Genomic DNA, 106,726 nt, shown 5'->3' on the forward strand with positions numbered 1-106,726 from the left:
GCAGTCGTCTTATCACAGTTTTCCTTATGCCTCACTCAGTAACATAGCCAGTCCTTTTCATCAGGTGTGGATATAACATCATATTATTTCATCAACAACACAGAACTGTTGCAAAGTGCAATAACTTATAATTTAGAAGACACCTCATTAACCATAGCATGTAAACTAGAGTTTCTCAGAACACAGAAACATTTGCAATATTCTGATTGTGCTTTGAAATCTGGAGGGAGGTGGGTGTGGAGGTAAGATGTCTCTATTCACCCTGTATTGTAGACCGCTTCCGCTGCCGTCACAAGATTTTTATTGGACAACTGCATGGTCCATGTGTTATTACCCCAGATAATTACCATGAAAATATGCATCACTTCTGAAAAGAAACCCTAATTATAGGAGAAAAAGGGGTTTGTTTAAATGACTTCACAGACTACTTCCTTGTAAAATTTCATCTTCTGGTAAAAAATAATCATTTCATTCAGATTGACCTAAATTGTCATGAGCATGTAGTCTCAACTCAGCTAGAATTCTTGCATCAGTGTCTGTGACTTAGTACATAAAACACTCTCCACTAAACTTCCCTACACTTAGCCCATTTTTCCTCTTTTGGCAGGTAGAAAAATGGAGAGCAGACAACAGGTGAGATAAGCATCATATTTCTCCTAGGGTGGCAAAAAGAGCTGTCTGTTGCTAGACAACACAATTCAGCTTAAGGCAGGAGAACTAAGCTGCCCAACCACAGCATCAGGACTCCAAAGTGTTCGATGAAGCTGACTGCGAAGGCTATAAACCTGTCACTACAAATCACCATGCAGAGGAATTATTTGTTATGAAGGAGAAAATAACCCCAAAGAAACCCAAAACACCTCAAACTTGCCTTACCCAGGATTCTGTTAAGATGTTTTAACAAGGCTTACACACCAGAGATTTGGCCACGATTAGGAGAACAGAGATATAAACATAAATTAACTTGCCTGTGTCCCCCAGACTCATCTCATCCTTCCTTGAGATTGAATACTCAAGCACAAGCACATGTGCAATGACAGTGTACTGATTCACCTACTTTGAAAATCCCTGTTTATGTACCAGGCTGGCAGGCTATTTGATTGTTTACCTTCAGATAAGCTTTTGAAAATGTTGCTCTTAATCTCTGTCAAATAATTCCATATTTCAGACAGAGGAAATTGCTGTCAAAGTGCTTGCTACTATTAATACTGCTTAGAATTTCAACCAAGGTTGATTGCTTGGGGGTTTTTTGAACCACAGGTTGGCAAAGGTTACTGATGCTTAGCATTTTAGCACTTCTGACTAAAAAAATACTTTCCTGAACTGGAAGTATCTAAAGCAAATCTCTGCCTGAAAATGCTGACCGCTGAAAAATGTGGTGGTAATGGAAATTTTAGTATATCACCCTAAGCAGAGATCTGCTACAGGGTATAATACCGTGTTATGTGAAATTATCAAACTAATGCCACAAAAGCTCTCCTCATTTGCACAGTAGTTTTCCTGCTTCATCAGTTCCCAATCCCTCCATTAGCAGAGTACTTTTCTGTTTCAAGCATTAACTGCTCATGTTTTTACTGTTGGTTTTTGTAAATGCCAGGAAGGAGAAACAAAAGCACAGTCCTCCTTTATTTGCAGATTTACCTCAAGAAATCCACTGTGGTTTGTGCTGCAGAGCCTGGGACTGCTGTGATTTTATCCTTGCAGCTTATACATGCAGCTTTGCAGTAGCTGTAGGTGATATAGTATATATTTAAAGGGCAGGGGGGAAGAATTCTGTGGATAAGGAGCCAATTTACACTCCTGAAGGACATAGTTGGATGTCAGACTTTCATTTCTCTAATCTTCTTACACAGCCTATTCCCTGCAACTCTTCTGTTTCTGCTTCCTTTATGTGACATGACAGCCATGATGGGTTTGGAGCAGTAAATACATGCTATCAATGCTTAAAGAATTTTTTCCCTATTATCATCATATTTATCAGTCTAAATGTGATGCTGGATGTATTCCTTTTACTAGGCAGATAACACTAGCACAGCAGCACAAATATCACCCTCGCTGTCTCCAGGGATGATCCTGCAGTACAGATTTGGCATATTAAAAATTTGCTTCATATGGCTCAATGAGTTCAAGTGCATTCTATAATGTGAAGCAGTAGCTTGGGTAACAATGGCAGTATATTGGTTACACACAGCAGCAGCCTTCTCTGATATTTTTCACATTGACATGAAAAGAAAAAACAGCTCTTTCTCTCTATTACTAAGTAGGTTCATTGTAGGAACTAAACTAGGCAGGTTTGTTGAGTGCTGACCATGTGAGAAAGCAGCTTTTCTTGCCCTGAATCAAAAAAGGGCAAATGCAGGAGAAAGGAGAAATTCCATGAATTTAGAAAGCAGTTCCTGTCAAAACTTTTCTGATTTCAAACAAGAAAAACAGCAACTGTTTCTCCCCTTTTTCATAAGAAATAACCCACCTAATATTCTGGATTAGCATAAATGGCTGACCACTGCATTTACACTGTCTTTCATGAAGCTCTGTTTCTGGTATTGGAGATTGAAGGAATACCTGTGGAAGATGTAGGACAAGTCATACTGGAGGAGGAAAATTCCTGTTCTAGATCACACATGAAGTCTTTAGTAGAGCTAGAAATGGAAAGTTAGCCCCATGCCTTTACCACAAAACATTTCCTTCCTTAAACATATTGGCTAACTGCACCACATTACAAAGTGCTGCTTTGGTCACCAAGATAAAAGTATTTCAGGAATTGTGAAAGTTTCGTGTCTACAGAGGTGACAACATCATCAGATTTCACACGTTCTTATTAATTCTGCCTTCCAAAAAGGCACAAATTGACTTGCACCACTGTCTGAGCAAGCGTGGGGCTCTTTGAGGTTGCTAGGGTGTTCTGGTGGAGTGATGTGCCTGCTTGTGAGCCTGGGGCTCTGCCATCTCCTGGAGCACTGGAGTGCAGCTGGTTTTGGAACCGGTGAAGCCTAGTATGGCCTTTCAGCAACAACTGTTCCAAACCACACAGAGCTAGAAAAACACATTCATTCTATAAGTTTCCACCCTTCTCCTTTATTTCCACTTCAGTGTATAACAGTATTTTTATATTTTTTTCGTACTTTGACGTGTTTAAAGGATGGAATTTCAGTTTTGTATTACAGAAATATTGACACCTCATAACCCCTTGTCCTGAGCAGAAAGTGGAGATAAGCCACTGATGAGATCTTAACTTCCATCTAATGACTTCCATTTCAACCTGTAAGCCTTTATTAGTGGAATGTGTACTGGAAAACAGGGTTCTGTGCAGGGCAGCCAGAACTCCACATTTTCTGCACTGACCTGCTAGGGTCTGCCAGAAAAAGCAAACAAAAGAGTTGATTCCAGGGTGGATGAGATACTGAGGGTTGTTTTCAATTATTTGGTTTAAAATACATATTTCATTCAAATAGGAATGTGACTGTGGTGTCTGCTGCACTGCTATTATTTCAGTTTTAATTATTTCTTTGACAGTACTTGGCAGTATACTTAAATTTGCACTGTCCTGCTGATACCTTCATCTGCAACACTCATGTCTTTTCCTCCTTTCTCCTCTGTCTCAACTCTTTAAATTCAATCCTCTGTTTCCTCTGGTACCATGATTGACTTTTTCTACACTGGTGAGAGTGAGCCAGATGATGTTTTGGGCTTGCTCCTAGAACACAGATCTCATTAAGACAGGAGTCAGTGGCTTAACAGATCGCTATCCATGTAACCTCATGATAAAGACAGCAAAGCCGGATCAAACTTTTTAACTCAGTTAGATGCTGCTCTTCAAGGCAGCTTTGCAATTTTGTCTTTTTCCTTTAGATAATAATGTAATGTCTCATACGTGTGTGTCTCTTGGTGTGTACATGCGTGCACATGCCTACTCCCATGCCTTTTCCCTTCTGAATACAATTTTAGCTTTTCATTTATTCTGAGGCACAAACTGCTTTAGACAGCTGTCAAATTACTTGCTCAGATGGAAAATGCAGCTGAGTGAATTCTATAACAGTACATATGATATTTTTGTTTTTCTGAATATTATTGTATAAATTACAGGCTGTAGGTATCAACACCACCCCTTCCAACTTTTGTCCAGTATACACAAAATAACTTTAAGAAGGTATGAAATAAATTAAAAATCTTATTACATTTAGTGTTAACTAAACTGGGTCTAGTTATTTTTACTGCTTTAAAAACCTGAACAATTAGAAAGTAGGTCTTTTTTCTTTAGTGTTTTCTAGGGTTTCTAGTTGTAGGGTTTAATATAATTGCAGATTTCATGTTTAAAATCACAGATTTCAAACACTGTTGAAAATCTGCCAACAGGATTTTTATTAACTCTGCCTCTGTGGGTTATTTCTCTAGTCTGTAAGATCTGGTGACACTCAAAGCTCTACCTCCACTGATGTAGCTTTTGGCTACAGCAAACTCTTGTATATTTGATAATGAGTTGCAAAAATGTAGAGACAATGGATGAAAATGTTCCCCATATTAGTAATAACATCATAAAACACATGATAAATAATTAACATCTCTTCCCCCCCCAAAAAAAGGAAACAAAAAACCCTATAAAAAGGGGTTTACCCTTTTATGTTTACCCTTTATACCATGGCATAACTTGTCTTAAATAAAACATGGCTGTGTGGACAGGAGCTTTTGCAAGATGAGGGAGTATGGTATTGCATTCATACCAGTATATTATTCAGTTTCCATGTATACAACAAACATCATCTGGTGGAGGAAGCTGGATCAACAGGAGTTAAGTTTTCGGATTTGCCTTGCATGTTAGGAATGCCAGTTGCAGAGGAAAGCTTAAAGGGTTGTGAACATACATGCCTATTTCAATCCATCATACTGAAGTGAGTTTGTTATGATGAGATTGCAGAAGAGGATGGAAAGCAATGCAAAGAAAGGAAGAAAATAAGAAATGAAACAGGATACATCAGAGTATATTAATTTACTACCTTCTTAGGAAACTTATTAAGCATCCTGAATAATGTAATTAATACACAATTATGCAACAGTTTTGGTAACCTGAACATTCTTCTCCTATATTCAAAGTGGCAGGACAGAGTTCCAGATCTATGTGAGACCTCCAGCATGAATCTCATGAGCTACCAAATGATACAATTCAAGACAGCCACAGTGGCAAGAGCCAACATGGAAATTGTGAACTCATTCTGCTTGTGACCCACACTGCACATGGGAGAGGGAGTAGACTGTGGAAGGATGAACAGACAGAAAGGGTGTGAGAGAAGCAAGCAAGGCAGAAGGCTAACCAAAAAGAGTAGTCTTCTTAGTTTTGGCCCAGTGTGTTGGTTTATCCATATGCATCTGTGAGGTCCCTCTATACAGAATGGATCTCATCACAGAACACATTCCATCACAGGACTGTGATGGAAATATAAAATAGGTTCCTGTCCTATCATCCATCAAGAGTGATGTTTTGCATTGTTAGCCTTTGTGACTAGAGTAAGTAGATGACCTACTGATCCAATCAAATATATCATCTTTCATCAAGCCAGAGATACAGCCTTTAGATATTTCCCTCCATTGTCTAAAACAAAGAAATTCTGGAGGTGGGTTCCATTAACTATGGTATGTTCATGACTATTACTGAGTTCTTCATATTCTTGTATAATCATGTCATCTTAAATAGAATCTATTAGCTCTCTTTTATGCAGAACAGTTTACAGCTCTTTTATAACTGCTCCTGGTATTGTCACAGCTTCAGAAAAAAAAATGTGCTGTGCAAATTGCAAGTTCTGAAAAATTATTAATTGGAGCATTGCTTTTTCCCCTGCCATTCTGAAACTAAACAGAACAACTTGGAAGTGAATCAAGTACTGGGTAGAAACAGACCAACTCATATTTTCGTAGCACTCCTGAGTCATTTCCTCCTCAATTTCAGCAAAGGCATCACAACAAAGTACTGACAATGCAATTGTAACAATAAAATAAAAATGAGGACATAATAAGAGCGGGTATGAATGCACACATGCAAAATCTGGACATTTAGTGAGAAATATGCTTTCCCCATGACTCATTCACCTGTATCTCTAAATGCCTTTAAAATAGATGGGCTGGTTATCTCTCTGCTTTGAATCATGCCTCCAGTAGGACTGTCAGGCCAACTGCAAACCCGTTGTGATTGCGGGGAGATGAGGCCTAAGGCTGCACCATCCCTCTTCACCCACTCTGATGCAAAGGAGTTCCGCTCTAAGATTCTTACTTCTGCATTCTAATCAATTTTTCAAAATGTGAAAGCTGATTATCCTGCCTGCCAGAGATTTCCTCCCCCTCACTACCAGTATAATGTCATGAGAGAGTCGGGCAGGGAGTAACTTGATGAAATATAACAAGGGAAAGTGTAGAGTCCTGCATCTGGGCAGGAACAACCCCAGGTTCCAGTATAGGTTGGGGAACGACCTGTTAGAGAGCAGTGTAGGGGAGAGGGACCTGGGGGTCCTAGTGGACGACAGGATGACCATGAGCCAACACTGTGCCCTTGTGGCTAAGAAGGCCAATGGCATCCTGGGGTGTATTAGAAGGGGGGTGGTTAGTAGGTCGAGAGAGGTCCTCCTTCCCCTCTACTCTGCCCTGGTGAGACCGCATCTGGAATACTGTGTCCAGTTCTGGGCCCCTCAGTTCAAGAAGGACAGGGAGCTGCTGGAGAGAGTCCAGCGCAGGGCAACTAAGATGATTAAGGGAGTGGAGCATCTCCCTTATGAGGAAAGACTGAGGGAGCTGGGTCTCTATAGTCTGGAGAAGAGGAGACTGAGGGGTGACCTTATAAGTGTCTATAAATATATAAAGGGGGAGTGTCACGAGGATGGAGCCAGGCTCTACTCAGTGGCAAACAATGACAGGACAAGGGGTAATGGGTACAAACTGGAACACAAGAGGTTCCACTTAAACTTGAGAAGAAACTTCTTCTCAGTGAGGGTGACAGAACACTGGAACAGGCTGCCCAGGGAGGTTGTGGAGTCTCCTTCCCTGGAGACATTCAAAACCCGCCTGGACACATTCCTGTGTAGCATTATCTAGGTGTTCCTGCTCCGGCAGGGGGATTGGACTAGATGATCTTTTGAGGTCCCTTCCAATCTCTAGCATACTGTGATACTGTGATACTGTGAATGCTTGATCTTATAGAACGGGTACCAGGATGACGTCTCAAAAAAAAACAGTACCAAGCATATTAGGTAATAGGCTCACACTGATGCCATACAGAGGGTGGACATGTACTTACACAAAATAGGAAATCAGAATAGTCAGATTTGCTTTTAATTGTCTGCTGTCTAACATGCTCATTGATGTTCAAATACTTGGCATCCAGCTCTGGAGTCCATAACACAAAACGGACATGGAGCTGTTGGAGCAAGTCCAGAGGAGGCCATGGAGATGCTGCAAGGGCTGGAGCAGCTCTGCTCTGGAGACAGGCTGAGAGAGCTGGGCTGGTTCAGCCTGGGCAAGAGAAGGATCCTTAAGGGGAGACCTTAGAGCAGCGCCAGTGCCTGAAGGGGCTACAAGAAAGCTGGAGAGGGGCTTTGGACAAGTGCCTGTAGGGACAGGAAAAGGGGGAATGGCTTTAACCTGACAGAGGGGAGACTGAGATGAGCTCTTAGGCAGAAGTTCTTCCCTGTGAGGGCAGCAAGACACTGGCCCTTCTGCCCAGAGAAGCTGTGGCTGCCCCATCCCTGACGTTGCTCAGAGCCAGGTTGGATGGGGCTTGGAGCAACCTGGTCTAGTGGGAGGTGTCCCTGTCTGTGGCAGGGGTGGTGGAACTGGATGAGCTTTAAGGTCTCTTCCAACCCAGACCAGACTGTGGTTCTATGATTTTTTCACATTCAAAGCAGTGTAGTATTTTTTTAAGTTCTCACTGTGATTTTTAACTTCTCTCTGATTTTTGATAATTGTTTGCTTTTCTCACCTCCCTGCTTTTCTTTATATTCCTTAAGGAACTACCCATAACCCCTTTCAAAGTGAAACAAATCAATCTTAATTCTTATTGTTATGTTTGATATCTGTTTCTCCGCTTTCCAATACCCTAAAATAAATCCCAAACCAAGAGAAAAATTCAGGTACTGCTTTATTTATTCCTTTGCTTGTAACCTCTAAGAGTTACAGATTCATAACATTGCAGCGTTCTTTGTCTGCATTAAGTGGACTTAAGCTTTTAAGCAGCAATTTTCTAATCTCTACATGATCTAGTTCATTCACTGACATTACTTGTAAACTGATCTCTGGCTTGAACTGATCTCCTCCTGTGTTTCTCTGTAAAGAGAGCTGCAAAGTGTTTAAAAATGCTGCCACCGTTACAGTATCTCCTGCTTATAAACTGTCTGGTATCAATTTGAAGTGGCCCTGTGGTTTCTTTAATCCTTAGATTAAATCTTTCGAGGATACCATTTCTAAAGGTATCACAGGTTGTGTCACTAGTACATGTGCTCTACACTGTTTTTTCTCTAATCAGACCAACACAAAAAGCAGGAAGCTTCATGTACAAGTGGATACATGCAAAATATTTTGCTCCACAGAAGGAATTGATTGCTCTTCTCCTGCACATTGATTTTACTGCTATGTAAGCTTCAGACCTCCATTTTGAAATATTTTGTGAATATGAGAGCTGCAATAAGCAACACCCAAAAACCTTTATTCTTAAACATTATTGCTCTAGCTGTATGTATCTATCAAGGAATTTTTTGAAAACAAATATGAGATTCAAAGCTAAAATTAAAGAACTCTATGACAACTCATTATGTACTTGTCATACAGGGTTGTCTCACTCTGTATGGGATGAGAAAGGCTGCAAGTAATCTGCTGTGCTTGACACACAATCAGGTACATGTATTGTACCAGGAGGCAGGGCACACAAAACAATAGCATCATTAATACCTTGGATAAATCCAGTCCTGCTTGTTCTTCATGACCTTTTGATTATACATGGGATAGAGAGAAAAGATTCAAACTGATGTTTGCACTTTTAAGAGGAATCTGTATTGCTGTGCTTGACCTGCAGATGTCTTGGTTGTCCTGCAAAGAAAATCACAGTGCTTGTAACCAGAGCTGTGAAAGAATGAAGGAAATATCAGAACTTACAATTTCTTTCTAGATAAGAATTGACACATCTTAAGAGATAATAATAATAATTAAAAAAATAATCTTTTTAATGTTTTTATTAGCTAAATAACAACTTTTTTTTTCTGAGTTTAAATGACACAAAATCTGAAAAAGTTAATATATAGATGGCGTGTACTGGAGGACACATACCGAGAGAACAAAAGGATCAAGCTGCTTTAGACATTGCATTTTCACTGACTTACATGCTTCTGAAAAAGGCTCATTTTCTTCATTCACTACCTTTAAAATGGAATGAACTGGATCAAATGTTTCAATTCTCTGTTTAGGAGCTTCTTGTTTAGGAGCCTCTTTGGGACTAAAATGAGTATGTATGAGTTTTCAATAGAAAACAGTCTGCTGGAAGTACCTAAGTGTTCTCACTGAGCACAGATTCAGCTTCAAAATTTGCTTGTGTTTAATTCCAGTTGGTATTTAATACGCTTTTCTGATTTCATAAGTCTTTTGCTCATGTTCTTAAAAAGGGCATGCTTTCATTTCTCCTTCAGTAGCCATTTTATTCCTACTGGGTGCTTGCTTGGTATCTTACAAGTTTGGGGGATTGCTCTCCCACTGAGAAGGAAAACTGTAATATTCATGCTACAATCATTTTTGTCTAAAGCAGAGTGACACTGTTGGAGATACCCTGTTAAATCCCTTACTGGTCACCAGCTTTGGGGCTTGAAATTATCGCAGAATAGAATCATAGAATAGTTAGGGTTGGAAAGGACCTCAAGATCATCTGGTTCCAACGCCCCTGCCATGGGCAGGGACACCTCGCACTAAACCATCTCACCCAAGGCTCTGTCCAACCTGGCCTTGAACACCGCCAAGGATGGAGCATTCACAACTTCCTTGGGCAACCCATTCCAGTACCTCACCACCCTTACAATAAAGAACTTCCTCCTTATATCTAACCTGAACTTCCCCTGTTTAAGTTTTAACCCATTACCCCTTGTCCTGTCTCTACAGTCTCTAATGAAGAGTCCCTCCCCAGCATCCTTATAGGCCCCCTTCATATACTGGAAGGCTGCTATGAGGTCTCCATGCAGCCTTCTCTTCTCCAGGCTGAACAGCCCCAACTTTCTCAGCCTGTCTTCATACGGGAGGTGCTCCAGTCCCCTGATCATCCTCGTGGCCCTCCTCTGGACTTGTTCCAACAGTTCCATGTCCTTTTTATGTTGAGGACACCAGAACAGCACATAGTGCTGCAAGTGGGTTCTCACAAGAGCAGAGTAGGGGGGCAGCATCACCTCCTTCAATCTGCTGAAGTGTGGAGTGGTTTTATCAATACGTTATCTTCTCGTATCATAAACAACTAATGTAATGTGTAAGTTCTGCATTTCTGCTGTTCTAGTTATGTTTTGGTATGTTGTTTCTAACCTACGCCAGATTTGGTTTCTGTGTATTATAAACCTGAGATCAAATAGTTTCTTCTGTGACGTACAGCATGTTCCCCTGTAAACTATGTGTTAAATAAGGGAAATATGTGATTGCATTACAGCTTATTACAGTGGGCAATATTTAATAAAGTCTTATAACCCACTGTGTCTTATAACCCACTGAAACAGCTCTTACTAGCACCAACAAATAAGATTCCTACATTCCTCAAGTTTGCATGAGGTTTCTACAATGTATCCTGTCTCCTCCAGGTTCTGTGCCGGTTGCAATGTCCTACATAAAATACAGCAACAGTGAGAGTAGTGTGAGAAAACCACCTTTCAAGGATTCAGATTCTCTTCATGAAGTCACCAGACTTCTTCAAATCAAATGTCTATCCTTGTAAAGAAGTTCAAAAGGCATGTGTTTAGGATGGATGTTTAAATATTTGGGAAAAGGAGAAGAAAAACAAAATTCTTTATATCTGCCCACAAATGAAGACCTACATCCAACATAATACTCAGGCTGAGTGAACCCTGAACCTGCATAGAAGTGTCCTGGAAGTGAATTACGAAGAAAATTGTTCAACTTATATGGCAAAGTGTATGAAAGGTTAAGGTGATGTGGTTGCTTTTGATAGCAGTTTTAATATATTTTTAAATGAAGCATTTTGCATCTTTTAATGAACTGTTCAAAGACAACCTGTGGAATGAACTACTAATCTTCTCAGCAGAAAGGGAGACTGATAGAAACTAACTGTGATTATGGGGAAAGAGGCTAGAACAGATGAGCTCAGTTTCTTTCATAGCCTGCAGAAACTCTTATAAACCGCTCAGACAGAGGTTAGAGGTACAATTCTGCTGAATAAAAATAAAAAATAAAAAATGCAGCAGCAGAAATACTGAAAGTACAGTAAGTTTAATAAACAACAGGGTTATGATGGAGGTGCTTGTAGATTCTTGTTTCAAAGTGTTAAAACTACAGCTTTGTCCTCTGGAGTTCTAACACAGAGTAATGAAGTAATGAAAACTGGAGAGAGGTTTGTAGAAAGAATTTCACAAGACTGAAACTCTGCCTCTGACAACTTGGGTAATATCTCCCTCATTTCCACACACAGCAGTGCAATGAGTTGGTTCCAGTAAATTACTGCGCATTTTACACCTGAAGAAAAAGCTGCTCATCTTGATGTGTCGTAACTGTCTGCAATCCCCCTCTTCTTTTTTTAACTGCTCTTCTCCTTTAATCCACACCAATGCAATCAGAGTGTCAGGGCACAAATTAATCCTGACTCCAGGCAGGCTACAGATGTCAAGCTTGATGGCATCTTTGCCATATGGGGTCTCAGCTCACTCTTCAGCCTTGCAATAGGCTGTTTTGATACAGCTAATATATGCTGTACAGGCATTTAAGAAGAAATTATTGTTCCAGTCTCATCTTTATTCTCTCTCCTCTCTCATTCTCTCTTCCTCCTCAATAGCAACAATTCAGACTGCAAATAAGACCAAATAAGGGATGAATGCGGAACACTAGCAGGAAACGGTGCAATGCATTTAATATATCTCCATGAGGAACTAATGCACATGCTTACTGATGATTATTTAAACATCAACACTATTAGCTTTTGCAGTGTGGATTTTTTCTTGGTGATTGATACCTCACTCTGAAGCAAGAAGCAGCTGGTTTTGGGGGGAATGCCATGATGTTTCCTCTCCCTACCCAAAAAAAGGAGCACTTTGCAACACTGGAGATAGGAATGGTAGTAACTAGAAGGAATAGCAAGTTGCTATAGTATATGAAGTCCACAGTACGCAAACAGTTATAGCTCTACTGTATCCTCCAAGTTTGATCATTTCTTATTTCAGGAAAATTGTTCAGAGAGATTACTGTGCAGAATTTATTAAAGAGTTCTACAGTTGCCCCACCAGTCTTGCTCAAATCTGTCTCTCTTTCTTCTGTAGAAGCACGGTTTGGGAAACACTGGGGAGTTTTTTGCTAACTAAAGGAAAAGTCTATACCCTTCCTCTTCAGGGGACTTCTTTAAGGTCTTACAAGCTCTTTTTATCAGAAGTAAATACTCATGCACAAATAGCATTGAGAGAAAAGTTGTGAGTACTGCAGAAACTTTAGAAGCTCTTACTTCTTTCTTAACTCTTCATTAGTTACTTGTGTTGATAAGAACCCATCAGAGACAACACCTTAGTAAAAGTGAGGATGCTACTGCAACCTAACCATGCACCCCTGCTATTCCCTAACAGAGGATGACTAGCCTTTGTACACTGTACAAGAAATAAATATGGCAACTCATGTTGCAGAAAATGCTACCACCACACATACAGCTCCTGACACTTACTGATGAGCATTATAGAATGCAAATTAGTGGGAAGAGGCTACACTATTAGAAACAACCCAATTAACATTAATTTGCATACACACACTTCTATCGTTAGCGCTGTAGCAGTAAATAAATCAGAAAGAATTGACTAGCACCAAAATCCAAATGATAATAGTTTACTATGAAATAATTTTGACCTTTGACAGACTGGTACACAGTGTCATCTTTCTGTGTTCTTTTCAGTAAATGAAACAATCCTAGGAATCAAAATAGAAGAAAAACTCTCTGGCCAGAAAAACCTACCCTGTGCTATAATAAACCCCAATGATCCTTCGGAATGCTTTCGGTATGTTTCAAGTTACTCCCTTCACTAGCTGTGCAAAGATGAGAAAAATACTGAACTCTTATCTGGATCCTAGAAAAATATTGTGGATTTCTGGAAATAGGAGACAGATTTACGGAATAAAGTGGTATTTCCTTAATTAAACAGAAAAAAAAAAAAAAGAAGGTACATTATAAAGCGGAAGTCAGAGAAGATGGAAATATGAGCTTGAAAACAGGTTCAGAAAACTAAACTCACAACAGTTTCTTCAATTTAGTTTGAAATGTTGTTAAACTGCAAGGGGAATAATAGAACTGTGATTCTATGCAGTAATATGTAATTTTTAGGTCACTCAAGCTGTGAATAAAGCAAGAACCCCTGGGGATATCCTTCTTTTGTAGGCCTGGCCTCCCACTAAAATATTTTTGTTCAGCTGTGGTGGCATGGGCTTTCTACAGGCTTCTGTAGTTCCACTTAACCTCTCAGAAAATAATTAATTTTAATTATGGATATGGGAATAGATGCAGTGCTTACAGCATCTCAGGGAAAAAGAAAGAAAGTAGTGGAAGCCTGAGCCCTGTAAGTGGCAAATAAAGAATATCCTGGTTCTGCCATCCTGGTTCTGAAAAATCAGTCTTATCTCTGAGACTGACTTTAATTTTGATGAACTATCATACACACTGCATTTGTAACTAGCGTAATGTCAAGCTATATTCACCTTGAATCTTTTGCTCAGTGGTAGCTGGTGATCTAATTTGTACCTAGCTTTAGAATTTTCTGTTGACTTCCAATTTTGCAAATAAAGCAAGATTTTCCTGCTATTATTATTAAAATGAAAGGTGTGACTGTAAGGTTAATTTATCAGCTTCATGCACAGCAAAAGACTCCATTTTGAGCCAATTAAATGCACTATTGCCACTTCATTGGCCAGCTAACTAATTTTAGAGTTAGGGCTTCATCTACACACACAAATATAAAATCATTCTCTGAATGTATAATTTGGTTGCTGTACCTGGCTGCATACACAGGTTGTTAGGAGAAGCCTTCAACCCTGGAATGGCTGACATAACCAAATAAATGCTTTTAAATTTATATCTTTTGTCGTGGTTTAAAACCAGTCAGACAACTCGTTCACTCACTCCTCCCCTTTTTGCCCTCCCCCTACTCCCAGAGGGACAAAGATGAGAATCGAAAAGAATGCAACTCCCACGGGTTGAGATAAGAACAGTTTAGTAACTAAGGTATAACACAAACCACTACTGCTACCACCAATAATAATGATAAGGGAAATAACAAGGGAAGAGAATACAACACCTCAGCACCCGCTGACCAGTAACTCGCCCCACCCCAGCCCAACCAAGCACCGACCCATACCTTGTCCATCCCCTCAGTCCTAGCCCTTCCAGGTAACTCTCAGTTACCTCCTGGCCATGATGTGCTCTGGTATGGAATACCTCTTTGGTCAGTTTGGGTCAGGTATCCTGTCTCCGCCTCCTCCCGGCTTCCCCTCCTCCCTGGCAGAGCGTGAGGCTCACAAAGTCCTCGGTCAGGGTAAACATTACTTAGCAACAACTAAAAATCTTGGTGTTAGCAGCACTGTTCCCAGGCTGAAAGTCAAAACACAACGCTGCACCAGCTACCAAGAAGGAGAAAAATTGACTGCTACTGCTAAACCCAGGTACAGTTTATCTATGTACACACACACGAGTACACACCATGAAATGCAAAGCATCAGAAGTATTTCCACAGAAAATCTCATCTACCTGATTTTCTATGTCCATCACAGCAAATAACCTTTATCCTGGAGTATCCTCAGTATCTGAACATTATTCCATCCAGGATCTCAAATATGAACAAATCAGCTTGCGTAAATCCCTTGTGCTTTAAAGAATGTCAGTGAGGATGCTTTCTTGTAATAGGATGAGGGAAAGAGGAAAAGAAAAATAAAAATATGAACATAGTCTCCCTAGAGCATTGCTCTCCCCTCCTGGAAGTGGTGCTGCAAGTCAGAATCCCCAGGGTATGGTCCAGGCAGCAGTGCCCTGCTGAGGTCACGGAGGGCCCTTACCCCTGTCCCAAATGACTGGGACGGCTCACCATCCTGGACACATCTCCCAAGGCAGGGGCACCCCTTGGACACCACTGCTACAACCATTTCTTCAGGCTCCTCTTGGGGTGACACAGCTCTGCGCTGCAGGCTAGTCACACATGAGACACTGCATTACAGCTTTACACATTTATGTGCAGGGAGCGGAGAAAAACAAACCAGCACCAGCTCCGCAACCTTGAGAATAAACTCATGACTGCCAGCTGACACTGAATTCTCCATTTCATACCTATCTTGTAAGCACTCGTACCTATTTCTCATTCCTTTTATCAAAACTTCCCTTCTGTGTTACTATTCTTCATGCTTTGTGTCCTTTAGTTCCCCTCCTTTCTTCCCTTTTGAATGATCTGTGCTTTGTTCATAACAGCATGTGGTTAAGCCTGATCCCTGGAAGCAATGTACCAGTATGAGTCTCACTGACAGCTTCCAAAAGGAAGAAAGATGCCTGATTGCTCAGTGGAGAGATATTTGCAATGCTCTTGAGGGCACTCTTTCTCCTTTTGGCCACAGGCTCTGGCTTGGTTGCCATCAGGGGTTCTGCCCCTCCAAGAGAAAATCTATTTGACTGATGAAGCGAGCAATTAATGTGATCTTCAGCATCAGCCTATGCACGGTAGTTTAAATGACAAAGTTGAATTTAGCTCTGAATCATAGAGACTGAGAGGATATCAGAGATTTTTATGATGTGCAGTTGCTTTTCATGAGTAAGCATGCCAGCAATATATAACAGACAAATAATTACTTAAACTTTGTTACACAAGGAACTTTTATAAATTATTAAAGTTATGTTCCAGCTACAAAAGCCTCTTAAACAAACAAGAAATAAAAACAATTACATTTTTATATAACTAGAAGCCTCATGCAGTAAATTATGTAATATAATTACTGAACTACTGCCTTATCTGTTAAATGAACCACGATCCTAAATGAGTAAATCTGTCGGGAATTTCTATATTCCAAGGCAAATAACCTTGTGATTACATCACTAAATTTGAAAACACATTGTGCTTTAAATTTGTGTTAACAGAATGTTTGTTAAGTTGCACTACAAATTTCCAAATTACAAGAATTACACTGCTATGCCAGTATCAGTTTTAAATGTGCCTCATGTTCTTTTCTGCCTTACAACAGCAGGAATCACACAGCATGCACATCTCCAGCAACAGAAATTGTTTTTTCTGACCTGCTATATTCTCCTCAGCTGGTGAACATGTGCTATTGTAACATCCAAGCTCTAAAATACATCACCAGTACAAACAGCTATGTTAAAATTCTGTTGATTTGAGGCAGTATGCTTAACCACTTCCTGAAACAAGCTACAAGCACTCAGAGAGGTACCCACAGCATATAGCTTTCCCATGAGCTTTCACTGGAAAATCTGGCACCTTTGTAAGTCAGGTAACATAGTTCTAAGCTTAACCATGGAAGAAATACCAGGATTCACACAAGCACTATGCTAACACCAGTACGCACACAGGCTATTTTGGAGGATACTAAAATCTCCTGAATTTTCCTAATATGTCTGATTAGCCTCCAAAATTAGTGATGCATTTTAGCATGAAATCTGATGTAGAGTCAGTTATGAAGAAAGATCTTGTCTTAGGTTGCATTTTCTTTTTCTTAGCCTGTAGTCACAGATCAGACCACTACAAAACACTGGTTATGATTGTGTTTATGAAGTTCACAGAGATGTGATATATTTCAAGTACAGTAGGTAGACAGCTGTGTCATCAAGTTATTTTAGAGATTTTCAAACATGCCCCATTGTTCTGCACAGAGTCACAGACTGGTTTGTGTGGGAAGGGGCCTTAAACCTCATCCAGTTCCACCCCCTGCCACAGGCAGGGACACCTCCCACTAGACTAAGCCTAGTCCAACCTGGACTTGAACTCTGCCAGGGACAGAGTTATCCCTGGCAGTGGATGACTCTATGATTCCATCTCTAGAGTTATGAAGAGATTCATCAGGTAGGTTACGAAGGAAGAACACCATTCTGTGTTCTGTCCATGTAAGTAGGTATCTCTGAGTATTACACTTCAGTAGGACTATTATTTTCAATGAAGATTTTTCATTAAGGAAATGTAACTATTAGTGGTTCTACAGTTAAGAAGCTTTCATTTCAGCTATATGCCCTTTGCTGAAAGGAAGGCCACATGTTGTAACTGGCACCCTTGCACTTGGGTTACGACCAGGAATACACTGATTGAGGCCTCAGATATAAACACAGGATCCTTAGTAAAGAATCATTAATAGAGAAATTCAGAATCATTAGTAAAGAAATTCAGATAACCTCCTCTCAGGAACATGGTATGTGGTTTTCAGTATGTCCTAGCTGAGGTCAAAAATGTGCAAAGGGCTGATTTAGTGCCTGATTTGTTACTGCCTATGACTAAAAACAGAAAAGGAAAGTATATGTGTAGTAGTGTATAATGTTCAGGCTCCAACACTGCAGGTCTACACCAGCATAGAATACAGTACGGTACACTTCTAGCCTCTGAGATGTAAAAAAGAAAAAAAAAAAGAAGAAATAAATGGAACATGATTTATACATTACCTCTTGGTATACTGTCAACCAAAAATGTTAATGGAATCACTAATAAATCTGTATTACAGTCATAGCAATTTACCTAAAGGGCTTTTTACCTTTTGAAGGAAGCTGATAATGGTTATTTTCATATTCTGGTAGTTACTATGCGTAGGTTACAGAAGATAAATATACACTTTTCAAAACAAAATGTTCAAGATCCCCAGGAGATATCTACCGTCAAGAACAATTGCAGTGAGTTGAAAATCAGTAAAAACTACAAAGTATTTTCGCACAGATATTCATCCAGTCAGGCACTGCATAGCCGGAGTTACTTCTTGGCTAACAGAACTGTCTGTGCATGAAACTGGCAGAGCCCCAATAGCAGAAATGTTCTCAGTTTTTAAGTCACATAGTTCATATTCCTAAATAGTTTGAATTTTGTACTTGCACACAGAATATATTGCCTTAATCAAGAAACAATCATTTTCTTAGAAGCTGCAGTGAATCTAACCAGCCAAAGAAACTTTCAGGCATGCTCGCTTTTTGGAGTCTTCTTTTCTAGCAAATTCAGCCTCCCAAATACATATATATATATGTATATATATGTGTGTGTGTTTGTGTGTTTATAGACCAGTAGATAATAGATAATAATTTCTAGCCACGCAAACAGAATTGGAAATGGTGGTCTTTGTAGAGTGGTCTTTATCGCTAAAGTTGATTTCATACTATAGCCATCAGGGTTAAAATTCAGGGCCTTCGGAACAAGCACCAGTCAAAGACAGAAGGGAGGTACAGGTTTGCTATAGCTCATTTCTTTCCCCTAAGAAAAGTAACTGTCCATTTCTGTCCCTGTCACCTAGTGCAACACAGCTACTGTTTAAATTTTAACTCTTTCCAGGCAGTCAAGTCTCTGACTTCCTATACTTGCATATTAGATATTGTATGAGTGTTGCAGCCTGTCAATATGACAAGGATGACAAAAACTGTTTCACTCAGTGTTCCCTCTTATAAATTAATTAATTAATTAAATAAATAACTACCTATATGAAAGATAAAATTTTACCTAGCAGAGGAAAGTGCCTGAAATTCTTTTATAATGTCTCTTATACTGTCTCAGAGTGGGAATTCAGTCCAAGGCTGAGCATAAGAGTAGAAAAAAAAAAAAAAAAAAATTAAAATAGCTTGGAAAATAAGAAGCAGTTACAAAATAACTCCAAAGAGTTAATTTTTCTCTGCTGATACAGATTATGGCAGAACTGGTTTTCCTCTTCAAAAATCAGGTGACTTTGAGACTTTATCACTTCTAATGACATTCTGCTAGGGATCTCATCACACAATTAAACTTCTTAAAATAATTCTAACTTTTCATTGCTGTATGTTTCTACAGCAATCCACACATGAAGCAACCTGAATGTGCCCTCTGATTTTTGATCTAAGAGCTCAACTTTGTGCACAACTTCCCAAATGTTATTCTTGGTTTGATGTAAGACCTGCCACTGGGAACCGTGGTACTGCACACAGGTCTCCATTCTCTGGGAGCACGGAGGAACCTTGGGATGAACCACAAGGCTTCCCAGCAGGTAATCTGGATGCTGCTGTTCTGCATCATTTTGGGGGTGAATATTTATTCAAGAAATAGCTAGTTCTTTCATTTTTCTCCTTCAGTGAAGAGAAACCAATATAATGAACTGAAAAGTTTAATTTTTATTTGTCTGGGCCTTTGCCAGCTACTGCTTATAAGCATTCAATTTTCATGTTTGTTTGTCTTTCTTTGTAGGTCAAAGCATCATCTGGTAGATTGTGATGTACATCTGCCAAGATCAGCAGACTTAAGCCAGTTTATATTTGATATTTTAGGATTATCCTAACTCACTCAAGTTTCCTTTTTGAGCTGTAAATTTTTGTGAAATTCGGTGTATTAAAGCATGATGTTTGAACATTGTTTACTTATGAAACTATACTGGTTATAATCTTCAGACATACATAAATGAAAAAAATGTTCATGTTAGGCACAGTGACCCTGCTCTGAGATAATGTAATGAAATTGGTGTTTTTTCTGGGCTCTATTTCACTTGGTAATTCTACACGAATAAAGGTTTCACAACCAAGACATTAAGATTTTACTGAGGAATTACTGTTCCTGATCATAATTTTGTTATCTTTATACTACTTTGTTTTGAATAGGCTGTACTGACAGATATTTCCATAGGATATACATAACATCAGGACTCTCTGCTTAATACTTCAGTTACAAAGAACCATGGTGAGAACATGGTTTAAAAATGCATTTGGAACCTGATGTGTTTTTTTTGTTGTTGACTGTCTTCATCCTATGGCATCAGAGGGATGCTTGAGGGAATCTGCCTAGCTGATTTACAGAGAAAGTAAAAATTACAGTTTAAATTCAATACAGCACAGTAGTATTATCACACAGATTCACACAGAATTTTGTACTAGGATTCTGGAATTAAATTCTCCAGTATAGGTTACAAAAACTGAGTGAGGTTGGGCATACATGTTTTAGATCTGTTAACATTACAAATTTGATCCAAAGCCTGTAATCGTGAATTCTCTTGTTCCAGTGATGCGTTCTTTCAAGGCAGTTTGTTTAAGCTGAGCATAGCTGATATTGTGGATAACTCATTAATGGAAGACTGAGCTGGCCTCAGCCACCCTTCAGTTTCTTCCAGGCTTTAGGAAAACCTGTCTCTTTATCCTGCACATTCAGTAGTCTATTAATGTAATTTAATTAAAAGAGTTTTCAGATTACTTTAATGAAGGGACCTGGCAATGTGACATGAACAAACATAAGACATTCCGCTTCTCACTAACAACGTAATGCCTACTGTTCCAAGGAGCTCTCAAGCAACAGAAATGTCATTGAAATGAGACATATTTTAATGAACTTTTAATTTCATAAAAGCAATATGTTTGGGTTTTTGGTGTTTTGCTTTTTTTTTTCCAAAAATGAGTAGAGGTTAGCACTGACAGTACAGTCTAGGAGACAAAAGACATGGAGGTGACTGGATGTGGTAATCTGCAAAATCATGGCTTTTCATTTGCATTCATAGCATTGAAAGCAGCTATATTTTCATTAATTCTTTCTCTGTTTTAAAAGCCTTTATCACAGAAAACTTGTGGGCAGAAATAAGTCCTGATTCCTAAGATGCCAAGTGTAATACTTGTGTGTTTTCAGGGGGAGAGGCCAGGCTTACTTGAAATCTTTGCCATGTGCGAACAGAACTACTTACTTCACATTAAGAAAAATCCATTATAAAAAAAATAGGAAACACAGACACAATTTGTTCAGGAGTTTTTTCTCCCAGAAATCTACAGAAAATATAAGTGGCCACTCATTAGGGACTGTTTAGAAGTCTTCAAATATATTTTCAGAGTTTTCGACAAAATGTTACAGCATTTCTCAGTCCTTATAGTGCTTCATCTGATTTTGGCTTGTTTGGGTTGGGTTTTTTTGATAAATCAATTAACAATTTTATCAACATGATGATGCTTTGGAAAATCAGTATTTGCTTTCTTATTCAATGAAGCCTGCATATTGTATACCATGCTTGCAACACTTCTCTCTTATTTCTGACACAAAGGCCATACTAATAGCCACACTAATACACAGTTATGAACAGAACAACCTTCTACACTGTTATTTAGCAGTGCCCTCTCCCCTATGGTTAAATGAAGAGTTTAATGGTAGGTTGTCTGAATTATTCAACCCCACCCCTGCTGTTAACAGAGTTCAATGAAAATGTAGCTACTTCATTTTATGATCTACAGTATAAAGTTCACAAAGAGACTGACTGTGTTAGTGTTTTGTCACTGTGCCACCCCAAACAAGAGGTCCACTATTAGAAAATGTTTCATAGAACTAACATATCTTTCCTAAAACTGTGATTATATCTGCTGTATGAAGGAAAGTTCAAGTAAGGGAAGGCTAGCTGAAATTTACTTTTACAAGTGCAATATTTTACAGGTTTAGACCAAGACCTAGCAGCTAAGCCCAGCGTTCCTCTTATAATGGAATTAGAAACTCAGGGTTAGGGTTAGCTTCCTGGGCTCCACAAATAATTTGGGGAGTTAGGTGTCCTAAAAAAAATCTATCCTGAAATAGTATAACAGCAGCTTTCTTCCACGGGCATTCTCCCCCTCCATTGGCTTCCATAAGATCCAAAAGTTCTGCTTAAGTACACACAATTCTCCTACTGATCAACTTGCATGTTTCACTAACTTTTCACTCAGGGCTGTTGGTCTCTTACTCTGTCTCCTCTACTGTTATCCTTTGGGGGATTGAACAAGTATCACTGTACTTTCTACATTCAGAGCAGTCCAGAAACATGGCAGACCCATCCTTCAGCACAGTTTTCAATACCTCAGTACAAACAGTAGGCAGTTGGCAAAAGAGGATTGACTTGGCCGGCTGTGAAGGAGGCATCTAGGTTCCCCCTGAAACAGTTCATGACATGGAAGAGATTTATTAAGACTGTGACGAATATTTCTCACCAATTTTTGGAGAGAAAAAAAAGAAAGAAACCACAAGGTCACAAGAATTGCTATTAGTTGAGTTATCATTGCTCAGGCAACTACAGCCTGTCATCAGCAGTGTACCTAATTTTCTACCTACACCTCTTTTGTATAATAGGGAACTGTGGCTCCTGCTAGAACTACCCATAATACGTAGCTGCCATGATGTAAGTCATTAAATCTCTGCTGCATTAGGTTGACTGAAGATGTGGTTGTGCTTGATACCATTTTGACACAGAGACTGAGGAATACAGTACAAGTATTTACACAAACATCGCTCTGAATGCACAGAATATTTACATGTAATAACACTTCTGAAACATTCCCACATTTGCATTGTTCATTCACTTTTAGGAATTTGTACAAAATGCCAAAGGAATTTAAAGTAATTGAAGCAATTACTGTGGTACTTCAAAAAGCAGTTATCTTTGGGGAGATGACAAATCTTCATTGCCATGTGAATATTCTCATCGAATATAGCAGATCTTTCACCAATCAGTGAACAAATTGGATATCGTTTCTTAATTTATAAACTATAAGGAATGTAGACTGACAGCCAATCTTACAAGAAAAGGAAACATTACTATTTCCAAGAGGATTAGAAAAAAACAGAAGGGGAAAAAATTGCAATCTACAAGGATAGGTATCTCACAAGGGATAGGTACTTTGATTTCATGTTATGTGTAACAAAACAAAAACAAAACCTCATTTTGATTGTGGTTGATTGTACATCTTTGACTAGGAAGGCACTAACAGCATTAACTAAATTTTTATTAGCATTTACTCCAGCATTTCCACATGCAAACAGGTAATTCGTAATCAGGTTTTATGTTTAGAGTTAAAACGGGTTGCGGAATGGAGTTAAACTTTTTTGTTTACCTTTTTATTTATATTTAGAGGACTCCAGATATATAATATGAATGGCTCATCTGTTACAATGTTAGAAATTAAAATGAATTAAAACCAACCTAGCTCTAGTAGTCCAACGTTTAATTATTTCAGAAGAATCATATATAAAGGTAAAAATCTAGTCTCATATATTATTACTTGCTGTTGCACAATCAAGAGAAAGGATTCTGTTTCTGGAATCCTCATCTGCTGGCCACAGAAATAACGGCATCATATTTGAGGCAATCTCAGGTAGGTTCACACATTTTGCATAGCTATCTGCATGTAAGTCAGGAAAAAACTGGTTTCGGTGGCATGCTGCTGGAGTCACATCCCTGACATATTACAAATTCACTCAGTGGCTTGCTATCATTCTCCGTAAGATGATCACTGTTCACTGTGGGACAGTGACCTCTCCAAAGAAATATCTAGCCATTAACCTAAAGGCCATCTGCCAGATCTCAGTATTTTCTCATGCTGTTTTCTTAATCTGGTTGGACATGCTACCAGGAAGAATTTTCAGGGAGGCAAATATCAATCAGATATAAAGAAAGTGAACCAGAAAATTAGTAAATAGGTTATAAGAAAGGGAAAGATGTATTCCAGTTTTAAGGATTAAATGCATTTGTAATACTCTGTTTAGAGAGGACGGAATAAATTTGACTGAAAAAATTTGGTTAGACCTCTGGTTTTAGAGACCACAAGTAATGGATGGGTTCCTTCATTAGATGACAGAGTGGATGTCCGAACTGTTTGCTCTCATTTCAAGAAACAGTAGTTTGCACACCATCCTCAAACATTTCACAGTGGTGGGATCCTGCTTCCTTTGCCTGGAAAATGGGAATAGTTTGAGACCTCTGCTTTCTGACATGCTTCCAAATGACTCTTTTGCTCACTAAGGGACAAATCAATTCTGGGTTAAAGAGGAATAAGGAAAATAAGTTAAGCAAGTCTTAAAATAACTGAATCATAGAATCACAGAATCATAAAATCACAGAATGGTTTGGGTAGGAAGGAACCTTCAAAGATCATGTAATTCTAACTTACCTCACACTCTGCCATGAGCAGGGACACCTTCCACTAGATCAGGTTGCTCAAAAGCCCCATCCAACTTGAACACTTCCAGGGATGGAGCATCCAGAACTTCTCTGTGCAACCTGTTCCCATGTCTCACCACCCTCACTGTAAAAAAATTTCCTCCTTATATCTATCTAAATCTCCCCTTTTTCAATTTAAAACAGTTGCCCCATCTCCCGTCACTACAGGCCTTGGTTAAAACACCTTTTTCTGTGTTTCCTATAAGCCCCTTTAAAGTACTGAAAAGCCACAATAACATCTCCCTGGAGCCTTCTCTTCTTCAGGCTGAACAACCCCAACTCTCTCAGCCCTTCTTTGTAAGTGTTCCAGTCTCTGACCAGTTTTTGAGGCCTTCCTCTGGACCCACTACAAGAGGTCCACATCTTTCTTGCACTGGGTACCCCAAAGCTGGGCTCAGTATTCCAAGTGGGACCTCAAGAGAGCAAAGCAGAGGGGCAGAATCACTTGCCTCAACCTCTGGTCATGCTTCTTTTTATGCAGCCCAGCACATGGTTGGTTTCTGGGCTGCAAGTTCTACTGATTCATGTCCAATTTTTCATTCACCAGTATTCCCAAGTCCTTCTCCTCAGGGCTGCTCTCAATCCATTCTCCATCCAGCCCGTATTTGTGTTTGGAATTGCCCTGACCCAGGTGCAGGACCTTACATTTGTTGAACTTCATGAGTTTTCAGGAGCCCACCTCCAGCCTGTCCAGGTCCTTCTGGATGGCATTCAGACTTTACCAGATTCTGTGAACATGGTAGAAATGGGGAAGCTCAGTTACTATTTAGATACTCAGTAATAAACCTGAAGTACTAAGTAAATATTAAATAGAACCATTTCATTTCTTTCGCTGTCTCTCTTACTGGTGTCATAACTTCATTCTTTCTCATTAATTTTGAACAGATGATTGATTTTACGGAGTGAAGCAAAGCAAGAGCTGGCATCCACTATTCCACTTCCCACCACAGCTTGTTGTAGCACACAATCCTTCTTGGTCATATTATGTATCTGTGGCTGAAAAATCCCCTCAATGTTCATTTTGAGACTACATTCTCATCTGGAATATTAAATTTTGTGATATTCTGCATTGCCTGAATGTAATGATTAGCTTGTAAGGAGCTCACCATGAGTTAGCCTATGACAAATCCAGCTATCTGGATTTTCAACAGGTGTGGATGCATGAGTCAGCCCGTAAAATAGTGCTTTATGCCTGGCACAACACTGGAAAGTTTACCCCTCGATAAATCATGGCTAAATGTGGCCACTTTTTCAATTGTTTATTTTCCAGTATTTGTTTCCCACATTTTAACACATGCATCGGCTTATTTACATTACAGGACGATCTGCTCTGGCTTCAAGAGTGTCCTTTCTGTTTGTGTTTTCCTGGATGCAGTTTTAAAGAAAGCAACCTTAGCACAGAATAAATAGCCTCTAAAAGTTTGTTAAATAATTGTTGTTTGTTTAGTAAACTTTGCTGGCAGATTTCATCTTATTCTAGGCAAATCATTCAGATGTATAGTCAATTACGAAAGTATATACAAAGGACAATTTGTTATCATTACTTCCTTTATCTCCTTTCATCTCCTGTCTCTAGGTGCTCTTTTTTCAAGGTTTCATAACAAACAAAAAACCCCACATGACCTTCCTTATTTTCAGTGTGCTTGTGGTTAGTTTTCTGAAATCTGAGATTACTGTAGCTTTACCTTGAAATCGGGTAACAGAAGTACTTCTTAAATAATTAGAATGTAGCAACAGCTCTATCTTCCAACAAGCAGAAACGACTACTGCTAGATTTCTCGAAACATTTTAAAGTTTACCGTTACTTCTCTTTCTGTAAACAAGTGTTCATGCACTAGGAAATACTGACTTTTAGAGTGATGTATCTCACTAGAAACCGTATCTGCAGCTTAGTCTTCAGGTCTCCCTTGCCGGAACAAGTCCAGAGGAGGGCCATGAAAATGATCAGGGGGCTGGAGCAGCTCTGCTCTGGAAACAGGTTGGGAGAGCTGGGCTTGTTCACCCTGGAGAAGGCTCTGGGGAGACCTCAGAGCAGCTGCCAGTCCCTAAAGGGGCTACAAGAAACATGGAGAGGGACTTTTCATAAAAGCAAGTAGTGATAGGACAAGGAATAATGGTAGATTTAGATTAGGTATTAGGAAGTTCTTCCCTGTGAGGGTGGTGAGGCCCTGACACAGGTTGCCCAGAGAAGCTGTGGCTGCCCCATCCCTGGCAGTGTCCAAGGCCAGGTTGGATGGGGCTTGGAGCAACCTGGTCTAGTGGAGGATGTCGCTACCAGTGGCAGGGGGATGGAACTGGTTGAGCTTTAAGAACCCTTCCAACACAGACCAGCCTGTGATTCTATGATTCTCTCAGTAGATATGGCAGAATTTAGTGGTGAGCTGCTATCTACCATCAGTCACTGTTTAACACAATTAAGTACAAATGATAAACATCAAGCCACTGTTTTCCTACACCAAATTCTTAGGAAACAATTTAAAGATGGAGTCAAAGGTCTAGTTCAAATACACTTAATATGTTTTGTGAGTTTCTTTTCATTATTACCATAAACATCTGACAATTTTTTTATTTTTTTTGTCTGAAAACAAGCAAAAAAATGGTAAGTACATGAAAAAAACCCACAATCTTTCAGTGAGACCTATGTAAAGATCCCACAGACAAAGGGGTAAAAGTAAGATAATTTAATGACATACAAAAAGCATTAGGAGAAATGTAGATACTTTTTCCAAGGAAAGTTATTTGAGTTAGTGTATTCAGATTAATGATAACTAACTGAATTACCTGCATCGGAGCACCAGTAATCACTCGTACATATATTCAGCCATGTCAGATTTCTCTTATACTTTAAGATCCAAATGCTAGTGTGCATGTAGGATAACAATACACAGATACATGAGATAGAGGTATTTTATTTTCTGAAACTATATTACAAACCATTCTCAATGGTAAGTAAAACATGGCATCACTCTAGATAATGCGGTGTTATAAATAATTTGTCTCCAAACATTGATAAGAGCTACTGGTTTATTTTTTTAAGTACTGGCCTAGCAGAGCTAGAGATGTGCATCTTTCATTCATGGGAAAGACATTATATAAGTAGCAGTGCCCCCAAAAGCTCACCTCATCTAAAGTCTGCAGAGAACATTTACTGGACACTAGAGTTAAGGTTTTGCTAAGGGTGCTAGCTGAGGTTATTGGATTTGTGGCATATTTCCATTTGCCTGGATAAAATTAAGCCTCCAATGTAAAGGCATTTGTTTTGTTGTATTTTTGCATTATACTGAGGTACAAAAAGTGCAGTAGCTATAGCTGTGTTACATGTCTATATAATACATACTCAGCTCAGTGGGACTCTTTATGATTGGAATTTATCTTGGTGAGTGTTTGAGAAAAAAAAACCTTGGAAATAACGATGAATAAGAATGCAGCCTGAAGGAGATCGTGGGCTGATTTCTATCCTCAAAAGAGCTCTTCAAAGACTTTCATCCTTTATGCTGCCAGCATGCTGCTCCATTTGCAAAGTAAAATCTCCATGCAGCTCTCCAGTGTCTGATGTGGTCTGTGCTTTTATGCATGCTAAAGAATAAAAGGAAGGATGGTATTTTGTTTTGCCTAAAAAAAAGAAAAAAAAAGAAAAAAAACAGAAAAAAAAGGAAAAAAAATTGAAAAAAAGGAAAAAAGGAAGTAAGTATCTGTGGCAAAAATAGAGTAAATGGTGCTCAAAGAAAAGAGGTCAAAACCTGTAATCAATCAATCTATCTAAAATACTTCATCAAGATATATGCTACTGACCTTTATGATTTAATATTTATTATGGCTATTTGCCAGTAACAATATTATTGTGTTATGGAACTATAAGCAAGAGGACTGCATGACTCAAAAGCTTTTTGAGCATATTTAAAAAATGCATTCTCTCAAATCTATAAATGGCAGGTAGCCATTGCCTGCATGGCTCAGACATGGATAATGAAAACCTTAAAGATACATTTGCCACAATGCGAGAGCTCAGGTCATTAAAATAAGTTTATTCCTGCATACAAGGAAGTCCAAGTATATTATCATGAGATCATAACCATAACAAACAAATCACTTGATATTACTTTCATGTGAGAGGTCTGAATTTAGTTGCTTACCATGCACCTCGTTTCCAAATGCTTAAAATCCTTGCTGAATTAGGACCTAATGCAGAAGTCTCTTGATTTAAATAAAGGATTTGGAAAGTAAACAAAACCCCACACTGTTTTATTTCCTACAGAAATGCTACAAGAAGTGATCTTTTATGGAAAAAGAAATAAAAAAAAAATTTAGAATACTTCAGTTTTAATCAGGAAGTCATTGAAATTAAAAAAGACACTAAGCATACAAGATGAGAAACACTTTTTCAATGCAGTTAAGCCAGTCTTACAGGAAGTTTTCTACTTATGGGACACAGCGTGAGGTTTATTTATTTTTCTGCACTTCACACTAGGAGGTTACAGAATAAGTCACAAAATAGAGTTTAAATGTGTTTTATTTTTCTGTGCTAGAAATATCATATTCTAAGAAAAAGGCACTGTAAGCCTAGTTTCAGATTTCAGAAAAGGAAGCAAAATTTAAACACTACATGTTCATGTATTATTTTTCATTGCCTTTGTGAAGCAGTACAAAATCACTTGGCATGGAGATCACCAGATGGGTAATATAAATGAAATTAAAGTCAAAAAGCATTCAAACAACACTCAAAGTAATGAAAGCAATATGAGCAAATGGAGGTAAATACAGTAGAATTATTTAGACAGCCATTAAATATGAAGTCTAAGGTAGATTGCCATATGTTTACCATAATGAAAAACAGGAGTTGGCAGTTTCTACTCAAATTAATGACTTCAATACAGAAGTATTAAAAAAACAAACAAACAAAACAACCAGAGGTTTTAATATCTTTTCTCTAATTTTGAAGAAAAAACTTTAAAAAATAAAAAATGAAACTTTAAAGAACAACCTTTTAGTAGGGCCCAAGTTTCCTCTACTCCCTCATTACTTTTCAAAGAGTAGATCGTATAAATTCTTCAATGTTTTCTTCTTTTTTTTTCAAATATTTTTAGTCCTTTTATGAATACTTGTAAGACAGATGTTCTGCACTTACAAAAAGGGCTGGGTTTGCAGGATTTGATATTCTCTTAAAACAGAACTTTCTAATTCAGGGAACATGCTAAGGCCTTCAAAATGCTCCATCCCTGGCAGTGTTCAAGGCCAGGTTGGACGGAGTCTTGGTCGACATGGTTTTATGTGTGGTGTCCCTGCCCGCCGCAGCGGGGTTGGAACCTGATTATCTTTAGGTCTTTTCCAACCCTAACTATTCTATGATTCTATGGTTCTGTGAAATTACTGTCCATATTTTCCTTAACATTGTTCTGAGAATATAAATTAATCTACACCAATTACAGAATTTGTGCAAGAGAAGCTAGCATGGGACACATTACTAGAAGAGGACAAGACCGCCTGGGAGTGAGAGACTGTGAAGCTTCACCTCTTTCTGTATGCCACACCATCCTAGCTAGAATGAAAGGGGCAGGGTGACAGACCTTTGGGATGCTCCTGCCTAGGCAACAAATGGGTCTCTCAGCTTGTCATTTCACAAAAGTAGCACTGAATCACTTTGCTCAAGGTGAGGTCTGAAATCCTTAGACCAGGCCTTTGTAATTACAGCATTCAGTTTCATGAGCCAGATCGATAACATAAGGGAAGTCTGGCACAAACGTACACAAGCGCCTGGTACAACAGACCTCTACAGAGAAACGGCGGTGTGACTCTGCACATCAGCTGGAGCCAGTAAGTCATCCCTTCTGTTCACAGAGTATAGGATTTCCTGCCCTCAAAGAACAAAAACATCTTTGGGACACATTAACCATTAATTGCTTGCTATGTTCTATCCCCTATAAAGGCAAGTTTTCAGGCATTTTAAATCAAACAAAAAAACTGAGGTGCTTTAATTTGGAAATATTTTAAAGACTACCAAATAATGAATTCATTAAGTCTGTGTATCTTGCATTTTATATGAATAAGGAAAATTGTTCATCATAATATATCTAGCCTGCGTAGAAGTACTGAAACACCCACCACAGGCCCAATTTCCCAAATTTGTTTTCATAAAGAAGGCAGTAGCTCTACTTGTAAAACAAGGTATTCCTTTAGCCTGAGGGTGGCAGAATCATGTTTTACCATATGTATTTTTGTATTCCGGAGCAGTGTTAAGAGTCTTGCTTAACAAAAGAATCTTCACTATAATGCCCCCAAAATAACAGCGCAGACACGCAGATGTGGCACATAGGGACGCAGTGTCATGGTGGCCTTGTCAGTGCTGGGTTTATGGTTGGACCTGATGATCTCAAACACCTTTTCCAACCTCAATGATTTTATGATTCTACAGCTCCCCCAGCTGACCCGTGCAGGTCTCCTGCACGAACCTGCTCAGCCGGACATGCTGAGCAACGCATCAGCATGGTAACATACAGCTCATTGTAAGACATGCCCAAGCTTCAGCATGAATTCCACTGCAATCTCACCCAAGTGCACCGCAGCTCGATCAGCTTCTAAAAGCGATCAGCATGCCCACCTTGCCTTCCCTTCACCGGTAACCGCTTGTGCTGTTTCGCACGCACCCCTCCGAGGTTACCTTACTCTGGCTTCCCACTATCTTCGGTCAGTACCTCCCGGGGTACCGCTCCACCGCCGAAACTCCCCCGGCTCTAGTCGGGACAAACTTTCCCATCCTAGCAAAAGCCTGTGCCCGCTGGGCTCCGTTACTGTTCCCCGAGGCAAAGGGTGTACAAAGCCTCAGGGCCTGGCGGATGGGCACTGAAATCCCCTCCCGCCAGAGCGCGCCGGTCTGCAAAGTGCTTCCCGCACCCCGCTCCCGCACCAAGTGGCTCCACCGCCGGAAGCCGGCTGCACAATGAGCTGCGCCTCGAGACGCCGGGACTCGGCCCCGGTACCCGAACCGACACCGAAACCGGTGACGAGGCCCACCCCCAAACCCGTTGCCAGCCCCGCCCGCAGACCAGCGCAAGCAGACGTGAGTGGCGCCTCGTCCCCGAGCGGGGTGGGGCGGGCGGTTCCTCGTCCCTGGGGCGGGGCAATGGGGGACTGGCGGTCCGGGGAGGCGGAGCCTCCGCGGCGGCAGGAAGGGGGCTTTGAGGCCACTGTTCAAGGTAGATGCTGGTGTTGCCACCGCCGTCGGCAGCAGGACGGAGGTAGCTCGATCGGGAGGCGGCAGCACGGCACGGCTGCGCTCCGGTCCCTTCCGTGAGTTTCATGTGCGGGGCTGTGGGAGGAGGGAGTTGGAGTTGCGGTGTTTCGCCCCAGCCCCCCGGTGGGAGCCGGTCTCGGTGACGGTCCCGTGGCTGGCGGAGGGGCCCCGCGCCTTGTCTGGGTGCGTTGTCCGTGCCCGGATACACGTTCCACGGCCCCACTCCCTGCTGGGCCGGGCTGTCCGAGGCCGGTGCTTGCGGCAGGACACCCGGGTCTGGCTCAGCCCCGCCGGTCTGCGGCGGCCCTGAGGGGAGCTCTTGTCCTGCCGCTGCTTGACGGGGTGGGCGCGTCGAGGTTATCTGCCGAGCCTTCCTTTCTCCCCGCCGGGAGAGGGCGGGAAGGAAGAGCTTCCCTCCCGGCAAAGTTTGCCGCGGAGGGAAGCGAGGCCGGCTCCGCTGTGGGCCGGCGGTGGGGGAGCTGGGCGGCCGTCCCGGGGCCCGCTGACTCCCGCTTGTCATAGAGTCCGGCTTAAAGGGACAGCGGCGGTTGGGGAGCGGCGCGCCCGGAATGGGGAATATGGCTGATGGCGGGGGGGACGGCACGGCGCCCCGCCGGACTCCGGTGCCGGCATGTCTTCACCTCTGGATGGCCAGCCAGGGAAAGCGGTCAAGCGTTGGTATTCTGTTAGTCTTGACTTCCAGCTGCTCGGAGCTGTGGTGGTACGTTTCCCATTAGTGCTTGGGAGTGGCTGTTGTCTTTTTTTTTTTTTTTTTCCCCTTTCTTTTTGAAGCCTTCACTGCTCATTCTGTTAATTTCTTAAAAAAAAAAAACCAACGTATTAGACCTTGTAGGTAGTTGCATTAGTTATGACGGATGTATTGCCTGTATCCCACATTTTTGATTTGCACGTGTTTTTGAGCACACCTATTTGAGTACAACTATTCACCTGCCAGCCTGGGGCTGTGCTGTGGTGACTGGTGGTGGACCGGCGGGTTTCAAGCCCTTCTGAAACAGTAAAACCGCTGTCAGTGTTTTGACTGCCTTGTGGTGGGACTCCAGGTGTGGTGTTGGTAAGTGGGGATGTTTTACCACAGATTGTGCTCAGGTGGCGTTCTGTAGGCTTGCAGGTGAGTGCTCTTACAGAATCCAATAAAAAAAAAGAGAATTAACTGCTGCTAATTAGAAATCCTACGCTACTTATTAATATTTGGCATGGAAATGGGAGTCTTCTTACAAGAGGATGAGCCTTTTAGTAAGTCAGTTCTCTTTATGATATTTCATTTGATAGGAATAAGGCCTTTTGTTTCCTTTTTTGACTGGGGGCACTCCTTTGTATATACGGGTGTTCCAGCATTAAAACCACCAGTAGTGAATGTAGCTTTAAGGAAAGTACAATTCAATCCCAAAATCTTAATCAAACTTATTTTTTAGATGATTTGTATTTCAGACTGTTGTTTCTGTCTTTGTCTTGTTTTATAGATGTGAACTCAGGTGTCTGTCGTGTACTGTAGATCTCAAATCAGGAGATAGTTTTTAAAATAACTTTACTGGAAGATTGATGCATGTTTGCCAACAGAAAAAAAAAAAATGGAAAGCAGGTTGAATTTAATCCTCATGTACTCAGCTAGTTTCTTTGATGTAGGCATCCCATTACTGGTGCGGGCAAAAATGGAAGGTCTGGAGGTAAGGGGTAGCAAGCAGCCAAAAGCAGATATAGAACACACAAGGTCTTCCTTTGACAGATGGACGCAGAGGTCTGCGCAAGCATGTGCGCAGGCAGGCTCAAAGTAATCTCAGAGATACAGTCCAAAATAGAAACCCACCACTTCGTTGCTTTATCTGCTTCTTTGTCAAGTGAGAGAACCTCTGGGCTGCTGAGTGTCATATAAAAGAAGATATGATTGAGTCTGTTCTTCTGGAAATTATTTCTCTGTATATGGCTGATACCACAAAATCTTCAGTTTAAGAAGAGTATTCTTCTTGATTACTTACATATGAATTCTAAGGAACTGTGGTGTAAAATCCAAACATATTGAAGATAAACTTATTCTTAGCATATTGCTTCCAGTTTCCACGTAGTCATGGCTTCAAGGTAGCTGGGAGGTTGGGATTTGTTCTGCAGTCCTCATTTTACAGATTGACAGAAGCATCCATGTTGCACACCTAAGAATGATGGCATGTACAATGAAATGGAGTCATTTTGTAACTTGCCAGGTTTCCATTTCACACTTAATTGGATGTGACCATTACTGGTGATATTTGAGAGGAGTAAATCTCCTGTGATGCTTATATATATAATAGTACTGTCCAAAGTCATAGCTATTAGTACAAACAAAAATTTGAAAATAATCACAAATCAAATTGAACAAGCTAGAAAAAGTATTTCTGCTCTATACCTGAAAACAACTTATAACAGGATTAAATGCCTTATGGAGTAGGTTATACCATATCAGCCATATTCCATATGGTAGGTTATACCACATTAGTCCTCTTGTGTCTAGAGAACAATATCTGGTGCTGGCTGCTCTGTGCAAATTGTTGCCAGAATGGTTTACCAGTCTGGTCTAGAATGACAGTTTGTATAGCCAAAGTATTAAGAATATTCTTTTAAAGAATCTTTACTTGAAGCATTGTAGTTCAGTCTAACATTAAAGTGGCTGAAGGAAACATTGGACATGCTCTTAACTAGTGAGCCTAGCTGAAGCTGGTTTCTTTTTTTTTTTTAATGCTGCAGACCTTGGATCAATCAAATAAATACAGGATATTTTCCTAGAGCACAACCAAGTATTTTCTGATTACATAAAACTGTAGCTTGAAAGGAGATGTAACCACTGAAACATTTCATATTTGTAGGATACTGCATGGAACCTTTCTTTGATCTCTGCTTGGCATTGCTGTCCCTTCCCTTCTCTCTTTCCCCTAGCCCCCCCTTCTTTTTTAGCTTTTTGTAAGGCAGTAAGAACGTGTAAAATTGAAGTGCTTTGGGATGCTGAAAGATAGGATTTACGACATGCTCCTTAATGAATAAGCCTTTCATTTCTCTGGGATAAGAGGAGGACTCTTATAATGTCCTGCCGGTCTTGCTTGTACTCAGATTCAGTTTCCTCCGGTTGGTCAAGGTAAGGAGGATAGACTGTTACACTCCTCAGGGATGTTGAATTAAACTAAAAGCCTTTTTAAAATAATTGCTCAACATGTTCCTAAAGAGACATCTAAAGTCTTACTTGAAAAATATTTTGATTTAGCATTTCTTCATTTTTATGATGGCTTTTTTTATTTGTGTTAAAACATACATTTCAATGCAATTTGGTAAATTTGCTGTTAAGAGTGTGTGGGACTGAAAGTGTGGAGTACTTTGTATGTTAAGATTATGATGAACTTCTGGAAGCATAAGGTGAAATCAAGAAAGATTATGAGATACAGCTCATGACCATGTGAGCAAAGAACAAGTACTGACAGAAGTAGCGTAGGTATAAATGGGAAGCAGACTTCGTGGTTAGTGCTGGCTTTTGAAACTTGGTGTTCTTCAGGTATACATCTTAAAATATTTGGGTTTATTATTACTGTTTTTGAGAAACACAAGTTGCACAGAGACACTCTTTTTCTTCTCTATGTGTGAACGTGAATGAAATGTAAAATTAGCCTCTAAAAGAATGTGTGTAGATTATATGTGCAGAGATGCGAAAAGAAAGCAAGCTTTTCTGATTTCCTTAATAGAAACAAGCTGCCTGACCTTCATCTGAGACACTTAGCAGTCATTAATTGGAAAAGCGCTGTTGTAACAGCACTCCATGCACTGTGAGCACTTGCTGCCCATCTTAGAGAAAGGGGTTCCGTCACTTTCCCTTCACCCTTCAGTGTATTATCAATTACATAATTCAATTAGAGGAATCTGCCATTTAACACAAAGAAAAGAAGTGTGTTTTGCTGAAACTAAAACACAATAAACGATAACCTAGGCTGTTCCTGCTGTAGTGATGAACTTCCTATATTTTATGCAACAGATATCACTTGGCAAATAGTCTGTTTTAAGATACCGTGGTTCTGCGACGGCCAAACAGGATGTGCAACCAGATGAAGTGGAAGAGTTTAAAGTGCAGCAGCTACAGTGGATCACTGAATAGAAGGAAACATGGCTTTTATTTTGAACAAAGTCATTTTCATAAACTCATATTTATTACCTCATATTTCTTCCTTCCTTTTGTATTCATGCTTTTGCAGTCCTACATTTATGAAGACCAGGACAGATGGGTACCCCATCAGTCCGTCCAGGATTACTGGCAGTGACAAGGGGAGTGAGGGATGCTGCTATCAAGTCCTTTGGGTTATTCTTGACTGTTAATGATATTGCATGATCTTTGCTGTTTCCTTTTGACAAAGAATGCCAAGGGTAATGTTGAGTCATAGTGCATATTTTCAGTTCCATGTACTTGATCTCTTTATTTGCAGCAGGCATGCCATTCTTATTACTCCATCTCTGCTGCTTTAATCTGTGCTGTTTACATTCATGGTCCTGGTGTCATAATACAATATTTACTATATGAATCTCTACAACAGGCAGGTATTTCAAATGATTGTAAAACAAGCTGCACGCGTATCAAAGGTGTATAGTGTGTTTTAAAATAATCTGTCTCTCTGCCATGGTTCCTAGTGTGTAGGGTTAATCAGGGCTTAAATAAAACACCAGAAGTTTGCTTCTGACACTCCCACTGGATGTTGCAAGAGGCCTACTAATTTTCAGTCTTCTGTGTTTGCATATGCCTCAGGTCTTTTATACTTAGGAAGAAAATAGCATTATTAGTCTTTCATACTTAGAAACAAAAAGGGATTATGAAGAAATGTTTACACTGAAACTTTTTTTTTCTTTTTCCATTTTTTTTCTTTGTTAGGCACAGAGCTAGATTAATCCTATAGGACCCCTATAAAACTGTAGAAGATTTGTTTCACTTTTATCCCTTCCACCCAAGTATGTGAACGAGTATTTTAGTGGCTGTACATTTGCTTTCTGTTGCAGGCCTGCAAAGAATGTCTTTCAATCCATATAATAAAACAATTACTCATCTTAAAAATGATGATCCACAGCATATTCCTTCTGGCTTATTTAAAAAATGTCTAAATGTCTAATTTCCGGCCTAAATTATTCATGGCCTTTATACACTCATTCGTTCTTGTTTAGTATCATTCAGTAGCTTAATTCTGTGTTCTTTCCCTGTGATTGATGGATATACTTCAGTTTGTTTATAGACAGCAATAATGTTTGCTTTTAGACTTTATGTTGCTAGGCTGAACAATCCAGCCTGTCTTTGTCTCATTACGTACTTGGAAAATTAAGAGAAGGCTGAGGGATGACCTCATGGCAGCCTACAGCTTCCTCAAGAGGGGTCAGTGGGGTGGGAGGTGCTGATCTCCTTTCTCTGGTAACCAGTGACAGGACACGAGGAAATGGAATGAAGCTGCATCAGGGGTAGTTCAGACCTGAAATGAGGTTCTTCACTGACAGGGTGGTTGGTCACTGGAACAGGATCCCCAGAGAAGTGGTCCTGGCACCAAGCCTGTCAGAATTTAAGGTGCATCTGAACAACGTTCTTAGCCATATGGTTTAGTTTTAGGTAGCCCTGCAAGGAGCAGGGAGTTGGACTCGAGGACCCTTATGGGTCCCTTCCAACTTGAGATCTTTCTGTGACTCCAGTAGCCCCTTCTCCTACTGCTTACAGTTTGAACAAACCTTTCTTGTACATGTTGACTGGTACTGTACTTGCTGTTGTACATGGAGACAGTGACACTAATAAAAGCAGATCTGTAATAGAGGAAAGTTGAAATTACTAAGTACACCTTAAAATCACTTTTTTATTATTGTTGTTTGTTATTTTGAGCACATCACAGTAGCTGTGATCATGTAATTGCCTAATAGATCTGTTCTTTCCAGCTGATAAACTGGTAGCTAAGAGCAGGCAGTCCTGAAGTGCTCAACATAAAAACAGGAATAAAAACAGAAACAAACAAAAAGATACTTATGTTGATTTGATTGTCAAAATTACCCATTTCTTTCTTAAGGCACTGTGATCTTCCTGTGAATGAGCAGTACCTCTTCAGCCTTGCTTCAGCAGATTCTATAGGTTCTCTCCAATATTTTGTGTTAATTTCCTTTATGCAAATGCTAAGGCTACGTTTTTGAAACACTCCTAGTTAATGAAACTGTCGCTCCACTCATTTCAATGCTAGTCACATTTGTCTTTGTTTAATCACTCGTATAGATTTTTTTTTAACATCTTCTAATCCAGTTTCTTCATGTTTAGTAATTTTCCATGCTGTAGGATGGGTGAAAATATACCAAATTCTGCCACCCCGACAGGTCTGCTGCATTTTCTTTTGTCTGATGGAAGGATTTTCTATTTCATCAAAGAAAGATGGTGTAATCTGCCAAGATAGTGTAAGTAAATTCATATTTTGTTTCTTCTGTCACTCATTTTTTCATTTCCCTCTGTCTCTTAATTATTCTTTATTTCAGAATCTGTTCTCTTTCTCCTTCTCATTCTGTTTTATTAAAAGCGCGTTCAGTGAAACTAACATGAATTCATGTACAGGTATGTAGACGTTAGGCAGAAGTAACTCCAAGGTACATTTCTAAACTACAGGATGTTGATCATAGAGTCAGAGTGGTTAGAGTTGGAAAGGACCTTAAGATCATCTAGTTCCAACCCCCCTGCCATAGGCAGGGACACCTCACACTAGACCATGCTGCCTAAGGCTGTGCAACCTGGCCTTGAACACTGTCGGGGATGGAGCATTTACCCCTTCTTTGGCCACCTTGTTTCACTCTCTCACCATCCTTACAGTAAAGAATTCCTTTGTTATATCTTAAAAAAGCTGTCTGATACTTCCCACAGTAAGTTTCTGAGGTCTGTAGCTTATAATGTTGACAAATTATTAAGTGTTGGTGGTAAAGTCTTCTATGTCAGGGTTGAGGTGTTGCCTTGCTGTAAAGACAATAAAGAATCAAGAAGCTGAGACTGAAAGAGAACTTGAGAAAAAGTAGGTGAACCAAGGAGAAGAGGAGAAAGTAAGTCCGCTGTAGAAAGCCAGTTGGCAGAGAAATGTGGCATATGTAGATACTGTTGGGACCATAAGCCAGTGGGGATGTACAGCTAGGAGAGAGAGAAATCCTGTGAAGTCTGGGGGTGATCTGATGTGGATCAGGTAAGGGGCTAGAAAACTTGGGATAGGAGGCGTGTGGCTTATGTGAACTATTGACCAAAAAACTTGAAAGGAAAAACTTGAAAATTGAAGATTGGGCTAATGTGAAGTGGGGTAGAAGAGAGGAGAAGACAGGAAAGACAGACTGGAATGGGTCATGTATCTGACCTGTGATGCAGCAAATGTATTACTTCTCATGTCTCTGTTAACAGGTACTTAAAGACTATATCAAGAATGACTGAGTATAGTTGCTTTGTTCTGTGAGGTCCATTAATACACATTCATAATCTAGCATCAGTGATACATGATTATACTTAAATTCTTCATCCATTTCTTTCCAGGAAGCCATAACCTTTTGTTTTAGATGAAAGATGGGAATCTGCTTCTATGATTCCTCCGTGTAGCCCTTCCCAGTTGAGTCAACTCTATGTAAAGCTACACCTTTACATCTGTGCAGGTACCAAAGTTGGTTGTAGTCCAGTGTTTTATCTACAAAACCGTGCTGTTGCTCTGGGACTTCTTTTGGTTCTGGAGTGCCAGTGATTAATTTGCTTTACAAGTTGGCTTCCCTTAATAAGAGTTCTTTTTTCCTTGAACCATGCTTGTGTGCCATAAAGCTAGGTATTTTCAGGAATAAAGAAAAAGAACTTGAAAACTGATTGGTCAGCTGTACAGGCTTACAGCAGTCCATTTCAAGAGGGAAAAAAAATTATGAAAGCTAGCATTTTTTTTAAATCAGAGGTGCTCTCTTGCAGACTTCTGTGTTATATTCTTTAGTTTTCCATGGATTATTTATATTCAGACTGGCTAAATTCAGTTGCATTTAATTCCTTTTGCAAGCATGGTGTATCCTCAACTCAAGTTGAGGAGCTGGATTGCATTGTACTAAGCATCTCGATCTCATTATAGAAGAGATTAAGGATTTCTGGTGGATTTTAATACATCTTTTATATCCTGACTTCAGATAGCTTTTTTTTTTTTTTTTTTCCCCTGCTTGGTTACTAACATTTGTATTGCAACAGTATTAATGTATTTTGATCACAAAATGATCAAGTATGTTAATTAATCACTTTCTGTGATACCTAATTTTAGAGAACCTAGCTATTTCTAGAAAAGTTATTCCTATATAATATAGCTTTTATTACATGTGGCAGTTACAAGAATGGTAATTAAACAATTTGACAGTAAAAGCAGGCTTACTAATTTTTTATTTTTTTTTTACTGTCTCACCCAGCTTTTTTCCTGTGAGATTAATATAGAATCACAGGATGGTTGAGATGGGAAGGAGCCTTTGGAGGTCATGTAGTATAACCCAACCCACTAGTTAAGCAGGGTCAGCTAGATCAGGGCGCCTGGCACAGCCTGATCAGTCAGGTTTTGAGTACCTCCATGGAGGTACTCCACAGTTGCTTGGGTGTGGTTTTTCCCATGTTTGACCACCCTCATGATCAAGCAAGTGTTCTCTTCAGATAGAATTTCTTGTGGTTCAGCTTATGCCCATTGCCACTTACCGTGTCAGTCGATACCACTGAGTATGGCACTCTTCTCTGCCTTCACCCCACAGAATCATAGAATAGTTAGGGTTGGAAAGGACCTCAGGATCCTCTAGTTCCAACCCCACTGCCATAGGCAGGGAAACCTCACACTGAACCATCTCACCCAAGGCTTTGTCCAGCCTGGCCTTGAACGCTGCCAGGGATGGAGCATTCACAGCCTCCCTGGGCAACCCATTCCAGTGTCTCACCACCCTAACAGGAAAGAATTTCCTCCTTGCATCCCATCTAAACTTCCCCTGTTTAAGTTTTAACCCGTTACCCCTCGTCTTGTTACTACAATCCCCAATGAAGAGTCCCTCCGCAGCATCCTTATAGGCCCCCTTCAGATACTGGAAGGCTGCTATGAGGTCTCCATGCAGCCTTCTCTTCTCCAGGCTGAACAGCCCCAACTTTTCTCAGCCTGTCTTCATATGGGAGGTGCTCCAGTCCCCTGATCATCCTCGTGGCCCTCTGGACTTGTTCCAACAGTTCCATGTCCTTTTTATGTTGAGGACACCAGAACTGCACACAATACTCCAGGTGAGGTCTCATGAAAAGCAGAGTAGAGGGGTAGGATCACCTCCTTCGACCTGCTGGTCACTCTCCTTTTGATGCAGCCCAGGATATGGTTGGGCTGCAAGCGCACACTGCCTGCTCATGTTCATTTTCTCATCAACAAACAACCAAAAGTCCTCTCCGCAGGGATGCTCTGAATCTCTTCTCTGCCCAGCCTGTAGCTGTGCCTGGGATTGCTCCGACCCAGGTGTAGGACCTTGCACTTGTCATGGTTAAACCTCATGAGGTTGGCATCAGCCCACCTCACAAGCATGTTGATGAATCTCATACATATTGATAATGTTCTACCTGTTCCCCAGCAAGCCTTCTCTTATTCAGTCTATAAGAAGTCCCACCTTTCCTTGTATGGTGCATGATCTAGCCCCTCAGTCATCTTTGTAGCCCTTTTCTGTACTTGCACCAGTGTGTCCATGTGTCTCTTGTACTGGGTTGCCCAGAACTGGACACAGCACTCCAGGTGTGGCCTTGTCAGTCCTAACTGGAAGCTGAGGGATTGTGTCTCTCAACCTGCTGGTGATGCTGTTCCTCAAGGATGCCCCTGGCTGCCTTTGCCATGAGTCCACACTGCTGGCTCCTGTTCACTTTTTCCACCAGGGCCTTTACTGCAAAACTACTTCCCAGTTGGCCAGCCCCTATCCTATACTAGTGCATGGGGTTGTCCCTTCCCAGATGCAGAACATTGTGTTAAACTTGGCTCAACTGCATGAGGTCTGTGTCAGCCACTTTCTCCAGCCTGTCAAGCTCCTTCTAGATGGATGCATGACTCTCTGGTGTATTGGCCACTCCTCCCTCCTTCAGTGCTCTGGTTCATCAGTGAAGATGTTGAACAGGGCTGGAGACAGTATTCATTTCTGGGTTACACTGCTAGTGACTGGCCTACAGGAGGATTTTGTGTTACTGATCATTAAAGCCCTTTGAGCCTAGCAGGTTGGCTAGTCCATTTAACTGTCTGTTTTTCTGGACTATATTTCACCAGTTTCTCTGTGATGGTGTTATGAGAGACTGTAAAATACACATGCTTGGGTAACTAAGTCTGGTTAGTTAAAATAACAGTTTCTCCATACCAGTGTGTTAAATGGCTGTTCTGGAGGTTCACAGAGAAGGAGAAGGCTTATCTGGGTGTTCTACCTGCTGCCCCATGGTTAAGGGTACAGCTTTAGCAATGGCTTGAGTTTGATTTTGCTGACAGTAGCACTGAAGGCCTGAAAATGTGTTTCTTTAAATTGTGATCTCAATATCTGAAGTGGGCTTGAATTGTTAGTTAATAAGATGTCCTGGGTTCAGCAGTAGCAGTCATGCTTTTTCCTTTGTGGTAGCTGGTGCAGTGCTGTGTTTTGACTTCCAGCCTGAGAACAGTGTTGGTGAAGCCGATGTTTTCGGTTGTTGCTAAGTGATGTTTACCCTGACCAAGGACTTTGTGAGGCTCATGCTCTGCCAGGGAGGAGGGGAAGCTGTGAGGAAGCAGGGACGGGGCGCCTGACCCGGGCTAGCTGGGGAGGTATTCCATACCACAGCACGTCATGCCTGGGGTGAGGGGTAACTGGGAGTTACCCGGAAGGACACGGGCTTCCAGGTGGGACTCGTTTTCTTGGCCGGTGGTATCGTATTCTCTTCCCTTGTTATTTTCCCTTACCATTGTTGTAGTTGATAGTAGCAGTGGTGATTTGTGTTGTACATTGGTTGCTGGACTGTTCTTGTCTCAACCCGTAGGAGTTGCACTCTCTCGATCCTCCTCCCCATTCCTCCGGGAGCGGGGAAGGGGAGAGCCCTGGTGCGGGGGGGGGGGGGGGGGGGACACGGACACGGACCTCTATTGTTGTCAGCTCGGCCCCACTCACTGGGAGTGAGTGAACAAGTTACCTGACTGGGTTTAAACCACGACATAAGACAAAGTGATTTCTGTGAAAATGCCTTCTAATTCCCATGAGAAATTGCCCAAATAATTTACTCAAGAAGGACAATTATCTTTAATATTTTCCCTAAATTCACAAGCTGTGAAGGTAGTGGCAGTGAGTTGTTATGATATTGCTTTTGTGGAGTGGACCTTAATAACTCTTTTATGCCAAAGATGTTTTAACATTATAGTTTGTATGAAAGAGCGATAGTATCTCTTGCTAATAAGTATAAACTGTACTTCTGTCTTTAGAAGGTCAGTAGTATGTAGCAGCGGTTATAAAGCAATCTCTGCAAGGGTGGTTGTAGAATCACAGAATAGTTTAGGTTGGAAGGAACCTTCAAAGGTCACCTAGTCCAACTCCCTGTAATGAGCAGGGACATCTTCAACTAGATCAGGTTGCCAGAACCACATCCAGCCTGTCCTTGAGTGTCTCCAGGGAGGGTGCATCCACCAACTTTCTGGGCAACCTGTGCCAGTGTTTTGCCACCCTCACTATAAAAGATTTTTTTCCTCACATTCAGCCTTAATCTCTCCTCTTTTAATTTAAAACCATCACCCTGCATCCTATTGCAAAAAATCCATGGCATGGGGGGATCTTCCCACACACCCGTTTCTCACACACTGGCATTTCCTAAATATTTGCCTTATAATTCCCACCAGAGCTTCTGTTGGCCCCCCAAAGCAGGCCAGGAAGGTGGGACTGTGCATTGCTGTGATGCGCAAGCTGCTGACCTGTCTCTGCAGACAGGTGCTGTGCTGACTCCCTGGGGAGGATGCCCCATCTGCCCTCAGCAGAACAAATGGAAACCACAGCTTTTTATGAAATACATGTTGCAGAACATGTTAAGGAGTATCCTCTAAGTGTCCTGAAATTAAGAACATAGTCCCCAGAGCCTGGGATGGTATCTTGGCAGGATAACTGTAAGCAAGGTTGTCCGCCCACTGCTCAGATGCACCCCTCTTCAGTTTCAGACAGGAGCCTGGTATTAGTATTCCTGTCTGGTGATGTTCCTGTATGGTGGTGGGCTAACAATACTTTGTCAGTGGTGTAACCCTGGACTCCTCCCCTGCTATTTAGATTTATTAATGCTGATGCCAGCACTGTTGGCCTATTGCACCGCAGTGTGGGTAGAAGAATTCACAATTGTATTTTAGGTAAGGCACTAGAATGTTCTGCTAAACCACCTCCACAAGGTTGATGAGATGCATAATAAACCCATGCTACCTGGTTTTCACCAGCCTACTGCAGGACCATTTGTCCTGGAAATGACCGCCATCGTCTGATGAAATACAAATGGGGATACATAACCATTGGCTTAAAAAGTGAAGGTCTTTCCTACTGGCCTTCTGGTTGGCGTGGGAAATAGGCAGTACAGCCAGATGGTTGTACATGTATCTGCCATCGCTGGTATTTACTGCAAACTGTGGCGTCTTTTAAGTGGCCCATTGTGGTGTCTGTGAGGTGCGGCCTGGGACCATCCAGTACTTTGTCTGTCTGCAGCGCTGTTGTAGCAGTTTTCTTGTTTCTATTAAGTTGGAGATCTGGTATTCCTAAAATGCATTTTGAACGGCCTTTTGGAGCAAGGAATGCATCTATTTTGTCCCCATTTGTAAGTAGGAACAATTCCTGAATAACCTGACTTCTTAGGAGCCCAATTCACTAACACTTCCTCATTGGAGGATGTTGGGGAAATAATGTGCTCCTACTCTGGCTCACGTGAGACATCTGAGTATTTCAACAGAGCACACTGGTTTTTGCACTTGCTCTCTGGTTTTTACCCAGTCTTGCTTCCAGAGAGGTTTACCGTGTATTGTCCAGTCATCTGCTTGTCATTTTACTAGTCTGCAGTGTGAGACGCTTAGATACCACCTGGGAGTCAGTTTAAAGATTTCTGAAGCTGATGGTTTCTCCAGCACCATAGCTGTAGCCGCCAGTTTTACATACTGCTTGCTCCTCCCTTCCCGTGGTAGATTAGGAAGGTTTGCCCAGGTCTTTCACAGGCAGCTGCTTCCACTGCAGTTTTTCTTTCACATACCTTGTTGATCCATCGGTGAGCCACACATTCAGCTGCTGGGTTAATTTTTCATATGGTGAGGCCTGCTATGCCCAAGATGCTGGCAGATTAGGTGGTGGAGGCACACTGCCTTAACCAGGCCAATTGTGCTGTTTTCTTTTGTAAGGCTCTTACTTTCTTTGTGCTGGCGGATGTAAGCATAGAAGTGCAGTATTTCAGTTTCACAGTGCTAGTCTGTTGCACCTTCCCAGTTTACTGACTGAAGTAATTTCATAGAACAATCACAGAATCAACTAGGTTGGAAAAGATTTTTAAGATCATCCAAGTCCAACCATTATTTGACAATACCTGTTGTAAAATTGGGAGCCTTGCTGTCAGTAACCTTGGTCTCATGGGTGATTCTTTGTTTCAGCCAGGGCTGAATAAGCAGTCCAGAGATGTTGTAGTTTTGTGTTGATGGAGGCAACCTCTAAGACCAGAAGCCTCACAGAATGTGCCACCTGTCCCCTTGCTGCCAGAACCTCCACAGAGCCATGTTCTCATCCAGTAGTAGGGCTTTGAGCTTAAAAGGATTATTGGCTAATTTTTAGCCTAAACTGCTGCATGGGGAGCTGCTTTCTGTGCTTATTCAAAGGCAGTACTTATATTTTCTTCTGGAAAGAACTGGTCTTTTTTGCTTTTCGTACTATGTTACATAATGATCTTAATATCTGGGTGAAGTATAAATTCCCTCAGGAACCTGCAAAGACTAGTAATCTTCATTGTTTCTGCTTTGCTCTGCATTTCTGCCATATAAAGGTTTGGTTAGCTTACTTTTGCATCACTCTGCAAACTCCCTGCCAGGTTTTCCTTCCAAATTTCACTTCTGTGGCAGCTCTGTGAACTTTCTTGGGGTTGATTTCCCAACCATGATTTTGCTTTGTCTCAGTAATGTTACTTAGTGTTTCTCTCACTTTCTGATTTAGTGGGACCACCACACATGACATCATCAGCATAACTGATCCATTTACAGCGTGGGGAAGTATTAAAATCTTCCAAACACTAGTCTACCAGCGCAATGCAAATTGTGGGGGTGTGTGAATGCCTCTGGGGCAGTACTGTGAAGGTGTACTTCTGATCCCAGCATAATTGTGCAGGTTGCTCCTGTGCTTCATTAGCAGCTGGAATGATAAAGCCTTCACTGCATTCCATGCAGAATGCCATCGCTTCAGGTAGAGCTTGCTGGAGGAGAATGGTATAGCATGGGGACACTGCAGCTCTGAGTGTGGGGTGTGTCGTGATCATTAATTAGCTGTCATTTTCTGCGAACTCTTAGGCACTTTTACTGTGGCTGTTGAAGAGGGGGAATGGGCTCAGAATAACTCCTGCCTCTAATAGGTGTTATCATCTGGGTGATCTCTATGTAGCCTCTGGGCAGCCCGTATTGTTTGGATGTAACCTGTTTTGAGGGAGGCTCCAAAAGCAGGAAATGTAACCACTTTTGCCACAGTGATGGTATGAACCTTAAAAGAATATTTGCCCCTTGTTATCAAAGTTTTGCCTGCCAAAAAGTCATGCCCAGTGATTTATTCGTGTACGTCAGCTACCTGTACATTTGCCATAGAAAGCACATAGGAGCCCAGCTGTAATAATAAAGATATTCACAAGCATGTTCTTGCCCCCCCAGATTAATTTTAATCAGTTTGGGGATTTTTTCATATATAGAAATGGGTCCTGTAGTCATTAGAAACATCTCCTGCTGACGGTCACGACTGCTCCAGTGTACTGTCAGTGGAATAGAAGGTTTGTTTCTTCCCTATGGGGCTAGATCCAAATCTAGTCAATTGATAGTGGGGCTTTTATGTGAGCCACCAGACTGGGGTAGTTAATTGGTCCTGGTGTACTTTCTTCTCTGCTGAATGGGGAAGCAGAGGGTGTAATCAGTCCATCCACAGTCCTGATTTCTTTTTGTGGTCTATATTTTTTCTTGTTTATGTTTTTTTTTCCCCATAAATAGAAGGCAATTTCCTGTCAATTTTGTCTTTAGAGACTACAGGCTGGAGTAAAAGTAAAAGCGTCTCCTTTTGGTTAACTTTTTTTTCCTGTTGCAGACAATATATCAGCAGTGTATGCAGTGTGTCTTCCCCTGACAAGCAGGAGGGTTGTCTCTTTCATGATGCCCATCATCATGCAGCATAGTCTGGGAGGGGACACTCCAGCAGATTCTCTTGCAGCAGCTGCCCATACTGACACAGGGGCTTCCCAAGTCCTAAGTACAAGGCCTAATACAGCAGATATGACTTGCCCAAGATCACCAAGCCCTGAAATGCAGTGTCTTCCACAGGTCTACCAGTACACATTATGGTTTGTTGAATTTGAAATGACTGGGACAGAGTTTAAAGAGAAGATAAGTGAATAAAACATTTCTGAGCCGACTTCTTTTTTCGTATAAAGAAAGAGGTCGTTTTCAGGTTCATAGCCATACCACTTTTGAAAGCAGAAGTGCACATAATGGGTATTTGTGCAATGCTGTTGTATGGTGATAAAGCTGAGGCTGTATTTGACCCGAAGCAAAATAAGTAATGATCAGGTGTCATGAAAAAGAGCATGTTGCAGTGAAACTTTCTCAACTTTCTTTCTGAAGAGAGTTAATCAAACAAAATGATGTTTTACTTGTCTCCCTCCATGTTCTGCTTCTATCCTGAAAAGTTTGATATCAGCTTTTTCCCCCCTCCGTAGGATATAGAATGTTCATTGCTTCTTTTTAACTTCTTTTATCTTATGTGGTCTGTTTCACCTTCTGAAGAAATAGAACAATGTGAATAGCTACCAAATCTTCTGTTTTGCTTGTGTCAAAGAGAAAGCTTTTCTAGAGAGTTGCATTTAGAGGCCTATTACTGTTTTTTGTGTGGTCTTCAAAAGACAATTCTGATGTAGAGTTTGGTCTTCTAACAGTAGTCCTAGTGTCTTGTGACACTTGGCCTTTTATTACTAAGGATGTGAGAGGATAATACAGATAATGCAGTAATACATTATCTATATTATTGATTCATGTATTGTTGTTGCAGTCATGATATGTATCAGTGGAAACAGTAGGCATGTGTTGTGAATTGGTGATCAATTCAGTTCTTCCACTTGCCTTAGTTGTTTTTTTAATCTAATCAGACTGGAAGCAAAATTGTGTACTTGGTCATTCAAGCCAGCAATGTGTTAAGGAACTGGGACAGTTTTTGGCTGCTTGCAAAACTCTGATCAGCTTGTTGGATATACTTTGCCATTGTGATAACCTTGTGGGTCTCATTTATGAGTTACAGCAATGATTCTTTCTGACACTGTGCTTTATGGTCTTTCTGCCTGCTAGTGAGAGGTATTCCATAGTTAACTAATGTGGCAAGGAGCTGTCTGATCATTTGATCACTTGTGACTGTTTCTTGCAGTAACTGCTGCTTCAGAAATTAATCGCACACATGATTTGGATCGATCAGAAACCATCTATTTTGGAAAATGTGCTTTGAAGTCAGATAGCTTTCCTCAGATGTCTATGCTTATTCTCAGACCACTGCTTGATTATGGGAGAGGATCTTTGATCTGTGGAAATGTTTGGTTCTTTGGTCTCCCCAGAGCTATGCTCTGGCTTGTCCTGAGGTTTGTCTTCATCCTGTTTTGCTGCCTGGGAGTAAATAATCACTACATCAGTCCTCTCACTTGTTATATAATAAAGTAGTAGAAAACTTGCTGATGTTCTCAGTGATTCATTATGTGAGTGTTTTACTCTTACCATATTGTGTTCTGCAGTCTTAAGCTTCAGTAAGATGTATGAAACATTAACTTGTATTTGTTGCTTTTCCACTTCACAGTTTATTTTTGAAATAGACCAGCTCTAGATCCAGAAACTGTGACTAGGTAGGAAACTGATCTAACAGACCCAGTGTAACTCTTTGTCTTTGGGCAAGTCAGTTTTCATTGCAAGTGCTTCCTTTATTGCCATTTCTGACACTTGAATCATGTAAAATTAAAATTTAAAAAATACTGGTGTAAGAACAGTGGCACTGATATTATAACTCAAAGTAAAATAAGGTGTCATCACAATGTAGCAATATTAAGCAAGTGCTCTCAAGCCAACATTGGTGCTTAGACATCTTGGAAAATATGCGCTGGGGCTTTAAATCTGCACTGTGGCTTTTACAGTTGCCATATCATACTCCCCATGGAGAGCCAGAGGTGGTGTTTTTGAATGAGGAAAGTGCCACTAGGTGAGGTTATCAGTGTTCTGTAGTATCTTGTGTTAGAGTCTAACAACATGAATTGAAAGCAGCTGGTGTTAGGTAAGCATAGACCATAATTTCCTCTAGATTCTTCCCATTAATTTCTTTCTCCCTCACCCTAGTCAGGCAGTCTCTGAGCTGAAATTTGGGCATTTCTTCTCTGTTACAATGGCAAGAAAGTTGGGGGAGGAGGGAAATAAAGGGAACGATAAATTTCCTACTTTTAGTTCAGATAACTGGTTCTGTAACCCCACCCTATTGTGTCAATTTTTTTTATGTCTGGGGAGGGTAGGAGTACTATTTTGACAACACTGCCCACAAGTACAAGAATATTAGAGCTATTATGGTTGGTACTTGTGGTCTTCTCTGTGCCAGTTCCATTTAGAACAAGTATTTATCAACAAATACTATTACTGAAGGATAATCTTACATGTTTGGCACGGTTTTGGTTGCTTGTTTGTTTTTTTTGTTTGTTTGTTTGTTTTTTTCCTCTTTCATGTTTTTTGAGAATTCTAGAATTAACTCTCAGCTTCATAGTTATTTCTTAAAAATACTAATTCAAAACAGATGTTTACCTTTACTTGACTTTTTTCTGTAGTTTTTGTTGTCTCATATTTCTGTTCTGTTTGTAAGTCATTAATTCTGTGCCCTCTTTTGGACTTAATTTACTTCTGTCATGCAGTGTTTTCATTTAATACTGGTTACTTTTTTTCCTGAAGGAGCTGAGCTTGGAAAATTAATATGGAGTTAGTGCTTTATTGAAATTTTGAAGGCCACTGTTGTAATCTTCTTTATTCAGACTGATCAGAATGTTTGAATTTGTGTTCTTATTGAGTGCTTCCAGGAGCAAGTATTTCCAAATAATGGAATATATTTTCTGGTGATAGGTGAGATTTATTCTGTTGGGTCAGTGCTGAGAAGCTGTACATTCATAATAGGGCTCTGTATCCCTGTAGTTATTGTGGTTTTCAAATAAGCACTAAAGCTTTTTCTTGGATGATCTTCAAATCATGAAGATCACCATCTGTGTCTTGTCTTGACAGATAGGAAGCAAGATGAAATAACTTGACTAACATACAACCATGGTAGTTTTCTTAGAAAAAGTTTTTTGAGTTACTGTGTATGCGCATGTGTATGAATTAAATATATCATCTCTTTTCAATTATAATATATATTCAGTTACTAGTAATGAGTAAATGCTTAGACTTGCGTCCTTGAAATTAATCAGTGAGGCAAGATCTTTGTCAAGCTTTACAATATCTGGTTATTAGTTTTATTTGAAGTTGGGGGGTGTTGTGGGAATTTTTTGTTTAATGAAGGGATAGTAGTTACCAAGAGCAGAAATTATTACTTGCTGACCTTATTCTGTCATTTTGTCCAGCTGCCCTACTCAGCCACGACCACCTAGAGCAGCTTGCCAAGGACCATGCCTCTTCCTCACCACTCATGGGTGCATCCATCAGGGCCCATGGATTTATGTATGGCCAGTTGCTTTATACATTCCCTGATGTGATGATCAAGGGTATGTCTTCCTTGGTCTAGACTTGCCCCCTGTTGTGTTTACCTGGGATGTGATAATCTGGTGATCCTTAGTACATGTCCTCTCATTTTCTAACATAAAAAGAGGCCAAGAGCTTTGTTCAAGTAAGGTTCTTTATTTGCCTCTACGCCAACATAAAGCATTTTATTCAGTAATTCAATGGGTTTTGTTTATTTCGGTGGTGGTTGTGGCTGCTGTTGGCAGTATCACTTCCTGCTCTGCATTAGCTTTCATCTAGTATGTGGGAGAGTGTAGCTGCAACCAGCCATCTGCCTTGGAGCGGTCTGTTCTGTGTCTCAGTGCTGATCTACAAGCAAAGAATATGCTTCTAATGAAAATGTGATGTTTAGGCGAAGGCACGTGCACTAGGATGGGCGGTTACTTCAACCCCTGCAGCTCCCTCAGCTATATTTTGACACCAATACCTGTGTAAACAGGCTCCTTGCCTGCTTTTTATTTTCAAATGAGCTTTGTTTGTGCCATACTTAAGGGTGTCCTCTGAGCCCAATTAGAACAAATGATATTGCAGTCAGGAATTCTGTCTTTGATTTAACATAGCTTCCTGAAAAGGGATGGCAGCACAGGCTTTGTAAAGAGAAGACTAGCTCTTATTTTAAAAGCAATTATCTTTCATATCTGAATTTTTGAAGGCCATTTCCGTTGCTATGCATGAGCGGTCAGCTGTTTTTTATTTTGTTTTCTTTGATGTTAATCTTTGAGGTGTCTGTAGTAGATCTTAAATACAGTTATAACTTTAGTTATTGCCTAGTTACTTCCTTCTTTCAACAGAGGATTAAAGGATTAGGGAAAATCAGATTGTCTCTCCTTAATTACATAATATCAGATAGGGTTAGGACTGGCAGATTGGTGACTGTCATTAACTCACTTGCAAGCCACAGCTTTCTTTTATAAGTGAAGCCTGTCATGTACCTGCATTTAGAAGAATAACTTACTGATTGGCAGGATAATGAAGCTTCAACACTTAATGTAAAATGCAAAGTAATCACGCTGCACTATGGACACGAAGAACAGTACACCTAGTAGGAGCATCCTGTGCCACTTTTGACACAAATTTTTCATTTGTATCAAATTCTAAGTTTATTTTCTGTAAGTTATGGTGAGCTGTGTCAAACTGTCCTTAATTCCTCTGATTTTGCTGAGATTTTAATGCATATGTGTGTGTAGTATTTCTTTGGTTTCATTTTTTTAGACCAAGTATACTAGTTACATAGGAAGTACCCCGTGATTTTGGGCCTCCCTTAAGTGGTGTGTTGTCACAGCAGCATTGGCTCTCAAATACAAATGCTCTAACTTCCTGGTGTGAGATGATTTGGGTGTGAGCATGGTACATGCTGCTTGAAGGAAAGCCTGAAGCATTTTCATCACTAGGAGCTAATGAGAGCATGTTCTGTGAAGTTCTATCTCTGCTTAGGCATTATGGGAAGACTCCATCAGTTGTTGATGGGTAGTGCTACCCAACAGTGCTACTCTTCTCTAAACCAAAACCAAAATACAGTTTACTCAATTAGATCTGCTAGCTCTTGTTTTATGTTTAATTAGCTGATTGTTTTCCTTTCCAATCAGTCAGTGATTCCTGATAGTCTTTAGGAGCAGTAGGGTCATATCGATTGCTTACAGTTTTGTTAGAGCTCTTTGTTCTTTGTTGGTGAGACTCAAACTGATTGTTACAGGGATTATTTTGTTTCTATTTATACTGGTGTTAAGGACAAGAATTAAATAAATTACCACTAGATACAGGTTTAGGATATAACTGTGTGGGAGTTTTGTTGTTGGGTTTAAAGGAAAGCTAATACATGAAGGGAACCTTTTAATAGGTTTATTTACATGCAAGTAAGCAAAAAGGTGCTTTGTTTGAATGCCTGTTAAAGCCCTGGTTCTCTTAGGTCTTTCCAATTTACTCTAAAGAAATCTTTTCTCTGATTATGTTTACTTTTTGTTTTCTGCATACTGGAAAAGCAAGTTCTACTTAAATGACAAATCCTCATCAGAAGCAATTTCCTACATCTTTTGTACTCTGGCAAGGAGTTACAAATTTGCATTCTTTATGCTTACGTACATGTCTTATGCATAGGACAAAGAAATAAATCAGTAATAAAACATGATGCAGTGCCAACGGATTCTGTTGTTTTTTTGTTTTGTTTTGTTTGTTTTTCACATTTGTGCTGTCCTTGGTTTTATGTGAGACCTTGGAGAAAACATTACAGCTCTAGATACTGTTCTTGTAATTGTTTTGCAAATATAATTTCTATAACTCTAATTTCACTATTTATAATGCAAATTCTTTATTTTTGTGAAGATCATTGCTATACCTCTCATTTCTCTATTCATGGTACAAATCCTGTATTTTAATTTGCTAAATCAAGCGTGTCTGTTGTAATAAATTTGTCCACTTCATCTTGAAATAAAAATAAACCTTCTACTATAATCTTTATCTGCTCACCTGTAGGACCAAGACTGAAGAACAAGCCGCAGTGTAAGGTGCTCATTTCACTATGAAGCCTTTCTCAGCTGAGCTGATTTAGTGACTGCAGCTTGCCTTGCTCAGCTTGCTTACCAGATGTTCTGCAAGGCATTCTCTTGTCCTAATTAAATATTAAATGTTCCTGGGTCAAAATTTACTTCTTATATTTCTGGGTAAAAGCTAGACAGGAGCTAATGGAAAACACAGAAATAATACACTCCATGTGCAGAATAGTCAGTGTGGAGGTTTGGCAGTTGTAAAGTGCCATGAAACTGTAAATCACTTTGGAATGAAAACAAAGTCAAGATTCTAATCCTTCTTACATGCCCCTGTCTCAGACTCCTTGTGGTTACAGGAGAGAGATTGTAGTCACAATGTTAAGTTTTCTCACTTTTCTGTTCAGTTGGGAATTGCTTATCTGGAAAAATAACTCATTTAATTTGGGACTGTGGCTCTTACATTTGTCTAACAGTGGTGGAGTTTGAGGCTGGCATCTATGGCAAATAATTTCGTTTTGTGCCATGAGCAGGCTGAGGTTGTTTTTGTAACTCATTTTGGTGTAATAAAAGCTAGAGGCATCTTAAAATGTGGTGATTGTGGTAGGGTTCTTCTAGAGATGAATTTCTGACTCAAGAAAACAGGGTATGCGTGTGTCACTGAGGTCATTTGGACATAGGGAAGCAGTGTAAACTCAGTATGTTTCTTGAAGTGTAAGTGTTGTTAAAGTTACTGCAGGACAGTGAAGTGGAATGAGAAATTTAAAAGGATCGGTATTTGGTTCTTTCAAGCAGTTAGCTGACCTCTGGTGCACTTAGTCACCTCTTGTGCCAGCAAAGCACTAAATAAATCGTTGCAGTTAAGGAGTGAGGGATGACCCTATTTTAGGGCAAAGCAGTGAATTTTTGCTGTAGGAATTGAATTAAAAGCTCTGTTATTCTGTTGGCAGAGCTGCAGAAGATAATCTGGTAATTAAACATGGGTATGTAAAGCTAAGGGGGTGGAAGGAGGTTAATATGTCTTTCAGTGTCTCTGTGAGGAGCAGCTGGACAGAGCAAGACTAACGTAATTTTCAGTGATGGAAAATTGGGATTTACTTTGGAATTTTTGTCTGAAATGCAGAATGCAGGATCTAATGAAGTTTGAACAGTAGAGACAGCAGTGTTGGCAAGTGCCTCTTTTTTTGCTCTCAAAAAGGGTGACGTGAACTGTTCCTCCCCTACAAATACAAGTAGATATTCTTGTGTGCAGTGATGTCCCTTTAAAGAAACAGAGTTAGGAGAAGTTTAATTTTCTACAAAAAAACCTGCTTGTGTGTTTCAAAGATCCATATTTACAAGCACGTGGATATTATGGTACAGTGCTGTATGTAGATCTTTATCTTTGGAGCTATGCTTGAACTGTAGGAACAATGTACTGAGCATCTTTCTAACATTTTTTCAAATGTGAACATATGAATATAAGTGCCTAGGTACATGCTGTTTGTAAATGCATTACGTGGTAACTATTTTAGGTGCAGTAGCATAGTCCTGTCTCTTTCTGCTTTTCAATTTTGTAGTTAATCCCTGTGTATTACATAAAGCAAATTTGCCCAAGCAGGAGATGCTCTGTTCCGAACCCTAATTAAAGGGATGCACAGACTTTGAAAATCAGGATGTGTTTCAGGTGAGTAAGGGGAAAAGATTTGTGTGTCTGAAGACAGGCACAATCACCTGTTGAGAACAGAGCTGTGCAGCCTTCTCCCCTCCTTCCTTTTCCTTGAAGACTGTCCCTGAAAAGGTTGTTGGTGGTTATTCTAGTATTCCATGAGTATGTGCATATGGTGGATTCCTCCCCCAGCGTTATGACACTGCAGAAGATGTTTGACATGCAGATATGTCTGAAAAAAGACAGTTGTCTAAGCACTCTGCTGTTAATGCTGAAAGCCTTCTATCACTGCCCAGTCCATAATATCCTTGAAGAAGGACTGGTGCCGGATAAGAGCCAGATTTGCATAGGTTTGATAATAGAACCCCATGAAGTGATTAAAATACTTTGCTTGGCTTGTATTAGCTATATATTATTTACCTGTGTAGCTTTGTTACATGGCCACATTCAGGACCTGATGCTATACTGGAAGGAGTTGCTGCTTGAGAGTACTTTGCCTCTATTTTAACACTAGTGTTGGTGGTGATAAGAACTGTAGTTCTGTTTTGGCAACATACCGCTGCAGAAAATTAGAGAAAGCCTCCAGTTGGAGGTGTACATATATGAAATAAACGACAACAACATCCTAATAAAAATATTTTCTAATTGTTTGGTATTCATTGTCCCTTATATTCTATCATGCTAATAGTATATTTTTGTGTGTAATACCCATTTACCAATTACTGCTTTGACAAATACTCATCTGATTATTTTCAGAAATATTGTAAATGTGGTAGATGATCATTACTTTATAAAGGGGTACCTCTGATAAAGCTTCTCCGGTACCTACTTGTTTTAACTGTTACCGACTTAAATCGCTTATGCCCAGATTTCAGCATGGATAAAAGTTGCGGTAAAAGTTCCTGCAAATGTTCTGGGAAACTGGTGAATTCTGTGTGTGTGTTCTTGATCTCCTTTGCAGAACTTGTGGGTGGAGAAAGAAATCTGTGCAAGACATGGGAGTAAGTAGCTCGGAATGTCTCTTTGTAAGAGCAGGAATTCAGACTATGTTGTCATGATTGCTTGAGCTACTGTCTTTCATTCTTTCTGTTTCTGTAGAAATGAGATTCTTGAAAGATTAAGCAGTCTTAGTATAATAGTTTTAAAAGCTTAGACATATAAGGAAACCATTACATGTGTCTGCAAAAATGATGTCAAGATTGCTCTTCTGCATACCAACCTTTATTTTTTTCGTACTTGATGTTTTGAGCTCAAGAAAGAATGTGTGCTGTGCTTGCATTGTTGTTCACAATTCCATTCTAATGCGTGCTGATATTTTATGATTTTCGCTTCACCCTCTCGCAACCTTTATGCAACTCAAACGAAGACTCTAAGAAGCATACCGAGTTGTCATTTGGCATTTCCTAACCCCCTCCCACCCTTATTGATATGTATATCTGATCTAAATTGGTTGGATTTCTGTGGGTATTCCAAAAGGCACATTGTATGTGCAAACCTGCTTGGCTGACAACATCAACTTGGCATATGAAATTAAGTTACTCTTCAAGGAATGAACAAGCTAGGCTTTATTTTTACTTAGTTTTTAAAGCAGTCCAGTGAGTTAGCTTGAGATGAAAAAGGAAGTTGCCGAATTTGCCCAAAGAAATAGTTTCGTATGAGATTCTAGCTGGAAAAAACTGAGACAGACATTTAGCTACTAAATCAAGATGTCTGAGGTGATGGATTTATTAGATTTATTTATTATTGCGTCCTCTTGAGGGGATGGATATAATTGGCTTGACATGCCAGATGGTGTCTGTTCTTCCTCTTCCCAAAGCAGAAAGAAGACTGTGGGAAAGGTGTTTTGAATAAATGGCACTTTAAAAGCTATATGTGCCATCTAGCAATTTAAGATTGGATATGTTTTCATTTTTATTGTTTTTAACTACATTTTTAACTTTGTAGTTATGAGATTAGTGTTTCAGTTCTAGGACAAAATTTTTGTGTTTGGCTTCAGGCTGATCTATTTAAGTTTGGGGTCTTTTATTTATTTATATTTTTTTTTAATTCTCCTGAGAATGAACTGGAGATGGTAAACATCTTTGTATCTTCCACACCCTAGCTTTAGAAGTTTCTCTGTTCATGCTGCTGTGGCCCTTTTGGCTTTTGGGCTTCCTAAGAAGGACTATCTAACTTGTTATGTCAATCTCTAAAGGTGGAGTTGGAAGGAGTAGAGTGGCTACAATTCTCTGCTTTTACTGGTCTGCTATTTGACTCTCTATCTACACATCCACACAGAATGTGTGCTGTTAGTGTCCTCTGGAGACTTAATACCTGTCTCAACAGAGAAGCAACAAAAAAAACCACCCTAGTTATGGCTTTCTAGATTTTTGCAGTTGAGAGCAAATTTAGCTGAGTTGTATATATAACTTTATCATAAAGACAATTCTCAGATTCTTTTTTTACTCCTGTTCTCTACCTTTTCTATTCCCTAAAGTGTGCATATCTTTATGTGAATAAAGCAGCAGAGATTGTGATGGAAAGGAATACCAGTTGATGGTTTTGAAACCAGGTGTACACACAGAAAGTTAGCTATGAAAAGCAGTCTATATATGTGAAGTATGTGAAGCATTTTGCACTAGTATTTAAAAGGGGGCCCATAAAGTCTGCTTTAAAAAAAAAACAAAAAGAAAACAAACAAACCAAAAAACCCCCCCCCAAAAAAAAACAAAAACCAAACCAAACGCCCAAAAGGTGCAAAACTTAGTCTGGATGATTTGTTATGTTGAATGACAACTACTGTGGAAGTGTCTGGTCCATTAGTGTCCAGTTGTCTTCTTAATTACTATCTCAAGATCAGAATTTTCAACCAAACTGGAAAGTGCAGATTCTTTGCAAGGGTTTGATTGTTTCATGTATTAATGAACTATTTCACAGCAGCTCTTCTAGATACCCCAAATTGTGGAAATCCTAACTAACTGTGTGTCAAGATTTTCTCTGTGCTGGTAGGAAGCTGACATCAGCTTCCTGCATAGAAGGATTAGAAAGAAATAGAAAATTTCTCTCTAAATAGAAATAAATAGGTATTTCTGCACTGGCAGGCTGCAGTCTGAAAAGAACTGTGCTCATTTTAATCAGCCCCTTGTGCTCGATACAGTGGTTCATAAGGAGGTCAGGTTGCTGACTCTACAGTTCAGCCTGGTATGCGATGCTCTTTTCTCACAGATAAAGAACTCTCTCAGCTATGGTGTTAAAGAATTTATGTAATGAAACATTGTATGAACTGGTATGGGTTTTCTTTTTTTTTACTTTGGAATGAGTTTTCCATTCTCTTAGAGTTCTAAGTATGATAGAGATAAATAAAAGCACTGTAGCATTAATGTTGCAAAATTTGATGTATTGATACATTGAGGACCACCTTTGGGTTTTGGTTGGTTTGTTTTTTTTTTTTTTGTTGTTGGCCTGGGGTTTTGTTCTTCTTTAAGTATCTTAAAAGTTGTGGGGAGGGGGAGGTTAGGAATAGAAACTGTCAAAGATTACCCAATAATCAGACCTTTAAGGCAAAAATAAAATTGATTTCAAGATTCTAACTTGCAAACCCAGTACATAAAACAATTGACTCTGTCTTTTCTGTGGCCATAGTATAATTGTAAAGGAAGGACTATTAATTAAACATACTGCTCAGGCAGATCATTACCTGGGAAACGACCCCTAAGGGGAACTTCGGTGCCTAGAGAACTCAAAACTGGAGTGTCTGCAGTGTTGTTGTCTAATTTATATCATATTTGTGAAACAGCTCTGAAGCTGATCTCACAATAACGCCATCAAAGTTAAGAATTAAAACCCCAAGCTTGTTGGAACTAAAAACTAAAACCAAAGTGACTTGAAGATTTTTCTTGTCCTTTTTCCCCTCCATCCCCTGTGCTTCCATTTTGGTTTTGTGTAATTCCGATTGAGTAGTTAGTCATGTGGTTATTGTTTAGTTTTGAAAAGAAAAGAACAACAACCAACAAACCAACCATAAACCCTAGCTGAGCTGTCTGTATGTAAAATGAAGGTACAGTGCTGCAATTTTCTGAAAAGCTTAGTCAAAACTTCTTATCGAGCTATCTGTTGGCCGTATCACGTCACTGGTGGTAATATTTACGTGAGCTTTGTCATTCATAGGCAATATATTTGCAGATAGTATTGACATTCAGAGAGTTATGATATGAGGATAAATACCTCTTTTCACAGTATGTCAGCTGATGCTGTGTCTGAGCCTTAGTATTAAGACTTTAGGTTGTGTTTTGATCAATCTTTGACCCTCTGGTGCAGAAGAACACTCTCTACTTACAGCTATGCAATGATTTGAAGAAGATAACATCTCTCTGGTAGTATCAAGGCATGCAAATAGAAAAAGCAAATAGAGAAAACAAATGCTTACAAAATTGCTACCTGACAGTGTTACTTCTTGACCTGTGACTCCTGGTAGATCTTGCAGATGTCAAAAATTTTGGTAATGGAATCAGGCTATGACACTTGTCATTTAAAAAGTCACATCACAATTAATGGTTTCAGTGGGTTTTCTTTTGCACAGTGTCACACTCATTAGCTCTGTGACAGTCTTGATTTCCCTCTGAGCGAATGGAAACACAGTAGCAGGAGCTTAGGAAGTTGTTAAAGCAGTTAAAGGCTTCTCTCTCTCAGCACCTTGCGTGGTTACCATAGTATCCTCTGCCTCTTAAGTCTTTACTGATGATGTCAGTATGCATACAGGGGCTATTCACAGCATCTACATGAAGATGATTCATCCCTCGCTAAAGATCATGAGCATCTCTCCATATGCTCTATTATCTGGAGTAATCTTAGGAATTCAAGAGGCTGGAAGGTAAGGGGCTTTGGCTTCACATTTAATAATTTTTATACTTCCTTACACTGTGAGGCATCAGTGTTGCTTTTTTTTTATCCTCTGTTGCACTGTTCACTAAAGTGGTTTTTAGCTGAACCAGTTGCATAGCTTCTGTAATTTGAACTTGGCAAAGTCTAGGTAATTTTCAGAAATATGAAAAGAAGGCAAACTAAAAATTCCTGAAGTTAAAAATTGGTTTACTAAGTAATTAGAGGGGGATTTTTACCAATTAAAATTCCCAGATTTCTGTCTATTCATAGGAAGAGAGCATTATCTAAGCAAAAAATGTTCAAGCTTTGTTTTTTTTAATTAAATCAACAGCAAAAATTAACCTCCAACTCCCATTACCTTTTCTTTTGTTCTTTATGTGAATAGTAGAATGGTGGATGAATGTACACTCATGCAGCTATTCTGCATGCAATTTTGTTTACATAAGGAAGTGTAAATTCTGATTGGAATCTGCTCCTACACTTAAGGAAAGCAGAGGTTTGCTTATTTATTTTAAGCAGTGGAAAAACATAATAACATCATAGGACAGTGAAGGAACTGGTATTATGAGACATTCTGAGGACTGCTGCACATTTTGGCCTTGAAATCTAAGTTCATTTGTAAGCCTGAAATACTGAGCTGTTAACTGGATTCACAGTTGGACATTTTTTTTTTTTTTCCTTCTTTCAGTCTGTTTTCTGCATTGCTTTGTGGCCATGGCCAGTATATAAAGTGTCTGATTCTGTCTTTTACAGAAAAATACCCAACCCAACAGAAGGACACCCCAAACCAGTGACACCAACCCTGCAGCGCTAACCTGCAGAACTATGATAGGTGTCCTTTTTAAAGTTGTCTTTTAATGCCTTGTAGCTTCATTTTGGGTTTATTTTATTTTGATTTCTCCACCCTGAAAACTCTGCAGGGTTCTTCTTATAAAGCAATCCATGTATTTAATACCAAAGATTAAAACAATTTTGGGATAGGGGTCAGGAATGGAGTAAGAACTCTTGAGTGTAACTGGAAACAAATATGTAAAGGGGAGCTTGGTGCTGCAGGAAATTCTACTTTAAGACATTGTTTTGTACCAGCTCATCAGTCTACCCCTTCTTCCTCTTAACCCCTAGAGGATAGGCTAGGCATAAGTATACCCTTTACCTGTTTGGTTTTATGTTTTCTGAACAGAATGGCCATCGGTTTGTTTAGAGTTTATTGAATCTTTTTTGCAAATGGAGTCTTCTATTGATGTTTCATAAGAAAATTGCTTACTATTCACTGACGGGTAAGACTCTTAAGCAGTCTAATGCTACACATGAGATGTGGAAATGCTACTAATCACAACAGACATGGTGCCTTACAACAATGAAAATAACAGTTTAGTCACAATATTATGGTTTATTTGGATATTTTTAAGTTCATGTAGACTGAGAATTTTTTACTTTACAGTACAAAAATGTATGTTCTGTGTTTTTCTCTGCTTGACTGCCTAGCTATTACTTTGGATGTCGAGATAGAGAAGATGAGTATGTCAAGTAAACTCAAGAAGCTAACTCCCCTTCCAGTGCTGATGCCCATTAACTTTCACATTCGATTAAAAACAAAAAAAAGTCTGTTTATGTACTAAATGCAGTCTTGTATTGGTTGCAGTGTACTCCCTTGTCTTATGGCTTTAGGTGTCGTGCATCTTTTCTGTTTTAATCCGGAACGTTACCTAGCAAGTAAGGACCAGGTGCGTAAAATGTTCAGGACTAAAATATTTAACTATATTAAACTACTTAGAATTTTAATTATTTTAAAGTTGCTTTCCAAGATTTGGGGGGAAAAAAAACAACAAAGCAACCAACCTGGAGGGTTCTATAACTGGAGCTCTGAAACTCCTTTGGTTCAATGTCAGAAGTTTTATGTAATTGTCCAGAAGAAATTAAGACTGAGGATCCTCTCATAATTTCTCCTCCTAAAAGCTCTGACAAAAGACCCAAGTCTGAGGATTTTGTCATTTTTCTATTGAAATTCATTTTGTTAGTTCCATATTATGGAATAAAGATATTTCAAGTTGCATATGTATGTTGGTTGTCTCATGTAGCTAGCTGTTCATGAAGTTGAGAAGGTTAATGGTGAGCTTAAATGCAAACAAGATTATGATCCTAAATATACGGAATACAAATAGTATTTGAGCCAGAAACTGTTTTAGAAGAAAATGAAGATTTTGGAGAGAGGAAAAAAAAAAGCGCATATCTGGATTACATGCAAGTGGAGTTTACACCAGTGTATAGAGGTGTACGATTTTCATGTGTTTGTAAATTGTTTTCGTTAAACGAATTTATGTTTGCATTTTGACTTTTTTCGTTAGGCCAAAGTGAACCTATACTTACAGAAGTGATTTGCAAGTTAAGTTGTTACATGTGCAGAAAAACAAATCAAATGCTTCGAAAAGAGGAAAGTTTCAAAACAAAATTTGTCATGTCACTGTAACTGTCACTTTGAAGGTAAAACTTAATCATAGACAGTGCAACCTATTAATCTTTCTTGAATAAACACAGTAAGTGTGCTTATTCAAGAAAATGAAAGCTTTACATACAAACATAAATACCTCTATCTTTGAATGTACAGGTACTAACAGTGAATACCAGCTATATTTAAATGTAATGGACTCTGTTCCAGCCCCAAATTAGAGTTGAGTATAGCAACGTTTTTGAAAGCTGTTAAAATGAGTTATTAATTCAAAATATCTTACTTAGATTTAAATAGAATTTATAATTTTACTCTATTGAATGTAGATATTAATTACTGTTGTATCACATTTAACCCCTGAAATCCAGTTATTGTTTCAAGCGTTAATGTTTTTTAATATGATAGCAACGGTGATAGTTTTGTAATCTCTAGGATTGTATTTCTTGTCCTGAAATATACCATTGTATTAATTGTCTCTTTTTTATGATTGTATTTTCTCTCAAACATGCACATTTGATTTCAACTATGGTTGTAATTAAAAGCAGCATATTACACATCATCTTGAAGTTGTTAAAATGACGATTTGGTATCGATTGTCACTTCTTAAATTAGCTTTTAAACTGCTTTGCCAGTCTTGTTTTGGGGGTACAAACAATGTACAAACAATCATTTTGGCCATTAGAGAGAATTTGTTGAAGAATTGCTACAGGAGTGGCTCATGTTAACAACTAAAGATCACATTGACACTGTCGTGAGGATCAGCGTTCATAGGTAGAAACTGAGTTTCAACTGTAGCTGATTTTAATTCTGCATAATTACTTTCTGAGCTGTTCTTCAAGCAACATTATAAAAGCAAGAAAAAAGTAAATTCTGTTCAGCTAGTGGCAGACATCTGGCAATTCCTGCATAGGAGGAAGCCAGGTTTTATTTTTATATTTTAGTTTTGGTTTTTATTTTTTAAAATATCTCTCAATTTTTCTTCTCACAAGTTTTTGCTGCTTTGTATCCTGCCGTATGAGAAGGGAACAAAATTCTGCACCATGTGAAAACTAGAATTGGTTTTCGGGAGCAGTTGTAAGAATTTCTTTTCTTTTTTATATATTTTCTTTTTTTTTTCCTTTGGTACATGATATGCAACCATCCAGTAACCAACACATATAGCAATGGAAAAGTCCAAGGCACAGATGTTTCTTTAACGACTCTTTCTGTCTAATGACATAGCAGTAGTTTGTGGTTTGAGCCTTCTATTTTGGTCTGCATTTATATTTGGAGTTTTTTTCCCTGTCAGGACTTTTGACTCGCTCCTCAGATTTCACATTGACACAATTTATTACAGAAACAAGACTTCCGTCTGTTCTTCCACTATAATTGTCAGGTCATTTATAGGGGTGCATGTTTGAGTGTACTCTATTTGTATTGTAATACTTGCAGAGGTACTTGAGATCCTCTGTTGCTGTGGTGTCATTAATCATTGGCATGTTTTCTCCATTCTGAGCAGAAATCAAGCAGGATTATAGGACTCTGAGGGAGAGGATAAAGACTACTTTAAAAAAAGAAACACACTTTTTTTTTCCCCCAGGTCTGTAGTACTGGCCATACAGAAGGACTGTAAGAATTAGAGGGATTTTCAAAAGATACCGAAAATGAAGAGCTGGAGGTGATTACCTTAAGAAAGGACTGAAGGAGAAGTTATTAAAAGAAAAAAAAAAGGCTAGAACAGGGTGAATTGGGAGCCCTTTCTGTTTGTATTACATGACAAGAGTACAAGATTATGTAAGCTAATGATAATATGTTTTGATGGTGTTAATTCAGTGTCTGGCTACTGCTGAAGAGAATAGTCTTGCACTTGCTTTCCTTGGGCTCACTCTACCAGTGCTATTTTTTCTCTATAGCAGTCATAGTGTGAATTTGTTGAGCTGGCTGGTAAAACAGAAACCTAATCTTGTTACAAAGCAAATGGCTTTTCTACCAAATTAGCAAGATAAACCTGCTGCACTTGAAGCTATGGACTCACAAAGGCTGTCACAGTAGAGAAGACAGGACCATTGCCCTGGGGAGCATGAGCTCTGAGCATACCCAGTGTTACCAGCTTAGCCATGAGGTGCAACCATAACCTAAAATTGTGGTGGGGCTTTATGGCTTTTAGAATCTCAATACAAACTGTGAAGTAGAAAAGCTGGTTGACACAGGGGATTTTACTTCATTCAGTTGACTTAAATGGACAGTTTCTGAATGTTCTCCCTAAAATTTAGGGAAGTTAATAGTTGGATAGAAATCTCAGAAGTTTTTGACCTTGGAGTCTCAGCTCCAGTGTCCAGCTTTGAAACCCATCAAGATGAATCTGACATGGGAGCACCTTTTGGACTGAGAAAAGTTGCTGCCCCAGGGATATGAGACACATTATGGAATGCAGCATTTTGGGTTTGCACAAGGCTGCTTACAGAATGTGTAGGGTAGGAGCCAAAGGCAGGGGAAGGGATGATGTGAGGTGATTCAAGCATGAACATGGGTGGGAAAATAGAGACGATGGCTAAAAACAGGGCCAGTCATATGCAGGTAGTGTGCTGGCTAGTACGCATGTCTGGTTGTCTGCTTGTTAAATTCCTTTCTCATTCACTGGTGAGGTCTCTGTTCTATGTGCATGTGTGTGCAGAGGGTCTGAGTGCAGGTGCTGGGGTCACACGGCAGGTTGTAGAAAACGTGTCAATGGTGCTGTGACTGGGGAGAGCAGAGTGAGTTGAAGTGATAGTAACTAGAATGGGACCTTGGGTCACAGGGGCTTTTGTGTCTCTGGTACCAGTAACTGGAGGAAGCATGCAAGTCAGGGCATGACGGCTAATGAAGGTAAAACCAGACTAGCTACTAAGTAGGTGAAGTGGCCTGGGAGCTCTGTGTGTGTGTGTGTGTGTGTGTGTCTAAGGACTCGACTGGGACCCAAGCACCAGCTACTGGCAGACCATTTGTCTGAGCTCAGCTGCTGGAAGGACCCACACCGCATGCAGTGAATCTTCTCATCACTGGGCCTCCATCCTTTTCAGCCAGAGGGGACCAGGATGAGGCTGCTGAAACTCAGTGGCTGATTGGTGTGTGGGGCTGGCCATGTGTATAATTGTGTGTGGTATACAAGTGTGCTTTGTGCACATGTGCTTAGTGGGGGTACACGCTTAACTTCACTGTGACTGGACTTGGGGACATGGAGCTGTGGCTGCCTTGCCTTTCTTGGTCTGCTTAATCTGGCCAGATTTTCCACAAGACAAAGTTTTAAGCTGTTTTGAGTGTTTACATCTTTAAAGTATTGAGCTTCTGCCTTTTTTCCACCTAAGTTAATTATAATGGAGGAAATGCGTGATCTTTCAGAATCAGTCAGTGATGTTTACTCAGTCGCCTCCTGTCTCTTACAATATTATTTGTACATCTGTATGTGGAATGGGGAGATGAGCTTGCGTTTTAGTCAGTAGAAGAAAAATTGTGCCCCAGTCTTGCTACAGTTTGTTGACAGGATGTATGTAATATTTTTAGTCCTGTCAAAATAAATGGAAGTACTTGGAGATAAGCACTCATGTAATTCTGCAAGATTGGATCTCTTAATCAGGAAGGCTATGAATGTAGAAAAAAATATGCCACACTTATTTTTTTCATTATTCCAAAAATCTTCCTTCCGCTGTGCCCTGAGATGTAACTGCATAACATTCTTTTAACTGTCTTTCTTTTAAGTGCCTTTCCTTTGTTTAGAACCATGTGTACATGTTTGTCTAAATGTGCGTAACAAAATGGTAACAGGCAGAACCTGTAGCTAGAACTGGTATTCTCCTGAATGGATTCCTAACTTCTGGGGGTTTTATCAATACTTCCATTGCACATTGAGTGATGACCTGTTTTCATTCTACTAGTGCATTGATTTCCAAAATGATATACTCCTGTTCTGAAAATACTGCTTTCTGGTCTTGCGAATATTGCGATTTCACATAAATATGATTATTTTGCACTGACAGGTGGCTTAGGTGATGTTTTTTTAGGAGGTAAAAACCGTAAAGGCAAATATACAACAGAAATAATAGTGTACTGAGGAAAACATTCTGTGTTCTAATATAAACAGTATTTTGTGGCACTTGTGTTATCCTGAACTGGTTGTCCTGTGTCTGCTGTGTTTCTCTACAACACCTAATTCTGGAGATTTTTTTTAAAAACTGAAGGAATTTCTTCACAGTATATAGCTTGTTCTGCATGAGGGGGAAGTAAAGCGTCACTGATTTTATTTTTTTTTTTCCCCTTTTTGGGCTTGTATATTTTTTGTTTGTGCTTTGGTTTTCAAGCCCCCTCTTCCATACCCCCTCAGCAGCAGTATTGTTGGTTTTGTGGGGTTTTTTGGTTGTATTTTTGGTTTTAGCTTTTTTTTCTGAATAACAGTCAAAATTGTGAAGCTACACAATTATTTCGCCTTCTTGCTCTCAACTCTGTTGACCATTTAACCTCAGAATAGATGCAGTGCTCTGCATCTATCAGAGGCATTAATTTACGATTCAGTTAAGTACCGCTGTTCCTGCAGTTCCATCTTGTGTTATCTCAGGGAGGATTTTGTCATTTTCTCTTTTTTTTAACTTTTTTTTTTGTTAAGGCTGCATTATTTTCAATGCACTAGAATTAATATGAAGGTAAAAGGACTTCATTTGGAGGTGCTGCAAGAATCTTGGCTGAGAATAAATTAGCTGACTGCAGTAAAAGCTGCATGGTTTATACTGGGAATGAATCTGGTTTTCAGTTTTCTGAATGTAAATATTTGTAATTTTTTTACAAAAGAAAAAGTGTGGGAGTCAGAAGGGAGCTGTATATCCAGAACTTAACCAGACAGTCTGAATTTCTACAGGAACGAAAGAGTCTTCACCTCTCTGCAAGACTTTTGTGTCTGATGTCTGTTACTTACTGAGCAAGTCCAGTAGTTTATAAAGTTTAGTGGTAGAATTAGGCTGATGATACTTCTGTTTTGTTGTTTCTTTTTTTTCTCCTTGATGGTATGTAAAGAGTCTCTTGTCTACTGCTACTATCCTTGCAACAAACCTGAAAGAAGCTTCAGTGCATGAGCAGCACAGTGGGTCTGTCATTCTTGTTCCTTAAATGCTTCAGAGAAGCAGAGAAATACTGCTGGTGGGCTAGTGAAGAAGGATTGGATTGCTATAGTGAAATAGTACTGTTACAGTTCACTGTAGTACTTTCAGGTTTTGGGGTTTTTCTTGTATAATTAAAAAGAAACCCAAAACATAACTTGAAGGCTTTGAGAGTTTTGCTCTGTCAGTGAATACACCCATGAAAAGAGGGTTGTAGTTTATTCTGTACTGTTTTATTTCAGAAATCCTGTTAGGAAATGATGCATGATTTGAAGGGCAGGAAAGGAGCAGGTTCTTAAGAAAAGTAGTACCATAGGGCTTCAGCATTGCAGTGACTTTGGTGTTTAAAGTAGGCTTTATAGTCAATCAGAAGGAACATGACAGTACCGAATTTCTTTGAGGTTCCTTTGGAGTACCCTAAAGTGGATCTGAAGAGTTGTGAAGTACTCCATTTAGCAGTATTGTACTTGGAAGGACCCTACCTGGAAGCGGGGATGCCGCAGGGTGGGGAAACAGGGTGGCATTACTCCTCACAGTTATCCCTGCTATAGAGCTTTTGGATGTTTAAGGAATGAGCATAACAGGGTGGGTGCTTGTTTTTTTTTTGTTTTGTTGTTGTTTTTTTTTTTATGCTTCTGCCCCCCCCCCCCCTTGCAGGTGAATTTACAAAACAATCATGAAACAATTCATCAGCTTGTCTGAGCACAAAAAAATCTGCAGATTTGCAAACCTGCTAATAAAAGTAGCTGCTCCTTCTTCTAAACTGGCTGTTTTCTTAAGGAGCATTGGGCTCCCAGAGGAGGTAGAAAGCTAATTTAGTTCTCTCTTTTGTCTGAAGGTGTCATCTGCCATCCTCAAAGAAAAACTGGGGAACCCAAACAGCTAAGCATGCCATCAGCTCTATAACAGACACAAAGCAAGAAAGACACTTAATCCCTAACTTGTGATTTTAGGAAATCCTGGGAAGGAGACTATCTGGTTTCATGTATGTTTGTGTCAAACAGAAAATTATGTATCCTGGGAGAGGAGAGCCTTATGCTGGGTTTAGAGAAGAATGCTGCAAAAATGGGAAGGAAAACAAATACCCAAGCATAATACTATATTCTGTACATGAGTGTGATCTGTAAGCCTAAGACTTGCATTTGTATTTTATGAATGGATGAGAATTTATTTTCGTACTTTCGACATACACTTTAATAGAAAAATATTTTTCTTTCAAGAAGCTATTAAGCTTTATCTGTATTCGATATTGCAGCCTTCTGTGCAGACAGTGCACAATGGCTCATGAGTAACCCGCAGTTAAGACTTTATCTTTCAATGTTATAGAATAGTGAAGCCATTTGAGGTATAATGGACGGGTTTGCTGTAGTAATTAAAGCACAGATGGAGCTCATAGCTGAAGTGTACTTGAGTGGGAGTCAATGTTACTTGGTGCTGAATATGAGGACCATCTACCTGTGGCCTGGTTGAAAAAAAAGGGTGTGCTCAGGAGATTATTTTTTTTTTTTTTTGTGATGATGAGGTAATTTTAACTTTGTTGCTTAGCAAAATATCTGTCTCCTGCCTGAAGATACTAAAAACAATTGGGAAACAAACCTATACTGTTGAGTAAGACAAAAATTTTAGAGTTGTAATATTTACTGAGTCACTGTTATAAATGTGGCTCAGATAAATTGATGAGAGCCAGCCCAATGAATCAAATCGGTTTATTGAGCAAGCGACAGCAAGCAAAACAGCGCTGGGCGGCCGGGGAGTCTCCGCTCCGCCAACGGCATGCACCCCACTTCCCCAAAGTCACTGGTTTTATGCGCTTCTTCATCCGATATATGTGTCACCTCCTGGCGTCCTCTGCGTCTATGACCTGTAGATAAGGGGTCTCATTCTGTCTCCCGGTGGTTGTGGGGAGGAAGGCTCCTTATCGCCTTCCCCATACATCTTTTACTTTAACGGATACCTGCGGTCTGTAAGCAACATGTCAAAGCGCCGTAATTTTCCAGTAACTATTAAGCAAGCAAGTAACTCTAAGCAAGTAACTCCTAAGCAAGCAAGATTTGATTAACAAACAGGAATTTACTGATTACAATCCCCCTTTTTTCTGTTTACCTTTTGTTCATCAAATCTTTGGAGTGCCGTGTGGCTTAAAATTAAGGCGTCTTCTACTGGAGATTCCTTATCTAGTGGCTGGTATTGAGCCCTAATGAGCATCAAGTGGGCGGCCTCTAGCCTGCTTTTTACAATTGCAATCACTTTGTTAAACACACAGGGGCCAAAAGTTAGTCCCAGAATTACCAATATTAAGGGCTCTGCAATGGTAGACAGTAATGTAGTCAACCATGGAGAGTAATTAAACCATGACTCATACCAACTTTGTTGGGCTTCTCGCTCCCTTTTTCTTTTTTCTAGTCCTTCTCGTAGCTTGGTCATGGTATCTCTTACAATTCCAGTATGATCAGCATACACACAACATTCTTCCTTAAGTGCGGCGCAAAGCCCTCCTTGTTGTAGGAACATTAGGTCTAATCCTCTTTGATTTTGTAACACTACTTCAGATAGCGACCGTACAGATTTTTCTAGGGCACTTACGGATTGTTCGATTCTGACTAAGTCCTCATCTACAGCCATTCTTAAGGTGTGAAATTCTTTACTTTGTTTTACTAATGAGGCTATTCCTGTACCTACTCCTGTACCTCCCAAGATCATTAAAGCGGCTATCGTTAATGCAGTGAAAGGTTCTCGTTTAAACAGGTGATGGTTTTGGGCAGTCTGGTGGTCATACATAAAATTTTCAGGATGGTAAAGAATTCTTGGTATTATCATTACTTGGATACAAAAATCTGAGGAATCATTAAACAATTCTAGCAACAGGCAAGGTGTTAACACCTGTGTTTGAGCAAACCCACTTGGCATTTTTGGCTGGTAATAACCACTTAGCTGTTTTTTTGCTGTTTAGCAGCAATTGTATTAACTTCACATAGATGTTTTTGACGTTTTGGAATTTTTCCTATACATCTGCCCTTCCCAGTGACCTGAGTCAATGTTATCCCTTGATTTTCCTTTCCCCATGTACATTGTGCTGGGTTAGAACCATTTACACGCCTAGCCTTTGTAGTAACTCCCACTGCTTCATAAAAAGGAGGCTTTATCCCATAACATAGCCAGCAATGTTCGGTTAGGTTGGGATTGGTGGCATTTAACAACTGGTAACTAGTTTTCATTAATTTCCAAAGAAAGCTGTCTCCATTACTGTCCTTAGGATTTTGAGTGTCATTTAATACGAGAATCATTGAGTTATTGAGTTGTTGGAGATTGTGTCATTTTTAACCCCCACTTTGTCTATTTTAGGAATTTCCTCTGATGGTTTTTCTGCTAATATGTTGTTAGGTCCTGTGGGTTTAGGATCTTGTGGGATTGGTTCCCTCTTTACTAAAATGAGGCCCCCTCTATCGGCTCCTGGTTCCTTATAAGGCCCCCACTGTACCCTTAAAAACTTGCCAGGATTTCCAGGGACCCAATCTGAGGCTATTGTTTCGCATCCCCAGTAGGCACAATAATATTCCCTGGAGTGATTACAATATCCTCTTCCCGGATTCGAACTTGAGCAGAAGTAAAATCCCACACGATCTAAACATGGGCTTCTAGGTACTAGTTGACAGAGGCTAGCAGTAAAAGTGGGCCCTCCTGATGTGGTTATACTTTGGACTAGTTGTTGATCTTCCCATCTGTACAAGGTCCACTTGAAAGGTTGATGGACATATACTTTTACCGGGATTAATGTCCATCCCCATATCCAGTAGATGATCCAGAAAATTGGTGGGTTACCTCCTCTCATAAATCCGGATTTCCAATCCTTCCCTTGAAATTTGGTAGGGGTCTTACTACCCACCTGGCCCATCCACTTAATTTGCGCCTCTTTCCATCCTAAACTTTTGGCGGCTATGGTTTCTCTATATCCCCACCTTAGTACGCCTCTGCCTCCATCGCCTACTCCGTTGCCTGGAGCAGCGAGGTCATTTTTCTTCTCGGCAGCAGTCGCAGTCTTCAAGGGCTCAGCCATAGTTGAATCCTAATATCCTTGAGGGCAGAGTTTAGGGCTCTCGCGTATATGTTCCCCTTGTTCCAATCGTCTCCCCTTTTGGATATAGGTAGCCGCCCTATATAGGTGAGCCCACCAATTTTCTGATTCTCAATGATCAATTTTTATTCCTGGTTTTCCTGTGTTTCCAATAACCTGTACCGTCTCTGGGGATATCTTACATCCTCAGGGCAATTTTTGAACAGTTGATCTTTCTGCTCCTGAGTCCACTAGGAGCTCAACTTCTTGTTGCCAGGGACCCACTTTTAATTTTATCAAGGGCTCTGTTCTTTCTCGAGTCCCCAGCAGATAGAGCCCCTGACACCCCTAATCTTCCTTGAACATCTTCTCATTCATCATCCTCTTTCTACAGTCTTTCTTGACATGTCCTTTTCCTCCACAATAGAAACAAAGCACCGTTCCTCGCTCTTTTTCCCTTGGAGGCCTCCGGGGTCCCAGTCCCGATTGTCGGGATTCAGGCCCCTTCCTAGGAGGGGGTACCCTCTGTCCTTCTCTGACCACTGCTACCAGCATTCTAGCCTGCTTCTTTTGTGTCTCCTCTTCCCTTTGAACATATACCTTCTTAGCTTCTCTCAGTAGTTCATCTAAACTGCGGTCCTGCCCATCTCCTGTTTTTTTCCAGCTTCTTCCTAATATCCATCCATGATTTAGCTACAAATTGTGTTTTTAGTAAGGCTTGCCCTACCGGAGTACTAGGATCTAGCCCTGAATAAAGTTGGAGATTTTTTCTAAGTCTCTCTAACCATTCCGCAGGGGTTTCGTCCTTCTTGTGGTGTTCACTGAAGGCTTTGCTAATATTTGTACCCTAGGGACCGATTCTCTTATCTCCTGAACTATGATAGTCCTTAAGTCCTGCATATGGCCTCTATCCATTTCATTTTGATTATTCCAATTAGGTCTCTGGAGGGGCCACTTAACATCTGCTGCGGGACCTTGCTGATGTCACTGGTCCCAAATCCTTATTCCGGCCCTCCGGATCATATCCCTTTCTTCTGCTGTGAACAAAATACCCAATATGGCTTGCAGTTCATCCCAGGTGCAAACGTTGGGCCCCCAAAACTGGTCTACTCGTTCTGCAACTCCCAGGGGATCCTGTAATAAGTTACCCATTTCCTTCTTAAAGTCTCTAACGTCTCCTGAGTTTAAAGGGACAGAGACATATACCATACCAGGTTGCGCTCCTCCCACTGCAACCTCTCGGAGGGGATATAGATTACCCCTGCTTGTCCTTGCCCTACTTTGGCTCCGGGTCACCTGCCTGTTATCCTCGGGGGAACTAGGGGTAGTTTGGAGCTCTTGGAGGAGGAGAGGGCTGCGGCGGCAGTGGTGGTGGTATATAAAGGGGAGGCGAAATGGGGATTTCATCCTCACTCCGCGTCTTCTTCTTTGCCCCCCCTTTTTTTTTCTTTTAAAGGATATAAATTTGTCCTAGTCTCGGACCCTATCCATAAACTTGCATACTCGCTTTCCTCCAAACTAAATGGTTCCTTTGTGTTAACGTAAATATTTAAAGACTGGCAGATCCAGTCCTTAAAGGACCCAAATATGGGCCAATATAAATGATCACCTCTAATCTGCTTACCTCCCCAAACTTCCATACAATAATGTACCAGTTTTACTTTGTCCTTACCCCGCCTAGAAGGGTAGTCATCCCAATATTTAATCATCAATCCCAACGGACTATCCAGTGGTATCTGGGGTAGCTTAGCCTTAAGCTCCGACCCCCCCATGGAATCAGAAGGCTTGCTTTTCTTCTGTCCCATCTTCCAGAGTGCCTTCTCACACACACACAGTCTTTTTGCCCCCTGTTCGTGGCCCAGTCCCTCACGAGAGATGGGAACTGCACTACTAAGGGGTCTGCACTTGCTTCGTCCTTAATTGGATGTCACACAGGCACACTCCGGGATACCCAACCCCAACTGAACGGGTAACCGGCCTATACTTATGCACTCCTGCGTCTTCGGAGCTTCATGCACAAAGATTACAGGGTTGCCGGCTTTCTTTTGCTTGCTGTCGAATTTAGGATTCGTCAGTAGAGGCTATGGTGAGATAGCACCCAAGCTAGGGCCACTATACAGCGGGGCGACTCCCCTGTGTGGGGCTTCGCACCAGATTGCCTCTCTCAGAGTCACAGCACCAAAATTGTTATAAATGTGGCTCAAATAATTTGACAAGAGCCAGCCCAATGAATCAAATCGGTTTATTGAGCAAGCGACAGCAAGCAAAACAGCGCTGGGCGGCCGGGGAGTCTCCACTCTGCCAACGGCACGCACCCCGCTTCCCCAAAGTCACTGGTTTTATACGCTTCTTCATCCGATATATGTGTCACCTCCTGGTGTTCTCTGCGTCTGTGTGACCTGTAGATAAGGGGTCTCATTCTGTCTCCCGGTGGTTGTGGGGAGGAAGGCTCCTTATCGCCTTCCCCATACATCGTTTACTTTAACGGATACCTGCGGTCTGTAAGCAACATGTCAAAGCGCCGTAATTTTCCAGTAACTATTAAGCAAGCAAGTAACTCTAAGCAAGTAACTCCTAAGCAAGCAAGATTTGATTAACAAACAGGAATTTACTCATAACAGTGACCATTATTAGGGCTGTCATTGATCACAAAGTTTTATTTTTTTTGGAACATTTAGTGTCCATTGTTGCATCTGATGAATGTTTTTAATACAGTAGAGATGAAAATTTTTACAATTTTAGGCAATATTATTGACTACTTTTTGTACATTTTTCTTTAAAAAATTGTATTTCAGGTAATATGTTTTAAAATTTAGAATTTATCTACAGATGAGAACATTTCTCGCTTTTTGAGATACTTTCAAATCAGGTTTAGAGTGAGGAAAAGTCTGTATTAACATTTCCCTCCTTCCGACCTCTGTAGGGAACTGTCTTAGTTGCCTTTAAACTTACTCTGTCATTTTTTCTTAACCTCTCATGTAGTCAAACCTCAAGTTTTGTATTATTATGTGATATAAAACCTTTCTGTCCCTTTTGTGCTTTCCTGAACATCCTTAAGAACTGGTGTTAAGTAGAAACAATTCAGTCATGTCTATTTGAGCTGACAGCCTGAAACAAAAGATCAAAGACGACGGTGAAGTGTTCATGCTTTTCATTTCAATTCAATACTGAATTAACTCTGAAGTACAATGGTTTCAACTTCAGAAGTAACCATTTCCTTGCTGATAAAAGCAAACACAACATATCTGCTGTAGGGAGAGTTTAAGCAGTTGGGCTGCAGTTTCCCTATTTGAATGCTGTTGGTTTTAGGGATTTTAGCTTACAAGTAAGGGTAGTCTGCTATCGGGGCTGGATCTGTTAGCTCAGGCAGCCTAATGTTTCTCAACTCAGAGCATGTTCATGACCATCACAAGCTGTGGAAACTGAATGGTTTTTTACTATTAGCACTATTCTTTCTTACAGTGTACTACAGTTTCCAGAATCAGCTGAACTTAAAATAGTGACATATTTAACTGGGAAAATCCTCTGCTCTGTAATAGAAAGACTAAGTGACTTCTTTAAAATTAAAAATGCTGCATGTTTGGGTTTAATTATTATTTTTTCTTTAATTTGGGCTTGAGTCTTCTGACCCCTTTATTTAGATGTGATCTATGTTTTCCTTTTTCACTCAGAACAAAGATGCTTACGTTTACTGCTGCCTGGCTGGACCTTCCCTCTCTCCTGTCCTGTCAGGATAGGCCAAGAGCTCCGTGGGGAACTGGGAAGGAAGTTGCCTAAGTTGAACAAACTGCTACTTCAAAACAAACAAGAAAAAAACATCTTAAGTGAATTTAGCTAGCTGTTATAAGGATGAAGAGAGGCACTGTACACAGACAAACATTTAATTTCTTATGGGTGAAGTACAACTGGGTAAGGAAAAAGAACCCTGAGATTTCAGACTTTTAATGGGAATAGTTATAGCTATCAGTGAAGTACCAGAACAGACATTTTCTAAATTGTAAGATTATGTTGAGGAATAAAACAACCTTTCTCGATTATAATTTTACAAGGGGTCTTTGCACTTGTGTAAATAGATCAACTTTTATGAATAACTGGCAGATTTGCTTTATGAATTTACTTTTTCAAAAGAAAGTTTTCAGATTTTAATTTGCCAATTTATTTTATGGGCGTTTATTTGTATTCTGATTCCTAGTTTCTACAACATTATGACTGATTAAAACTCAATTTAGGGCTGCAGCCGAATACCTTATTTCCTACTATGTTTGATAATGTGTTTTTAGGACTACTTTGTTCCCTTTTTTTAGTACCAACAAATGCTTAACAGGAAAGCAAGCTTCAGGATAGACACTGCATCTCTTTACAGAGCAGTATCTTGGAAAGGCAGTTGTAGTTCTTGTCTTCTTGCTTAACTTCTCTGAAACTGGATGGTGAGAAAGCACAAATACTCTTCAGTCTAAATCTGTTGTCTGCAGTACGTTAGCAGTAGTGGCAGCTGCTAAAGCCCCCTGGAAAGCTGTCAGGCGTTCTGTTTGGTACTGCCAGTAGCATGGTGGGAGAGAGCAGTAATGGCTTTTATTCTTTTATTCGTGCAGTGCTAAATATAGCTTGTATTAGCACAGCTGTGGGGTTTTTTTGGTTTGATTTTTTGTGTGTGTGTGTTTTGTAGTTTGTTATTTTTTTTATTTTTCCTCCCCGAAAGCAGCACGGTGATCATCAAATTATATCTGGCCTCTCTGACTGCTAAATAAGAATATATAAACACATTTTTCTTTGTAGCTTAATGCAGCGTGTGATGTGATTCTCTAACCAAAGCACAGCAGCAAAACTGATAAATGCTACAGATGTTTTGTCATCTGATACGAAAGACTGGTGATGTTAAAGATAAGTAATTAGAGATTAAGTAGAATTAGAATTGCCTGTTACAAGAAAGGGATGATTGGGGAAATTCAGATGTGTGGTGAAATAAAGAAGCAATATTAGAACCAATTCTACCTGTTCTTACTAGAGAATGCTTGCAGCATCCTGTGTTTCTGTCTTCCCCTTCAAAACATCAATGGCAATTTCTTCGTACTTATTAGAATCCATTAATATAGCTTGAAAACAAATTTGAGAGGACTCAGCTGCTAGCTGTAAGTTTCTGGAAAGTTCTTCCATGTGGCAAGGAAATGAAGATCACCTTCCATCTAACAGTTATATTAAAAATGCTTGAGGAGTACATGCAGCCGAAGAGTTTGTACTCTTCTCAGTGCCACCCTTCTGCCTGCAGGATCTTCCTCTGCACTGCCCACCTCCTTTGCTTCTGTAGAAATTAAGCTCAGTGTGCAGCTATCTACCTATTAAACTGCCTTTAAAAGGAGCATGGAGGCTGAGTAAAGAATAAAGCAGTCTGTGGCCTCTCTGAGCTTTTGGTTCCAGGCATAATAGTGACCGTGGTGCCTGCTGCTTCAAACTTGCATCTTTGCACTTGGTCCAGGTTGTTTGTTATGCTCTTTAGCAGCTCATCTGTAGGAAACTATAGCTGTGTGACACATTGAGATTCTGTTGATGTATTCTGTACAGTAACAGCACTAACAAATAAAGCCTTTATCTGTGATTGAAATCCCATGCAAATACAGCTCAGCTGTGCAGCTCGGGCTCCTGGCTGCCTGCCACAGTTTGTCTTGTGGTGCTTGTGGATCTTGTGTGCATGCTGCTGTGCAGTTACAAAAAACCCTTTATCACTCCTGTTGTTTCAGGTAGCTCATGTGGAGGGAGCAAGCAGTGCATACAGACCTGAATTGGGAGCTAAATTCTAGGTGTGCTTGATGGATCTACATATGTGGCACTATGCGATTGTAATGGTAAGGATTGTTGTGTTTTTCCATGAGTAAGCATTAATTTCATTTACTGTTTCTGCAGACTTCCTCAAGGAATAAATAAGGTGTGCAAACTTTAAGGCAATTAATTTTCTAGCAGGAGCTCTTTTCATTTGTGTAGCTGTCATCAGCGGAAGAATAACATCAGTGTTTTTGTTAAAGCCATCACTTCTGTTGCATTGGGGAGGGAGAAGGTTTTGGAACTGGTATCACTTTACACAGTGTGCCTCCCCACCTTGAAGAAAAAGTTACATGTGTTAGATTATTTTTTGTAAGACAATGACAGATGTGGGGGCTTTGCTCATAATACAGCACACCATTTCTCCTTTGAAGGCTTTAGCTATAAATGGCAGTTTAAACTGCAGAGAAGCAGTGTTCTTTGATAATTCTGTATTCCTCACAAACAGTGTGAATTTAAATAAAGCTTTACCTAGCCATACAAAGGTGAGTGTAAAAATGTATTATCAAAGGAAACTGGGAGTACTCACTGGGCTGGCAGGAGTAACTGTTACAGTAAATCTGGTTTGGGTAGAGAAAATAAGCATTGAAGTCTCAAGCTTAATTTTCAGAAGACTATGTGTATCTGAAATCAATATTCATATTTGTAGTGCACAAACAGATTGCAATTTCCACAGTTAAAACTAAACTGGTGATTGCCTGATCATTGGATACAATTTAGTTTAGTTTACTTAAAGTGCAGTTTAGACCATGGAGTTTTCAATAGTGAAATTCCCCATGTTCCTCTTTCCAACTTCTCTCAAATTGCTGGGACATATTTGTATTTTATTATCACACAGCAGTTCCTACTCCAACTTTCCTTTCCTTAGATTAAAACATCCAAATTTAAGTTTGCTGTTGTCATCGGTGAATCCCCTAGACTGAATACAGAAGAATGGGAATCTCTGTCCTCAGGGCACTGTGAGCGCAGCCCTCTTGAGCAGGCATGCTGCCAGCATGCACTGGCAGTTTCATGGATCGCTGTACCAGGTTATGTCTTGATAGAAAGACAGATGTCACTAACACTATAAAAATTTTGCTGAGACGGTGATCTGAAAGGCAGTCTAAAATCCAGGTTTGTCATCTCTGTTTTTGTGACAGTAAGATTTTACTGGTTCAGTTAAAAACCCTGCTAAAAGTGTTCTTAATGTCAAAGGTATCAGTGCTGTCCTTTCCCAGTGTTAAAGTCATGTATTGCAGAAGAGCCAGAAATGACTCATTAAATAAAAAGAGGGAACATAAGCATAGGAATCTCTTTGAACCTGGGGAAAAGACAAATCTGTTTTCCTGCTGGTGCAGAGATTATGCTGTATGAGTTGTGCCCTTGTTGACGCGGGAGTCACGGACAACACAGAGATGATCAACGTGATCAAGCGATTGCCAAATTTATTACAAGGCCTTAACTCCTTATATACTATTTCTTACATGCACTTACAGTGATTTGGCATATTATGATTGGATACATGTCTTGAAGACCCTTAGTAACTAACATATAATTGGTTAAGCACAGGTGTGAGAACTTGACCTGGAAAGCTTGCCAACAGTCCACAGTTCTCATTAACTCAGTGAATTCCAGCTTCTTCTTATCTTGCTTGCGTAAGCTTCTTTGGGCCTCTCATGGCCTTGCTGTATCTTTCAGGATTATTCAGAGTTTATGTACTAACTATGCATTCTCCCGTGAGAACACTGTCTCCACATCTCCCCCTTTTTGTTTTATATATGTTTTGGGTGACCCTACTTGAGCAGGGGATTTGGGCTCGATCATATCTCCAGTATATGCTCACTACAGGCTGCTGGGCCTGCCCTTTTTTCTGCTGTATGGCTCTCTGATAACAGGGGAGGCCATCCTTCACATCAAGGTGTGGCATGGCATGTGTCCCCACCGCTCCACGCCTGCTGGGTTGCAGCCAACAGCGGAGCTAAAGGTTCTTCTTGGTGGCAAACACAGAGGCCAACCCAGTCTTGCCCTTGACTGTGGTAACAGGCATTTAGTCAGCCTCAGTCCTTGCACCTTGTTGTCAATGCAGAGTTTCACCTGCTTCATCCAGTAACAAGTTGCTACTACAGCAAGGCACACACAAATTTACATTAGCAGAGTAACTATTACAGGGTGCAGCAGCATGTTGAAGATGCTGATGGCAGCGAGGGACTAGCCAAAGAAATTTCTTACCAGTGGAATTCTCCCCCCCTCTTAATTTGTTCCATCACCTGCTTTATAACACTACCATTGTATTAGAATCTTTCCAGCTTTTGCCTTAGCATTTTCTAGCAGCTACTGCAAATTTCCATACTCTAACATCTCTTTTACAAGTGACAAATCTATACAATACAAGTCATAGTTCCTCATTAGCAACTGGCTAGTAAATACAGGTGGTTTTATACACAAAATCACAGCCTCTAATAATAGCTACTTTACAAGCACACATACTCAGGATGTTACTTTTCAGTTGCCCCCAAGTGATGTTTTGCAATCATTCGTTTTTCTCTTCCTCTATCTCACTCTGCTTGGGGTAATCACGGTCAGCTCCTGTAGCCGAGACATCAGGTTTTTCCATTCGTCTGTCAGCTCATGGCAAGGCTTGACAAACTTTGCAGGCAGTCGCCATGGACCTGTAGGCAGGAGGACACAAATATACCCCTCCTCCAGGTTATCAGTTCTTGAGAAGTAGACAGGTTAAACTGCACATCGTTAACAGTCAAGGAGTTTGCTGCATCATTGCCTCTTTTTTTTTTTCTTTTTTTTTTTTTTTGTTTTCCTGCCACCCTGATGCTGCTCAGGTGACGGCTCATAAAGCTTGTGGTTGCACTACCCCTCTCACTTTCTCAGTTAGCAGTTCTTATTTCCTCCTATCTATTTATTCCTCCAGGTCTTGGATTCACCACCAGGTTACCTTAAACATACTAAGCAAGGCTCCTACCATGCACCTGCACTGTGTTGCAGGTGCTCTTTAGGCTTTGTCTGTGGTGTCTCTACAAACTGCCTCAATACCTCAACAGATTGAGAGGTTGGCTTTGGGGTTTTTGTTTGTTTTGTTGTTTTGTTTTTTTTTTTTTTTTGTTTTTTTGTGTTTTTTTTTCCTTCACTCCTTGGCTCTGGCATCCATCCTGGCCGTTCCACTGGTGGAGCACTGGGAGCTGAATTGGAGGTCAGCTTTTTTTTTTTTTTTTTTTTTTTTTTTTTCCCCAAAAGTCGCTCACCCTGCTTTGCACAGCTACAAACGCTGGCCTGCTCGGCAGCAGCTATAAAAGCCTGCCTGCTCGGCAGGAGCTACAGCTGTCTGCCTGCTTCAGCAGCAACCATAAATACCTGCCAGCAACTGCATTTTTGTATTAAGCCTTTCTTGCCCGAAATGTTAAACTGCTACCGGTTAAAAACTTTCACATGAACCCAACAACAAACAATACACAGAACACCGTCTGCCCTCAACACACACCCACACGTATGGGATCCCACAAGCACACTCCACACAACTACAATATTTGAAGCACAAAATCCAGACAACCATTACTCACAGTACAGTCCCACGTACAGAATTGGCACAAGGACCTTGTGGAGACTAACAGCAAACCAGCTCCGAGAAGCATCATTGCAGTGGGAGGTGGCAGGCTCAACCTTAGCGGGCATCCCCGCAGAGGCTCTGCCTCCCCCACATCATATGAGGCTTGGGCTTTTATACTGACCAAAATGCACACTCATTCCGACACAGGCGGCCAGCCTATGTTGGAAGAAATGGCCAGCAATATCTATAAAGGTCTCCAAAGGTTGATAGAAACCTGGACATACTTATATTTACCAACTTCTAGTACATGACTATCACAGAGAAACTGTATTAAATGAGTTGTATATGGGCTCCCAAGTCCACGGTCCATCACAGTATGCCCAATACCCCTGATAAGAGCATAAGAGAGACCTTTCCACCACCAGAAAATCACACAATACGTTTGTATCCCATGCTGGTCTCGCTTCCCTGGAGGTTCGGGGGGGGGGGGGGGGTGGGGTGGGTTTAACATAAAAAGGGTTGCTTCCTTCACTTTAAGAAGGACTGAAAACATCCATAAAACGGATGTCATGAGCTCAAATTTCAATTCATTCAGTCACTGACAAGGGGGGTGTCCTGGGGTGATGCTGACTGTTTCCAGGGTTTCACCCATTGAGCTGGCACTCACTGCACACCAGAATATGTAATTTACACACATATAACCTCGACCAGTTAGTTTTACTTCCACAGGACCTTTCCAAATGCTGGTTTCCAAATCCTTGTACTGGACCAGAATACCCGGAGTTTTAGTCATATAACCTGAACCTAATGCCTGACCATGTATTGTAGCAGAGGAGTCATTAAAGTCTCCTATCAATCGCAAAAAAAATCATAAGAGGATTTTAACCCATATGTGGTCACTGTTTGTCAGGCCTCCTTAACTATTTTGAGATCAAAAGCTTCCCACTCTTTAACCCCCTGCTGTGTAGTAAACACAGGATATGCAGAGAGGCCCATTGCAGAAAATTCACCATTAATAATCGCATCTTTGATTAACCCGTGCCAACAGTGCACAGGATTTGTGCCCCCCGATACCTCTCCCACCCCCTCCCCCTGTTTGCCTTCTTTAAGAAAGGGTTTTACTGAGGATAAGGTGGAGGCGCCGATGGAGATGTCTCAATCTGAGTCTCAAGGGCTTCAAGCTTTTTCATCAATTGCTGCAGCTGAGTGTCTCCAAGGCCAGTGAGTAGCTGCTGATGAGCTGAGCAGACCGACCCGGGAGACGAAGAGTCAGAGTCTGGAAGCAGAGGATATAAATCTGGCTCAGATTCAGGGGACTCAGGGTCTGATCCTGGGTTGAACTCAGGGTCTCCGTTGCTCGTAGCTATGCCTTTCTTGTCAGGTGTCTCTCGTTTGGTATGTGGCCATCTGTGGACCTGGCTCTTGCTTTCATCGGCTCGGGGCATTGATCTTTTCGGCACTGTTCCAGGTACCACAGGAGGTGCAAAAGTCATAGCCGCAGCACTATGGTGGGTGTTAGGGGAGACAGCCCCTTCTGGAGCTGTGGCGGCAAATACAGAAGCTACCCCCGCCCTTTCCAGTTTCATCTCTTTCAAAGTCTCAAACACCAGTCTCCAAAGTGTAGAGTGTTTCTGTGCATCTTTGGTCCCTTTACTAACCTCGCAATCACAGGACCACTTTAACAGCCTCTGTAAGGCGGCACTATCATATTGCAGTCCTCTCTTAGAGAGAATGTGTTGGAGGAGTGTCCTGGGTTCAGCAGTAGCAGTCATTTTTTTCTCCTTCTTGGTAGCTGGTGCAGTGCAGTGTTTTGACTTTCAGCTCGGGAACAGAGCTGATAACAAGGATGTTTTGGTTTGGCCAAGGACTTTGTGAGCCTCATGCTCTGCCAGGGAGGAGGGGAAGCCAGGAGGAAGCAGAGACAGGACACCTGACCCAAGCTAGCCAAAGAGGTATTCCATACCACAGCACGTCATGCCCAGGATGTAACGGGGAGTTAGCCGGAAGGGCTGAGAGACTGCAGGGTTGGAGGAGCTTATCGGTCGGAGCTTGGTCGGGCTTGGGGGGCGAGTTATCGGTCGGCTGGTGCTGAGGTGTTGTATTCTCTTCCCTTGTTATTTCCCTTATCATTGTTTTAGCTGATAGTAGCGGTGGTGATTTGTTGCTGGACTGTTCTTGTCTCAACCCGTAGGAGTTGCACTCTCTCGATCCTCCTCCCCGTTCCTCCGGGAGCGGGGAAGGGGAGAGCCCCGGTGCGGGGGGGGGGGGGGGGGGGTGTGTGAGTGAATAAATTACCTGACTGGGTTTAAACCACGACAAGGAGCTTCACCACCACCTGTTCCTCTTTGGATAGCAAGTGCCCCATCTCCTCCCCGGAGCTCACCTGATCAGGGCGAGATTCCCCAAGTTTTGCAGATGTCTGACTTCCCAGCGCCGGGGCAGCGCTGAATTTCAGCCGGCTTCCTGCCCCCTCCTTTTCGTCAGGCTTTCAAACTCATCTTCATCGAGTTACTGATCGGAGAGTCCCTGTTCGGGCGCCACTTGTTGACGCGGGAGTCACGGACAACGCAGAGACGATCAATGTGATCAAACGATTGCCAAATTTATTACAAAGCCTTAACTCCTTATATACTATTTCTTACATGCACTTACAGTGATTTGGCATATTATGATTGGATACATGTCTTGAAGACCCTTAGTGACTAACATATAATTGGTTAAGCACAGGTGTGAGAATTTGACCTGGAAAGCTTGCCAACAGTCCACAGTTCTCATTAACTCAGTGAATTCCAGCTTCTTCTTATCTTGCTTGCTTAAGCTTCTTTGGGCCTCTCATGGCCTTGCTGTATCTTTCAGGATTATTCAGAGTTTATGTACCAATTATCCATTCTCCTGTGAGAACACTGTCTCCACGTGCCCTTGTTTTTAACACTTAGAATGTCTTGATTCCAGCTGGGAAAGGCCATGCTAACTATATTGTTTAATAAGGGATTACTGTCTTTGTTGGTTTGTTTGTTATTTGGTCAGCTGGCTTCCATCTTTGAGTTGGAGCTTGATCTTCACCTTATTATGCTATGTTCTTTAGAACCTTGATTTCAAGCCTGTATTGCCAGAAGGTGGTTCAAGTAAACCCAACTAATTTATGGTATGTTTGTAACTGTGGAAATCGCACATTTAATTTTAAAGGGTAAAGGCAGGAAAGCACTGTACACTAAAGTAAGTTTGAAGTATGTCGAGTGTTCCCTGCCAAGCTGCATGCCTCTCTATAGACATTAGAAACAGACTAGACCTGCAAAATAGTGCAAGTAAACGTCCAGATAAAGAAATGCTGCCTTTCTGATTCTTGTCAGACTGTGGCGCTGTCCTTGGGATTCTGTTAAAGCTAGCTGTAATTGAAGCAAAGACGGGGTGGGGAGGATGCTATTTGATGACTGCTTTCTGTGCAGATAGCCTTTGCGAGGAAAAAAAACCAGCCCTGAACTGTTCACCAGCTTTCATGTCACCATTTTGATAATGCCTCTCATTTACTGTTAGCATATGTCCAAAACTTTCGAGGCAGGTCTATAGCTGTGAACAGCAGAATAGCATGTCCTGGCTTTCTCTGAGTTTGCATCTGCCCTTGCCTACCAAACCTTTCTCATTTTGATTGCTCTCTTACCTGCTCAGTGCCTTCATTTTTCTTTCCCCCAAAAGCCTGCACTGGAGTTCCAGGTTTTCTGGGAAAAAGGACTGAATCTGACTCTTCTCATCATTGGCCAAACTGGAGAATTTTGAAGCTACTTTCAGTTTGGCCAGTTTAAAAGAAACCTGTGAGTTGAGAAAGTATGCACAATGCTACAGCATAAACCTCACTTTTAACCAGAGTAACCTATGTAACTTGTCTGAGTTCAAGTATTGCTTATCAGCAGGTTCCTGCTTTAGCTTCTGGGAGTCTTTGCAGTATCATTGAGGCTGTAAAACTCAACCTTAAAATAAAAAAAAATCCGAAATAGAATATATAAATGGGTTCTTTGTATCCACTGTTCTCCTTCGGTTTACAATTATCTGCTGTTATTGCTATAGTTTTATTACTGCTCTGTGGCTAAGTCTGAGGTAAATTTTTACTCCAGAGTTCTTTTGTAATGCTAGACAATTATCCAATTAAGCAATCTTCAGTTATCTTTAATGAGTTGTTCAAACCTCAAACATTATGGCCTGGTATTTAGAAGTAGTAAGTACTGATTTTAGTCATAGGTAATCATGCTTTGAATTTATGTAATACTCTAAAGGTAGTTGGGGGGGACAGGTAGGTGGAAATTGTCTCTTCTCTTTTACTTACACCTCTAGTTTTAAAGTGTGGTGTCCTTGATTGACAGGTGGTGACTATTCAGAATTAATTTTATTTGGGAAGAGGTTTGGCATGGCTTTTATCTGCTGCCTTTTCATCATATAGAGTTGTTTACCTCAGATTAGTAGAGCTGTATTATTACAACTCCAACATCTTATAGTTCCATTGGTATAGTTAAGGCTACTGGTTTGGACTGTTGCTGTGTGCACTGGCAATTTATTGTGTGCTGATCAATTTCAACCTAAGTATGTTCCTGCAAAATAGACACATTAAACAATCTGTAATTACTCTGTCATTCATCCCCCTTCAGGTACTGTGACTTAAGTGTCATGAGATTATTTATTTATTTATTTAGTGGTTTCCAGAATCATATCTATTTTGTTCAATTACCAGAGTAAATGCTAAAGGCCTATTATAAAATAATTTGCTCTTTTCTATACTTTTACTATATTTCTACATAAGGTGCTGCGTTGAAGTGTTCTAGCTGTGTATTATTTGCCATTTTGTTTGGTTCATTAGGAAAATAATGCCGTAAGAGATGGAACAGCAATAGATGTGGCTTTGCAGAGTGTACCTTCAGAGATTTTCTGATGAGTTTGAAGGAACTGATGAAGAATTGATGAGGAACAAAGGATAGGCTTTTGCTTGAAAGTGCAAAGTGGTTTCCTTGAGCTGTGTTTTCTGCTGGGGTCTGCACTGTCTGATTTCTATTCTGTGCTGTAAAATCAGGAGTCACTTGTTCGCATTTATGTGATTATTCTGGGGTTTTGATTTAATTTCTGTATCTTTCGTCTGGACAAAAGGCCATGTCTTAAAGCATATATGGAAAAAGGAGTTACATTTAGCTTGCAGTCAAATGTTCTGCTCACACCTTGCTTTCTTAAGTATTTGACCTTGTAATCTTGTGATCTCAATATTTTTCTAAAAGCCTAAATCAACACCAGTATCTGCTATGAAAGTAAGCTTTCTTGCATTGACCTTTCTAAATGATATACAAACAGGAAAATTGTGTTTCTTGACTTTCCATTTCTCTAGATTTAGTTGAGTCTGTTTTGGGGAGAGTTGAGGGTAGAAGTTTCTTGGTTCTGTCCCTGCACTGTTTCAGGTATGGTATTCAACCATACTTTGTTATGTCTCAGCAAGCTTTTCATAGGTCTTTTCCAGCCTTGTTGATTCGTGATTCTGTGAATTTGTTGGAGTAGCAAAATAAGTGGAAACTGGGTACAATAAAAGACTTTGAAAGCCTGGAGCTCAAGGACATGTTGGTTTTGTTTTGCTGGGGTTTGGTTTTATTTGTTTGGGTTTTTGTTTGTTTTTTTTGTGTTTTTTTTTTTCTTGGTTGTTTGTTTTGTTTTGTTTTGTTTTTTTTAATTGTTGCTGGTTTTGAGAGATGATGTCCTATTCTAGCAAAGGCCAATCTTTGAAGATACTCCTCTTTCTCTCTTTCCCTTTATAGTTCATCTGTTTGGATGAAGATATTACTGTTAAAGAAATAGTAGAATAGTTACATAAAGTAGTAGAAAGGTTGGTAAAAGATTTTGAAGTGCATGCGCATGTCTTGCAACTTTTATTCTGTATTTATATTTTATTCTGCATTGTTTGACAACAGGAAAAAGAGAAAGATAAGCTCCATTATTAAGAAGGGGAAAATGGATGACCCAGGGAACTACAGACCAGTCAGTCTCACCTCTGTGCCTGGCAAAATCTTGGAGCAGATTCTCCTGGAAGGCATGCTAAGGCACATGAAAATCAACAAGGTACTTGGTGACAGCCAGCATGGCTTAACTAAGGGGAAATCCTGCCTGACCAATTTGGTGGCCTTCTATGATGGGGCTACAGAACTGATGGACAGGGGTAGAGCAGTTGATGTCATCCACCTGCACTTATGTAAAGCGTTCGACACTGTCCCAAATGACATCCTTGTCTCTAAACTGGAGAGACATCAATTTGATGGATGGACCACTCATTGGATAAAGAACTGGCTGGATGGCCGCACGCAAAGAGTTGTGGTCAATGGCTCAATGTCCAGCTGGACACCAGTAACGAGTGGTGTCCCTCAGGGATCGGTGTTGGGACTGGTCTTGTTCAACATCTTTGTTGGTGACATGCACAGTGGGATTGAGTGCGCCCTCAGCAAGTTTGCCAGTGACACCAAGCTGTGTGGTTCGGTTGATACACTGGAGGGAAGGGATGCCATCCAGAGGGACTTCAACAGGCTTGTGAGGTGGGCTGATGCCAACCTAATGAAATTCAGCAAGGCTAAGTACAAGGTCCTACACCTGGGTCAGAGCAATCCCAGGCACAGCTACAGGTTGGGCGGAGAAGAGATTCAGAGCAGCCTTGAGGAGAAGGACTTTGGGGTGTTGGGTGACAAGAAGCTCCCCATGACCTGCAATGTGAAGATGCAGCCCAGAAACTCCCCGTGTCCTGGGCTGCATCCCCAGAGAGTGAGCAGTGGGTAGAGGAAGGGGATTCTCTCCCTCTGCTCTGCTTTGTGAGACACCCTCCTCCCCGCAGTCCTGCGTCCAGCTCTGGAGTAGCTCCACAAGAGGGACGTGGAGCTGTTGGAGTGAGTCCAGAGGAGGCCATGGAGATGCTGTGAGGCCTAGAGCAGCTCTGCTCTGGAGACAGGCTAAGAGAGCTGGGCTGGTTCAGCCTGGGGAAGAGAAGGCTCCTTAAGGGGAGACCTTAGAGCAGCTCCCAGTGCCTAAGGGGCTACAAGAAACATGGAGAGGGGCTTTTGAAAAGGGCCTGTAAGGACAGGACAAAGGGAATGGCTTTAACCTGACAGAGGGGATTGAGATTAGACATTAGGAAAAAATTCCTTTCTGTGAGGAAAGCAACCTGTCACAGGGTGCCCAGAGAAGCTGTGGTTGCTCCATTGTCATGGTTTAAGACCATCCATAACTAAGAACCATGCAGCCACTCTCTTACTCACCCCCTACATCCTCCATGCTTCCCTTTGGGCAGAATGGGGGCGAGAATCAAAAGAATGTAACTCCCGTGAGTTGAGATAAGAACAGTCCAGTAACTAAGGTATAACACAAAACTACTGCTGCTACCACCAATAATAATAATAAGGGAAATAGCAAGGGGAGAGAATATATAAAACTAAAAGGGGAAGAGAAACACAACAATAAACACAAGTGCTGCCCAATACAATTGCTCACTATCTGTCGACCCATACTTACCCTTACCTGAGCAGCAATCTGGGCCTTCTGGGCAACTCCCCCCAGTTTCTATACTGGGCATGATGTGCTGTGGTATGAAATACCTTTTTGGCTAGGTCGGATCTAGGGTCCTGTCTCTGCTTCTTCCAGGCTTTTTGTACCCCTCCTCACTGGCAGAGCATGAGAGCCTTAACAGTCCTTGATCAGGGTAAATGCTACTGAGCAACAACTAAAACACGTGTGTGTTATCAGCGTTGTTCTCAGACTGAAGCTGAAACACAGCACTGCTCCAGCTACTAAGGAGGAGAAAAATGACTGTTACAGCTGAACCCAGGACACCCATCCCTGGTGGTGTTCAAGACCGGGTTGGATGGGGCTTGGAGGGGCACAAGTGAAATGTGCCCCTCACCATGGTAGGGAGGTGGAACTATGTAAGCTTTAAGATCCCTTCCAACCCAGACCATTGTATGGTTCTATGCAGGTGCCCATTCAAATTCATGTTCAAAACATGGTAAAAAAGTAGTCTCAGTGGATGATGTTGCTAAATTTAATACAAAGGTGAGTGGGTGAAGTGTACTGTTGTGCTAGGGATGAGCACAGATGAACTTTAGATCTTTATGACCTGACCTGTTCTGAGCATATCACCTGCCAGCATCTGAGCTGGGCCTGGGCTTGAGTTTCTCTGCAGGGTTCCTGCCCTGTCCACCCATGGGTGCACAGTGCTGGCAGCAGCCACATATGATTTTGTTCCTCTGTTCGTGCAAGCAGTGCCTGACACAGTGAGGACAGTACTGCAGAAACTCTTAGAGTCATGGAGTACTTTGGGTTGGAAGGGTTTGCTCACCTTTATTGCCCTGCAACACTTAACCCAGGACATCTGGGTGACTGTTTGGCAAGGAGTTGCTGGTACTGCTGTTTACCTTCATTGACCTATGGCTGAAATACGGTCCGTGTTTCACACAGCAACATGGTCCATATTTTATACAGCTACCTGAAAGGAGTATGGAGCCAGGAGGTGGCTGGTCTGTGCTCCCAAGGAGCAAGTGACAGGACAAGAAGAAATGGCCTTAACCTCTGCCAGGGGAGGTTTAGACTGGATATTAGGAGCAATTTCTTCCCTGGAAAGGGTGGTCAGGCATTGGAACCAGCTGCCCAGGGCAGTGGTGGAATCACTGTCCCTGGCAGTGTTCACAAACTGTGTAGACGCCTTAGTGACAAGTGTCAGTGGTGGACTTGGCAGTGCTGGGGTAAAGGTTGGACTTTATGATCTTAAAGGTCTTTTCAACCCAATTGATTCTATGATTCTATGACCTATCAGCTACATAGAAGATGTGCTTTGCATGTGGCTTTACATTGTTAAAAACACCAAAACTGAACTGAGCTGACAAGAGATCTAACTTTATCCAGTCCTGTACAACTTCTGTAAATAGTGAAGCTTCTTTAAACTTGATTGTTATTTCATTGTTGGTGCTATGAACTTGCGTGTCTATAGCTATATAAATGCTGAATCATAGGGATATGTGAAATTAAGCCAGTCTTGAACATTGTTGAACAGGAGTGCAAAGTACAACTATGAGTGGTCTGGATTTGTTCCACCTGCTTGCTGCAGTTCTTTACTCTTAAATGTGTGCATTTATACATCAGACAGCAAGATCTTGTTTCTTAACATGTATCAATTCAAATTAACTATTAGACAGTTAATCAGTTTATCTGTCTAATAGATGTCAGATCTTTAAAAGACAGCGTATCTTTAATTTTGGCATATCTAAGGACCTCTTCTTGTATCATCGAAGATTTACTTCAGTAGTAGCCTCTCCTTCCATCTCTTCTGTTCAATGGTATCTGGTTTCTGTTCATTTCTGTCAAGGAGAGGTCTGCTTTTCAACTGCATGCTGAGCATATTGCTGACAATAATGAATTGGCTTTATTTAAAGTAACCTAAAATTAAGGGGGCTTGTAGTCTTTGAAATTACTGAACAGACCCTGGAAGAGAAAAAAATGTGTGTGACCTTTGGCTGTTGGCAGAAGTTCTAACTACATTTTGGTTAATGCCAGCCAAGATTTTCAGAATGAATGATGCCATGTTACTGACAAACAGGAATAACTGGTATGTCAGTAAGCTTGGGGGTTTTGTTTTTTTTTTTGTTGTTGGTTTTTTTTGTTGTTTTTTTTTTTGTGATAACTGTTTAAATAATTTGATTTATTATGCTGAGGGAGAAGGTACTGTAGATTTTACACATATCACCCCTGATACTCATACATACTTTTGTCTTGCAAAATAAATTTAAAATAAATGTGAATTAAAGTTGTCTGTCGTCGTAAGTGAAACAGTGCTGTTGCATGAGCCAACACAGACAACAGAGTTACTGAAAAGTCTTCAAAAGTTTTTCTGCCCCTGCAGTGTGTGGAAAAGAAGGTTAAACATCATCTGAACTACCTACAGCATACAACCCAAAGCATGGATTACAACAGCGTAAAGTATAGCCATGACAATCTTCACCCCAGTCCCTTTGACCCAGCTTGTAGGGTTTAATATTGCAGTGAACTCCTACCCTTGCCATGCTCCCATAGTGTCTCTCCCATTGGATGTAATCGCTCAAGAAGCAGTCTAATGTGGTTCTCTTCATGGGGTGCAGTTCCTCAGGAACAGGCTCTTCCAGTGCGAGTCCTCTGCAGGGCCTCATGTCCTGCCAGACAGCCTGCTCCTACAAGGCTGTCACAAATGGGTGATTTAGTTCACTTGAAGAAGCCATAGAAAAGGTGTTAGCAAATGGGGTTTTGATATGGTTGATGTAAAAGTGTGACTTAAAGCTCGATCCCAGCCTTCACTCCATTACTCTATTGCACAATCATGTGCAATAGTGTTTCAGAGTTATCAAAAGTGATTCAAAAGTGATTCAGAGTTATCAAGGCACAAATCAGAGTTTCCATACTACAAGTTTATGTATTTATGTATTTCTGTATTTAAGTATTAATCACTTATCAAAGATCGTCCCTTGGTAGCAACCTGGAGGTGCATTTCCAAGGGGAAATCTCCCTTCAAGGGGAGATCACCACATGCAGCTATGCTGCCTAGCAGGGATTGCTCAGAGAAGTCTCACTTAGGCTCTCATATTTGTGGAATAAGGTAATTGGCTCATAGTCAGATTACATGGGATGGGAAAGGTATGCATGAGACTCCTTGTACCCACAACTTTCTTTGTTCCTTGATAAATGAGTATTGGAAAAGCAACCCACTATTCATGCGTTAATTGCATAGTCCGTGTTCCGAGATCATACGCACTAATGCTCACTGTGTCACTCTGCTCCTTTGTGGGTCCTCAGAGAACAGACTGCAACTTCAGGAGTTGCTGGCCTGGCTACAGTCATGACTTTATCCCCGTTGGAGCTTGATCCAAACTACTGCTAATTTAAGGGGTCAAGTGCATCCATCATAGTGGTATCCCTTCACAGGCCATAGCTCCTACCCGGTGCCTGCTCTGGTGAGGGCTTTCCAAGGGCTGCAGCTTCTTTATAGCACTTCCATTTTATCCTGTGAACTACTCTCATTTTCCCATATGTAGGGGTGACTTCTAGAAAAGAAACTCTGGCTTCTTGATTATCCATATATGTCTATATACTCTGAATATTATACTTTATAGAAACCCCTTGTGCCAGTGCAGTCTCAGCCAGTTGTGTTGTATGTATCTTTCTAAAACTTTCACTTACCATTAAGACTTGCTCTGCTGAAATGCTGGTATATTGTATTATGCTTAGTTACCTTAGTGTCGTTGTATTTTGTGATACTGAAAATCTGGATCTCTCTATAGATGTCAGATTTCTAGCATTTTTCTGATATTTACAGAATTACTACTTTTACTTTCATGGATGCTAATTTTGAAAAAATACAATATTCAGCTAGAAAAATGTTTGATGTAAAAGGAGTTATAATAGTTGACAATTCATTTATCTGCTTTTAGTACAGGTTTTATATTGCTCAATTGTTAACTAATGCTAAATGAAATTAGATTTGATGATATGGTTCTTGTCTTCCTCTATTATCTTTTCTTTAATTAAGAGGTATTGTTATCTAAGCCATTTGGAACAAGGCAGGCTACAACATTAGTGTTGTAATGAACTCTAACAGAACTTCCATTGAATTATTTTCATTAAATGAAGTTCCTTGTAATTTTATGAAGCTCCAAGCTGTAAATCTCAGTTTAACTACATCACTTTGGCTGGATCTGTGGGAGAATATTCCAAATTTTAACCTGGAATGGCTGTTAAGAGTGTCTTACTACATACAGTTTAACAGAAAAAGTGTTCTGTATTTGGAAAGGATGGAATGACAACAGCCCTCTCACCTACATTTCTCTCATATAAAATACTCTGCTAGAAGATCGGTCACTTGTAAGAAAACTATAGCATAACTGTTTCACTGATAACAAGCATTCCTCTTTTTTTTTCCTAGCACCCATACATTTTGTTAACAAGGTTAACTTATTTTTAAAGTACATTCCCAAGTGACAGGAATTCTACTTTTTTTTTTTTCTTTTTTTTTTTCCCCTGTATTGAAAATAGTTCCCTTTATCCCATCCATCTAATGGTGTACTTCTCTTAAAGAAAATTTTTTTAGGTGGGGTGGTAGGGTGGCCTTGGATAGTGTTTGGATTGAGAGAGATTCCAGCATCCTGTTCAGGTGTTAAGCAAATAGGAACTGTGAAGTTATTACTGCAGCATACTTACAAGTAGGTTGTATTGAGCCAGGAACCACCATTTGCTGAACACTCTGCATACACATGCATTACGGTCCCATGGCCAAGTGGAGCTAAAAGTTTACTAGTACTAGAAGTACTTCTACCACTGTCCTCATTCCCAGCTACGTAATCTTGTTTCTTTCTGTTTTCCAGTACTTATGTTATCCACCTTTGGAAACCCATTCAACTCACTAATCTGACAGAAAGCTAGGTTTAATCCCCCTACAATGGCCAGGGGCAGGAAAAGAGGAGGGAAAGGAACATCCTAGTTGATGACAATGAGCAACTCTCATGGTTCCACACTCTCCATCAATGGCGTGTCGCTGATGTGTTCCATCACCTGTTTTCTGTGCTCTGTGAGTTCAGCTGCTCACCTAACTGTTCCCTAATTAATGTATTTTGCTTAGAATGAGCCAGTTTAAAACAGACTAATAGCCATATGTGGTGCATTGATCTTGGCTGGACACCAAGTGCCCACGAAGCCCTTCTATCACTTCCTGTCCATCAACAAGGCATGGAGCAAAAATACAACAAAAAGCTCATGGGTCAAGAGAAGGACAGGAATATCACTGCTCCAGTGTAAGTTCTCTTCCAGGGTTCAGTTCTTTAGGCATGGACTGCTCCACCATGGGTCCCCATGAGCTACAGCTCCTGCTAGAGCTCCAGTCTGGGCTCTTCAGGAGCTGTACCATACAGGGTACGTCTGCTTGCTCCAGCTTGTGATCCTCCCTGGGCTGCAGATGGATATCTGCTCCACCATAGACCTCCATGGGATGCAGGGACACAGCCTGCCTCACCATGGGCTGCACCACAGGGTACACAGGAATCTCTGCTCCAGTGCCTGGAGAACCAACACATAGACCTTGGTGTCAGCAGGATTGTTTGTCTAATTCTCACTTCAGTCTCTCAGCTGCTGTGTGGTGTTTTTTACCCATTGTAAACAGGTTCTTACAAAAGCACCACCAGTTGCAGAGGGGATCAGCTTTGGCAGCAGCGGGTCTGCCTTGGAGCTGGCTGGAACTGGCTCTGTCAGACATGGGAGCAGCTTATGGTGTCTTCTCAGAGAAGCCACCTCCACAGTCCATTTGCTACCAAAGCCTATCTACATAAATACAATACAACATATTAACAAAGTTCTACACATTTTAACTGAAAAAAAAGGTGCTTTGTTCTTGTTTGAGTGTATACTTTGTACACAGTGAATTTAGGGAATGTGATTGCAAGTCCTCCTTAGTGAAGGAACATGCAATGAATTTAATTCATAATTCATATGTAATGTGTAATTGGACTTAAATATTCTAAGTGTTCTCTTTTATTTTATCCTTGGAAGCTGATCCTAACTCTATAAAACATTCTCCCTTTAGTATTTTCTATTTTTGCATAACAAAGGGCACTTCAGTGAAGCTTTAGCCTTATTTCACTATGTGATAGTCATCTGGGTATTAAAATGAAAGGGGAGGTTTCTCATGTATTTTCCCTTTTAAGCAAGTAATTAGTACCATTCAACTTGTTCATATTTTTCAGAATATTAAATTAGCAGTTACGATATTAATTTCTTTCAATGAAAAATGCTGATCTTCCTTGATGACAGAATTTTACCTGTTTTGATACCTGGTCAAAGCAAAAGGATTACGAGGTAATTCAGTGTGAATAGAATGCTTTCCAAGAGCTGTTAAATGCAGAATGAGAGAACTAACAGAATCTCTGTCTGGTCTTCAGACTTTTCAAAAATGTCCATGATTCTTACAAGAAGAAAAGGAAGTTTTGCATTTTTACTGCTTTAATAGGAAGTGTTTCAAGCACTTCCATGAGTTTGTTTCACAATTATTAAAGACTGATGTGTAACAATGAAAAACCAGGTTACACAAGTGAATTTCTGCTTCAAATCTTCTAACATCCTAGTAATGCAAGCACATTTATATTAATTTGAGCAGGAAAGGAATTTGTGTGGTGGTTTGCTGCATTTTTGAACTATCAAAAGCAGTACAATTCATCATTCTTAAACAAGTTTAAACCTAATAGTTTACAGCACAGTGATGGCAAACATTAATAAAAATCTTGAATCATGTGTCACACCTTGAAAATCTTAGCTTAGAATTCAGAAATTAATTTAAGTTTCCAGAATTTCCAAGAAATTTTTTTTTGGGCCTGAAACTCACCACCATGTTTGTAGTATTAAATTTCATTCCTTTTCAGCTGTTTTTTTTGTCTCACACCTCAGTGTGTATTGTTTTGAGGAGTTCTATTTGTCATATTTATTTGGGGAAAGAGGGGAAAATGTGACTGGGAAGATAGTCATAGGACAGCTCTACTTGTTGGCAGATAAGCAGGTCTTAATCAAAGGTTGCTCCATAAGATCACATTGGATGCAAAAAGTTTAACTGCTGCTTCACATTTTCTTACACATTTTCTTCTGCTTTCACTAAGTTTTCACTGTTTAGTAAAATAGCTATTCTGGAGGTTGATCTGACAAAGTCAGGTCTACTTAGGCTTTGAAGTTTGGTCCTTTGAGTTACAGAATCATAGAATAGTTAGGGTTGGAAAGGACCTTAAAATCATCTAGTTCCAACTCCCCCTGCCATGGGCAGGGACACCTCACACTAAACCATCTCATCCAAGGCTCTGTCCAGCCTGGCCTTGAACACCACCAGGGATGGAGCATTCGCAACTTCCTTGGGCAATCCAATTACAATGACTCACCACCTTTACAGTAAAGAACTTCTTCCTTATATCCAATATAAACTTTCCCTGTTTAAGGTCGTCTTGTCCTGTCACTACAGTCCCTAATGAAGAGACCCTCTCCAGCATCCCTATAGGCCCCCTTCAGATACTGGAAGGCTGCTATGAGGTCTCCATGCAGCCTTCTCTTCTCCAGGCTGAACAGCCCCAACTTTCCCAGCCTATCTTCATACAGGAGGTGCTCCAGTCCCCTGATCATCCTCGTGGCCCTCCTCTGGACTTGTTCCAACAGTTCCATGTCTTTTTTATGTTGAGGACACCAGAACTGCACACAGTAATCCAGGTAAGGTCTCATGAGAGCAGAGTAGAGGGGCAGGATCACCTCCTTCGACCTGCTGGTCACGCTCCTCTTGATGCAGCCCAGGATATGTTTGGCTTTCTGGGCTGCGAGCGCACACTGCAAGATCTCATTAAGTTTCTCATTGACAGCCAACCAAAAGTCCTCTCCGCAGGGCTGCTCTGAATCTCTTCTCTGCCCAACCTGTAGCTGTGCCTGGGATTTCTCCAACCCAGGCGTAGGACCTTGTACTTAGCCTTGCTGAATTTCATTAGGTTGGCATCAGCCCACCTCACAAGCATGTTGAGGTCCCCCTGGATAGCATTCCTTCCCTCTAGCATATCAACCGAACCACACAGCTTGGTGTCATTGGCAAACTTGCTGAGGGTGCACTCAATCCCACTGTGCATGTCACCAACAAAGATGTTGAACAAGACCAGTCCCAACACTGATCCCTGAGGGACACCACTCGTTACTGGTGTCCAGCCGGACATTGAGCCACTGACCACAACTCTTTGCATGCGGCCATCCAGCCAGTTCTTTATCCAATGAGTGGTCCATTTATCAAATTGATGTCTCTCTCCAGTTTAGAGACAAGGATATAGGACAGTGTCGAACGCTCTGCACAAGTCCAGGTAGGTGACATCAGCTGCTCTACCCCCCATCATAGAAGGCCATCAAGTTGGTCAGGCAGGATTTCCCCTTAGTGAAGCCATGCTGGCTGTCACCAAGCACCTTGTTGTTTTTCATGTGCTTTAGCATGCCTTCCAGAAGAATCTGCTCCAAGATTTTGCCAGGCACAGAGATGAGACTGACTGGTCTGTAATTCCCCAGGTCATCCATTTTCCCCTTCTTGAAAATGGGGGTTATATTTTACTTTTTCCAGACATCGGGAACTTCACCTGACTGCCGTGATTTTTCAAATATGATGGACAGGCTTAGCAACTTCATTTGCCAGCTCCTTCAGGACCCACAGATGGAATTCATTCAGGTCCCATGGGCTTATGCATGTTCAGGTTCTTAAGATGCTCTTGAACCAGATCCTCTCCTACAGTGGGCCCACGGTCTTCATTCTCACAGTCCCTGCATCTGGCTTTCAAGACTTGGGTGGTGTGGTCAGAGCATTTGGTAGCGAAAACTGAGGCAAAGAAGTCATTAAGAACCTCAGCCTTCTCCAAATCCTGTGTAGCCAGTTCTGATAGCTTCTGGAGGGGGTCTACATTGTCCCTAGTCTGTCTTTTATTTGCTACGTACCTATAGAAGCCCTTCCTGTTATCCTTAACATCCCTAACCAAGTTTAATTCTAACTGGGCCTTAGCTTTCCTAACCTGGTCCCTAGCTTTCCAGACAACATCCCTGTATTCTTCCCAGACCGCCAGTCCTTGCTTCCACCTTTTATAATCCTCTTTTTTCCCTCAAAGTTTCCTCAGCAGCTCCTTATCCATCCAAGGAGGTCTCCTGGCCCTCCTGCTGCACTTCCTTCTAGTTGGGATGCAACACTCCTGAGCTTGTAGCAGGTGATCCTTGAATATCAACCAACAGTCTTGGGCCCCCCTGCCCTCTAGGGCTGTATCCCATGGAACCTTACTGAGCAGGTTCCTGAAGAGGCCAGAGTCTGCTCTCTTGAAGTCCCAGGCAGTGACCTTGGTGCACGCTCTTCTCACTGTCCTGAGGATCTCAAATTCGACCATCTCATGATCGCTACAACCAAGGCTGCCCTGGAGTGTCACATTTCTGACCAGCCCTTCCCTGTTGGTGAGCATGAGGTCAAGCATGGCAACTCTCCTTGTTGGCTCCCCTATTACTTGCAGTTGTCTTCCACACAATCGAGGAACCTCCTGGATTGCTTGTGCTGGGCCGTACCGTCGCTCCAACAGATATCAGGGTGGTTGAAGTCCCCCATGAGAACAAGGGCCTGCAAGTGTGAGGCTGTCCCTGTCTGTCTATAGAGTGCTTCATCCACAGAGCCCTCTTGATCAGGTGGTCTGTAACAGATCCCCACACTAATGTCTCCAATCGCAGTTTTCTTTTTAACCCTGACCCACAAACTCTCTGTGGACTGCTCACCTGTCCCCAGAGAGAGTTCCATACTCTCCAGCCTATCCCTAACATAAAGGGGAACTCCCCCTCCCTGCCTGCCAGGCCCGTCCTTCCTAAAGAGCCTGTAACCTCCCATTCCAACACTCCAGTCATAGGAGCCATTCCACCATATTTCTGTGATGCCTATTATATCATACCCCTGTAGACAAGCACACACCTCTAATTCCTCTTGTTTGTTCCCCATGCCACGGGTGTTTATATAGAGGCATCTGAGCCGAGCTCCAAATGAAGCCAACTTATTGGCTGGAGCATTTGAAATATCTTTGCTTCACTCTTGACTGTTTATTACAGGTGCTGGCAACTGACTGGGAGTGCTGAGATGGAATGTTGCTCCCTGGCCAACACATCTAGTTTAAAGCTTTCTTGACCAGCCTGGCAAGCCTCCTACCAAAGCCGCTCTTGCCAAATGGGAGCTCCACCCTTCTCCAGTAGACCTGGCCTCCCAAAGCGAGTCCCATGTTCTAAAATACCCAAACCTCTGACTGTGGCACTATGTTTTGTTATGGTTCTAATCATTTATTAACCTGCCAAATCCTCCTAACCTTTTTAAGGTCCTCCCCTTTATCCTGGAGAATTGACGAAAAGACGATCTGAGCTTCAGAGCCCCTAACCACCTCTCCCAGGGCTCTGTAGTCCTTCTTTATGTTCTCGGGGCTATTGCTATGTGAATCACTGGCACCCACATGGATCACTAGAAGGGTAATAGTCAGTGGGACTTACTGGACCAGGCAGCCTCCTTGCAACATCCCTGATCCGTGCCCCTGGAAGGCAACACAACTCACTTGAGACTGGGTCAGGCTGACAGACGGTGCCTCTGTGCCCTTCCAAGTAGAGTTCCTTCCCACCGTGACCCACTGCTTTTTCCAGCACCAGTAGTAATCTTCTTTATCAGTGCATGAGCTGGTTGTTAATGTTGTGAGGTGTGTGTTTCCTCATTAGCCCCCTGCAGAACTGCAAAGTGATTCTGGGTGGGGACAACAGGTTTAGGAGGAAGCCCCTTGCTGTTGTCCTCTTCCTCCTTTTTTTTTTTTTTTTTTTGGTTTGTCTCTAGTTCCCATCTTCCTGCGTTAATGCCCTCCTTCTTTCCTGCGTTAGCTACCGTGGACGCTTGAGGCCCCTGCACATTTTGGGCCTGGAGCAAGCAGTGCTGCTTCCTCTCAGCTTCTCTGACGTCTTTTATCCTTTTGACAGCGTCCCTCAGCTCAGTCCCTGCTGCAGGAGGACCTCCACCAGGGAGCACCGAGCGCAGCCCTGCCATTGTGCACCCTCCCCTCCCCAGACCAGTGCAGGCACTCTCTACACCCCGAGCTCTGCGCTGCAGCCTCCCCTCTCACCGGCTCTGTCTGAGTGCCTACGCTGGCCACCGCTGGGGCAGCCAGAGCAGAGCTCCCAGACTGGGCCCTGGTCGTGAGGCGAGTGCTGCCCACCCCACCAGTTTGCCTGCACAAACTGCCGCGTCACGCCCTCGCTGCCTCGCCGCTCTCCCTGGGGCAGGTTTTTAACCAGTCAGGGGTGGTGCTGCACCTCCTGGCTCCGCCCCCTGCGAGTCAGCTGCTCTCGTCAGCTGAGCTGCCGGCTCCTGGGCAGGTCCTGTCGAGGACTTGAGGCTGCCTCGGTGGCTCTTGAGGTTTCGAATTGAGGCTCCTGAACGCTGAGCTTCTCCTCGCTCAGGTGTTGAAGGTGTCCTCTCTCGACCTACTCACCTCAGCAATTCAACTTGGAAGTGCTGAGGACAGCAGCTGTGGGCAGAGCATGTAGCCCAGTGTGACGGTGATTCTGATGCCGTGAGCTGTGCTTTTCTTGCTTCTCTTGGTTCTTCTGTTTTTCCTCATGCTTTTCCTGATGCTCTCAAAATAATTCTGAGGCTGGTTTTAATTTCTCTTCTATAAAATAGGTGAGGATAAATTATATTTTGCGCGATCCCCCTGGAAATAACGTACTTGTCCTTTCTTTGCAGAAACACATTTTATAGCCTGTTTTCTTAAGTCCTTTTGTTTCTAATTTCCATGACAGCTATTGCTGTATGAGTAGCCTACTAAGTATGATTCAAGTGCTTCCTTTATTTTTCAGTGAATAGTGGTTGCTTTTGGCTTGGGGTGACAGGGTTTATGATATCTTTGCAATTCTTATTCTTTCTAGCAGTTAGGAACCCAGAAGTTGTGTTGTGAACCTATTGATCGCCAAAAGAGAAAGGCAGAGTGTAAATGGTAGTCCTTCATCCTGTATTTTTTTACTGTGTAAAACTTCAAGTAATTTCAAAATTAAGCTGTCTAATAGGTGAAACTCTCCATACCTACTGAATCGACAGAGATTTTGAAGAATTTTGTTTTGCTGATTTTTCACAACACAGATAGCCTGTCTTCAGATAGTAAGTAGAACTTACTTTCCCAGCAGGAAACCCAAGAAGAATTTTCATGTAACAAAGAGCACATATTTAACAGGTCAGCAAAATCCCTGAACATAAGTTTAAATAATCAAGTATTCAACATTTTCATAAATTCTGTTGCACTTATAAAGCTTTCTTTTAAGCACTGCTTAAGAATTAATTCTTAATTTTCTAGTCATAGAAGGAAAGGATGCGTGTTGTCCAATTTCAATACATATGAAAGTATGCGAAGAGTAAATCCATTTAGAAAGCATCCAATTTCACTGCTGTAATACGTACAAGAATTTTGTCAATGTATAAATACTGTGCTTCTTCTGATGGAGTGGACAGTGTTTTTCTCATCATCTTGAAATACTTCCTTTAAAAATATGCACCATACTCATGCTCAGCAGATGAAATTTTATAGAAGGTTGTTATTCATAAGAAAACAAGAATAAGAGCAATCGTATTTCTTCTCTTTCTTTTTTAATATCCATATTGGAAAAATGTTTTGGCAGCAGAAGATACACATTTGTTAAATCTGAATTAAATGAAGAGGCAAGTTGTATTTGTATTCTCATTTTTAAGAATTATCTTTAATATCATACCAAATTCAGTGTGGATTGCTGCCAGATAGGGGTTCCTTTACACCCCTGCTGCATGCTCATACGATTTCTGTTCTAGTATAAGTATAGCAGCTGATTCTGGCACATTAACCAGTTGAACCGATGGAAAATTACTACAGTGCTGGTGTACACAGAGGGAGGGGGCATCAGGTACGTGAACCAATGCAGGCTGAAAAGGAGGGAAATAAAAGGCAGCCTACAGTTACAATGAGTTTGGTATATGCTGAAAGTTTATCTTTTACTCTTTTGGAGGTACAGCAGTCCAGTGAAGTCTAGTTTGAAGCAGCTGCTTCTACTCTAAAAGAAACATTAATTTTTGTATTATTTATAATCATGCTTTAAATGTTTTCCTGTAAAACTATGTAAAAAAAATTGTTTCAAAGAAAGTAAACAGTTCTCCTCAAACAACACAACAGACTTTTCTGAGTTGATAAGTATATTATTTAATTCAAAAAGTTTGATAACAGCATCACAGAGAAGTCAGGACATGTTTTGATACTTATTTAAAAACAAAAACCAAAGCTCTAAATTCAGGGCTACATTTGTTTGACTACACATTGCATTAAAAGTTATGTAGGCCCTGTTTTCTGTAATCATGGTTTAACTGGAGTCCAGGGCATTTCAGGCTGTAAAAGCAGCTTACCTGAGTTCTCTTGGCTTTCTTGTCATTTTCTTACTCATTGATAGCCCTGTGTGGGCAGTGCAGTTGTAAAAGTCATCAAGAGACCTCAGTTTGGAAGAAGAAAGTTTTTTTCATCTGCCACCACAATCTAAAGGGAAAATCCTTGGTATCCTATATCCGTGCTTTTATCTTCTCCTATATCCGTGCTTTTATCTTCTCCATATGGTGGACAGTGTTAAAATTTGCATGTTTATAACCCCTTACCCATACACCTGCTATCTATTTCCCTTAAATTGTTATGCTGCTTTTACCTGATACTGAACTGGCCTTCCATACTATTTTTAAAGGTTGAAAGAATTTATTGTCACAATATGGTTGAGGCTGGAAGGAACCTCTGAAAGTCATCTGGTGCCTTGCTGCCCAGGACCATGTCCAGCTGGCCTTTCAGTATCTCAAAGGATGGAGACTTCACAGTCTCTCTGGGCAGCCTGTGCTGATGCTCAATCTCCCTTATAATGAAGAAGCGTTTCTTGGTGCCAAGGTGGAACCACCTGTGTTTCAGCTTGTGCCCACTGACTCTGGTCCTGTCACAGAATACAATCATAGGATTGTTTAGGTTGAAAAAGACCCTTAAAATTGTTGAGTCCAATCATTGACTTCATACGAAGAAGTCCATTGGTATACCATGTTCCTAACCACCACATCTACACATCTTTTAAATACCTCCAATGATGGTGACTCAATCGCTTCCTTGGCAGCCTGTTCAAATGCTTGAAAGTCCTTTCTGTGAAGAAAATTTTTCCTTATATCAAGTCTAAACCTCGGCTGGTACAACTTGAGATTATTCATTTCATTCATTACTTAGGAGAAGAGACTGACACCCGCCTTGCTATAAACTCCTTTTAGGTAGCTGTAGATAGTTTTTTTCTCCAGGGAAGAGCCTTCTCTTCTCCAAACTAAACATCCCCCAGTTCTGTCAGCTGTTCCTTATCAGACTTGTGCTCCAGGCCCTTCTCCAGCACCTCAATGTCTCTCTTGTAGTGAGGGGCCCAGAACTGAACACAGGATTCGAGGTGAGTCCTCACCAGCGCCCAGTACAGAGGGATGATCACTGCCCTGGCCCTGCTGGCCACACTGTTGCTGATACAGGCCAGGATGCCATTGGCCATCTTGCCTGCATGGGCACAAGCTGTCTCATGTTCAGCAGCTGTCAGTCAACACCCCCAGGTTCTTTTCCACCGAGTAGCTTTCCAGCTGCTCTTACTCAAGCCTGGAGCATTGCATGGGGTTGTAGTGTCACTTTGCATTGTTGAACTTCTTACGGTTGGCCTTGGACCTTCAGCCCAGCCTATTCAGATGTCTGTGCAGAGCCTTCCTATCCTCCAGCAGATCAACACTCTGCCCAACTTAAAGTCATCTGCAGATTTACTGAGGATGCACTCGATCACCTTATCTGGGTCATTGATAATGTTATTAAACAATCTGTTACCTGGCTTCATCCTCTTTGCATTCTCCTCTCAGATGTTTATATACATTGATGAGATTTTCCCTGGAGCCTTTTCATCTCCAGGCTGAACATTTCCATCTGCCTCACCCTTTCCTCTTATGAGAGATGCTTCAGTCCTCTCATCATCTTGATGGCCCTTCCTTGGACTCTCCAATGCATCCATGTCTCTCTTGTACTAGGGAGCCCAGCCCTGGACCCAGCACTTCAGGCATGGCCTCACCAGCGCCGAGTACAAGGGAAGAATCACCTCCCCTGACCTGCTGGCAGTGGTTTGGCTGAGGACACTCTTAGGGTTTTATTGCAGCAAGGGCACATTGCTGGCTCATCTTCAGCCTGGTGTCCATCAGGACCCCCCAGATCCATTTCTGCCAAGCTGCTTTTCAGCTGGGCTGCACCCAGCATGTTCTAGTGCCTGGGCTTGTTCCTCCCCTGATGCAGATCTTTGCACTTCCCCTTGTTGAAGAGCCTGAGGCTCCTGTCAGTCCATTTATCCCTCCTGCTGAGGTCCCTCTGGATGGCGGTACAACTCCCTGGTGTATCAGTCGCTCCTACCAGCTTGGTGTCATCAGAATTACACATCTTGTGTTTCTGATAATTGCAGTAGCAACTCCTAGATACCTCAGCTGGTTTGTGAGATGTTTTTTATTGATGCTGTGGTTCAGGAGGTTGTCTAATATGACAGCTTCTTGCCCAAACACTTTTTGCATGTGTATGACTAAAGTATCATAAGTGGCTGTACATTAAATGCATTAATGAATCTTTAAGCTGATCCCACAAAGTATTGATTTTCCTGTGCTATTAGAAGATAAGTGTTTCAAATCACAGGCCTACCTGCAGTTCATTTGTGGAACTGACTATTGTTTGTATACCCAGTTGTTGCTTAAGCTTCAAGTTTGGTTGTGACAAAATGCTCTAGCATTCACTCTATAGTCTAGCTGGAGACAGAACTCAAATAATCCTTGCTTAATTCCATTATTTCAGTGCATAAGAAATCAGAAAAGTGATTCAGCTATGAGAAATTACGTTATCTGTGGTAGACTTTTATATCAATTTCCATAAGCTTTGACCTTTTTTTTTTTTTTTTTGAAGGAAGTGGTGGTTGAAGGTGAGGTTTCTGCATCTTGCTTGTTCTCTAGGTACTATGTGTAAAATATTAGGTGACTAAACTGAAAAAAAGAAGATATAATTGCTGTATGAACTTGTGGTTAATAAAGAGCTTTCTTTTTCTGTAGTTGATTTGTAGAAATTGATCAGTTTGTATAACATCATGTTGAAATAGCGTTGCTGTATTTATGTACTATTTTAAATTGTATTTTGAATTCCAGTTTCTTGGCCACTTTTTCTTTTTTTTTTCCCCTCAGCCTATTCAGTGAGACATCTTCATGCTAGTTCTTGTTTTTCTTTATATTACTGTTTTATATTGTTTTCTGGTACGTCTGGATGGGCTAAAATAACATGCTTATGTTGCCCAATCTGATTTTCATCTCCATTTCTTTCCATTCACTTTATATCGGTAATTATGTCTTACATAATGAACCTAAGTAACTGAGTAATCTTATTATTGAATCTTTCATCCTCATTTTATTCCCTTGTTGTCTAGTATTCTTGTGTATTGCATCATATCTAAAATGACATTGAATACTCTTCAGGATATTGCTTCCTGGTTTGTTTTTTCCTTTTTTCTCATTTCCTTCCAAATGTAAAATTTGGTTGTCCAGGGGTCTAATACTAAATGTCAATTGCACTACACTTTTATCTATTCATATCCATACAGCCAGTGAAACTGTAGTTAAAACCTGAGCTTGTAGATGAAATTTGGCCCATTTTTAAAGTAGAATGTACAGATGTTATCCATACATGTATTGATCTCACTACATATTTAATTTCTTTGCTCTTTTAGAGAATTCCAGAGTATTTGTTTCTCTTTTTCTTTCTTGTGGACAGCATTCTAAAAGCCATGAATCATCAGATATTCCTCTGTAGCATTAAGACACATGTTTTGGTGGTACAACATGTCCTGCTTATTTCTGCTATTACTGCAGTGATAATTGAATGCTGCTGTAAAGAAATCTTCATATTTCAGATAACCAGTTTTCTCTGTAGCTTTCTTTTATTAATTCATGTACCAGGTAGATGTTTGTCTGACGTTACCAATCTCAAACTTCCTGAAGCTTGCAAGAATGAGTGTTTGGTTTTATTTCTGATCCGTCTGAAGCTTGCAAGAATAAGTGTTTGCTTTTATTTCTGATCTGTGTAGTCAGAGCATTGCAAATCTGTGCATGTTAAGATCCAGTCTATTACTCCTGCATGTGTTCTTCAGAGTTTGTGCTTGTCAAGTGTATTTAGAGTATGGCCTAATTTCTTACATAATACAAATTTTAACAGTACTAGAACTTCCAACCATGTGAATTACAAAGATGCTGAACAGTTAACTGTTGTGTAATTATGCTTAAAAGACTAAGACTAATGAAGCCTTCTGTTTTTATAGATGCCTTTATGTGAAGCATATCACACTTGCCTTTTTTATATTTTTTTAATTATTTTTGTTTTTCGTCATGGTACAGTCCATTATATGTGTTGCAGCTTTCCGTAGTTCACTAGTGAAAATGATGTAGGCTACAGAACTGAAGACACGGAAATTTACATTAAAATAAGCTTGTACCATAGCTTTCATGAATGATTCTGGACAGCTCTGGCATGTTTTTGGCAAGCTGAAAGTAAGATGAAATCTATTTTTAGTTGTTTATGACTGAATCTTTTTCTTATCCTTCAGTTAATAAAATATGCAAGTTTAATGATGATTAATGTAATCAGATTTTAAAAACTAACAAATAGTTCAGTGCTGATCTAGTGTAGGTGCTAAACAGCAGGGAGCATGGCTTCTTAGTTTATGCAGAAGCCCTTTTTTTCATAATAAGTTTTTTTGCATGTCTGCCCTAAAATAGAAGGAATTTTCAAAACACATGAATTTCAATTGTGTTTCCTGTCAGAAGCCGCCTTTTCTATTTTGTCATTATAGCAGTATTTTGACTATATCTTCCAGGGGCTGGAATATAGTTGGGCTTGGGTGTTTTGTTCCTATTAATATTTATCTTAAAAGAATTAGTACATAATACATTTTAAAGACTTTGATTTTTATTATGACTTGAACTTTTACTTCTGCCAGAATTGGAACGCTCAATAAAAATGCTACTGTTTGTCTTCAGTAACACAGTGTGATTTTCCAGCATACTTATGAAAACACTCAAAAGTTTAAAATTAAAATATTGTGTAAACTGAAATGTGTAAGTAAGAACAGTTGAAGCTTAAGTGATGAGGAGAGTAATAGTTTATGTTGATATAACCTTAATTTATGAAAGGATATGAAGGAGTCTGATCTCAATAGTTCTTGTTGCAGTATTTCCAAAAATAATTTGTAGAATCAATTTTCCGAAATGGATATGAAAAGTAACTGAAGTACATAAGAAACAGGTGACATAATGGTGTATTGCAGGTTGCATTAACAGTAAAATATTCTCCCAGCCCACAGTATGTGCAGAAACGTTTAGTGATAGTTGATAAAATTTAGAAACCTTGGTTCTTGCCATGTCAGCTCTTGGCCTTTTTTTGCTGCTTGTAGAATACATTATGGTAGTGTTTGTATGTGTGAAATAGTCCATGCTATGCTTTTTACGTATTGAGGGAGGAAGGGGGTTATATTTTTTCTGGTCGTGTAAAATGTGTTTGAGAGTGTGTTTTGTATCTCAATATGAAATGTGT

At 40.7% G+C, this 106,726-nt stretch overlaps 2 long non-coding RNA genes across 3 annotated transcripts; one reads left to right on the top strand and one right to left on the bottom strand.

Moving 5' to 3' along the window:
* Positions 1 to 27,236: 27,236 nt before the first annotated feature.
* On the bottom strand, positions 27,237 to 31,210 carry LOC133282781 (uncharacterized). Its single transcript, XR_009747703.1, has 2 exons — positions 30,986 to 31,210; positions 27,237 to 27,942 (listed from the first exon to the last, which is right to left on the bottom strand). It is a non-coding gene; the product is annotated as an uncharacterized LOC133282781 (long non-coding RNA).
* A 752-nt stretch (positions 31,211 to 31,962) lies between these two features.
* Positions 31,963 to 76,948, top strand: LOC133282782 (uncharacterized). Of its 2 annotated transcripts, none has more exons than XR_009747705.1 (3): positions 31,963 to 32,236; positions 37,913 to 37,990; positions 76,882 to 76,948. It is a non-coding gene; the product is annotated as an uncharacterized LOC133282782 (long non-coding RNA). The 2 variants fall into 2 exon arrangements; XR_009747704.1 differs by lacking the exon at positions 31,963 to 32,236 and adding an exon at positions 34,298 to 34,679.
* The last annotated feature ends 29,778 nt before the right edge of the window (positions 76,949 to 106,726 follow it).

This window comes from Pezoporus flaviventris, unplaced genomic scaffold (genome assembly GCF_033815535.1).
Source record: "Pezoporus flaviventris isolate CSIRO_AGI_PZ_B2104156 unplaced genomic scaffold, CSIRO_AGI_Pfla_v1 ptg000140l, whole genome shotgun sequence".
NCBI lineage: Eukaryota > Metazoa > Chordata > Aves > Psittaciformes > Psittacidae > Pezoporus > Pezoporus flaviventris.